General features: G+C 40.0%; 5 protein-coding genes across 14 annotated transcripts; 1 reads left to right on the forward strand and 4 right to left on the reverse strand.

The window, feature by feature from the left end:
* Window positions 1-35,631: 35,631 nt before the first annotated feature.
* LOC121433660 (zinc finger protein 420-like) lies at window positions 35,632-48,338 on the reverse strand. Its single transcript, XM_041632153.1, has 4 exons — window positions 48,263-48,338; window positions 43,509-43,635; window positions 40,565-40,660; window positions 35,632-38,253 (listed from the first exon to the last, which is right to left on the reverse strand). Exons 1-4 carry the CDS (start codon window positions 48,266-48,268, stop codon window positions 36,365-36,367), a joined length of 2,118 nt encoding a protein of 705 aa, XP_041488087.1. The 5' UTR covers window positions 48,269-48,338; the 3' UTR covers window positions 35,632-36,364.
* A 5,449-nt stretch (window positions 48,339-53,787) lies between these two features.
* Window positions 53,788-64,986, reverse strand: LOC121433594 (zinc finger protein 724-like). 2 transcript variants are annotated; one of them, XM_041632080.1, is made up of 5 exons: window positions 64,865-64,986; window positions 58,653-58,779; window positions 58,400-58,482; window positions 57,884-57,979; window positions 53,788-55,827 (listed from the first exon to the last, which is right to left on the reverse strand). In XM_041632080.1, exons 2-5 carry the CDS (start codon window positions 58,724-58,726, stop codon window positions 54,551-54,553), a joined length of 1,530 nt encoding a protein of 509 aa, XP_041488014.1. In that variant the 5' UTR covers window positions 58,727-58,779; window positions 64,865-64,986; the 3' UTR covers window positions 53,788-54,550. The 2 variants fall into 2 exon arrangements, with proteins under 2 accessions (XP_041488014.1, XP_041488015.1); XM_041632081.1 differs by lacking the exon at window positions 58,400-58,482 and having other exon boundaries at window positions 64,865-64,980.
* A 61-nt stretch (window positions 64,987-65,047) lies between these two features.
* Window positions 65,048-103,664, forward strand: LOC121433584 (zinc finger protein 728-like). 8 transcript variants are annotated; one of them, XM_041632064.1, is made up of 8 exons: window positions 65,048-65,121; window positions 70,543-70,610; window positions 76,787-76,910; window positions 79,110-79,277; window positions 84,362-84,599; window positions 98,185-98,311; window positions 99,695-99,790; window positions 100,615-103,664. In XM_041632064.1, the coding sequence occupies exons 6-8, from the start codon at window positions 98,188-98,190 to the stop codon at window positions 102,222-102,224; spliced, it is 1,830 nt and encodes a 609-aa protein (XP_041487998.1). In that variant the 5' UTR covers window positions 65,048-65,121; window positions 70,543-70,610; window positions 76,787-76,910; window positions 79,110-79,277; window positions 84,362-84,599; window positions 98,185-98,187; the 3' UTR covers window positions 102,225-103,664. The 8 variants fall into 8 exon arrangements, 7 of the variants coding, with proteins under 7 accessions (XP_041487998.1, XP_041487996.1, XP_041487999.1 ...); XM_041632062.1 differs by lacking the exon at window positions 76,787-76,910; XM_041632065.1 differs by lacking the exons at window positions 76,787-76,910; window positions 79,110-79,277.
* Window positions 103,665-111,749: 8,085 nt separating this feature from the next.
* Window positions 111,750-122,117, reverse strand: LOC121433587 (zinc finger protein 728-like). Of its 2 annotated transcripts, XR_005972336.1 has the most exons (5): window positions 122,063-122,117; window positions 117,186-117,312; window positions 116,153-116,248; window positions 113,870-115,379; window positions 111,750-111,786 (listed from the first exon to the last, which is right to left on the reverse strand). XR_005972336.1 is itself a non-coding variant. In XM_041632070.1 (4 exons), exons 2-4 carry the CDS (start codon window positions 117,307-117,309, stop codon window positions 113,938-113,940), a joined length of 1,662 nt encoding a protein of 553 aa, XP_041488004.1. In that variant the 5' UTR covers window positions 117,310-117,312; window positions 122,063-122,117; the 3' UTR covers window positions 111,844-113,937. The 2 variants fall into 2 exon arrangements, 1 of the variants encoding a protein (XP_041488004.1); XM_041632070.1 differs by lacking the exon at window positions 111,750-111,786 and having other exon boundaries at window positions 111,844-115,379.
* A 1,168-nt stretch (window positions 122,118-123,285) lies between these two features.
* LOC121433588 (zinc finger protein 728-like) lies at window positions 123,286-132,933 on the reverse strand. The gene is made up of 4 exons (XM_041632071.1): window positions 132,818-132,933; window positions 128,040-128,166; window positions 126,958-127,053; window positions 123,286-126,156 (listed from the first exon to the last, which is right to left on the reverse strand). The coding sequence occupies exons 2-4, from the start codon at window positions 128,161-128,163 to the stop codon at window positions 124,727-124,729; spliced, it is 1,650 nt and encodes a 549-aa protein (XP_041488005.1). The 5' UTR covers window positions 128,164-128,166; window positions 132,818-132,933; the 3' UTR covers window positions 123,286-124,726.
* Between the last annotated feature and the right edge of the window lie 2,641 nt (window positions 132,934-135,574).

A 135,574-nucleotide genomic window follows, 5' to 3' on the forward strand; every position in this document is an offset into this window, starting at 1 on the left:
TGGTACTGGGAGTAGGCCTTTGTTATGAAGAATCTGATCATATTTGTTTTTGTTGTTTGGTTTTAGTTTTTGGAGGAATTTGGAAGACATTGAAACTTTGAACCAGGAAAGCATTGAATGCTGTAAACAGAGCTTGACAGGACATCCTAGCAGAATCTGGAAGACAAAGGTGCAAAAAGCAATGTGGACCATGGAAGGAAAGAGAAATATAAATTGTACAATTTGGAGAGAGATAAAGAACACTGGCAAGCTTAATGTTTCAGCCAAGACTTTTGCTGAAAGATTGCCTGCAATACCTAAGGGTATTAATGCCATAAGGAGAGGTCACAGGCTTGGAAGAGGAATATACAAAAGGGTGCCCTCAGGTCAAGGTCCCACCAGCTGAGCTTCCAACTTGTAAAGAAGATTATGCAGTATTCTCTGTCCCTGGAAATCTGCAAGAAGTAGATGCTGCAAATGTGATTCAAGGGAGCAGTCTCCCCCAAGCTGGTTGCCAAACATGGCAGTATTGTCTACACAGTGCTTGCTCTTCAGTCTTGAAGGATACAAGTGTAAGTGGGTCATGGAATCTTCTTTCCCAGTTTCACAGAGTTACTGAGACAAGTCAGCCTGTGAGAGGAGAGCAAGAGAACCTGAAAGGCCATTGTGTAAAACTATGACGGTGAAGACTAGGGTTCTGGGGCGATCTCAAGATGTTGAAGATGCCAGAGTCGTGGGGTATCTGCCAAAAAGAATTGAATGCAGGGAGTGGAACCAGCTCAAAAAAGAGGAGTGTGTTGAAGTCAGCAAAGTTGAAAGAGCAGAGTCATTTAAGCCCTTTGACATCAGACACGGTGCTTGGGGTTTGCAGTTTTCCCTGCTAGGTTTTGGTCTTACTTCCTCACTATGCTCCCATTCTTCTCGTCTGGAATGATAATGTATTTTATATGCCATTGTGGAGCAATAGTTCTCAAATGTAGTCAGACTTTCCTTTGTGGGACCATCAGTTCCCCCAAAATGACAGAATGCTATTAATTATGAAGGTTTGGCCTTAGCTTAGGCTTGTATAACTTAAATTAACCTGTTTTTATTAATCTACAGCCTGCCACATGGCTTTTTACATTTCTTTCATTCCATATGTCTGACTTGGTGTCTCCCTTGTATGACTTGATTCATTCAGAGTTTGTCTCTTTTTCCTGGAATTTCCGTCTCTCTCTTGCCTAGCTATTGGCCATTTGGTTTATTATTAAACCAATCACAATTACACATTTTCACACAGTGTCAATAAATATTCTACAATGTCATTAAATGTTGGTAGTATGAAATTTGCTTTTTTTATTTTACAAGGGATTACAATGAAGAGGTTGAATCTCAGAAGACACTTTGAACTTTAAAACAAAGTCCAGATCATGAAAGACTTTGGGGGCTTTTGAACTAGACTAAATGCACTTTACATTATGATATGACCTAAAGCCTTTGATAGTCGGGAAGTGGAATCTGGATGTTGGAATGAGATATCCCCCATAGTATTGGGTATTTGAACTCTTCGTTTCAAGCTGGCACTACTCTTTGGTAGCTTTAGGGGCTATGGTCTTCAGGAGGAAATGTTTCACTGGGTCAGGTTTTGGGAGTTTAAAAACTCAAGCCACTCCTAGCTCATTCTCTCTGCTTTGTGGTTTTAGTCCAAGATGGGAGCTCTCAGTTTCCCATTCCTGCCACCATGCCAGCCGCCACAACAGCCACCATGCCTGCCACTTCCCTGTGGTGGTGATGAACTCTTATCTCTATAGAACTACAAGCCCAAATAAGCCCTCTCTTCTTTAAATTGTCTCCATCATGGTGTCTTATTTCAGCAATTTAAGAATAACTAATACACCATCTATCCTAAGAGTGACCACATCACACATTAATTTTACCAAAATATTCTACTCTGATTTGATCTAAAATCTCTCAGAAGGATGTCAGTGTTACTTTCAGTTTCTAAAATACACTCTTTAGCATATATGGCAATGACTGCTGAGACCCATGGGCAGCGGACAGATGTGCAACAACCCACACACAACAGAAGACCTTCAAACGACAAGCTTGACAGTGATGGCTGCCAATCAGAAGCCTGTCTGAGAATAAAGCAAAATAGCTAAAGCATGAAGTTACTTGTGCTCTTTTAACAGCTATTTTATAAGTGGTTTTGGTATTTAAAAAGGCAGCTACTTAGCCAAAACCGGGAAAGTTAATCAATATTTAAGTAAATGTCTTTTCTTCAGTCATTAGTAGAACCGAGACAAGATGTTCCAAACACACATTAAGTAAGATTGATATTTCTCATGCAGAGAGACATGGAGACTTGCAGCGTGCTAGATGCTGGCTATGTAATTAAGAACTGTGTACAATAAACAGTGATGCGAAGTGGTGGAAAATCAGAACACAGTAATAGTCTGTGCATTGAAAGTTCAGTTTTCTTTAATGAATCATAACTTTGTACAAACACAACAGCACCATGTAGCCAACTATGACAATTTCATTGTTTTTAAGAAACAACTAATTAAACTTGAGAACAGATGGAAATGTGAAAACAGTGGAAAGAAGGAGAAAACAAAAAAGTGAATCCACAAGCACTATACCCCAGTAAAATCAGAGTACCTAAGGTAGAAACATCTTAAATGTGTATGGAGAGAATCAGTGATAAACAAAGAAACTATGGCCGCACCGCTGTCAGCAGTGTCAACAGAATACAGAAACCCGTGAAATAAGATGGTCAAAGCACTGAAGTCATATGATCATAAACCTAAAAGTGGGTAACCTGAAATTGTTTCTTAAATCAAAAAGAAAAATTAACACGTTTTAAAATAATCATAGTTCCTTCAACAATAGACATAATAAAAGACGTCCCATAAAAAGAAAATGGTCCAAGATGGTCAGCCTCAGTCAGAAACATCGTGATTGGTAAATATATAATGTGTATATTTGCATAATACATACACATATGATATAATATGGAAAGAACTGGGGAGGTTAAAAATAACAACTAAAATACTAAACAACAATGGCATAAAAGTTACGAAGAGGAAATTGATTTAATATTACCTAAGACTCTTATATTGTGGAAATAAACTCCATATTGTGTTTATTATTTAATAAATTAATTCCTAGAAATAAATTGCAGGATTTCCCAACCAGTTGTATGGAAGAAAGATGTTACATGCAAAAACATAATTCTTTTAAATTATTGAATTTATAATTTAATTGCAACATTTTACCCTTCAGACTCTCCCCTATAACTCTCTTCACTCTTCTTCAAATTCATGGCCTCTTTTTTTCACTAATTGTTACTAAATACATAGATGTATATACATATATATTCTTAAATATAATCTAACAGCACAATTTTTAAAACATAACTCCTAAAAAGAGTAAAAAGGAAGAAGTATCATAAAAAGAAAAGAAAACATTTACAAAATACAATGTAGAATCATAGCAGCAAGCATCCGTTGTGAAATCTATAATTGGAATAGGTCACTTAGGGCTTCTGTATAAAGGTTTCACATTAGGTCAGAGCAGCAGTTATCAATATGCTAGCTCATTCCTTGAATTAGAAGGCAGCAGTTTTGCTAAAACTATCTTTGTAACAATTCCAAGGGATCATTTTCTTTTTTCCTCTTTCTCACAAATGTATAGCCGAGTTTTACAGACACTCAAACTTACGTGATACCACAAAAAATAAAATACAAGTCAGGATCTTCTATTAAGCCACTCTTTGAAATTTAGAAAAAAAAAGGATATGCAATTTCATAAGTTTTTCTTTGTTTTAGAAAAAGTTATTTTTAAAACGATATATTTATTTATAATAATTTATGAATATCAATTTTAGGAACTAAATAATTATATTACGATTTCCCTGTTTTAATTTGTAATATGCTAAATATTAGTAAACATAGTCTATGTTAACAAAATATTTGAATGGTCAAAATTTTTAGAGAATTAGTTTATTTTCAAAGAGAGGGGCAGCTACATTTCTCAGAAGAAAGATCTTATATACAAGACCATAGAAAGCGGTAAAAGTTAAAAAAAAAAGATAGTTAAATTGTTGCAAAGTTATTTCTTCAAGTTGAACCATTTTCTCCTATAAAAAAAAGGATAATTCATAAGATCAAAAAATAAATAAATTCATAAGTCTCAGGAAACTGAAAAGTTATAAAATTCACAAGTCCTCTCCCTTAAGTGTGAAAAGCTTAAACAACTTCAGGGAAGGGGAAGGGAGGTTCTCAGGTAGAAGCTACTAGCAAATCATACTGGGAGCCCAAGAAATGCAACTCTCCTGAATTATAGCCATGTTGGGGTGGTATGATTGTTTGAAAGAAAATGCTCCCTAAAGGAAATGGCACTATTGGAAGACGTGACCTGTTAGAGGAAGTGTGTCACTGTGGGGTGGGCTACAAAGTCTCTTGTGCTCAAGCTTCCCTCAGTGTGACAATTGGTTGACTTTCTGTTGCCTGCAAGATATAGCGCTCTCAGTTCCAGTACCATGTCTACCTGCGCACTGCCATGCGTCCTGTGATGATGATAACAGACTGAACCTCTGAAACTGGAAGCTGCCACCTCAATGAAATGCTTCCTTTATAAGAATCGCAATGAGCATGATGTCTCTTCACAGTAATAAAAACCTGACTAAGACAGGTGGACTTCACAGTAAAGCCGTTTCTTGTGAGTCATCCATACTCCTGTCACTGACCTCAACAAACCCTGGCTCACAAAGAGATGTATTTCTGTTCTTGGAGTGATAGCAATTATGTTATCATTTACAATTATTTTCCAAGAAACAACTGTTCTTATCTATGGACATTACTTCATTTTAAGCTTGTGAAGGTAAGAATGACATCTAGGAATGCTGTTACAGATAATCTCCAGATAAAGTGAGAAAATCCTTCGATAGCATTGTTGTGGATTTTAAGAAAATTGCCCCTTATATGCTGATAGAGATAATTATTTTAGAGAGTTTTATATTTCAGCATATATAAATATAAAATTATATTTTATATTTTCTGTTTGAAGTTGAAGTAGAATGTAGATGGAAAACTGACTGGGCTTCGTTTTTCCTTATGAAATAATCTGAGACATTCCTGTAGCACACCAAACCTCCTGTACATCATCTCTGCTTATTGATAGAGGGAATAAATACGTCATCTGTGCTGGGGAAGGAGTTCTTGGAAGTTCCTCCTGACTTCCCCTGAATTTTCCTTCATATCCCTTTTCCTTCTCCTGACTGTTGATGACAATAGACAGGAGCACAGCAATACTCTGGGCATCCTCCTAGCAATCCAACCGTTACCCTGGGAATTTCCAGCATGATAAGGATTTGCTGAACAAGTTCCTGATTAACCTCTGATTTCTCATTTCTTGACATAAATGTGTTTCATAGCATTGTGTAAACTGCCATTGAAAACTATTTTAAGTAATTATTTTATGCCAAATATATCAAATTTAAGATTAATTTTGGGACTTTTTCTTTTTTCTGATATCTATATCCTTAGATCTATTTCTTTGATCTTTAAAAGAATGTTCTTTTGGATGTAGTCTTCCTTTTTTTAACAATATCTTTGCTCCCTACTTCATTGCTATTTATTTTTGTCTTCAGTTTCTTCGATTTTTGTTCGGCTATACTACTTTTTAGCTTTAATGTTTTATTGCCTTCTTAGTACTTCTATTACTATCTTATACTAATTTTGATTTGTGATATTTTTGTTATGATTGAGTTTTTATTGTATGAAAGCTAGCATTGTTGTTTCTTCCTGAACTCATTAGGTATTTAGTAGTGAGTATGTATTGACTTTTCATCTGGATGGTTAAATTTCATTATTTACATATATGGAATTGCTAAAGAATTTCAAAAAGGCAAATAAAATGTTAAGCATACTTGCTATTGCTATTTAGTGCCATTGTCATCTAAAAAAGTACTGGATGATGTTGGATGATGAAAACCAAAAAATAAGGAACATGAAGAATGGAAACAAGAAATACAACTCAGATTTATTGACTTTTTCCTATAAAATATCAGAATTTATGAGCACATGCAGCAAGTTTACTATATACACAAGAGTAATACAGAGGAAAACAGTTAAGTTTATGAACACTAGTAATTATGATTTAGAACATCTATCTTCTTAAGAGACACAATTTAAAATCAATGGGAGATAGTTTATATCTAGGAATAAAATTAAGCAAAGATATATAAACCTACATTAAAATGTAAAAGTTTATTGAAAGACATTAAAAATCTATATAAGTGGAGAGTAATAAGTTACTCAAGGACAGAAAGTTGTGAAATGATCAGCATTTCAATTCTTTCAAAATTGATTTATTGATTCAATATAACAATCAAATTTCTAAAACTGTTCTCCATGAAATCTGAGCAGCTAAAGCTAAAGTCAAAACTAAAATGTATTTTGGAGAACAAAGAACCAAGAACAGCCAAGATATTTCTGAAACAAACAAACAAAATGTTTCTATCATAATACATAAAAAAAAAGATCTGTAACGGTATCCATGAGGAAGGAACATGCTAATTAAGTCTATTATGAGACATTTTAGCACCTAAGTTTAAAAACAGATCATCTGATACTGTCAAGACTTTTGTTAACTGGAGAAATTGATGGAGAATTGTATACAGAATTGACTGGACTCTAAGTCAAAAAGGTACTTTTACAAATACATAATGTTCTCTTATGAATGTAAACATTAGTGTTACTAATGACCCAGAAACTCAACTGTGAGGAACACACTATAGAATTGCACAGCTACAGACATACAAGAATTAATGCATATATATGTGTGTGTGTGTGTGTGTGTGTGTGTGTGTGGTGTGTGTATACATACATATTTACAAATACCTTAAGTATACATACATATTTATAAATACCTTAAGTGTACAAATGCACACATGATGTGAGAGAGTCTACAAGGGAGTCAGGAAACAACCCAAACATGCATATACAAAGAAATATAGTTAAATTTATGTATCCTTATATCTCTGAATGAATGCATCATTAACATGAATAAATGAATATTACACACAATAATCTAGAAGGTGCTTGAGTGCCGCATCGAATTCAAGATAGTCCACTGTGAATTAATTTATAAAGAACAGCCATGTCTTGTGTAGGATTAGGGTTAAGGACTATGTCCCTGAGAAGAAGCAGCAGCCTATCTTCTTGCCTCATACATGTAGGTGGAATGGAATAATGTCCATAAAGGAAAAGGAATAAATGTAGAGAGGAGTGTGATGAATTAATTCATGGGAGTATCCACTCAAAAGATCTCAAACATGTGTGCCAAAAGTCAGTGGGGATGTGGACATATGCCTGGCTTATCAAGTTAAAACCTGAGCTTCAAGAAAGAGGGAATTTCTATATTCTCAGATCTATCTACTGAGGTAACCTGGGAATGGTGAAACCCCAAACTATAAGTATATTTAGATCCCAGATTTGGTTTATAATATTCTCCAGCAAAAGCAGCTGGGGCTTATGTAGGTAGAGGCTGTCATTTGTAAAGCCAAGGCGCTTTCCTAGTGTCAGCAATGACTCTTAACTCTGTGCTGCAGAATGATTTGCCTCATGTTACTGTTGTCTCAGATACCATGTTGGATATTTGTATAAGTGTACTCATGTCCTGGAGGGCAGCACCAATGGTTTTATATAAACATCACACTGTTTTTTTTAAATATTTATTTATTTATTATGTATACAATATTCTGTCTGTGTGCATGTCTGCAGGCCAGAAGAGGGCACCAGACCTCTTTACAGATGGTTGTGAGCCACCATGTGGTTGCCGGGAACTGAACTCAGGACCTTTGGAAGAGCAGGCAATGCTCTTAACCACTGAGCCATCTCTCCAGCCCCACACTGTTTTTCTAACACAGAAGAGTCACTATTTACGCCAGGCTTCTTCTGTACACCAGGGGTATAGTTCCAATACAGTACATGCCATAGAGCTTATTACCCTTAGCTTCCTTCATCAGGAGCGCTGCTGTGAGAAGACAGTAAATTGCAAAGTAGTTTATGTATCTTACAGCATCTAAACTAGGTCCTTACCTCTCTGGCTAAGAGATTATGCACACAAACACTAAATAATATATGCCAAAATAAATGACCCAGACTCATACATATGATGGAGGTGGGTCTTGTATCTTATCTGTTGCTTTCATTGGTTAACTAATAAAGAAAACTGCTTGGCCTGATAGGACAGAAAATTAGGTAGGCGGAGTAAACAGAACAGAATGCTGGGAGAAAGAAGCCGAGTCAGGCAGTCGCCATGATTCTCCCACCCGACACAGCCTCAGGTTAAGATCTTCCCTGGTAAGCCACCTCGTGGGCTACACAGATTATTAGAAATGGGTTAGATCAATATGTAAGAGCTAGCCAATAAGAGGCTGGAACTAATGGGCCAGGCAGTGTTTAAAAGAATACAGTTTCCATATAATTTATTTCGGGTATAAAGCTAGCCGTGCGGGCGGCCGGGTACCAGGAACATAGCCCACCGCTCCTATTTCAACATACATATTTACATTCTCTTCCTTTGATAAAATAGTTTAATAATAAACTATTTTCTAATCTAAAGTATATTATAATATCTAGCCATGAAAATCTGAGGGCTATTAAAAATTCATACCTGCCAAGGTATGAGTGCCACTATTGCACACCTAGGGTTGTTTTTTCCTGTTGGTCATTGTTATGGTTCAGAGTTGTCATCATTTGTGGTTGATTCGGTTGGGAGTTTGCATGGAATCTTTTAAGTACCATGAGCACTGATGATGTTCATGTTTCCTTTCTTATCATTACTTTCAAGGGTCATTTCAAAAAACACAGTCTTGTACTTATTAGCTTTAAAGCTTCTGTTGCCATTGCCTGATTTTCCTCAATCTCTTTTTCTTACTACTTGTCTTGTGACTCTGACATAACACCTGGGGAAGCAGCCTGAGGAAGGGTGGATTGGTTTGTTTTATAGCTTCTGGAGGACACAGACCTCCAGAGGTGAAAAAGGTATGGAAAACCAAACAGAAAACAAACGGTCACAATCAATCCACAGTCAGGAAGTAGAAAACAATTATGTCTGTGCTCAGCATTTTTCTTTTTATTCAATCCAGAAACCCAACCCGTGGAACGATGCTGTCCATATTCACAGGCAATGGCCCTAATCTAGACAGCCTCTCACAGATGAACCTGGAGACTAGCACATTCCAGAGCCTGCCTCCCTCGTATGCATGCCCAAAGGTGTGTGTCTTAGGTGGTTCCAGAACCTGTCAGGTTGACAATATTAACCTCATACTATGTATTTCATTACCTAATTCTCTAAATGTATGTATATATGTCGTGTTAGCTGGCATTTGTTGGAGTGCCATTTATAGTGAATCATACCAAATCTTTAATTCCGCTATTCTAAATATCAAAATCCTTTTTCACTCACTATTTCCACAACTTCTCTGATTGCCTGGAAGAGCTCTACATGTTGTCAACTCCCTACGTCATACCCTCAATAACTGATCACAGTTGGTTAAAGTCATAATTCAAAGACTAACTCATTTCTTCATTCAACAATAAGCCACATTTCCAGATACTTCATCCACTATTTTATTCATATAGTAATAGTATTTTCTTATATATTTAAATTTCAGCATTATAAATGATACAAAGAACTCTGGTAATTGCTTTAAGTATTTAAATTATGAGTCATAGAGAAGCACAAGATTAAAGGTTCATTAAAAATTAAAGTTTACATATATATTACTTTTGCAAGCTTGATTAAACGTTAGATATGCTTTTCATTTGTCTGTCTATTAGAAAAAAATGAAACGTTATTTTATAGATCCTACACTTAGGTAACATAGGCTTCTAGCCAAGTTCTTCCCACGAAGCAAAGCAATCTGAGTCCACACTAGAGTTCCATCTGCTGTCATGGCTATATCTGAGCATCCAGAGAGGGGACGTGACTTTGCCAGCTCTACCTCCTTGCCTATAATATAAGTATGAAACATATCCACATGAAGTAGTGAGAAATCCATTTACTATCAAGCATGTGTATATATTTCACAGGCTATTTCACACTTGCCCATAAGTATATTTTAATAACTAGACACATCTCATCAATCAAAACTGTCCTGAGTAATACTATCAAATAAAAACTTAAAGCATCCATTTCTAGCTTCACGAAACATGAATTTCATAAACACCTCCTTAACAAAAGAAAATGACTTTGATGAGGACCAGTAGAGAGAGAGTTTTATTAATATGTAACTGAGTAGATACACTTTGTAACATCTAACAAAGCAATTAAAACTTCAGTGTATTATGAAGGGAATATCCCATGGGAATTCCAATTATTTTACATGGCTGAGACATTTTTTGGCAGCTTAAATTCCTTGGAGTTGAGTCCTCTTGTGCCACTCTTGGCATCTCTGCTCACTCACGGATGCCTTTGTAGAGCACGGGAGATGTGCATCCCCTGGGACTGAGTCAAGGGCTCTAGAAGTTTTTCACGACCTAAAAACCCCAGAAGACACTGATGTACTGAGGATGCCTCTCAGCTATGGGGCAATTCAGAGTGGGTCATGAACACAGAAAGAGAGGAACACATTTAATATTAACTAACATGGGTCAAAAAAGAGGATCTTTTTGTTTAGGATTTATGAACCTGCTCTGTATATACTCTATAGAGGGTGTGTGTGTGTGTGTGTGTGTGTGTGTGTGTACGCATGCATGTACCTCAGGAAAAAATGTGGTTTTGTAATGTTTAAAAAGTTTTAGAAGAGAAAGTGGGAAGTACCCTTGAATGCATTGGCACAGGAGACCACTTCCTAATATAACCCCAGCAGCACAGACACGGAGAGAAACAATTAATAAATGGAACCTCCTGAAACAAGCTTCTGTAAAGCAAAGGACACGATCAACAAGATGACAAAATGACAGCCTACAGAATGGGAAAAGATCTTCACTAACCCCACATCAGACAGAGGTCTGATCTCCAAAATATACAAAGAACTCAAGAAATTGGTCATCAAAAGAACACATAATCCAATAAAATAAAATGGAGTACAGAACTAAACAGAGAACTCTCAACAGAAGAATCTAAAATGGCAGAAAGACAAGTAAGTAAATGTTCAACATTCTTAGTCATCAGAGAAATACAAATCAAAACAACTCTGAGATTCCATCTTACACCTGTCAGAATGGCCAAGATCAAAAGCATTGATGACAACTTATGCTGGAGAGGTTGTGGAGGAAAGGGAACACTTCTGCATTGCTGGTGGGAGTGTAAGCTGGTACAACCCCTTTGGATGTCAGTGTGGCGACTTCTCAGAAAATTAGGAAACAACCTTCCTCAAGATCCAGTAATACCACTTTTGGGTATATATCCAAAGGATGCTCATTCGTGCCACAAGGACATGTGCTCAACTATGTTCATAGCAGCCTTGTTTGTCATAGCCAGAACCTGGAAACAACCTGAATGGCCCTCGACCAAAGAATGGATAAGGAAAATGTGGTACATTTATACAATGGAGTACTACACAGCAGAAAAAATAACGACATATTGAATTTTGCAGAAAAATGGATGGAGCTAGAAAATATCGTTTTGAGTGAGGTAACCCAGACCCAGAAAGACAATTATCACATGTACTCACTCATAGGTTGCTTTTAAACAGAAACCAAAGAAAGCCATTTCACAAATCACAATCCCAGAGAACTTAGACGACAATGAGGACCCTAAGAGAGACATACATAGATCTAATCTACAAGTAGAAAAAGACAAGATCTCCTGAGTAAATTGGGAGCATGGGGACCATGGGGTAGGTTTGAAGGAGAAGGGAGCAGAGAAAAATGTAGAGCTCAATAAAAATCAATAAAAAAAAATATTTCCCACCAATAAGAAACTGAAGAAGTCAGAATGAAAGAGCCATAAATAATACATGTAATGAATTTGAGAAATGAATATTATTTGACTTCTAGAGAAACACAAGTTTACAACTTAAAATGAAATTCTTCAGCTGCAGCGACACACACAGATTTGTGGTTTTAAGGACATATCTTCCTTGGATAAGGCATCTAACTAGATAATAATCTTACAATGATGAGCTGAATAAAGAAAGAACAATTATAAAATAAAGAAAGAACAGTTAGAACAAAAAAAGTTCTTTTGCATTTTACTTCTGGTAGTGTGACCAAATGTTCTGAAGGATCTGATTTTTTTTTCACATAAAATAGCTGGCATCTTCATTGCTTCCAGTTTTTGATCTTCAAATGTGACAATTATTTTCACACAGTGTCACACTGGGCCTCCATCAAGATTCCTTTGATTCCTTCCAATCTGCTTTTGGAAACCAGCTTCATAGCTAGTCTTTCTATCCACCCTCTCTACTTGCCCCAAGGTCTACAGCCATTAAGAACTCTCCATTGCTAGCCTGATTTGCCCCCTCCCCACTTAAGGAAACTTCTTACTGCCTGAAGGTGAAACCTGACCTTCAGCTCTAAAAACCCTCTCTTCCTGAGAGAGCAGCTCCTTTCCTTTCCCTCGTTCTGGCCCTCTTCCCTCAGTTCACACACAGACTTGCTCACCAAATACCAAACTTCCTTAAACTTTTCCACCCATTCATTCAGCTTGGAATTCTCTTTCAGGTTCAGCATTTCTCATGGCATTAGCTCTTGGCTTGAATACATCACTCGAAAACAACCTCCATCTCACATACACACACAAGAAACCAAAGGGAAATAGATTAGGATGAAGAATCCTGCCTGCAGACTACATTCAGACTTGGGAAGGCAACCTCAGTTCCTTTGTGTGCATTCATGATTTATCTTGAAGATTCATGCCTTTCATCTCCCCAATCTGATTGATGCAATTTGTGAAAATTAAATTGTATATGTATTTTTATGTATATATGATTATGTACACACATCCTATTGACCTGTGTCTCAGAAGAGGACCAGCTAATGCAAATCAATAATTACTTTAAAACATTAACACATTTCAAAATTAGAGTGTTTATTTTTAATTGTCAATTAGAATCATTATTGAATAACTATTTATAATTTAATTACAAGACTGTATTATTTATATTTAGAGTAGTGGTGACATGGATAATTGAATTTAAACTTGATCTCCATATTCATTTTACTAGCAATTTTTGAACTATTTACCAAGGAATATTATGGTATTTTTGAAAGGATAAATAAAAAAGAAAGATAAAATGGGTACCTTTGGGTGGGCCATGCCAGTACTAAGCAAACACAGCACCACAACAGAGTTAGTACAAGAGGGTTATTAGGAGAGGGAGGGAGCAAAGGCCATGTTGGAGCGGGCACATGAGAGAGGCAGGCAGAAAGAGAGACGGAAGAAGGGGGGCAAGAGAGGAGAGGCAGGAGAGGAAAGAAGAGGCCATAGGAAAAAAGAGGCAAGAGAAAAAACAGGAGGTAAAAAGAGGAGCAAGAGGCAAGGTTGGTGAGAGACAAGAGAGCGAGCTGTGCTCCGGCAGGCACTTTGAAGGGGGCACAGGTCACAGAGCTGCCGGTGAAAGGCACCTGGTGACAGGTAATGGCATAACTGCTTTGTCGGCAGAGGCGGACTGCTGCTGTGGCAGATGCCTCTAAACGGAGAGTCCGCGATGCAAAGCAATACTATGAAATACAAATTTCATATGGGATAGACATACCAGAAAAAAAGGTGGGTAGTGAGATTATTAGATCAAAAATGTAACTGTGCAGAGTCACAGTTTTTATGGTTAGGAAAATTTGTTGCTCTTACAAAGAAGTCAGCTCACAGCTGCCTGCAACTCCAGCTTCTTCTGGATTCCGTGAGTGAACAACTCCCACGCACAAATATATACTTAATTTTAAAAAGTCTGAAAATCCTTCTTAAAAATTTACACGGTATCTCCTAAACAAGGAGATGTCCCCAGTTAGTTCCTCGGGCAGCTGAGGATAGGGAACCTGAAATGACCCTATCCTTGAGCAATACTGACGAATATCTTGCATATCACCATAGAACCTTCATCTGGTGATGGATGGAGATAGAGACAGAGACCCACACTGGAGCACTGGACTGAGCTCCCAAGGTCCCAATGAGGAGCAGAAGGAGGGAGAACATGAGCAAGGAAGTCGGGACCACGAGGGGTGCACCCACCCACTGAGACAGTGGAGCTGATCTATTGGGAGCTCACCAAGGCCAGCTGGACTGTGACTGAAAAAGCATGGGATAAAACTGGACTCTCTGAACATGGCGAACAATGAGGGCTGATGAGAAGCCAAGGACAATGGCACGGGGTTTTGATCCTACTTAATGTGCTGGCTTTGTGGGAGCCTAGCCAGTTTGGATGTTCACCTTCCTAGATATGGACGGAGGGGGGAGAACCTAGGACTTACCACAGGGCAGGGAACCCTGACTGCTCTTTGGACTAGAGAGGAGGGGGAGAAGGATGGGAGGAGGGGGAGAAGGGTGGGAGGAGGGGAGAAGGGTGGGAGGAGGGGGAGAAGGGTGGGAGGAGGGGGAGAAGGGTGGGAGGAGGGGAGAAGGGTGGGAGGAGGGGGAGAAGGGTGGGAGGAGGGGGAGGGAAATGGGAAGCTGGGAGGAGGCGGAAACTTGGTTTTTTTTCCTTTTCTCAATAAAAAAAAAAATTCAAAAAAAAAATTTACACGGTAAAGCCCTAAACTGCAGTGCAGAACAGAATCCTATTGGAGGCTTCATATATATATTATATATTGAACATATATAAGAAAAAGAATATCAAAGATGAAGGCAAAGATAGATAGATGCCATTTTAAGCAAGTTGTGAAATACCGTGAATTCCAGCAAACCACCGAGAGCTAGAAAGAAGCTTGGACCATGTTGGCTGCACACTCCCTCCCCCGATGGATCCAACCCTGCAAACATCCTGACTTTGGATTCCTAGGATGCAGAATTTTGATGTAATTCATTTCTGTAGCTTGAACCTATAGTACTTTATTTGGGCAGTGCTAGCAAAGTACCCCAATAGCACTAATTAATTTTTCTTTAACAAAAATAATGAAGAAATATTATAGAACTCCTGTGCATTCACTAATCTTATAACCATTATTTAATAACTACTGTTTTCTGTTCATTGCTTTTTGAATTATTACTCAGTTATTGGAAATAATGATGATGATGGTACATAACTCTGGGAGAGCATTTGTAACTTTCCAGGCATTGCTTTAGGGGCTATCTCTACTAACTCAGATTAAAAAAAAAATCACCCAACACATAAACAAGTACTTTTATTCTGAAGCCAGCGGTTAAAATCACAGAGGAATTGAAACTAATGGTTATGTGTCTAATAAAGATTTTGACTTCCTATTGACAGGTTCTGAAGCCCTTAAGTAGGCACATCTGGGATGCAGTTGTCTACATAACATCTGGGTGTGAGCTGGGATACAGTTGTCTACATGGCACCTGGGTGACATCTGGGATACAGTTGTCTACATGACACCTGGGTGTGGGCTGGAGAGCTCAAACATAGTCATCAAATACTCGGGGCACAGAGTTCCGTCTATCCACTTTCTTTCCTGTTGTATACAGTATTGGGACTACTCACCTTATTTGAGATGAAGTTTAAGGGAGTAAAAATAGTAATCCATTGTCTTATCCTTTGCTTTTATTCTATTTAAATTGAGTGTTTATTAAAGAAGAAAACCTAAAATATATGCTTGAGTATTTATAAGTGATTACCATATATAACACACAAGTGCATTAAAAGGCATTGGTGGTGACAGTAAGCAATTTGACTACAAAAAGACACCAGCATGCACACGTGCATGGGTGTATGAAGAAACATACAGAGGTTCATAGACTATCTATGACCATAAGCAATTATTTTCATCAAAATCCAAGTACAAATTCTCCATTGTGTTACTGTCTAGGTGTTGAGAATCCTCAGCTAAGATACAGTTAGATCACATCCGCCCAAGTTCTGTAAATGGAATCCTCATTAATGGAATCAATGGCTTCTAAGAAAGGTGTCAAAGAGACTCTCCCCCTCTCCACCATGTGGAGAACAGAAGGAGCCTTTACTGGGCTCTGCCTCTACCGAGAACTCCTGGTTTTTACAACTGAAAAATAAACCCTTGTTGCCTTACAATATCTACTTTCTCATATTTTTACAGATGTCCAACCAGTCTCAGATACATAAATTTTCTATAAGGAAATAAAAAATGTCATCTCTCATCTGATTCCTCGATGGAATAATTTGGCTGTTCACTGGACAGACTATGTCAGTCACTGTAGGGCCCATTTAGAAGCTTATACCACAAGTTTGTTTTGAATAGTTGGCCTCCCTGCGCTATTTTTTTTTCTTTTCTTTATTGAGAAAAGGAGAAAAAAAAAACAAGTTTCCACCTCCTCCCAGCCTCCCATTTCTCTCCCCCTCCTCCCCCCCTACGCCCCCTCCTCCCACCCTTCTCCCCCTCCCCCCACTCCTTTCCCCCTCCCTCTCCAGTCCAAAGAGCAGTCAGGGTTTTCTGCCCTGTGGTAAGACCTAGGACCTCCCACCTCCGTCCATATCTAGGAAGGTGAACATCCAAACTGGCTGGGCTCCCACAAAGCCATCACATTACATAGGATCAAACCCCCGTGCCATTGTCCTTTGCGTCTCATCAGCCCTCATTGTTCGCCATGTTCAGAGAGTCCAGTTTTATCCCATGCTTTTTCAGTCACAGTCCAGCCGGTCTTGGTGAGTTCTCAATAGATCAGCTCCACTGTCTCAGTGGGTGGGTGCATCCCTCGTGGTCCCGACTTCTTTGCTCATGTTCTCCCTCCTTCTGCTCCTCATTGGGACTTTGGGAGCTCAGTCCAGTGCTCCAGTGTGGGTCTCTGTCTCTATCTCCATCCATCACCAGATGAAGGTTCTATGATGATATGCAAGATATTCGTCAGTATTGCTCAAGGATAGGGTCATTTCAGGTTCCCTATTCTCAACTGCCCAAGGAACTAACTGGGGACCTCTCTCTCTCCCTGTGCTATTTATGTGCTGGGCAAATGAGGCATTGAGTTGCCTGCCACTCCCACATTCTCCAAGGCATATGGTTTGTCTTCATTTACAGGGGGCCACTGTTCAAGAAGGATAAATACTTGCAAGACTCCGCAGGGGGATATCTTCATCAATGTTACTTGAAAACTGAAGAGACCCTATAGGCACTCTTCGCCTTCATTTCTGAGATGATAACGGACATCTGCATCACAACTCCACTTTGTGTCTCCTGCACCCATAATTTAAAACACACCGTTTTACCTCTCTATCATGGTCTATGATAGATTTCACCAAAAGGAGGAAAATGGAGCTTGGGAAACGTTCAGAGACTCCTGTGGCTCTTAGCCTTGTGCAGAAGATGAATGACTTGGGATTATTAGCCACCAAATACAAGAATATTATAAAATTTTCTTTATGTGTACATACATCTGACAAAGGATATAGTTCGTAGCAGTGGGAAACAGGGAAATATCTTCTTTGTTAAGCCACATGTGTTCAAGAATCAAGGAGCCAGAGCATTCCATCAAGGGATGAAAGCTCTTACTTGTAATCACATAATAAAAGGGGGTGGAATTCAGGGCTTGATGCACATAGTTTACCTATATAAACCCTGCTCTATTTGTAACTCATGTAAAACATGTGAGTTTGGACTTTTTATTTCAAATTAGAATAACTTCATGAGCACGTCTTTTACAACTGTCTCTTCCTTCAAAATAGCATCAGGAAGGCAAGGGGACACACTTAGGTACACTCAATTATACAGACAGCTGTGGCATTAAGCATGAAATTGACACAAATGAGGCATGCCACATTCTACAGGTTTTCAATGTATAATACAGAAATGTGTCATCATTGATGTATCAGCTCAAGGGAGTGATGAAATGCCAACTTCTGAAGATCAATTCTAAGAATACATCCTGATTTACACTTTTAATTCTCTTGGCACAGTTACAACATCCTGTCTCCCTTTCCCAAGTGCTCCAGATTGACTTTTAAGTCAAATTGTCAACCTATTTACAAAATGATTGAGTCTATGTTTCCAAAACTTGCTTCCAATTTCATCAGTATTTTTATTTCAGCAAATGTCATGCCGCAATCAATCATTTAACTCCCCACTTTAGGAAATTAACTCCAGGGGCTTTGTTCAAGCCCCAGTTCAGAGATACTTCTTTTCCCCTCAAAGATCTGGGACCAAAGTCCAAACACAGAACATGTGGTTCAGCTAAATGCTGAAGGGAGCATTTGATAAGTGATGTGGGAGTGATTTCTTTCTAATCTGTTGCTTTCATTGGTTAATTAATAAAGAAACTGCCTAGGCCCATTTGATAGGCCAACCCTTAGGTGGGTGGAGTAAACAGAACAGAATGCTGGGAGAAAGAAGCCGAGTCAGGCAGTCGCCATGATTCTCCCACCCAACACAGACACAGGTTAAGATCTTCCCTGGTAAGCCACCTTGTGGGCTATATAGAATATTAGAAATGGGTTAGATCAATATGTAAGAGCTAACCAATAAGAGGCTGGAACTAATGGGCCCACTCGTGACACCAGAGTGGTGCCCAGACGTGATGGGCTAAATCCACTTAAAAACCTGAGAGAGCTTAATTTTAAACAGAGAAAAAACAGAGTTTATTGCAGAGTTTTGCTCTTTGTTGGTGGCGTGCTATAGAGAGATTTCCTGATTCAGCAACAGCAGCAGAAAAAAAGCTGCATCATTTTAAAGCGCGGCTGCCAGGGGCTGTGCCGCCAGTGCAAACTCTGGCTTTATGTTTGTGTTCCCGCTTGGGATCAGGAGGAGAGTGCTCTGAGACCGTGCCAATGGCTCAGTGCTCCTGCCTGCACCTGGGCAGACAGCAGAATCAGGCTTAGGCAGGCGGAAGAGCATGGCGGATTCCTTCCGCCACACAGAGACGTGTTTTCAGACTGCACAGTGCTCTGCATGTCAGATTTGGCTGTAACTTGGATGAAAAGAGTTTCTGTGCTGCACGCTCAGTCTCAGAGTTAAAGTGCTGAGGGCGGCTCCTACCTGGCGGCCCCAGAGCTAGTAGAAAATGGTACGTCCTCCATTTTGAAATTGGAGAGAAGTGGAGCCAATATCCAGAGCAGCCCTTCGCCCTGCAGCTCAGAGGTGCAACTGATTCAGTCACAAGTGGCTCCGCCATGTTGGATGGGCAGAGCAAGCAGGCAGTACCTGTTTTTGACCTAGGAATGTCACAGCTTAGATTCTTAAGCGCTTAGTGATTTAAAGGTGCAAAACAAAGTGGATAGTAAAAAAATTGCAGATTCACAATAGAACAGATATCAGACATAAAAGACCTTTATGGATGGATGTACGTAGGCTTGGGAGAGAGAAGAAAAAAAATATAGAGAATAATGTTAATGGTTTAAAAAAAGGGTAAAGTCTTTAAAGAGACAGAGTAAATAAAGAAAAATAAGCCACATAACAATGGAAAATTCACAGAGAGTCTGGATTATGTACATTGTGTTTTCTTTGAATTTTTTGACTGTGAAGGAGCTAAGTACAGAGAGACATTTCATTACATGGGCTACCAAGCTAAACCAAAATGGATTTCATGAAGTCATAATAATGACTTCAGAATTTGGGTCTAAGGACATGATGCTTTGGGAAGGAGTTTCTTCTTTTGTTTTCACAGAGGACCAGACCCTGTGGATTGCATCTATCTCAATATGGTATGATAAACCACGCCCTCCTGAAAGGTTGCTGTGAACACCCTCAAAAAATTACTTCACTCAACTGTCAACTGAGATGACCCTGGCACACAGGTTATACCATGAAAGACCTAATTAACAACGCCCCCATTCAGCAGGAAGCAGTTTGGAGAGAAAAAACTGTGCCCATGTTCCTATATATTGTTTATAAATGTTCTTTTACATTTAAAGGGGGATATGATATAGATATGAATAATTTACATTGGTATGGATTTTAAGGTCAATTTTGTTATATGTATATGTATATGTATTTCTGATATTGATTAAGGTATTGTGATTGTGTAGTTCATTTAAAATATAATGTATAATTAGGAAATATAGGTTGTTAATGGATAATCATCAATAATAGTCAAGCTTGTAGTCATGTTAGTTAGATTTCCTAGATATATAGAGATACATTTCAGTTGGATAGGCATTCTTCATATCTTTCAAAGACTGCAGAATATGGCATTTTAAATGTTTTAATAATTTAGGGCTTTTCATGACAATGAGACACGTCTGCTCCTGGCAGCACCAGCTACTTCAAGAGGAGGATGGGCATCGAAGAGGCTCGTTATGGAGTTGGTTAGCCATTTGGGCAAGAAACTGCACTTTCCTGGACTGTTGCATAAACTGGACACAAAGAACCTGCAGAGAGAGGACTGCTGAACTTGCCTAAAGGTGAGATGGTCTTTCGGGGTTTCTGACCTATGAAAGAGTCTACGAAACATTCTGCAGGACACAGCAGAAAGTGACTGAACTGTCTTTGGAATTTCCTGCTTCATGGAAATGTCTGCTGGAAACTATGGGCCTGTAGGCTGAAAATGGATGCCCCAACGGTACAGAGGAACTTTGGGTGACTGTCCAGGCAGCAAGATGTCTCTGTCATTTCTAGAGTTTGGATTTCTTATTTCTTAGGTAATATTCCTTCTGGAGTCTTTGATGGAGTTGAAGAATGGATAGTTATAGTTTTCCTTAGTTATGATAAAAGATAAAATAGATATAAATATTGTAACTGTAATTCTTGCTTGATAACTGTTTTGCTATATGTAATTTTACTATGTTAAAATGAAAGCCTTCTTTTTTGCTTAAACAGAAAAAGGAGAAATGATGTGGGAGTGATTTCTTTCTAATCTGTTGCTTTCATTGGTTAATTAATAAAGAAACTGCCTAGGCCCATTTGATAGGCCAACCATTAGATGCGTGGAGTAAACAGAACAGAATGCTGGGAGAAAGAAGCTGAGTCAAGGAGTCGCCATGATTCTCCCACCCAACAGAGGCACAGCTTAAGATCTTCCCTGGTAAGGCACCTCGTGGGCTATACAGAATATTAGAAATGGGTTAGATCAATATGTAAGAGCTAACCAATAAGAGGATGGAACTATGGGCCACGCAGTGTTTAAAAGAATACAGTTTCCGTGTAATTATTTCTGGGCATAAGCTAGCCGTGTGGGCGGCCGGGTGCCGGGGACGCAGCGCCGCCGCTCCTATTACAACAGATAAGACACATGCAGCACACTGATGCATTCTTCCACTTAAACCTTGGCTTTCACACACTTTAGATCTTTAACTAAAATACAGTGTCCTTGGATTCTAGTTAATGTATTCAAAAGTTAAAAAATAAAAATAAAAGATGTGGTCTTTCTCTAGCAATCTTATTGCTTCCAAGTGCTGGGGAAAAATTAATCTTTCACTCAGCTGTTTTTTCTGTATTCATAAAAATTACTTATGGTGTTTCAGGTTAACTCAATAAACATTCATTTCTAATTCAAAAAGCAAAACGAGTAAACATAAGTCATATTAAGTAATTTCATAAAGCACTCTTAAGAGCACACTGTAAAAAAAAAAACCTACACCCACTACAGGCACCAAATTATACTAGTTTCCTCTATTCTTTTGATCTGCAACTTCTCAATGTCAAGTAGTCTATACATTTTAAATTATTTTTATGAATAATCAAAGAGATTTTATCTCATACCATTATTTTGAAAGCAATGCTCCAAAACAAAAGTATAATTTCTTTCTTATGTATTTTTTATCGGCAAATCTAATTCCAAATGTGTATGCAGGTACACACATGACATTATCATGCAGGCAGATGGCCTCACGGTTATTTTTAGCCTTTTTTAATCAGCACATCTTTTATCCCTCTCCAGCCTTAAGTATTTCATGCAAAGTCACCCACGTATCTCTCTTCCATCCACTTTTGTTAGGGATTCAAAGATAATGTCTGTTTTAGGATTTCCTTGTATCCGAAGTGGCACAAATCAGGTTCATGGCCAATTGCATTGCAGCAAAAAGCATACTTTAAATTTTTACTTTATATTTTTAAATGAAAGAGGGGATTATCATTTTCAGTCTCTTTCTCTTATGAGATGCAAGCTCCCACTTGCTGCGATATGCCTACACGGGTAGACTGAGGCTGCTCTTCAGGCTCAGGAGCCATTACAGGTGTAGCAAGTGTCTCTGTTTCTTGCTGTCCATCAAAAAGCACGGCAGTAATGTCCATAGTTTCCAGAGGCTTTGTCTTTGAAGGCATAGAGTTTCCTGATTCCACAATGGCCCAAAGTCACAGGCAGAATGTAGTGGCATTTCAATTGTATTTTAATAAATAAAGTTTGCCTGAATATCAGAGAGTAAAACAGCCCCACTGGTCAGCCTTAGCACCTGGTTACTGGTAAAACACACCTTTAATCCCAGCAGCCACACTAGTTGCCATAGAAACTGGATGGTGCATAACTTTAATAACAGTGGTGCACACCTTTAATCCCAGAACTAGAGAGGAAAAAAACAGCAGGATACAACTCTCAGTCACAGTCTCATTCTGAGATGCCTGGAGGCAGGATTGCCACTTTTGGACTGAGGTTGAGGTAAGAGCTACTGGCTGGCTGCTTTGCTTTTCAGGTCATCAGGCTGAAACCCAAATTCTCTCATGAGATTTTATTAATCGTGCTTAATTTTGGCACCCAACTTTTTGAGGCATGAATTTATGAAAAATCCATTTGCCTGAGGCTTTTTAGTCACCACCCAGGCCAGAGCTGGCATTGGAATGCCAGATCTAGGAACTGGAACACTAAGTTTGTCATCTGGGTTTGGGAGAAAAACTAGCCTTTCCAGCTCCCATCCACTCTGGCTTAGTTTCCATATAAAGATGGAAAATACACAGGGAATGTAGATACTGTATGTTATTGTGTTGTCTTTAAACTGTTTGACAGGGGAGGAAGGAGCAACAACTGCTAAAAATCCTACAGGTCGGGCAATTATAAAAAGATCAAATTGAATTATAAAGGATATGATAAACAAACAAAAAAAGAATGAAAAATACCCCCACAAATAGATTGCATAATGCTTTATTAACTTTGAATTTTCTAAATGCTAATGAGAAAGGAACAGCAGCTGTGGAGAGACGTGGAAAGTAGAAAAAAAACTACACAATTAAGTTAGCCACTATACTTTAAAGACGTACTGGCTTCAGAGTGAAAATCAGGATATGTGTTAAATTGGGGAAGGAGTTTTGCTTTTGTTTCCACAGGAAGTGAGGGGCTTTAGATTCATTATGAGTTAAAAAAAAATTAAGGTTTAATCAAGGAAGACCCCTGAGAAATTTCTGATAGAAGCAGATGGCCCAGATGATCCAACATTTTAGAGCACCTCTGTTGCAGCTTCCTGTGAGTTCTACATCCTGAACAATTTAAGACTGCTAACTGAGATGATCCAGCCTCACAGAATCCTCCAGTCAGGTCTTGACTATGACACTAAAGTTTCTTTGGGTTCCCATAAGATTACCAGTGCCCCCAGAGAGCAGGAAGTATCCTAGAAAACTATGCCCACATTCCCCAAACATAGATTATGGATGTTTGTCTTTGTTTAATACGTTGGTTACAAGTTGTTATGGATAATGGCCAGGAAAAAAGCTGAACAAAGAAAATTTGATTCAAGGTTCTTGTTTTGAAAAGAAAAAAAAGGGACTATAGATTGATAGGATCAAAGGGTAGATTATTGAATCTACTCTGAAAAGAAAAGAGAGAGGATATAGATAAGATAAAAAGGCAAATTTGATGTGGGATACATATCTGTATGCTGTGAATATGGTTGGATAATTAATAAAGAAAATTGGCTTGGCCTGATAGGGTAGAACAGAGCTAGGCAGGGAAACCTAAACTGAATGCTGGGAGGAAGAAGGCAGAGTCAGAGAGAAGCCATGTAGCCCTGCTGGAGCCAGAAGGAACTTTATCTTAATTCACAGCCATATGGCAATACACAGCTTACTAGAAATGGGTTAAATTAACATGTAAGAGCTAGCTAATAAGAAGTTAGAGCTAATAGGCCAAGCAGTGTTTTAAATAATATAATAATATTCTTATATTATAACATATATAATTATGTTATTATTAGTTATATTCACTGTAATGTTACGGAAGATGAGAACTTACTCATCTTACTTGATCACAGTTGACTCTTACTTGCCCTCCTAATCACTGTCCCCCCAGTTTCTGGCAATCACTATGTTTCTATGAATTTTATAAGATCCAGAGTTTCAATTCTCATCATGGGTGAGATCGTTCAATGTTTGTTCTTCTGACTTAATCTCACTTAACACAAAGCTCTCTGGGCCTATCCACATTGTCACAAGGGACAGAGTTTCATGTTTTTAGCCAAATAACATTCTATTCTGTGTCACACTTTTTAAAAACATCTCGTCAATGGCTCCTGGGCATTAGTTGATTTAATAATCTGTTCACTGTGACTAGTTCTGTAATTAGTGCAAGAGCACAGCTGTGCCTTCCTGTATTCGGGCTCTGTGGAGGACCAGAACTGATGCAGTGAAATGGGATATATGGGATTTACTGGCCTACAGACTGCGGCCGACTAATCCAACAATGGCTGTGAAGAAAGCCTCAGCAGGAGGGTAGATGAACTTTCCAGCAAGAGTGAGGGGAAGCAGGCAAAAAGCTAAGGCTTCCTTCCTCTGTGTCCTTTTATATGAGCTGCCACCAGAAGATGTGGCTATTAATACCCCAAATGATCCAAACAATGAAATCCCTTGAAAGTGTGTCTAGCTGCTTGGATTTTAGCTGATTTCAGGTGTTGACAATCAGGATTAGCCAGTACACTTTCATACACTGATTAATTTCCTCTGGGAGGTCAACAAGCAGTGAACTTGCTGGGCTGTAAAGTGGTAGTTTTGTTTTTAAAGTTAATGTTGTAGGCACTCATTGATCTCACTATGACATTTCATATACATGCTCTATTGCCTTTTGCTCACATCCTGTGCCTTTATGCCCTTGCCTCCCTTTCTATTTCTTCTTTGTTTTCCCAAATAGTCCTCTTTCTTTCATATTCTCCTACATAAGTCCATATATGCTGATAGCTAGAAATCTAATCTCTGTTCATGAGATAAAATATGTGATGCTTGTTTTTATAATTCTACATAGCATAATTTTACATAATATATTTTTCTCTAAAATCTAGATTCTGCCCAAGAGAAAATACACTTTCAGAGTCTGACTTGTTTAACCTAACAGTGGCTTTTTCATGCAAAAGGTCATGGTTTCATCTTTTTAACTGCTGAACAGAATTCCATTCTGTATATGTACCATATTTTTAATCTGTTCATCTGTAGATGGGCATCTAGGCTGACCCCACATCCATGGCCAACATGAGTTGTGTGTCATTATAAACTGTAGGTACAAGCATCCCTGTGATATGTTGACTTTATCTTTTTTTTTTTTTGAGTCAAGGATTCGCTGTAGTTTTGGAGCCTGTCCTGGAACTAGCTCTTGTAGACCAGCTTGACCTCGAACTCACAGAGATCCGCCTGCCTCTGCCTCCCGAGTGCTGGGATTAAAGGCATGTGCCACCACCACCTGGCAACTTTAATTTCTTCAAGTGTCTATCCAAGTGTATATCTGGACCATATAGTGACAGTCTTTTGATTATATTCAGAAACATCTACACAATTTTTCATGTTTATGATAATTTAATTTCCATACAAAGCTTCCCTGTCTCTATATTTGATTGTAAGTTATTTATTTTCTATTTTATAACTAGTTTCACTGAAGTAAGATAACATCTCATTGTGGCTTCCATTTGCATTTCCCTGATGATTGACTCTAAGCATTTTTCATATAGCTGTTGAGTAACTTTAAACTTTTTCTTGTGGAAAACATCTAATCTGCCCAATTATAGTAAAGTATTTGCTCCCATGCTGCTGAGTTAACAGTCTTTGCTCTGGAACTCAAAATCTTCTTAGATATATAGTTTGTACATACTTTCTCCCTTTCCTAGGTTGCCTCTTGGTTCTGCTGTTTCTTTCACCATAGCAGCTTTCTGGTGTAAAGGAGTTTCATTCCTAAATGTTATTTTCCATGTTGGTCTTACTTACCTCGCTCTGCAGTCTGAAAATGGGGTTTGGGGTTGTGGGAGTTAAACTCTCAGGTGTGTGAAAACTGATGTACGCTCACTGTCAGTGTTGGTATTGATCTAACACACGGCCTGGAAATGGTCTTGAGGCCCAATGAGAATGCTGTGTAAACCTCAGCTGTGTGGAGACTGGCAGCATTTGCCATTGTTGCCAAGGCTGGCTCTTGCTCTTGGCTCTATTCTTGAGCTTCAGAGACACAGGCAGCATTAACAAGGTCTTCAATTCACAGACATTCCTCTTGAGCTTCAGAGACAGGCAGCGTAAACAAGGTCCTGATTTCACAGACTGTTCCTCTTAAGTTTCATACATAGGCAGCATATACAAGGTCCTGATTTCACAGACGTTCCTCTTAAGTTTCAGACACAGGCAGCGTAAACAAAGTCTTGAGTTCACAGACGTTCCTCTTGAACTTCAGACATAGGCAGCGTATACAAGGTCTTGAGTTCACAGACGTTCCTCTTGAACTTCAGACATAGGCAGCGTATACAAGGTCTTGAGTTCACAGACGTTCCTCTTGAACTTCAGACATAGGCAGCGTATACAAGGTCTTGAGTTCACAGACGTTCCTCTTGTTTTCTGTTTACTTTCATTAATCACCTACTCTTCACCATTTCCTTACTCTTTTTGTAATATTTTTCTGTCATTTTCCTAATTGTCTTGAGAAAGAAATTAGAATTGAGATGCATTTTTTAAAAATTTAAGTGACAAATGCACATCCAAGTTTTAACTGTACCCTAAAAGTTCTTGTGTGCCAAATTCTCATTCATTCTGTCCAGTACAGCATACCTCCCACAGATTGATTAAATTATTTTAAAAGTCAGTATAAAATATTTCGAATATTTCCAACACAAGTATTGATAAATGTTTGAGGTGAAGGACAATCAACTAACCTCATTTAATCATTATAAAAGGTCCCCAAGTATTTAAATATCACCCTGGTATATAAATATTTATAAATATAGCATACTTAGAACTATGCATAAATTAAAATATAAACCATTTGACATGTAATAAATGTGAGAACGAAGAGAACACTTAAACAGTGTAGTGGGAACACAAATTAGAATGGCATTGTGGAAAACCATCGGGAGTGTCTCAAGATAATAAGAACAAAGGACTGCCATAGAATCCAACAAACCTAACCTGGCTTTACACCTTAAGAAATAAATAAAAACATAGTCTCAAAAGGCTGTAGAAGTTTCTGTTTTCACTAGAACCACAGACAGGAATAACCTGAGTGTTCATCAATAACTTAATTGATAAGGAAAATGTGTGTGTGTGTGTGTGTGTGTGTGTGTGTGTATGCATATGTACACACAATAGGATATTATTCTGTCTTTAAAAAAGGGATGTCAGGCAGTGGTGGTGCCTGCCTTTAATTCCAGCATTCAAGAAACAGAGGCAGGTAGATCTGTCTCTGAGCTTGAGGCCAGTCTAGTCTGCAAAGCCAAGTATAAGAACTGTTACACAGAGAAATCCTGCTACACTAAATAAACAAACAAACACTTAAATAAATAAAGAAGGGAACACAGTTGTTACATGGTCTGTGTCACCAGTTCATCTGAATTGACGTGAAACACTCCTGTGGCAATATGGGGAGGTCATGGACACATCCTTAAATCAGATAGGGGAACTCAACCCTCTTTCCTCGGTGACCATGAGATGAGTGGTTTCAATGACATCCATTCCCACCACAGCAGGGTACTGCCCCCACAGGCAATAAAGCAATGGGACTGGCTGAACATAAACTGGAAATTCTGAAACAGCCAACCACCTCCCCACTTTTTTCTTTATGAACTGATTGTCTCGGGAACTTCTTTTAGTAACATTTATTCTGTTGGAACGTCTTACATATAGTAACATTAGTTCTCTTTCTACCTGCCGAAGTTGAAAACTGAAGTCTACCATGAAAGCTGAAATTATTATGGTTGTTTTTATAAGCATTCTTCATGATCAACAGAATGACTCAATAAACTTAGTTCCCCACAAGAGCCAGGAAGTCTATAAAGTATGATCTCCTTTTCTGAGTACCTTGTAAAATGAGTGTCATGATGCATGGCGTATTTACATGTAGAAGATGACAATAACACCAAACACTATAATGAACTGTGGGTGCAGAGATGTGTCATGAGTTCTTGCAAAGGGCTTATTTACCTAAAATTGTCTACTTGGGCAGAATAGCTTTTCTGTTTACTGGATGCCCTACAAATAAGCTCTCTTCTGGGGAAGGCTTCTACTAACCTCCTCCAATGGGAGCCAACCATAAAAATTCACTAGTATACATCAGGAGGGAAATGACAAATTAAAAACTTTGGATAAGATAATGGAGATTAAAATATTGAATTAAAATGCATCACTATCTGGCTTCTCTGAAACATTCTTATTTTTCCAGTTATATAGTTATAAAAGTCATTATATGGAACCTGAAAGACAGATTGCTCAGTGGTTAGGGGCACTAGCTCCTCTTTCAGAGGTCTTGAGTTCAATTCTTGCACCCAAATGGCAGCTTCCAGCCACCTGCAAGGCAAAAAGCCCTCACAGTGTGAGCCCATAATCCACTGTGGCAGGGAAGGCATGGCAGCAAGAGCTTGAAACCATGGTCAATCTGTGTCCAGAATCAGAGAGCACAGACAGATGAATGCTTGTGGTCAGTTTTTTTCCTTTTCTGAAGTCTTTGTGGTGTGTATATGTGTGCACGCATTAGTGTATGCCAGTGCAGCATGTGTGTGCGCATGCATTAGTGTATGTCAGTGCAGCATGTGTGTGCGCATGCATTAGTGTATGTCAGTGCAGCATGTGTGCACATGCATTAGTGTATGTCAGTGCAGCATGTGTGTGCGCATGTGCATTAGTGTATGTCAGTGCAGCATGTGTGTGCACATGCATTAGTGTATGCCAGTGCAGCATGTGTGTGCGTATGCATTAGTGTATGTCAGTGCAGCATGTGTGTGCGCATGCATTAGTGTATGCCAGTGCAGCATGTGTCTGTGCATGTGCATTAGTGTATGTCAGTGCAGCATGTGTGTGCACATGCATTAGTGTATGCCAGTGCAGCATGTGTGTGCACGTGCATTAGTGTATGTCAGTGCAGCATGTGTGCACATGCATTAGTGTATGTCAGTGCAGCATGTGTGTGCACGTGCATTAGTGTATGTCAGTGCAGCATGTGTGCATGTGTGTGCGCATGTGCATTAGTGTATGTCAGTGCAGCATGTGTGTGCACGTGCATTAGTGTATGTCAGTGCAGCATGTGTGTGCGCATGTGCATTAGTGTATGCCAGTGCAGCATGTGTGTGCGCATGTGCATTAGTGTATGTCAGTGCAGCATGTGTGTGCGCATGCATTAGTGTATGCCAGTGCAGCATGTGTGCACATGCATTAGTGTATGTCAGTGCAGCATGTGTGCACATGCATTAGTGTATGTCAGTGCAGCATGTGTGCACATGCATTAGTGTATGTCAGTGCAGCATGTGTGTGCATGTGTGTGCACATGTGCATTAGTGTATGTCAGTGCAGCATGTGTGTGCGCATGCATTAGTGTATGTCAGTGCAGCATGTGTGCATGTGTGTGCGCATGTGCATTAGTGTATGTCAGTGCAGCATGTGTGTGTGCGTGCATTACTATGTCAGTGGAGCATGTGTGCATGCATGCATTTGTGTATATCAGTGCAGCATGTGTATGTATGCATGCATTAGTGTATGACAGTCAGCATTACATTCTATGGGGCACATGTGGAGGTCACGTGGGACTATAACAGGTCAAAGAAGGAAGATAATAACTAGAAACCAAAAAGCCACTCCACTTTACAGGTCAACTAGATGTAAGTACTAGACAGTAAATACATTCCATTTCTTGCTATATTATTTGTACTAGCAATAGTTTTGGTATATAAGTGTAAATATGTGATGTTTGGAATAGATTGCTTTAGGAAGAATGGTCTTTTGTTTGGTCACAAACCCCAGTCCAAAGCAAAAGGAACTGTAGAAAGGTGCTTTGTGACAAGAGCAGTATTTAAAATAAGGTTCTATTTTACTTTGATATGGTATTGTGTATGCTGAGTGTAGCAGATGAAAGCTCCTCAATTATATCATTCCACAGTGTGGCTCATAACACCCTATAGGGGAAGGCAGCTAAAGACATAATTTCCCTGAATTGCAGACAGATTGTATTTAATAAAGTAAAAAAACGGTCACAGTTATAAATGCCTCTAGATGAGATTTCATCAATTACCACAATATAAATATTCAATAAATATTTAACATAAAATTTTACTGTACTTGAGAACTCAGGCTTCCCCTAATATTAAAATTTTATATTGAATACCAGTAATTAGGCATTGTTGTGTTAATTAGCAATGGCACAGTGAGACTGCTGATCACAATATGAAGACCATAATTGTGGGGTGGTGGGGGTGGAGGGTGGGAGCATTGGGCGGGGGGGGAGGGGGGAGCATCCATTCCTGCTTAAGTAGAATGGATTTCTGAAACGCAGCAGGTACCTGTGCTCTAGAGGCAGCAAAGCTTTGGCATTTAGATGCTCTCAGTGTCTCCCCTTTCTCATAGCTTCACTCTCTTCTTTGAAACACCATGCCCCTATAATTTAAAATCCAACACAAGTTCTGAGATCCCAAAAAGGTAGAGAAAATAATCTAAGTGAGAAAATCCTGGAGAACACAAATCTGATTGCTTTGTAGTAATGAAATTAGATCTTTTTCTTTATGGTATGATTCCACTGTTGGCTTCTTGATTTTTTGAAAACAAATTTGGTTAAGTTGAAACATGCCAACCAAAGTTAACTATATTGACAAAACTATACGTGAAGAAGAGTTACCAAAAAGTAAGAAAAAAAAAAAACAATGAAAGCCAACTCCATAGAGCAAAGCCACAGAATTATCATAAGCATATTTTGCTAACAGCGATTGGTCTAGCCGAGAACACAAAGGGACAGAGTTTGGGAACTTTCCATGAGCTCATTTTCTAGTGCGGAGGGGAGGTATTTTTCTCTTCTGGAAAAAGCACAGGATATATCTGAAGGTCCCATCTGTTCTTGGGACGGTTAGAAGTTCCTGTTTCCCACTGGCCCTAAATTATTTTTTTCACTGGCTCTACCTCCCGTAGCAAATACTACTTGTCTGTGGGCTCAGGGTGTCTACTCTTCCACAGTTGCTTCTTGGGCTTCCCCTAGTACTGGCATCTAAAAATGTTTGAATCTGTACTGCAACTGGTTGAATCTTTACTAATAGCTTCTTTTGGCTCTCTTCAGGAAGCGAGACACTGCCAACTGGCGCCAAGCCTCCATTTTTATGACCCTGTGAATACTGGGGTTTCTAGCACAGCTTCACCAATGCCCTTTCCTGGCCTCTCACAGTACCAAGCCTCAGCTGCTCTCCGTGATCCCCTCGTGCCTTCAAAACTAGAATCACCTGTGAAACATGAACATTAGCAAGTTCAGTTGCTAGCATGAGCTGCAACTTTGGCTACCTCTGGTACAGTTTCTGTGTGCTGACTCTGAGGAAACATGAACCAGATTTTGCTTCAGGGATGGTGATGATCTCTGAATCACAGCTGATTGTTCAGGCCCAGCTTGCTAGTATTGATTGTCCTAGCAGAATACAGGCTTCACTTTGTTTGATCTTGTTACTCATTAATTACAAGAAATTATTCAAACCTCAACTAACGGCAACTATAGAATCTTTTTTTTAATTTTTTAATTTATTTATTTATTAAAGATTTCTGTCTCTTCCCTGCCACTGCCTCCCATTTCCCTCCCCCTTCCCCAATCAAGTCCCCCTCCCTCGTCAGCCCAAAGAGCAATCAGGGTTCCCTGCCCTGTGGGAAGTCCAAGGACCACCCACCTCCATCCAGGTCTAGTAAGGTGAGCATCCAAACTGCCTAGGCTCCCCCACAAAGCCAGTGCGTGCAGTAGGATCAAATACCCATTGCCATTGTTCTTGAGTTCTCAGTAGTCCTCATTGTCTGCTATGTTCAGTGAGTCCGGTTTTATCCCAGGTTTTTTCAGATCCAGGCCAGCTGGCCTTGGTGAGTTCCCGATACCCAAGAGAGGCCTTATCATACAATAAAAGTATATGCTCTACTATGCTCATAGCAGCATTGTTTGTAATAGCCAGAACCTGGAAACAACCTAGATGCCCTTCAATGGAAGAATGGATGAAGAAAGTATGGAATGTATACATATTAGAGTACTACTCAGCAGTAAAAAACAAGGACTTCTTGAATTTTGCATGCAAATGGATGGAAATAGAAAACACTATCCTGAGTGAGGTAAGCCAGACCTAAAAAGAGGAACATGGGATGTACTCACTCATATCTCGTTTCCAACTATAGAATCTTAATTCAAATTAGCAAATGGCCCCAGGAGAGTTTTTAAGAAATTCTCAAAACTTCCTTCTCAAATCTCACAAGCCAGACATCCATCATCTACACTGATGTCAACATTATTTTCTAAGTTCTAAAAATAGTTCATTAAGCCCTGAACAATGGATGATTATTCTGGTTCAAAGGGCTAAAGTCTTTCCACAATCTTCCCAAACACATGGTCAAGCTAATCACATAAATACCTGACTCCTGGTACCCATTTCTGTCTTAGTTGGGGTTTCTTTTGCTGTGATAAAACACCATGACCAAAACCAACTTGGGGAGGAAGGGTTTTATTTTGCTTACTCTTCCATAACACCATTCATCAAGGAAGGGACTTAAATACAGCGGGAACATGGAGCCAGGAACTTAGGCAGAAGCCATGCGGGAATGCTGCCTATTGGCCTGTTTCCAGGGTTTGCTCAGTGTGCCTTCTTATACACCCCAGGACCACCTTTCCATAGCTGGCACCAGCCCCAATGGGCTGAGTCCTCCCACATCAATCTTTAATCAAGAAAATGGCCCACAGAGCAGCCTCTAAGTCAGGCTTATTGAGGCATCCGTCTCAATTAAGATTCCCCTTCCCCCTTCCCAGCTATCTGGGAGTGTTATGTTGACAAAACCAAAACCAAAAGCCAGTACAGTCTTGCATCTGGCAGAGAGCCCAGTATGGAGGAAGGTGAGTGATAAGCATGAGAGGGAAACAAGGAAGAAAAAGGTAAAGAGTAACTCACATGTATGGAACTGTCTAAGAATTAAATGAAGTCTGTAAATACCTATTTAAAGCTACGGAGAAACCCTGTCTCGAAAAATAAAGAGTATTCTGTTCTGAGCAACCATGTGTTTGGATCTGGGTTTCCTACCCAGAAGTCAGGAGATCTCTCTGCATGGGGTCTCCCCTTCTGAGCACACCTCAGTCAAGTCAAGCTATGAGTCTGGATTTCACTCCCGATACCAGCATATGGCAGACAGCCTAAATAGACATTTTCAAGTCAAGCTAAGAGTCTAGATTTCACTCCCGATACCAGCATATGGTAGACAACCTGAATGGACATTTTCAAGTCAAGCTATGAGTCTGGATTTCACTCCCGATACCAGCATATGGCAGACACCCTGAACGACATTTTTTATGGAAATCACTGCATCTCTAGTAGGAACTGCAATGGATCCTACAGATCCCTCAGAAGTCAATCCTGGGCTGTATTCTAAAAAACTGGTACAAGTTCGGTACTCAGACTCTAAAGAAAAAGCCAGATCACCAATCCTATTTTCCTTTGTAACAAAACTTCACCTTTTGATCCCACTCTGAGGTCAAGAATACTGACTGGCTAGTGGTACATTAAAGTATAACTGTACCCTATACTTAGACATCACTTTTACATATCCCCAGAAAATAACTCAGAAATTCCTTTTGTCCTGGCTTTCATTTCTGTCTCGAGACCCTGAGCTGTGGGAGAGATGTCACATGGGTTCTCTTACAACAATTCTCTCCTAAGGTAAACGAGAGGAAACAAACGGTTGTCTTTTCCGCACACCTGTGGCTCCGTCACAGTAGCCTCAGCTATCTGCTGCTCCCACCTTCCCTGGCGTGATCTTTCCGCCCTTCCCACTGTGCCCAGGGCCTGTGGAGCTTCCTAACCCTGTGCACCTTCCTCTGTGTGCCTGTCCTGTGATTCTTCCACCTATGCACAAACCCCATGATACACGGAGCCTTCCTAGTTCTCACCAGAATGAACTGCTTCAGTAAACTTACTGAATATTAAGATTTACCTTATCAAACTGATGGGAACAAGTAAAAGAATGACTTAAATTGTGGTGTTAAAAATAAAATAATGATGAAAAGGCAATGTACCCACATGTGGAAACTCTGGAATTTTAAAGTAAATTCTGAAAGCCATTAAATAATATTAAAATATTCATAAAAGCACTTAGCTGGCCGAATCACACTTTGTGAATGTTGACAAAGTTATATATTAGGTGATGCATAATTCCTCATGTAAGATATGAGAATTAGCAATAAGAGAATTAAAGCCATTAACCGTGTCATTTTGGAGAATTTGTGGAGTGGTGTGTGTGTGTGTGTGTGTGTGTGTGTGTGGTATGTATCTTTCATTTTCAGAAAAAAAGTGGTTAATAGTTTCCTAAGCACTGCCAACTATTTAAAAATTAACTTTTATTTCAATAATTCCCCGTTCTTCTCGCAGCCTGTGTCACAACTACCCAGGTTCTGTCATCTGTCAACGATAAGTCAAGTAACACCCCAATAAATAGAAAAAAATGCCCACAATGATTTATTCAATGTAGACACACTGGACAAAGGGAAAAAGAGATCCATTAATTTGCTAGTCCATCTTCAGACTCCTAACACAAAGACAGGATTTAACTAGAAGGCAAAATGGACACATAACTATGCAGTCAGGCCAAGAAGTGGTCCTCTGACCAGCATGGTCACAACCCATCTCTCTGGCATTAGTCTTTTCAGCAAAGCTATCAGACAAACAAAGTCTTCCTCAAAAACATACGTGCATCCTGTGGATGCCCCAGGGCTTTTTCTTCTCCCAGCAGGATCTTAGCAAAATTCTAATTTTTTTGAGAACCATTGTTTCAGTATCTTGAAAGACAAAGAGAGGAGAACAGGTATTTCTTTTAGAATATATTAATTCTTGCTGGTCAGGCCAGCAACCGTTATATAAAAGCATGGAAATACACATGGGTTTCTAGTCTCTTAATTCCTAAAGTTTGATTTTAAGAATAAGATATTTCAGTGTAATAAATAACAAAATTTAAGTGGGTTTTGCAGGTAAAAAGAGTAGCACATATATATAAAATGAAATTTTATAAATACTAATACAATTCAAGATTCAGAAAACTAGAACATAATTATCCTCCTAAAACTCCTTAATTCCTATTTACCACAAGATGGGGGTGTTAACAAATATGTAACATATGGAATAATATCCTCTAAATCATTTGAAAGACACTGGCATCTGGGATACAGTGACCAGTTACTTAAATAATTCTCAGCAGTACACAACTGAATCCTGTCACCTACCTCCCTCAATAAGGTAGAATATTTTACTGTCTTTGATAGGATATGTTGGACAATAAAAAGAGACACTACTCTACAAGCTGTTCAAGTTTGTTTATTTAAAGAAGGAAGATTTACACAGAACCCCTATTTATACCCACTATATAGTCTCTGTGGGAAAAGTAGACTAAAATCAATCAGAAACTAGTCTTGTTCTTTTAACACAGTTTGAGAGTTGTGTTAAGTTTTGTTTTCAAACATGAGGCTACATAGTAAATATGGTCTCATTCACAAATTCATATCCTTACTGACATTAGTTATGTGCATGATTCTGTCTGTGATAATTTCTATCATAATGTCCCATAGATAATGTCCCATAACTTATAGGCAATATTTACTTTATTTTTACATTGTTCTATATATTCATAAAAATTAACCACCTATAGTAATTCTCATAGCCATTAAGATCTGAGTTCTGCTCTGCTCTGTTTACATAATTTCTTCCTGCATAACTACTTTGCTCACACCCTGGACAGAGTTCCTTCCAAAGTCAATAAATGCTACGATTTCTATGAAACACGAATTCCCTGATGAGGAGTGAGCCTTCATTAAGAGCCTTGACACATTATATTTTGGGGGCTCCCATACAAATCCTCTGCTAGCAATTAAGATATGAAGAAGAGATGGCAGATTTGCAACACTATTTGAACTTGTAGAGTTTCTTCCATGCATGAATTTTTACACTGTATATGTATAATATACATATTAATCACCTTTTTCCATTTTACTTTCTCACTACTAAGAGTCTTTCAAGCTAAGAGTTAAATTATTACTAAAGGCCTTGCCACATTCTTTGAACTTCTAGAGTTTCAATTCCAGAATGAACTCGTTGATGTCGAATAAGGCTTGAGCTATTATTAAAGGCTTTACTACAGTCTTTGCATGTGTAGGGTTTCTCTCCAGTATGAATTCTTTGATGTTTAATTAGGGCAGAATGATTATTAAATGCTTTCTCACATTCCTTGCATTTATAAGGTTTTTCTCCAGTATGAACTCTCTGGTGTTGAGTGAAGGTTGAGTAAATGCTAAAAGCTTTGCCACATTCTTCACAGGTATACGGTTTCTCGCCAGTATGAATTCTCTGGTGCTTCCTCAGGTATGAAGAACAGATAAAGGCCTGGCCACACTCTGCACATTTATATGGTTTTTCACCAGTATGAATTCTTTGGTGTAGAATGAGACATGAAGATTTAGCAAAGGCTTTTCCACATTCTTTGCATGTGTAGGGTTTCTCTCCAGTATGAAGTCTCTGATGATACTTAAAATAAGAAGAACACCGAAAGGCCTTGCCACATTCTTTGCATTTGTATGGTTTCTCTCCAGTGTGAATCCTTTGGTGGACTAGAAGGCTTGATGAATTAACAAAGGCTTTGTCACAGTCTTTGCATGTGTACGGTTTCTCTCCAGTATGAAATCTCTGATGATTCCTAAGGTATGAAGATGACCTAAAGGTTTTGTCACATTCTTTGCATGGGTACGATTTTCCCCCGGTATGGAATCTCTGATGATACTTAAGATATGAAGAGCAGCTAAAGGTTTTGCCACATTCTTTGCATTCGTAGAGTTTCTCGATAGCATGAATCTTCTGATGCTTATGTAGGTATGAAGAACAGATGAACGTCTGGCCACACTCTGCACATTTATAAGGTTTCTCTCCACTGTGAATTCTTCCATGTTGGTTAAGGTGTGAAGAACAGTTAAAGGCTTTGCCACATTCTTTGCATTTGTAGGGTTTCTCTCCAGTGTGAATTCTCTGGTGCTGAGAAAGGGATGAGCGAAAAATAAAAGCCTTGCCACAGTCAGCACACTTGTAGGGTTTTTCTCCAGTATGGATCTTTTGGTGTCGAGAAAGGGCTGAGCAATTATAAAAGGATTTGCCACATTCTTCACACTTGTAGGGTTTCTCTCCACTATGAATTCTTTGGTGTTGAGTAAGAGCTGAGCAATTGTTAAAGGCTTTGCCACATTCCTCACATATGTAGCGTTTCTCCCCAGTATGAATTCTCCGGTGTTGGTTAAGGCTGGACGAACAATTAAAGGCTTTGTCACATTCTTTACATTTGTACGGTTTCTTTCCAGTGTGAATAATTCGGTGTTGTTTAAGATGTGAAGAACAGTTAAAGGCTTTGCCACATTCTTCACATTTGTAGGGTTTCTCTCCAGTGTGAATTCTCTGGTGTTGAGACAGGGATGTGGGAAAATTGAAGGTCTTGCCACAAGCTGCACATTTGTAGGGTCTTTCTCCAGTGTGAATTCTTTGGTGTCGCGTACGGGCCGAGCAATTATTAAAGGCTTTTCCACATTCTTCACACTTGTATGGTCTTTCTCCAGTATGAATTCTTTGGTGCTGTGTGAGAGCTGAAGAATTATTAAAAGCTTTCCCACATTCACATTTGTAGGGCTTCTCCCCAGTATGAATTCTATGGTGTTGGTTAAGGCTGGAAGAACACGTAAAAGCTTTGCCGCATTCTTTACATTTGTAGGGTTTCTCTCCAGTATGAATTCTGTGGTGCTTATAAAGTGTTGAGCGAACATTAAAGGCCTTGCCACATTCACCACATTTGTAGAGCTTTTCTCCAGGGTGAGCTTTATGGTGTTGAATAAGAAGTGAATTCCAAGGAATGGTCTTGCCATATTCCTTAAATTTACAAGGTTTTATTCCTGTTGAGTGAAGGTGGAAGTATCAGTAAAAGATTAACCTCATAGCTATAATTATAAAGCTTATCTTTCATATGAATCCTTACATCCATAGATGCAGTTCCAAATGCAATGTATTCTTATTAATGGGAAAATAAACATGATCCCATAACCGTATTCACTGCAGCAGAAGTCAAAAAAATATAATAAGTGAAACAATGCCAACTTCCACTGAAAAGAAATGGAACATTATTCAAAATTTCAGTACTCTCAAGCCAGTGAACTGGCTCTGTGGATAAAGGCGTTCCCAGGGACCTACATGGTGGAAACAGTGAACAGAATCCTGCAAGTTGTTTTCTGCCCTTCATAGGAACCAGAAGCCTTCAGTACACATACACACACACACACACACACACACACACACACACACCACATTTAAGATAAACAATAATGGAATATTTATGATAAGGAAATAATGAAATATGCCCACTACATAAGACAGATATTAACTGATACATGAAAATTCTAAAATGGAGAACTTCATAGAACACTTACTGGAATGGTGACTAGAGAAAAAATACAAAATTATTTTCCTATGTTTATTGTTTGAAAATTAAACTATGCATAACAATTTGAGTATTTTGAACAATGCCCCAAAAATTTAAGACAGCAATTTCATGCTATATTATTTTTCAATCTCTGCTAAAATAAACAAAAACTATCAGATAATTTTAAAATGTTCAAGTTTGCTGGGTGATGGTAGCACAGGCATTTAATCTCAGCACTCAGAAGGCAGAGACAGACAGATCTCTGTGAGTTTGAGGCCAGCCTGGTCTACAGAGGAAGTTCCAGGACAGGCTCCAAAGCCACAGAGAAACCCAATCTTGAAAAAAAAAAAAAAGATGTTCAAGTTTACCTTTAAATACAGAAGTTTCAGTAAAGGCAACATTTATCAATTGTTTATGAAATTATAACTTCTAGAAATACTCATTTAGCAGGATAAAACAACTATTAAGTAACCAATGAAGGACAAAGACACAAAGCATGAAATACAGAACTAGTATTTAATATTTGAAAACAGAACATCAATTTCATTTAGAACTAGTCATGACTTACAATTTATTATCTTACATTGTCCTAAAAACCCACTACTAAAAGCTGTCATCCAATCATAATGTAAGTTATATTTAAGAACATTATCAACAAATATAAGGGAGCTGATACAAAAGTAAAACACAGAAAATGCAATTGCAAATTCAGGAAAATTCTGAAAGATTATTGGTAAGCTACTAAAATTACTCAACTAGCTGAAACTTTTATTTAACTATTCTTTAACAATAAAAACTTGGGAGTCAGATATCAGGGTAAGAACCTGAATGATCAGAGAGGCAGCAGAAAAGAGGCTAGTGACCACCCCCTTGTTCCTCAATCAAAAAAGGGCCAAGATGCTCTCTCAGCCCCTCCCTACTAATTCCCGTGTCTCTATTTGTCCTCAGTCCTCCAAAACCTCTTTGGCTAATTTTGGTCAGCCAGACTCTGACCTGATTCAAAGTCAACTTTATTGGCAGTCTTGGGCGCATCAGAATGTAACCAAAATGTCTCACCTTTTGTGTACTGAGTCTTTCTCTGTCCTGCCACCTCCCAAATAATGACACAGAGACTTTTTATCTATTATGAAAGTGCAGCCTGTAGCTTGGGCTTGTTTCTACCTAGTTCTTATAACTTAAATTAAATTCAGCTCTCTATTATAACAATCACAGCAATGCATCTTCATAGAGTGTACAAATATTCTCCAATATCTACCTATGTATAACTTTTTGCTATCGCATACCCACAAAAACAATGCATTGTAAATCATAAATCATTGACAATCAACATATGGCAGATAAATTCACAGAAATACACTATAACAATTTATAAACTATAATAATTTACAAAGAAATCTGATGGGACAACTTTAATTACTAAGCATATAAATGTAATTAGAGAAATTTATTTGTGGTGATACTTTTCTATAAAGGCTTGACACAGAAGTTGCTAGAACTGTGTATAAGCTGCTGAGGCATAGAAAGCAATGACAAGGCTGTGATGGCCCAGACCCTCGCCTACAACAGGACAGACTTTTTTTTTTTTTGTCACTGGAAATGCACGCAGACATCACTTGAATGGAAGGACAGATATGAGGAAATAAAAGCATAAAAAACATCTGTTGGAAAATGTCCTCCTCTGAGAGATGTAAGGCCTCTAATCCATCCATCCACCTCTCAGTTCCTGCCCCTCTGCAGCATCTCTGGGTCTCTCGCTTATGTGCTCTGACCCTCTCATTCCCACATACCTGGGAGCACAGCGATGGGTGCTGATCCCTTCGCATTCCAGGGCTCTTGTCTTTGCTCGAGAAATGTGACCAAGTACGGCTTAGAGAAAGCCAGACCTGTTAGAAGGAAAGGCAAATGTGATGGTTGTATGTTTTTCTCTAGGACTGACATTTATATTGTATTTATTAAAAGAGGAAAACAGAATAAAACATGGTAGAAAATAATTTCTTTAGATGTTTCCTGATGGACATATTCAATACTTGAAGCTTTACCTCAAGAAAAAACAATAAAGCTTCTGGGTAAAATGTTTTCTTTTAAGATACATGCTTCTCACTGCATGTGTCTCAATTTCTAAAATTCCAAGTAGAAGGAAGGAGTCACCCTACCAAAATAACAAGGTTGAAAACACAGAACAGTAATTAACTTCATCAACTACACCTATGTACACCTAAGTCTTCCTGAAGAGCAGCAATCTGACTTTGTGAAAGAAATTTGGAGGCTTTCTCTCTCTAGTTAATGCAATAATTTGAGAAACATTACTATTATTTCTTCTTGAAAACCTTGGTAGAAATCTGAAATAAATCCATTTGGACATAGGCTTTTTGAAGTTGGGAGGTTTTTTAATTACTATCAATTTCATCATCTGTTGTAGATATACTTAAATTATTTATCTTATATTGCATTAATTTTGTTAGTTTATATGATCTTGATATCAGAAGCAGACAAAGGCACAAGAAAGAGGGGGGAGAAAGAAGGAAGAAAGGAAGGAAGGGAGGGAGGGAGGGAAGAAGGAGGGAGGGAGGGAGGGAGGGAGGGAGGAAGGGAGGGAGGAAAATGATAGCCCACTGATGAACATAGATGCAAAATGTCTCAATACTTACAAAAAAGACATCACAATAATCAGGACTTCATCCCTCATATGCAGGGACAGTTTAACATACATAAATCAATAAATGTAATTTACCACATAAACAAACTCAAAGACAGAAATTATACAATTATCCCAATAAATACTTGTTTTCAGAAAATTTGACTTTTTTATATAAAAGACCCAAAGGACTTCACCAGAAAAAAAGAATACAAATATCAACAAAAATTAGTGTTTTCCTATACAGCAAAAACAAAGAAATTCTCATTCACTAAACCTATACTCCCACCCAAAGAAAAAGAAAAGAAGATATGTTGGAATAAACCTAACCCACGAAATAAAAATCTTCTACAATGAAAATTTAACGCATTAAAGAATAGACTCTGAAGAAAAAATAAATAAAAAGAAACTGAAGAAAATACTGGAAGATGGAAAAACTCCTCATGCTTATGGATCGAAGAGACATGATATTCTGAAAACAACGATCCTAGTAAGAGCAATCTACACATCCCATGCAATTCCAATAAAAAAAAAGTGATCCCATTCTTCACAGAAAAAAAATTAAAATTTAGCCAATGTAATACTGAGTAAAATAAATACTGAATGAAATGTAATCATACCTGTATTCAAGACCTAATATGGAACCACAGTAATAGCAAGAGTATGTATTGGTACAAAAACAGACATAGGGGACGAAATAGACTAGCATACCCAGATATAACTTCATCAGACTACAGCCCAATAGATACTAGAGAAGCTTGCCAAAAATTCTCACTGAAAAGAAGGCCCTCCACTATGGTACAGGAAATATTGGCTATCTATGTGTATAAGAACTAAACTAAATAAAATCAACTCCAAAATGAACTGAGGGTTTCAATGAGAGACCAGAAACTCTGAAAGTGCTTGAGGAAAAAATAGTGTAGTTCAACGCAGGAATAAATACGGTCTTTCTGAAGAGGAAAGGTCACTGAAGAAGTAAGGTCAACAATTGAAGAACTGGACCTCCATTGATGAAAAAACCTTCTGAAAGCAAAGGAAACTGTCCCTTGAGTGAAAAGGCAGCTTAAGGAATGGGAGCCCTGGAAGCTGTGATACTGCTGTGGAATCTTTACACTGTGAGAAGGTGTGTCCCTGTGACTGCTTTAATAAAGAACTAATGGTCATTAGTAGGTAGGAAGAGGGGACTTCTGGCGACAGAGAGAGTTCTGGGAAGAAGAAAGGTGGAGACACCAGGAGACACAGAGTAAGCAGGATGGGCAGTACAGATGAGGCAATAAAGCCACGAGGCAGAAAGTAAATGAATAGAAATGGGTTAATTAAGTTATAAGAGCTAGTTAGAAACAAGCATGAGTTATCGGTCAAGCTTTCATATTTAATAAGAAATCTCTATGTCCTTATTGAGGAGCTGACTGTCCCTACCAAAACATCTGCCTACATAGTATCCACCTCCTGAGCAAGATGTGTCCAGTGGCAGAAATGGGGCACGACAATTATGTGTAAGTAGTCACTTGTGCCTGGTACTGTAAAACTGTTTTACTATATGCACACAAAGTCCAACTGACTTCTAAATATTTGTGTTTATACGCATACATTAGTGCTGCCCTCGATGTTAATCAGAGCAGTTGTAGCCTGCAGTTGGTAGTAGCTGATGCAGAGACTCACAACTGGCCAAAGCACTGCTATGAACAGCTAACCGCTGGGTTTTCAACACTACGTGGGCATCTGCAGCAATCCTTCTAAGGCTCAGGAAATTTCATGGGAGGGACGCTGGAAAAATAAAGAGTTAAGGGAATTGGAAAGAGAACTATTGAGAACTGAATTCTAGACAATACATGGCTGTTGTACACATAAATTCAAAGCAGGGATAGTAACTTGCACAAGACCTTCATCAGACAGCATGCATCAACAGGGCTCAGAGGATAAGGGTGGGTATAGTCAATGTATACTACATGCATGCGTAAAATTGTGAAATAACTGTGATCATGCAAAATACGAAACTCATTGTTGGAAAGAAAAATTCCCATGAGCTATTCTACAAATGGAGGAAGTCACATGTCTACAGAGAATTAGGAATTCACTCTGGACGTGATCCTCACCCAGGAACACAAGGTTGCTGTAATTCTCCAGCATCACATCCCTGTAGAGAGTCCACTGAGCAGGGTCCAGACATTCACACTCCTCTGCAGAGAAATCAATGGCCACATCCTTGAAGGAGAGCAGTCCCTGAAATGAAAATAAATTAACAGTGTATGTTAATTTAGTTAAGTAGTATAATTGGGAGTTTAATATCAATACATAAATAAAAGGTGACTGGAAACGTATATTTTTTAATTAAAGAGTTAGAACTCCAAATGGGCTTCTTGTTTTATTGTTTTTTCCCAACCTCTTCACAGTGAGGTCACTGACTGAGAAACTAAATGGTCCAACATGCCTATGTGGAGAAAGGAGAGTCTGAAGACCTTATGGATCACAGATCTTTCCAATCACAAATCCAACCGAGAAGAGAGAATCCCAAACATTTCTCTATCAAAAACCCTGAGTAATTCAATAACTGCCCATCTGAGGTAACAAAGCAGCAATGGGTCAAAACATCCAGGATACCAGCTCCCTGGCCACAGCTGGGCCTTATGGGGGCATTTTCTCAATGGAGGTCCTTCGGTAACCCTTGAGTTCCCCCAAAATGAGCTTGAGAGCCCCCAAAATGCTGTGTAAGGCTATTGTAAAGATACTCCTTTGGGAAGTCCACCCCATGCTTATTCCTTCCCTGACAGCCGAACTCTGTTTTTAATAAATTCCCACTCCGCTTCCAGAAATTCTTTTCCACAGCAAAATCAAAGGATCAACTTTGAGTGGAGGTCCCCAACAGTTAATCAGGTGGCTGGCAGCAGTTTTTGGTTGTGCTACCCACCACTGCTTGGGTGAAACAAGTTCTATTTTTTATCACTAAGAAGAATTACCATAAATACTTCTGGACATCAGTGAATACTGTTAGCAGAAGACAATCAGCACTTACGCTTAACTACTAACACAGTCAAAATATAAGCAATATTTTCTTATTATATATTTCTGACCTTAACACTTCACTTCATGCTTTTATGCCTATTAGATAACTTTCTTCTCCATAATTAGTATTAGTCTCTGATTCCAAGGGAACTTTAGAAATACAACAGTAAAGACACCAACAAAACACACACACTATAAATCTAACTTGGCACCATAACTTGAACAATGATGTTGAGCGATGATGGAATATTTCGGATTTAATATCAACAACAAAAATGCTAAGCACCTCTCACTCACAATTACTTATACATTCGCTGGGCAGTGGTGGTGCACGCCTTTAATCCCAGCACTCGGGAGGCAGAGAGAGGCAGGTGGATCTCTGTGAGTTTGAGGCCAGCTGGGGCTACAAGAGCTAGTTCCAGAACAGGCTCCAAAGCTACAGAGAAATCTTGTCTCAAAAACCCAAAATAATAATAATAATAATAATAATAATAACTTATAAATTCACACACACAACCCTCCAAATTTCCTGCTTACATCCCAGGGGAATTTTGCCACTTCCTAAACTAATTAGAGAAGCAATTAGGTCCTGTCTTAACAATAAGTTATGTTTTAAGGATAAGTCACAAAGAAAGAACAAAATGACAGCTGACCATCTTTACAGGGCACAGAGGAGTAAAATACAGGACAGGAAAGTGAGCAAGGTGCCCCACACCTGTAATGCCAGCACACAGGAGTCAGGAGAAATAGAAGTTAAAGTCAATGTCAGTTACATAGCAAGTTTGAGGACAACCTGAACTACACAAGTATCTGTCTCAAAAACCCAAAACAAAACATAAAAAGATAAGTCAGTCAAAATTGTAAAAGGGGAAGGAGAGGGGCTCACAGGCCCCAGCCCTAGTTGAGGAGCTGCTGGAGTTGACGGCCACCATAAGAGAGATTCTCATTTTTTCCTTGGAGGTGTGGTCAGTGAGTGCCCATGATCTAGAGGATGTCCCCACACTCATGCACACTAGAGCAACACTAAGTGAACTCAGTGGGCTTAAAAAATAAGCAAAAACGGGGCTGGAGAGATGGCTCAGCGGTTAAGAGCATTGCATGCTCTTCCAAAGGACCTGAGTTCGATTCCCAGCAACCACATGGTGGCTCACAACCATCTGTAATGGGGTCTGGTGCCCTCTTCTAGCCTGTAGGTATATATGCAAACAGAATACTGTATCCATAATAAATAAATAAATATTTAAAAAAAAAATAAGCAAAAACCACCAGGACAAGAAACTGGGGCAGGAATATTTTGGTAGATGCCTTGAACTGTTGGAGCGGGGGTAGATTTAACCAAATGCATTGAATACATATATGAAATTCACAGATTAAATAAATATTATTTTTAAAAAGACTTGAACACAATAGATTACATAATATTGGATATAATGGATTTCCAACCAGTCAATAGGATTCAGGATTGTAGATCAACCTAATATCTCAACTGAATTGAAACAGTCTGGAAAGTAACAGAGCCTCATCAGTAACTGAAGTCATTGTGACCAGGACTGTGTGAAGGAAACCTAAGTGAAACAGGAAAACTGGGAGCAAGCAGAGAAGTGGAATGGGGGCTGGGAAGAGTGGATGCAGAAGCATATCCAAAGGGAAAAGGAAAGCCACCATCTGTGCTGGGACATCATCAGAAGCGTAAGTGGCTGGGATGCTGAGGGAACATAGAAAGTCCCAGCAATGTGGCAATGGGGTCAAAACGATAAAGTGAACAGCATGAAAGATCAGATGGGAAAAACCAGACCCAACTACAGACATTCTGCATGAAATCTCCTTTACTGCTTTCTTCTGTAGTTTGAGACAAGGCCTCTGAATGCTGCCTGGGCAGGCCTGGAACTCACTACATAGCGCTGGGTGATGTCAAATTCATGGGAACCCTCTGGCCTCACTTTCCCAGATGACTGGATTATAGGCATAACTCTGAGTAGACCTGGGCAAATCTGTGCCTGTGCCTAAGTTTTTAACAAAACATTTCAAAGTATGAAAAGTAGAAACAAAGATATAATGTAAGAATATGATATAGAAAATATTCTATAGCTATGCAAGGTTTGTACCTTAAGCTAATTCCACAAGAGCACAGAGCCATAAGGTTAAAATCCAGTCACAGTTTTATTTTTTTTTTCCAGTCACAGTTTTATAAAGTAAAAGGTCAATGCTGCCAAGTCAGTGGGCTCCAGCATGTCATAGTACGCCTGTGGCGGAGTTTCCAGATGGCACTAATCGAGGTGGAAGACCCAGTGGAAATGAAGAGAGCACCTTCCCTCGGGCTGGGGTCCCACGGGCTGGGGTCCCACAAGGTGGGGTCCCTTGGGCTGGGGTCCCACGGGCTGGGGTCCCTCGGGCTGGGGTCCCACGGGCTGGGGTCCCTCGGGCTGGGGTCCCACGGGCTTGGGGTCCCTAGGGCTGGGGTCCCACGGGCTGGGATCCCTCGGGCTGGGGTCCCATGGGCTGGGGTCCCAGGCTCAGCTGAGAAAGCAAGAGCAACAGCGTCCATCTCTCTTTGGTTCCTGACTGCAGATACAATGTGAGCGGCTGTCTCACTTCCGTACCACCATGACTTTCCTACCAGGATGGACTAGACCCCAAACTTTAAGGAAATATAAGCAAAAGTGATTCCTTTCTTACTGAAATTGCTTTTGTGAGGTAGTCTGTCACAGCCACCAGAAAAGTGATTCAAAGGGTAGTAGTTATTTATATAATTGCTAAAGCTAATATTTTTCAAATAAATTTTGAATGGCCATGATGTGCGTGTGTGTGTCTGTATGTGTATGTGTCTGTGTGTGTATGTATCTGTATGTGTGTTTAAAACAATAATTATGAAGACGTATAGATTTAAGAGAAAGTGGAGGAAACAGTAGAAATTGGAGGGGAGAAGAAGAAATAGAAATAATGTAAATACAGTAATCACGTATGGAATCCTAAAAGAATTTTTAATTAGAATAATAGATAGGAACTAATATCCTGTTTTAATTTCACTTCCAGTTGATGCGATAAAATACCCCCCCCCCCAAAAAATCGTACAGGTAAAAAGCTCAGAGTTTTGGCCTAGAATCCATCACTGCCAAGATGTCAAGGCACTAATAACTTGAAGCAGCTAGTCACATCAGTAGAAGAATAGAGACAGAAAAAACGTACACACGCTTCCTTCTTCAGTTATACAGTCCAGGACCCAAAGTCAGGGAATGGTGAGGTTCACCGTAGGGCGGCGTCACTCCACACCAATTAATTAATCAAGGCAATCCCCAAGGGTAACCTGATCTAGACAACTTATCATTGAGAATCTTTTCCCTGTGAAGCTAGATTGTGTCAGGTTCACAAAACGAACCAACTATCACACCATTCAATAGCCCCCAGGGAAAACTCTTAGCAGGCTATGAGCACAGGAGGGCCCAGAGATTCCACTCACTCCACATACGCCAAGAACTTCACAAGAAAAGCAGCCATCAAGACGGTGTTTGTTAGAAATGGCAAGCTCCTCAGGGCCAAACTGTCATCAGATGCACCCTGCCGGGGCGTCTGTCACTTTTCTCCACTCCTGGGCAACCGAGTCAGCTCCCTGTCCCAGAAGTGCAGGGCAGACTAAGGCAGCCGCATCCTAACTGACGCCCCCAGCACCATCCCTACGACACTTTATCCCCAGAGCTAACCTGCACCCTGGGGCAATGGCCCAGCCTAGGTGGGCACAGCACCTCCCACTCAGCTCTTCCCTCCTCCCACCAACGCCGGGAGTGCTCCCTCCGACCCGGACCCGCCCACCCTGCACCGTCCCTCCGGTTGCGCTACATCCTGGACCAACCTCCATTGTCAGAGATGCTACCAGAGCGGCAACAGGGCCCGTGACACTGGACCAACTTTGGAGAAGCCGGCCAAGAGCCGGGGACGCACAGGCGCAAAAGAAACGCGGAAGCGCCCTCTCCAGAGTCCCTGTTTGTGACGTCGCCGCGGGCGAGACTACATTTCCCACAATTGAGTGCGAGTGAGTTTCCGGAAGCACGGAAAGGTGATTTGTGAAGTTTCTGGCTTAGTGTGGTCTGTTTGACAAAGGGGTAGGTAGAAACAAGCATCGTCTGCACGTGGACAGCTACAGGGAGTCAGGCTGCCGCTTTTAAAATCTCGGGTTCTCAAAATGAGCTGTTTGAATGTGAGTCGAACCTTTGACGGCAGTGACTATTAGGGTTACTGCTTACTTTGGTCTGTATGTTGTGATTTAAAACTCGCCTGCTACAGAATGTTTTAAACGTTGACCATTCTTCCCAGGTTCTGTATACAGAAGCTCAGAGGCACATTTCGGGAGATCAAGTCTTTCAGTAATGATGGCCATTCGCAGTGGGGAAGCTGGAAAATGGAGGCCATCCAGCAAGAACAAAGGGAATTTCTTTTTGAGTAAAGTTCAGAGGAGAATCCCCTACAGTTTATCAGATTAATAGAAGCTCTAGACCTGATTTAAGCGTGTAATTTGGGAAGTCGGTTCTATCACACTGCCCTACCCAAGTGCTATTGCATAAGTGTTTAGCAATTGAAATGTAGTAGATAGATACAAGGCTGAGCCCCAGTTCAGGGCATCTGGCATCTGAATAGAAGTGTTGAGATCAGTCTGTGCCCTTCTCAACGTTATTCCATGTTGTTTAAAAGGTTTTTCAGGCTATGCCTTTCCCTGAGAGAATTCATCTTTAGGGCGGAGGATAATGCGCCGTGACATCTGTCTGGTAAGATTTCCTGCCACATTAGGCTTGATCTAGTTTGTTCAATTCCAGTATTTTTCCTGGCCCTGACACTGCTCTTCAGAGAGTGTTCTGAAAATCGAGGATCTGCTTTGAACTTCTCTCACTACCCCCAACTCAGAATGGAGAAGCAATTATACCCTGAATACAAAAGGCTTCAGAATTGTTCCTGGGAATACAAAATGAACTAGATGTTGATCTAGGCCACTCTCTTCCTAGGGCAGGATGATGATGAATAGGCAGGCTGCCATGGTCATATAGGAGGGACCATTCCATTTCTACCAGGGTTTGGGCCACAGATGTTGAATATCCTGCCCAGAATCCCCAGTGGAATAATAACCTCAAGACCCATCGGGAATATATGAGTGATGTGGGGATCTTCTTAGCAGAGGAATCAGGAATCAAACACCAGAATCCAAACTATGAATAAGGTCTTTAATATTCAACAGAGGAAGAAGGAAGAGCTGACCAAATTCTTGAAAAGGTTAAAAGATCAAATGACAAAATTGAACATGGAAAACTCCCTAAGTGAAGAACTGTAAAAATATTTCATGACTTGTAGCTCTTTCGACACCTCTGAAAAGCAGCAAAAATTGAAAACTAGATAGACAAAGCAATGGCGGAATTACTTGAGAAATTCAGAAAGTGGTTGTAAGAAGAGATGGAGAAACTCCAATGGCAGTGGTCACAGAAATAGAAAAGGCCACAACTTAGAAATTCACAAGGAAGCACAAAAGACTCTAAATAAATAAAGCAATATCTGCTATAAAAAGCATTGTTGGAAGTAACGCAGTGTCCAACCTCAATGTAGATTATACAGCCACAGTAAAAACTGAAAGCCATATCACTAAACAGACTGGAATAAAATATACCATCTAGGTCTGGACAGTGGAGGCGCACACCTTTAATCCCAGCACTCGGGAGGCAGAGGCAGGTGGATCTGTGTGTGAGGCCAGCCTGGTCTACAGAGGACAGCCAGAACTACATAAACCGTGGCTCATAAAAAACTAAACACACACACACACAGGGGGAGGGGGTATGTGTTGTGTGATCAAGAAACAAACCAAATGGTTACAGCCCCAGTTTTGACAAAAGTAGCAAAAATATATACTGAAGGAAATACTACTTTTAAAAATTTATTTATTCTTCCTGCATGTATGCCTGCACACTAGAAGAGGACATCAGATCTCACTACAGATGGTTGTGAGCCACCCTGTGGATTGTTGGAAGTTGAACTCAGGACCTCTGGAAGAGCTGCCAGTACTATTAATCACTGAGCCATCTTCCCAGGCCCCAAATACCTTTTTAAATAAATGATGTGGAAAACCTGGATTCCATATATAGGAGAATACAAGTAGATCCACATCTCTTACCCTGCTGCGAAAAATCAAAGGTCAAAGATTTTAAATTTCTAAGTTACCAGATAGGTAAGCAGATTCCAGCAACATAAGACATTATCACTGGAACCGACAAATGGGATCACATGAAACTAAGAAGCTTCTGCCAAGCAATGGAAACAACAGTAGAAACACCGGAGAGAGTAAGAGGTGAAAGAGTGGGAACAATTGTTGGCCCACTGTATCAGACAGAAGTTTAATATCGAGGGTGTTATGAAGTACTACAAAAGAATTCATAAGAAAAAGCAAATCACTAATCTTAAAAAGTGGGCAAACGTTCTGAAAAGACCATTCTTCAAATGTGCAATGCAAACAGATAATATGTGAAAAGGTGTTCATGGTCTGAGTATTTGGAAATTCGAACTGGGTGCTTGCATAAAAGCAAGTCTGGTTTTACACATTGGAAATCCCAGCATCTGGGTACTTGAAATAGGACCATCAGAGGTCTGAAGTCATCCTTAGGTACACGGCAAGTTTGAAACAAGTTTGGTATATGTGGTACTTCACTCAGAAAGAAAGCAATGGAAACTGAAAACACCGAAGTGTATGCTTTAAGCCAAACTCTGCAGTAAAGAATGCTACAAAGGCAGTGCTCCTTCACACAAAGAAAAACACCGTCAGTGGAGGCTTCTCAAAAAATGAGGACCAGGGAAGAGAGAAAAGAATATGTGATTTGGGGCTTCTAGAGAGGCTTCACTCATGAGTTTTTCCCTACTGATTACCTGATAGAAATAGCTGAAATCTATGCAGTGTGTAGTAGGAGTATGTGCATTCAAATTGTTCTAGAATTCGATGATGAATGTTTGTCCGAAATGAATCCCTCAATGGTTAATTCAGATGATAGTGTTGTCAAACGACATATCAAAACTACTCAAATAATTTGGTTCAAAATTGGACATATATAGGAATTATTTCTCCAAATGAGACATACTAATATATAATTTATATGGGAAGCACTCAATATCACTATGGGATACTGACAGCTCATAACTTGCGATCCATAACACGGTAGCCTGAAGGACCCCAGCTATTCTTACCATCAAAATCATAAATGATTGAGGCGCTAAATCTGCAAATTCCATTTATTACACAATTGACAAATATATCAAAACCATATTCTACAGCATACACAACTATGGCTACTTTGGGTCAATTAGGAACGAGCACTGAAAATGAAGGATGCCGTGAGTACCTGAAAAATACCCTTACAATAGAGAAAATGAGAGTACACATCAGAAATGGAAATCTCCGGTTAGATGAAGTTGAGTGGGGAGAAGAGAAAATAAGCAAGAGTCGTAGTGGTGGTGATAAAGGACAATGGCTGTGTTGAGCATGTAGCTGGGAGTTAAAGAAGGAGACACTGGGAAACGGGACGTGCTCTCCAGAAGCTCAGTGCGCGCTCCGAAGAGACAGCACAACTGCTTTCATACCATCAGTTTTCCTTTTCAAAAAACCAAGAATCCCATGCTGAGTTCTCTGCTTGCTAGGGAAGATTATTTTGTTTCTGTTGTTTCTAACAAAAGCATATATGAAGCTCTCCCAGTGTCCGCCTCAACATAGTATCTCAGTCAACACCAACCACTAAGCTGTATCTTACCAAAATGAAGAGGAATATGTTTAAAAAATAAGATGTAATAATAAATGAATGTGTATCTTAGTATATTCACTTAGTATCATAATTTAAAGGCAATTTCTGAAAATGATTAATAAAATCAGACATTACTAAAAGCACGTAATTGGTAAACTAAACCTTCCTTCTTTTATAAACAATATATTATGTGATGCAAGACTAACAATATTAGAATCAGCATAAAAAGACTGAAAAGCAGCCAGGAGGTGGTGGCGCATGACTTTAATCCAAGCACTTGGGAGGCAGAGGCAGGCGGATGTCTGTAAACAGCCTGGTCTACAAGAGATAGTTCCAGGACAGGCTCCAAAGCCACAGAGAAACCCTGTCTAAAAAAAAAAAAAAAAAAGCAAACAAACAAAAGACTAAAAAGCAAATTATTTAGAGAAATGAGCTCTCTGAAGATCAGGGGTGTGTGTGTGCCTCAGGATGTGTGGTTGACTGGTCGATTATGAGATGTCAACTATTTCAAATTAGCTTCTCTGGCGGTTTGAAAGAAAATGGCTCCCAAGGGGCATGGCACTTGTAGCCTTGTTGGAAGAAGGATGTCACTGTGGAGGTGTGCTTTCAATCACATATATGCTCAAGCCAAACCCAGTGAGACCATCCATTTCCGGTTACCTGCAAGATGTAGACATTTCAGCTACCTCTCCAGCACCATGTCTGCCTGAACACTGCCATGTCCTACCATGACAATGGACTGAGTCTCTGAACTGCAAGTGAGCCACCACAACTGAATGATGTTCTTTGTCACAGGTGCTGTGGTAATGGTGTCTCTTCATGACAACAGAAATCCGAAGACATCTTCTACTTGAGCAGTCCCCTCAAATTCTCTCAGTCCCAGCGTACATATTATAATTACATATTTCAGCTGATGTGAATGACTCCTAGCAGTGAGTATACCGTTATGCTGAAGAGGTTCTATAGTAAAACTCTTTGATAGAATTTGATATAAAATACAAGAGTCAAAAGGGCATAACTTTATTATAAAACGCATGATATAAAACTAATTGATAAGTGGATGAATAATGATATAACATAAATGATAATATGCTACAAATTAGATGAAGCACATTAACATTGGAACAGACTAACTATCCCACTAATCGCCAGTAGTTATAATTAAAATGTTACCTAGATTCCTTAGGCCCTAGTTTTTTTCTGCTACTTTGATAAACCCCATGACCAGAAAACAACTTGGAGAAGAAAGGGTTTATTTCATTTTACACATTACGGTCCGTCATTGAAGAAATGCGACGCAGGGACCTAAGCAAAGATCACAAAGGAATGCTACTTACTTGGCTTACTCGCAGCCTCATTTGGATACGGTTCGTACACAGCCCAGGCTCATAGCCGAGGGCTGCTATAGTCCTCGGTGGACTGGGACCTCCTATATCAGTGTGCTAAAGAAACGTAACAGTCATGGTCATAAGCTTATCTGATAGAGATGATTCTTAATTGACGTTCCCTCTTCCTGGATGTGTCAAGAGGACAACCAAGGTGAGCCATCACACCTCACTAAGGTAGATACTTTAATGTCTATAGCAGAATGTAATTCTATACACAACATTGACAATGCATTTAAGAACTGCTCAGTTTTATTTATAAAAGTCACTAAACTTCATATTCCAATAGTGTATTATATGATTTCTGAAAAAAAAAAAAGAAACAGACACTTAAGTATCAGGACTCAGTCATATTCTTCTGATAAAATTACCTAACAGTTGTGATCCTATAGTTTTCAAAATTGAGTTTATGTTATAACTTGTATTTATAACATATTGATATCCTCATAAACTTAAGTTATCTATATCCCAAAGTCTATAATGAGTTTTTCTATACCATCCACTATGAATTATAAGCAAGATTCCATGCTGTGTTAAATTCTATGCATACAATTCATGAAGTTTGTCTACGCTCATTTCCTTAAACCTCTTAAGGTCTACATGATGAGGAAAGTCCTGCAACACTGCTTACATAGTGCGTTTTACTCTTTGCTTCTCCCAGTGTTATAAAGCTGACTGTTCCTTCCCAAGTCACTACGTATATATGAAGTTTGATTAGAATTCACTTGTGGTTAAAGAGGACTTCCCACATTATTGGCATTTGTAGGGATTCTCTGAAATCTAAATTTTGATGTTGCATAAATATAGAATGCTCAAGAGAGTCATCTTCTTCACCATTATAAGGTCTCTCCAGTATGAAATGTTGGATGTTGAATAAGGGTTATTAAATGTCTTCCCTTATCCCTTTTATTTGTAGAGTTTCTCTCTCATATGAATTCTCTAGTGTTGAAGTATCACTAAACAACTATTGAAGGCTTTGAGACAGTGTTTACACTAATCTGGATTTTCTCTGATATGAGTTCTGTAGTGTCGAGTAAAGCCTGAACAATTTTTAAAGGCTTTGCCACACTGTTCACATTTGTAGGGCTTCTCTCCAGTGTGGAGTCTCCAGTGATGTTTAAGGTTTGAAGAAGAGTTAAAGGCCTTGCCACACTGTTCACATTTGTAGGGTTTCTCTCCAGTGTGAATTCTTTCATGCTGAGCAAGACTTGAAGTATAATTGAAGGCTTTGCCACAGTCTTTGCATTTGAAGGGCTTTTCTCCAGTATGGATTCTTTGGTGTTGAATTAGATTATAACAATTATTAAAGGCTTTGTCACATTCTTTGCACTTATAAGGTTTTTCTCCACTATGTATTCGCTGGTGTTTCATAAAAGTTGAACAAATGCTAAAGGCTTTTCCACACTCATCACATTTATATGGTTTCTCTCCAGTATGAATTCTTTGATGGTAAATAAGGTTGACAGAGCAGTAAAAGGCTTTGCCACATTCCTTGCATTTGTAGGGTTTCATACCACTGTGGATTCGCCGATGCTTGTACAGGTAAGAAGAACAGCTAAACGCCTGGTCACAATCATCACATTTGTAGAGTTTCTCTCCTCTATGTATCTGTTGGTGTTGGTGAAGGCTGGACGAACAGTTAAAAGCTTTGCCACATTCTTTACATTTGTAGGGTTTCTCTCCAGTATGGGTTCTCTGGTGTTTAGAGAGGATGCAGCGAACATTGAAAGCCATGCCACATTCTTCACACTTGTAAGGTTTCTCTCCGGTGTGAATTCTCTGGTGTTTAGAAAGTGTTGAATGAACATTAAAAGTCTTTCCACACTCTTCACATCTGTACGGCTTCTCTCCAGTGTGAATTATCTGATGTTTCGAAAGCGTTGTGCGAACGCTAAAGGCCTTGCCACACTCCTCACATTTGTAGGGTTTCTCTCCAGTGTGGACTCTTCGGTGAACAACAAGGCCTGAACAATTAGTGAAAGGCTTACCACATTCTTCACATCTGTAGCGCTTCTCTCCAGTGTGGATTCTCTGATGCTTACCCAGATATGACGAACAGCTAAAGGCTTTGCCACATACCTCACATTTGTACGGTTTCTCTCCAGTGTGAATTCTTTGGTGCTGTTTAAGGCTGGAAGAATAGTTGAAAGATTTCCCACATTCTTCACACGCATAGGGTCTCTCTCCAGTGTGAATTCTCTGGTGCTGAATGAGGACTGAGTTTCTATCAAAGGCCTTCCCACATTCTTTACATTTATGGGGCTTTGATCCTGTAGGGAAAGGGTTGAAGGGTCAGTACAAGCATAAGTATGCCATCATATTTTATAATTGTGCTGCTCAATTTTTAATATGAATACTTTAAAATTGTGACTATATTTTGACACATAGAGACATCATAATGGGAAAGTACAGACATTTGCACACCTATGTCCCTAGTAGCATCATTTAGAAAATACAGTTGTAACAACCTAATCTACCACTGAACTGAGAATGTGAAGACAATGTGGAACAAACGAATAATGGAGAACTACTTACCTTAACTAGCCAAACTTGACATAACACCTAAATAAAAAATTCTGAAAGAGCATTGTACTAAAGGAAATAAAGCCATTATATAAATACTCTATTTTTGGTCTTACATAAAAACTCACAGTTAAAACACATGTCAAACAGGAAGCCAATGGTGATTGTGATAGATTGGTTGGAGGAAGAAATACAAAAATTTTTTTGAGCATACAGTTTCATGTTTCAAAGCTATAAAATCTTGTAAAGATTTGCTACATAAAACTTTTAAACAGTATACAATATATATTTCAGAGAGTGTTATGTTTTACCAACAATAGTATAAATACTTTTAAAAAAATCAAATTACAAAAAACTTTCTCATTTACTTACAAGTGGCATAAGTCCAGCTAAGGGGAACATGTCTATCAATAAATACAAAAGTTGCACAATTTCTGGGAACACCCACTTAGAGGGCTACAACTATTGAGTATCCAACAAAGAGAGAAAATACACATGGCTTGAAATCAGAAATGATATTTTTATAGGCAATGATAACAGTTTCACTCTCAATAGACCTAAGCATAGATATCTTACTTTCTTACATTGTCCTAAAGAATACAGTAAGTAACAGGTAGTATCATCTAGAAAAACATCATGGGTACAGCTGAGCATATTATCATAAAATGTAAAGGAGCCAAGAGTAAAAAAAAAATCAAATACAGAAAATAAAGTTGCAGGATAAGAAAAAAAAGAAGATGAGGTTGGGACTCATAAAAATTGGAAAGAGTATCAAAGATCTACTAACGGAATTTATCTAGATATATAGTTTTCAGCTATGACTATATACTTGTAAAAGCATGGCATTTTAAATTTAAAACATTGAGTGTGTGGCAAAAAAAAGTATAAAAATACACCCAACCTTCATAGGAATACATTATCAGACCAGTAAGATGGCTCAGAAGTTAAAGAGCATTAACCCCAAATGTGTCTGAACACCTCTTCTCCATCCTCACAACCCACACGGCAGAAGGAGAAAATCAGCTCCAGTGTCCCTTGTCCTCAAAACTGGCAGTGTCATGTGTACGCACATGCACACACACGAGAGCTCTGATGAAACCAGTTCGGCTTATGATCATGTAAATGAAACCAGAGATGCTTATCTGTGTGTCACTGTCCTACTAAGGCTTGTAGAAGTGTGTAGATATTTTCTAGTTCATAGGAAGCAAAGAAAAGCCTGTAATAATCTAGACCTTCCAGGAAAAAAAATGAAAGGACTGGGACTGGGAAGATGGTTCAGCAGTTCACATGCCTGCCACCCAAGCATGAAGACTGGGGTTCGGATACCAGAATGTTTGTAAATGTGGGGTTGCCATGGTGTCTGGCTTGTGGTTCCAGGGCTGGACGATGAAGACAGGGAAATCCCTAGAGCAAACTGGCTGAGGGGACGAGCTCTGAGTTTGTCTAAGAAACCCTGACTTCATGAATAAGGTAGGAGAGCGATCAAGAAAGATTCTCAACATCAGCGTTGCTCCTCCAGAAGCATGTGTGCATGGGAATCTGTATGCACACAGGCACCCAGACACGTGCAGATGTGAATACAGATAGACACTACACAGAGATACAACAAAACGAGGAATGATGATAAAGGACTTTGGCAATCACTACTAAAACATCCAAAGCTTCCTGGAGAGGATTATCACAGTAAACATCATACAGGAAAAGCTTTTGACAGTAAGAGGTTTCCAGCAAAACCCAACTTCTCAATATACACTTTACACAGACTTGTCATTTGTTGGCTCTACTGTGCCCGTTCCTACACACCTGCATGGCTGGCAGCTGCTGATTGTCTCTTCACACTCCAAGGCTCTGTACCTTGCTCCAGAAATGTGACCAGATACGGCTTAGAGAAAGCAAGACCTGTTTGGAAAAGAGAACAAGATGCTTGGCTGTTTCTTCTAGAAATTATCACATGAACCCCAGTTCTGTGCTTATAAGGAAAGAGATGGTGCACAATTATGGAAAATCCTGTGTTTAAATATTCCATGAAATACAGGATGCTTAGGAGTACTTTACAACCTACAGATCCTGAACCTCATTACAGGAAAAGTATTAAAGTATTAAAGATGAAGGGTGGGACACTTTCTGTAACACATGGGCTCCATGTCTCATGCCACTGAGCTTCTAACATTGCTACCACAGGGTGCACACTAGGAAAACAAACCCGATAAAAGCACAAAAAGAGAATGTTTCTTAGCTATATTGATATTTCCCCTAATTTTTCCTTTAAAAATGGGCATATGAAACTAATCGACCAGCTGCAAGGGTGGCGGCACACACCTTTAATCCCAGCACTTGGGAGGCAGAGACCAGTCTGATTTACAAGGCAATCTCCAGGAGAGTCAGTGCTACATAGAGAAACCCTGTCTTAGAAAGAAAGAAAGAAAGAAAGAAAGAAAGAAAGAAAGAAAGGAAGGAAGGAAGGAAACAAAGCTAATCAATCAAAAGCACAAACTCCCATAAGATATTCTACAAATGGAAGAAGTCACATGTTGACAGTGAATAAATAATTCCCTGTTGACGTGATCCTCACCCAGGAACACCAGGTTGCTGTAATTCTCCAGCATCACATCCCTGTACAGATTCCACTGAGCAGAGTCCAGACATTCACACTCCTCTGCAGAGAAATTAATGGCCACATCTGTGAATGACAGAAGTTCCTGAAATAAAAATAATTATCACAAATTAATCAAATAGGACAATTTAACAGCATAGACAACATTTGAATATTCTAAATACACTAAATGTAATACTAATATTTTCTTTTGTTTCTCCCTCTCTGTCTGGTATTCGTATATCTGCGATGCTCCTAAAGCAGATTTTAAACTCATGACTCAATTGCATTGGTCTTCAAAGGTCTAGTGTTAGCAATATATGACACTACCTTTTTTACCTCTTACTTTTAAATTTTCTATATTTTAGCTCCCCTGTCATCTTAATGTATAATGTTCAAAATGATCCATGAGGGCAGTAATAGTCTTACTGCTTAGATTAACTTGTAAAAATGAGAGACGTACATATTAATGAAGGGTTATATAATGTTAGCTGTATACTTTGTTAGATAATACTAGCTAGATATATACCTTGGATGGTCCTTAAATAATTTTGAAGATTCTGTGCAATAATAGCCTAAGCATCCTGCTCCGACCTAACTGCATTGTGCACCCACTGATCAGTACTTCCCGTGCATCTCTTCCTCATATCACTGGACCATTGGAAACACCCATATCCCTCCAGTGTCAGTGTGATCAAGTTCTCTGGAGTCTGTCTATGGCTGAGATCCTGTGTTACTTTCCAGGTCCGAAATAATAAGCATATCTATATTGTCATAGACAAGATTCTGCTCTTTCAGACTGAGGGACCACTGATAGTGGCACTGGGATTTATCTCTACTACATGTACTGGCTTTTCGGGATCCTATTCTCTTTGGATATATACCTTGCTCAGCCTAAATGTAGTAGGGAGGGCCTGGGACCTTCCACAAAGCAAAGTGCCTTACCCTCTCTTAGGATTAGAGGGGGTGGGATGGGAGGGTGTGTGAAGGGAATGGGAGGAGAAGAGGGAGTAGGAATTTGGATTGGCAATAAATAAATTAAATAAATAAACAGATTTTGCTCTTTGTAGCACTGGACATATGTGTATGTACTTATGAACATATGTAGAGTCTCCACCTTCCCCTCTTTGCAGGATCCTCTGAACCTTGTCAAAAGACTTTCTGATGGAGACCATAAAGTGCAAAGTCACAAGGATTCCCTCAGCTATCTGCAGCCTAGTCTTAGAATTCACTCTCATGTGAATTGTACAAAGTTGTTAGAAAGGATCATGGATAACAACAGCATTGATACTCAGTTGGTACCCAAGTAAACTGGCACAGACAGTAGGAAAAGCACTGTGCATGTTCTTCAGAAACCTATAAATATAACTAGTGTGAGAGGTCCTTCTGTCTATGTGTTGCTTTTATTGGTTAATGAATAAAGAAATTGCTTTGGGCCTATAGAACTTAGCTAGATGGGGGAAACTAAACCTGAATGCTGGGAGAAAGAAGGCAGAGTCAGTGACAAGTCATGTAGCCCCACAGGAGATGGATGCCAGATCTTTACATGGAAAGCCACAGCCTTGTGACGATACACAGATTAATAGAAATTGGTTAAATTAAGATGTAAGAGTTAGCTAATAAGAACCTAGATCTAATGAACCAAGCAGTGATTTAATTAATACTGTTTCTGTGTGGTGTAGGAAGTTCTTCTGTTCACGTGTTGCTTTCATTGGTTAATGAATAAAGAAACTGCTTTGGGCCTGATAGGGCAGAACTTAGGTAGGCGGTGAAGACAGAACTGAATGCTGGGAAGAAGGGCAGAGTGAGAGACGCCATGGATCTTCTGCCTGAGATGGACGCCAGTTAGAATCTTGCCAGTAAGTCACAGTCACGCGGTGATACACAGATTAATGGAAATGGGTTAAATTAAGGTGTAAGAATCAGCCAATAAGAAACTAGAGCTAATGGGCCAAGCAATGTTTTACAGTGAATACAGTTTCTGTGTGATTATTTCGGGTGTAAGGGCCCGCTCCCTCTCTCTACAACATCTGTGTGGTACTTTTGCACCTGAGCAGCTGGGATCTAACTAGCAGCCTCCCTACTGCATATAACTATATGAATGAACCAGCTACTTCATTCCCAGTAGAGAGCTCCAAAGAAACTGATCCAAGCCTGTATCCCATGGTAAGTGAGATGATCACAGTGGACAGTCTTGGTCTTGATGTCTGAACGTACCTGGTTTTCATGACCCTGTCACCGATGTGGTCTCCACTACAAATGACAATGGCCTTTCTAGAACTTTCACAGTGCAATGTCCCACCTGCTCTCCATTGCTTCTTAATGCTTTCAAAATCAGTACCACGTGACAGACTCATACATACAAAGGGCAGCTGCCAGCTTGAAATTCAGTTTTGACCTGCTCCAGACTGTAGCTCACTGTGCTGAGGCCAGAAGCTAGTACCTCAGTGGCTATGGTCTATTTTTAATCACAGCTGATTTCTCAGTCCCTGGTATCAAACATCAGTTCTATAGTGCTAGGCTCTTGTTAATCACAGCTCATTTTTCAGCCCTAGATGGAGAGAAACCAGCACGAGGCAGAGGAAACAAACTGGGGATTATGGGAATCTTTTGAAACCTTAAGCTTGCCCCCAATGACACACCTCCAAGCCACACTTCTTAATCCTTCCCAAAGCGTTCACCAATAGAGACCAAGTATTAAAGTATATGACTCATGGGCTCATTTTCATCCAAACTACCTCAGAAGGTTTTTCTGGTTTGTGGACAGAGTTAAAACAGAGCTCAGAATACACTGTGGTATATTAATTATTCAGGTTTTAAACCTTTACAACAACCGTGAATAGTTAACAGAGAGACAGAGCTGAAAGTGTAAGAGGAAAGAAAACAGTCCCTGCACTAAGCTGAACATGGTCTCTCGGCATTGTATTCTCAGGATGTGCCAAAGCAAACCTGTGAGGGATTCACCCACGTGTACTGCCCACAGCACGGAAGGTGACAGACTGAGACTCATACACAAAACAGAAAAGGACAGGGCTGGGATATAGCTGCTCAGATGTAGAAAAGTCACGATGCTGTACTTGCTTACACCCTGCTTCCATGTAGACCACAAAGGCAGGAACTGGAGGACAGCCTCCAAATGTCTGCCTTCTTCCTGGGGATGTAAAGACTGGATCAGACATTCAATTTCGGTATTGTTTGAGACCTGACCAAAACAGTGAATTCTGACTTGCCTTTCTCAAAGAGCCACTGGGAGGAACATTAGAACTTGAATGTTAAGTTCAATGCCAATGAAAACACAGTCCAAAGGCCATTACACATGTTCCCAGGATAGCTTTGAGAAGTTCCAGATATTCTAGCCCAACAAGGGTCACTGTTATTAATAAAGTCCACATATCAAGGATAATTACAAGGCATGGACATAGTGGTGCGCCTTTAACCTCAGCACCCAGGAGGCAGAGGTAGGCAGATCTCTGGAAGCTCAAGGAGACCCTGATCTATATAGAGTTCAAGGCCAGCTATAGTTACATAGTAGGACTTTACCCATAAGATGTAAGGCATAACCCAAACAAGAAAAATGTATTAGAAAGGATCATCCCCCAAATTTAGCAAAGAATCTACCTCTGGTATCTGAAGAAGAATACAGATGGACACGTCAAGAAAACGGCTGCAAAATAGACGAGGAAATCAACAAACCAACAGTGGAATGCAGTAGGAAAAGAAAAGCAATGGTGCTTAGGACGGCACAGTGAACGGCAAACACATACAGGAGACCAAGCCCAGGCAAGCGCATGTGGAAGGGAGCCAGGTTTTTGCTGGGGACTGAAAGTATTTCCCCCGCCCCAGTAAAGGAACAATGGCTCCTATTAAAAAAAAAAGTTTTGTTTTCTTTTCTTTTGTTTTTTTAAGACTCATGTAACATATCTGGCCCTGAATTTGCTACTGAAGCAGAGAGTGACCCTGAACAAGTGATTTTTTTGCTCCCTCCTCCCAAATGCAAAGATAACAAGGTATGATACAGAATACACTTGCTTTTTCTTTTCAATCCCAGGTCTATTTAATATATGATAAATGCATGTGCGTGCATGGATAAATACTGTGGAATAATCCTCTTGTACACTGTGAATATTTGTCACTTATATTGATTTAATAAAAGGCTGATTGACCAATAGCCAGGCAGGAAGCATAGGTGGGGCAACCAGACTAAGGATGATGGGAAGGAGAAGGGCGGAGTCAGGAAGACACTGGCCAGACGCCAGGCACACACAGAGAGAGCGAGATGATCACACAGTACTGAGAAAAGCTACCAAAGTGGCAGAGCATAAGCAAGGAAGATGGGTTAACGTCAAATGTAAGAGCTAGTTAATAATAAGCCTTAGTTATTGTTCAAGCATTTATAAGTAATATTAAACCTGTGTGTGGCAATTTGGAAAGCAGCAGCCTGGCATCTGGGACTGAGTGGCTCCGAGAAAAGAAACATCTGCCTACATGTATATATTAAATATATATGTGTGTGAGCCATAATATAAATGAGCACATGGCTGTATCACCTCTGCATTGCAAGAAACAAGATCTGAGGTACAAGAACATGAACTTTTCACACCTTAAACAGTGTAAAAAGGCATATCATTAGCTTTCTGTAGATTCGTGATGTTAATTAGGAGTGTCTCTGTCAATTACAGCTAGATAATACATAGAAAATATTAGTGTTTATGATGTTGTTTAAAGCCTGTGCTTTCTAGGAATAGACTTTAATGTTGTAAGACAGTCTCCAATACAGGAATACTCAGTTTGACTGAAGTGTGGCAAAAGAGTTTTGCTTTTTGTTTGTTTTGTTTTGTTGAGACAGGGTTTCTCTGTGGAACCTTGGCTGTCCTGGGACTCAGAGATCCTCCTGCCTCTGCTTCCTGAGTGCTGGGGTTAAAGGTGGCAAAATATACCGCAGCACAATAGGGTGAAGCGGGTGTGGTGGCAAACACCGTTCAGCCCAGCAGTCTGGAGGCGAGGCAGGGAAATCTCAAGGCCACCCTGGCCTGTAGCTAGTTCCAGGACAGCCAGAGCTGTGACACAGAGAAGTCCTGCCTCGAAAAACAAACAAAAACCATTTTGAGCAGCCGACTGTATACAAATCACCACAGATCAACTTCATCGTTTAATCTTTCTGACACTGTATAAATACTTGGGCATCTCCCCGCCCCCTCAAGACAACTCAGACTCATTGGTTTCAGAGTTCCTAGACAGCGTAAGGATGGAAGAAAAGATTGCGATTAGAGCGCACTGTAGACAACCTGTAAGGTGTAGGAGACTATTTCTCCAGCCCAGAGACATTCAAGGCCACTCCATTAACAATCCATACACCAACTAACCTCTCCTCTCGGGAAAGGAGTCCGAATTGCTGACATCACTGTCTCTGGTGGGATTGGATGTGGTCTTGTTTTCTAGTATTTTTTACCCTGCAATGTAGGATCAGTTGGAACGTGCCACGCTTTGAGTGTGCCCTTTGTGGAATTTTTCCCGCCTCGCGTGAGCATGTGGGAGGATCCGGTCTAGGCGGGTATAGAGAACAGATTCCTATCCAAAGTGAGCCATCCTGAAAACTAACCATTTGTTCTAAAGAAAACGAGACAAACATCCCAAATACCAAACTCTCCCACAGAACTCTGTCCTGGAATCGAAGAGCTTTATGAACTTCTGTCAACTTAAACCAAGATTCCCAGGCCGGCTACAGAGTACAGGAGGAACCAGAAAACCCTACTTGCTGTAGATGTAGATGTCCTGAGAAATCTGACAGCAGCAATGTAAGAGGTAATAAGGACATGCTTCCCTAGCCAAGCTGGAATGTGAGCTCCCACCATGGCCTCGGGCACAAGCAGTCGGCCAAGCCACCCTGCTCTAGCAATCCTGGACATTCCTTCCACGTCCTCCCTTCTTGCACTAGCGGGCCAGCTCTCCGGTCCCTGAAGCACAGGGTCGCTGCAGCCGCCGGGTCCCCAGCAGAGCATTCCCTCCCGCACCATCAGCACGCCCACTCCCCAGCGCTCCCCAGCCATCGGCCAAACCCTGGGTCAGCACAGATCGCACCAGGCAGCTTCTCCCCGCCTCCCACCCACCCCTCCTCCGCTCCCACCAGGCCGGACCTGCCCACCCTGCACAGGCCTCCGGGCCCGCAAGGCTACGCTGCACCCTTGACCAACCTCCATGGCGAACGCGGAGCACAAGCCACACGCTCCCAACTTTGAGAAAGGCGCAGAGTTTGGAGAAACACAAAAATGTAGAATGAACCCGGAAGCACAGACAGCAGAGTCCAGTCCAGTTGACGTCGCGGTGAGAGACTACATTTCCCACAAGGCTATGCGAAGGACTGCCTCAAACCTCAGAGCACACTAAGCACAGTTTACTGCCAGCGGACCATCCCTGAAATGAAGCTGCTGTTGAAATCCCAGATTACCAAGTGAGTTCAGCTTTTAACGGCAATGTGTATTGCTTTTATTGCTTACTCTGATCAATATGTCGTGACTTAAAAAGCTCAGGTGTACTTAGGAAATTAGGGCAGGAGGAAAGTTCACACTGACACAATTTTACTTCAGGATAACGGAGCAGAAAGCTACGTTGGGACACACAAACTCTTTAGGAATGCTTTTTTTGAAACCACGTTTCCTGGAAATGTTCTGTAATCTCAGATACTCCGGGGCTTGAGACAGAAAGCTCACAACTCCATGTCCCAAATGGCAAAGGGGCCCACTTAGTGATAAAGCACTTGTATCACGTGGAAGAGGCCTTGATTTAATACCTATTTTATTTTTAGGGTATATTTTATTTTTTATACTTCTTTATTGATATTTATTGAGCTCTACATTTTTCTCTGCTCCCCTTCCTGCCTCTTCCCTCCCCCCTTCAGACCTCCCCCAAGGTCCCCATGCTCCCAATTTACTCAGGAGATCTTGTCTTTTTATACTTTCTACTTCCTATGTAGATTAGATCTATGTAAGTCTCTCTTAGTGTCCGTATTGTTGTCTAAGTTCTCTGGGATTGTGGTTTGTAGGCTGACTTTCTTTGCCTTATGTTAAAGAACCACCTAAGAGAGAGTACATGTGATAATTGTCTTTCCGGGTCTGGGTTACCCCACTGCAAATAATGTTTTCTAGCTCCATCCATTTTCCTGCAAAATTCAAGATGTCGTTATTTTTTTCTGCTGTGTAGTACTCCATTGTATAAATGTACCACATTTTCCTTATTCTTTGTTCGAGGGCCATTCAGGTTGTTTCCAGGTTCTGGCTATGACAAACAAAGCTGCTATGAACATAGTTGAGCACATATCCTTGTGATACAATTGAGCATGCTTTGGATATATATCCAAAAGTGGTATTACTGGGTCTTGAGGAAGGTTGTTTCCTAATTTTCTGAGAAATTGCCACATTGACATCCAAAAGGGTTATACCAGTTTGCATTCCCACCAGCAATGCAGAAGTGTTCTCTTTTCCCCACAACCTCTCCAGCATAAGTTGTCATTAGTGTTTTTGATTTTGGCCATTCTTACAGGTGTAAGATAGAATCTCAGAGTTGTTTTGATTTGCATTTCTCTGATGACTAAGAATGTTGAGCATTTCCTTAAGTGTCTTTCAGCCGTTTTAGATTCCTCTGTTGAGAGTTCTCTGTTTAGGTCTGTACACCATTTTTTTTTATTGGATTATGTGATCTTTTGGTGTCCAGTTTTTTGAGTTCTTTGTATATTTTGGAGATCAGACCTCTGTCTGATGTGGGGTTAGTGAAGATCTTTTCCCATTCTGTAGGCTATCGTTTTGTCTTGTTGACCATGTCCTTTGCTTTACAGAAGCTTTTCAGTTTCAGGAGGTCCCATTTATTAATTGTTTCAGTGTCTGTGCTGCTGGGGTTATATTTAGGAAGTGATTCCCTATGCCAATGCGTTTAAGTGTATTTCACACTTTCTCTTCTATAAAGTTCAATGTGGCTGGCTTTATATTGAGGTCTTTGATCCATTTGGACTTGAGTTTTGTGCGTGGTGATTGGTATGATCTATTTTCATTCTTCTACATGTTGATATCCAGTTATGCCAGCCCCACTTATTAAATGTGCTTTCTTTTTTCCATTTGATTTTTTGTTTGCTTCTTTATCAACGATCAGGTGTTCCAAGATGTGCGGATTGATGTCCGGGTCTTCTGTTTGGTTCCATTGGTCCTCCTATCTGTTCTTATGCCACTACCGGGCTGTTTTCAGTACTGTAGCTCTGTAGTAGAGTTTGAAGTCAGGGATTTGTGGGCCCTGACAGGGATTTTGATGCCTCCAGAAGTTCTTTTATTGTACAGAATTTTCTGGCTATCCTGGGTTTTTTGCTTTTCCATATAAAGTTGACTACCATTCTTTCGAGAATTTTGCTGGGATTTTGATGAGCATTGTGTTGAATCTGTAGATTGCTTTTGATAAGATTGCAATTTTTACTATATTAATTCTGCCTACCCAAGAGCATGGGATATCTTTCCACTCTCTGGTGTCTTCTTCAATTTCTTCAGAGATTTAACGTTCTTGTCATACAAGTCTTCCACTTGTTTGGTTAGAGTTACTCCAAGGTATTTTATGCTATTTGTGGCTATTGTGAAGGGTGTTGATTCTCTGATTTCTTCCCCAGCCCTTTTATCATCTGTGTACAGGAGGGCTAATGAGTTTTTTTAGTTAATCCTGTATCCTGCTACATTGCTGAAAGTGTTTATGAGTTGTAGAAGTTCCTTGGTAGAATTTTTGGGATGAATTATGTAAACTATCATATCATCAGCAAACAGTGAGAGTTTGACTTCTTTTCCAATTTCTATCCCCTTGATTTCCCTTTGGTGTCTTATTGCCCTAGCTAGGACCTCAAGAACTATATTGAATAGATATGGAGAGAGTGAACAACCTTGTCTTATTCCTGATTTCAGTGGAATCACTGGGAGTTTTTCTCCATTTAGTATGATGTTAGCTGTTGGCTTGCTGTATATTGTCTTAATTGTGTTTAGGTATGTTCCTTGTATGCCTGCTCGCTCCAAGACCTTTATCATGAAGGGATGTTGTATTTTGTCAAAAGGTTTTTCGGCATCTAATGAGATGATCGTGTGGTTTGTATTTTTCAGCTTGTTTATATGGTGGATTATGTTGACAGATTTTTGTATGTTGAACCATCCCTGCATCTGTAGGATGAAGCCGACTTGGTCATGGATGATGGTTCTGATGTGTTCTTGGATTTGATTTGCCAGTATTTTATTTAGTATTTTTACATCAATGTTCTTGAGTGTGTAAATCTCTTTCTTAGTAATGTCTTTCTTTGGTTTGGGTATCAGGGTAATTATAGCCTCATAAAAAGAGTTTGGCAATGTTCTTTCTGTTTCTATTGTGTGGAATAATTTGAGGAGTGTTGGCATTAGTTCTTCTTTGAAAGTCTTATAGAATTCTGAGCTGAAACCATCTGGTCCTGGGCTTTTTTTTTTTTTGGTTGGGAGACTTGATGACTGTTTCTATTTCTTCAGCAGTTATAGGTCTGTTTAATTTGCTTATCTCATCTTGATTTAATTTTGGTAAGTGATATTTATCCAGAAAGTTGTTCGGTTCCTTTAAGTTTTCCAATTTTGTGGAGTACAGGTCTTCAAAATATGACCTGACGATCCTCTGTATTTCCTCCATGTCTGTTGTTATGTCCCCCTTTTTATTTCTGATTTTGTTTATTTGGATATATTTTCTCTCTGCCTTTTGGTTAGTTTGGATAAAGATTCATCTATTTTGTTGATTTTCTCAAAGAACCAACTCTTTGTCTCATTGATTCTTTATAATGTTTTCTTTGTTTCTATTTTGTTGATTTCAGCTCTCAATTTGATTATTTCCTGCTATCTAGTTTTCTTAGGTGTGGTTGCTTCTTTTTGTTATAAAATTTTCAAATGTTCTGTTAATTGACTAGTGTGAAATTTTCCCAGCTTCTTTATGTAGGCATTTAGTGCTATGAACTTGCCTCTTAACACTGATTTCGTTGTGTCCCATAAGTTTGGATATGTTGTATGGTCATTTTCATTGAATTTTAGGAAGTCTTTAATTTTCCCTTTTATTTAATTTTTGACCCATTGATGATTCAGGTGAGCATTGTTTAATTTCCATGTGTTTGTGGGTTTTCTGGAATTAGTATTGCTGTTGACTTCTAGTTTTGAACGATGGTGATCTGATAAGGTACATTGGGTTATTCCAACTTTTTTGTATTTGTTGAGGTTTGTTTTGTTGCCGACTATGTGGTCAATTTTTGAGAAGGTTTCATGAGGTGCTGAGAAGAAGGTATATTCTTTTCTGTTTGGATGGAATATTCTATAGATGTCTGTTAAGTCCATTTTAGTCATACCATCTGTTAGTTCTCTTATATCTCTTTCAATTTTTGTCTGAATGACCTGTCCAGTGGTGAGAGGGGAGTGTTGAAGTCTCCCACTATTAGTGTGTGGAGTTTAATGTATGATTTAAACTTTAGAAGTGTTTCTTTGACATATGAGGGTGCCCTTGTATATGGGGCATAGATGTTCGGTATTGAAATTTCTTCTTGATGGATTTTTCCTGTGACTAATATTAAATGATCTTCTTTGTCTCTTTTGACTAATTGAAGTCTATTTTGTTAGATATTAGGATAGCTACACCCGCTTGTCCATTTGATTGGTGTATTTTTTCCCAACTCATTACTTTGAGACAATGTCTGTCTTTGAGGTTGAGATGTGTTTCTTGTATGCAGAAGAAGGATGGATTCTGTTTTTGTATCCAATCTGTTAGCCTGTGCCTTTTTATAGGTGAGTTGAGTCCATTTACATTAAGGGATAGTAATGACCAGTGATTGTTATCTCCTGTTAATTTAGTTTTCATTATTGGTGATGTTAATTTGTGCATTTTCCCTTCTTTGGTATTTGCCACCATGAGTCCATCAATTGTCTGTGTTTTTGTAGGTGTAGCTAACTTCCTTGGATTGGAGTTTTACTTCTTGTATTTTATGTAGGTCTGGGTTTGTGGCTAGGTATTGGTGAAATCTAGATTTTTCATGGAATTCTTGTTTTGTCCTTCTTGTGATTGAAAATTTTGCTGGGTATAATAGTCTGGGCTGGCATCCATGGTCTCTTAATAACTGCATAGTGAATTTTATCACAGATCTCTGCAAAACTGACCGCAGAGAAGGTTCCATACGTAGAGAGAAATAGTTTCCAGATCAAGCTGTCATCTCTTTATTACCAGTTGTGTACTAGAAGCTTGGAATAAAATAATGCCTTTATACTGTAGAAAATGATTCCTTTCTTATAGTGTAGGTGTTTGTTAGCCTTCTTTAATCTCCTCCCTTGCCAGTGTCTGATCACTTATAAGTCTTTAATATTTATGACAATTTTATTTGGAGCTCAGGAATTCCTTCATATTAGATAACAGGATATATAGAAGTTGTGAGAAAAATAGAAAATTCTGAAAGTTTTTCAAGTAAATATTAAAGTATATATGCAGCTGATACTGTAAATGATAAAAAAAAAATGTGAACACTCTCAATGCATAAGTGTTCCGTGGAGGAAAAACTAGCCGGCAGGCGTTCATTTTTACTGCATTCTGAAGATTGTCTGATGGAACAGATTCTCAGGCTATACCAAAAATAACTAGAGATGAAAATCTGAAGAAAATTTAACTTCTAAACTTGTAATTTCTATTCAACCTTTTTGGCCTTTAAGGAAATTTCAAGAACATGCCGTTATCTTTGCATTTCTTAAACATCATATTGCCCAGAGGAAATACTTTTAAAATTTTTATAAATTCCTTTTACACCTTATTAGTTTTTTCATTTCTATCTCAAATCTGATTACTTCGTTATTTTAAATTTTTGTGCCAGGAAAGAACATCAGTATTAGCAAGACTGTGGTGGTGCACACCTTTAATCATAGCACTTGAGAGGCAGAGGTAAGTAGATCTCTGAGTTCATGGCCAGTCTGGGCTACAAGAGCTAGTTCCAGGACATGCTCCAAAGCTACAGAGAAACCCTGTCTCAAAAATCCAAAATAAAGAGGCATGGTATTTATTCATTTATTTTGTTGTTGTTGCTGTTAAGTGGATAACTCTACAGTTTTCCTTCAACATCAGAGATCTGAGAAGGAAAAGTTAGAGCAGGAAGTATAATCCAGATGGCCTCTGTGTCAATTAATAAATATTTTAAATGTCATATTCAATGGATCTCTATGGATTTTGAGGACCATCTATTAAGTATGCCTGAATTTAAACAAACTTTCTTTGTATATACTTACTTCTCTATTTGAAAATATGAATGGAAGACTAAAACTTGTTCTCATAAATGAATTACATTTTTGCTACGTTTAACTACATAGTTTTGAGCACATGGAAGAATTGAATCATCTCTAAGGTGACTGACCATTAACGTGTATGTTTTAATTATCTTTCACAATTTATAATAAGTTAGTAGCTTCTATAAGGTGAGGATTTTACAGTTTTATCCCTGTTAAGCTTGAGCCTTAAAATTTTGAATTCAAGATCCCTTAGCATTGAAGTAAACTTTAAAATGCAGTTGTAGTTCATAAAGACAAAAATGCTAGTCATATTTCTTTACGTTGGTTTCTGCTAGCCTGAGTAGACATTAGGAATTTAGTTCTCACTTATAAAACATATCTTGTTTTTTATTTTAAAAATTTTAGAAGTCTAGTGTCAACAAAGAGATAAGTGGTTAAACTTACACTTAACAATGACCTAAACTATTGACATACATCTCTCAGTCAGCTTTTTGTCAACTTGAATAATCACCTTAGGAATTTAATGGTATATAAAATCCATTCTAATCTAAAATACATTAGAGACCTGCTGTTGACAGTTTGGTCTATAAAAAATTACAATAAAACATAAAGGGGACAGTTGTACTAGTCAGTTTTATAGGTGCTGCGTAGTTGGTTTTATACATCATGGTCATCTCAATCCAAATGATGGTGAAGTCATATGGCATGTGTTCTTCAATTTTTCTAAAGATGACTTCTGAACATATGGTTGCTTTCATCCTGATGAGGTCATCAGTCCAGATGGAAGCAAACCACGTCACTACTATTTAAAAATTTCTATTATTGCAGTGTTTTGTTATAGTCCTATATTCCTGAACAAGAGTTGAATCATATGTGTAGTATACTGTAGTAAATAAAAATTTCTTATTAATAGGTTTAACTATCAGCATATTTTTATAAGCATCAAGCTAAATTTTTGCTATGGTTTTTTCACCATACCAATGAATTTATTAATCCTTAGATTAAGAATTTATAGCGAAGAGATAGATATTTCTATGCTCCATGTGCCATTTATACATGAGTTTAGTCAAAATAGTCAGTGGTTGCAAAATACTTAAAGTTGATTGATTAATCTAAAAAAGAAGCCATATAAGTGTGAAGAATGTGCTAAGACTTTCCGTTCTCCATCAATACTTTGTATACACAGGACTATTCATACAGGAGAGAAACCCTCCAAATGTGAAGTATGTGGCAAAACCTTCAAAAGCCCATCAGCATTTTATACACACAAAAAAATTCATACATAAGAGAAACCCTTCTCGAGTCAAGTATGTGTCAAAGACTTCTGTGTTGCATCACAAGTTTCTGAACACTAGAACATTCATACAGGAGTGAATCCCTTCAAGTGTCAAGTATGTGACAAAGCTTTCTATATTCCGTCACAACTTTTTGTACACAAGCGGATTCATATAGAAGAGAAACCCTACAAATGTGAAGTATGTGGTCAGGCCTTTACTGATCTGTCATAACCTTCTAAATATATGAGCATTCATACAGGAGAGAGACGTTAAAATTGTAAAGTGTGGCAAGGATTTCGATTCTCCATCAGCACTCTCTAGACATAAGAGAAATCATACAGGATAGAACCCTGGAAGTGGGAAGTGTGTGTCATGGTTCCCTGCTGCATCATTGTTTGGTGCTGTGGACCGCCTTTCGCTCCTTCAGTCAATTGCCGCTGAAATACCAGCCCACTGGGGCGTGGTCTATTTCTCTCTGAAAAATAGTGGCGGCACTCTGCTAGCTCTCTTGCTTCCTGCTCTCGCTCCAGCGATTAGACTCCTTTTCTGGCTGTCAGTGTTCTGTATGTTTTCCCCCTAAAATAAATACTCCTTTGAATCCCACTCCTTTGTGTGGGATTGGTTCGCACATTAATTTAAAGTACTTGGAGAATTCATACAGGCAAAAATCATACAACTATGTGTAAAGGCTTCTGTTCCATCATGACTTTCTGTACAGAAGAGCTTTCATATAGGAGAGAAATCATACATGTGTTAAATGTGTGGCATGTCCTTCAATTACTCATCAGGACTACCTATATACATGAGCATTCATATAGGAAAGAACCCTAAAACTGAGAAGTACGTGGCAAAGTCTCCCGTTTTCCATCATTACTTTCAGAACACAAAAGCATTCATATAGGAGAGAAACCCTACAAATATGAAATATGTGGCAAGATCTTTAAAATGTCACAGATTCCTTCTGCTCATTTCATAATCCATTCTGGAAAGAAACCCTACAAGTTTGAAGAATGTGGAAAAGCCTTGTGTAAAATGTTATACCTAACTCAGCACAAATTCACTCATGTTGGAAGAAACCTTCCAAATATGAAGAAGGTGGAAAACTATTTAACTATACCAGAAAACTTAAGGAACATCAATCAGTTCATTCTGGAGAGAAACCCTACAAGTGTAAAGACTGTGACAAAGAATTTAGAGCTTTCGTAGCATGTTCTTAGCCCAGATTATTCATATTGGAGAGAGGCATTGTGAGTGTGGAGAATGACAAGGCCTTCTAGCCGTCTTTGGTCTTAAACAACATCAAAGAATACACTTGTGAGAGAAACCCTGTGAAGAGTGTGCCAAGTCTTTTGCACTTACTTAGAACTTTTGAAACACCTGATAATTCATGCTCAAGAAAAATGCCAATACTGCCAAAAATGTTCAAAATAAAAAACTCTTTAATAATCTTTCGAGTGTTTCTCAAGACAAGGTAGTTCAAATTGCAGTGAAATAATACAAGTGTCCAAATATTCATGAAATATTATGTTTTATACTTTTATATTACCTAAAATATATCAAAAATATTCTGTATAGAAACCCTTCAGATAGGGGTGACACTGTGGCATATCCTGCTGTGTATTTGTTGCTTTTATTGACTGATTACTAAAGCTGTTTGGGTCCATAATACAAATGTTAAAATGAAGAAATCTGCACTTGCTCAGAATCGAGTTTAATAAAGGGTTTTTTATTTAGGGGTAGACTCACAGATCACAGTCCTCTGCACAAACGGAACAGGAGCTGAATACAGTAGCTGGAAGAGAGAGAAAATGCATGCTTTACATCAGCATTTATAGTATAAGAGGTCATGCCCAGGTGTGGGGGTAACTTAAAGGCTACTGGCTGTAGGATTTCCAAAAGCACCTCTCCATTTTGTTTAAATAAGAGAGTTCTAAGCTTGATACAAAATTATATACAATAAAAACAAATAAAGGGTATAAAAATTAGAATAAGAACCAGCATAAACAATGTCAAAGAAGAAACGTGATAAATGTTTCAATAATTATCCTATCCTAGGGAGTTTAAGTCTTATAAATAACTTGGCAAAGTCATAAGAGGAAAGTAATTACAACTATATAATCTTTTTGGTTGTTGTTTTGTTTTTTTCAAGAAAGGGTTTCTCTGTAGCTTTGGAGTCTGTCCTGGAATTAGCTCTTGTAGACCAGTCTAGCTTTGAACTCACAGAGATCCACCTGACTTTGCCTCCTGAGTGCTATGGTTAAAGGCATGCACCACCACAGTCTGCCTTAACTATCTAGTCTTCAATCCCATCAAAGACCTGAGAAGGGAAATAATATTACTTGAGTATGCAGGAGGTGCAATCAAGCAACTTCCAAAATGTGCAACAAAAGCAGAGAAAACTGGCTACCTGGGCAACCACCCAACGTCTCATCTGCAGTGTTGCAGCAGCGAAGTTTGGATAAGGCATAGAGTGACTGACAGTCCATTATCAAAGGCAAGAAATTTTTCAAAACTGTGTCACCCTGTCTTGGCAAGATTTGACAGTCTTTTTTCTTGTATCCTTCTTGTCCTGTCTGGACATCGTGCATTTGGTCAGTAGTTGATGCATGGGCATTTCCTTGCCCAAAAGCCAGTTTTGCCAAGAAGAAAACAAGCTCCAATTGTAGTGTCTTCAGTGCTCAACATTCTCTAGGAAAAGGATTGGTGCTGCCCAGAACAATCGTGTCTCATGACAATAGAGCCCTAAGTTATTTAAATGCCCTATTCTACAACTCTTAGAAGTGGTTGAAGATTAACTATCTATGTGGAATACAATCTATATGTATCCAAAAAGTATGACAAACATGGATGACTATTGACCTATAATTCTTAATATCTATATAAATTAAAGACTAAGGCTTCATATTGGAATATTAAACAATCTTTAAATAACTGTGTAACAAATTAGGACAATGACCTCAAAATGTAAACAATGTATAAGTATCTTGATCAGAGGTACAAATGTATATTGTAATATGATAAATATATACTAAAATTGTATCAATATACAAAATGTCTTAAGCAGAGATATAGAAGCATGCATGCATACAATATGACAAAATAACTTTGCCTAAGTCAACAAACAGTAGATGAAAATAGGAACTTATTTAATATAATTTAAGTTTGTATCAATATACAAGAATCTATATCAATGTAAATTGCCTATAACTGATAGCTCACATGTATTCACTCTATTTCTCAGTGTACTATTAATGTAAGTAAGCTCACACGAATCTATTATCCCATCCAATTTACCTTTTTCTTTTTCAAAGAGATCCCTGAGCCTACATAATTTCCACCCCAACCCTATACCAATTATAAACAACCCCTAAATGATGTCTCTCACCCTGAGGACAAACTTTGTTGGGTTGGAGAACGATGTCTTCTAGAATTACTTCCAGCTATCATAGGGGTGTTATTTCTATGGGATCCTGCGAAAGTAAAATGATGGTTAAGTTTCAAGATTACTGTGAGGTATAATTGTAAATAACCCCTGAGTATTCGGTAGGGTTTTTCTGAAGTTCCTATTTTGAGTTCTGACCAGAACATTGTAAAAAAAAAAAAAAAAAAAGTGCACCATTTCAGGTAACCAAGTTGGAACCATGTTGAGAACCTGGTACCCAAAATAGGTCTTATAGTAGTGCTATCAGCATCATGATATCACATCAACCAGGTTGGCTTGTTGTTGTGGGATCCCGTCTTCTTCCTAGAATCTTCAAAGATTGCTGCGGGAAAATTCATTATTCCTTGTGCAAAACTTAAACACTTTATACAGACATATATTCAATGAAAGGTACAATAGAGACAAAAATAGGTGTGGATAAAGTAAAAAATTTTCTAAATCCTTTCTTCATTCTGCCCTAAATGTGACAGCTTGTGGTATGAGACAGAAATTCTGAATTTTTCTGTTAAAAACATGCTTGGATTTAAAGAAGGACAGAACCCTTGTTAAGCAGAGATATAGAAGCATGCATGCATACAATATGACAAAATAACTTTGCCTAAGTCAACAAACAGTAGATGAAAATAGGAACTTATTTAATATAATTTAAGTTTGTATCAATATACAAGAATCTATATCAATGTAAATTGCCTATAACTGATAGCTCACATGTATTCACTCTATTTCTCAGTGTACTATTAATGTAAGTAAGCTCACACGAATCTATTATCCCATCCAATTTACCTTTTTCTTTTTCAAAGAGATCCCTGAGCCTACATAATTTCCACCCCAACCCTATACCAATTATAAACAACCCCTAAATGATGTCTCCAAAGCCAGCTTGATTATTAAGTGAGTCATGACTATTATTCCATTTAATATTCAGTGATTATTATCCTCAGATGACCTTTCCTCCTAAGTGATAATTCTCTTTGCTTGGTGATCAAATCTGATCAACCAAGGGATTCCCTGAGGTCCCAATACATGGAAAAGGCCCTGGCCTCCTCAAAACCAGGTACATGCTTGGCAGAGTCAGTATTGGCTCAGAGCCAGACCATGGGGAGCTTTTCCCTGCAGACTTGCTGTATAAAGAAGAAACACAGTTCCTTCTCCAAGACCAGAAATACGCGTGGAAGAGCTTGGGGCCATGACCTTGGGGGACTTGTGTCTTCAGATCCTGAGACCCCAACACTTCCCACAGGTATGTGGTTGCCAGTCCTAAGACTCTTGTGTGCTCTGTCTGTAAAATTCCTGAGATACTGTGTGCTCCCTTTGTTCAACATTGTTTAGATTCCTGCTGACTTTTTCCCACTGTACAATAGTTTCTGCTGACTTTGTCCATTTATCCCTCTGCTAAGAGTATATAAAATGTCATATTTCTTAATAAGTTTGCTTGGAATAAGATGTAGCTTATGCAAGACCATCTGACCCCAAACTTTCTTATCTTTGTTATGGAGTTTGTGACCCATGGGAAAAGACCATGATCTGAACTACATAATTTAGGTAAATTTGTTAAAGCTGCTAGCAGAGCAACACTCTCTGACAGACATGAGATTGTCATCTGAAGGGGAGTGAAGGAAGGATATTTAAAGGCAAAACCACAAGAAGACCTTGAGCATCTACACAAGCGGCCATAGAGCTGCTCTGCTCTGCCAAGGTTAGGTAGTCAAAGTGACCTCAGATCTGTCTTCAGATTTCGGCACAAGCAGTTACAGAAGCCAAAAAGCAGTCAGTCATGTCCCAACACTCAGATAGTCATGGCTGTACATTTGTTGTGTGTAGGGTTCCTGGAAACTTATCTTCCAGAGACGAATGTCTAGTGGGCACCTGCCTAGCAGAAAATGGAGTTTCTTTAGCCAACCCAGTCTTCTCTACATTCCTCTTTATCTTCTGATCTCCTGGTCCATGAAGAATGATCTGTTGGACCAGGTCATCAAACCATAAAGCAAATAAAGCTACAAAATCCTGAATGAGTAATCCTAACGGATGAGGAGACTACAGACAGAAAACTAATCAGAAGAGATGAAGAAAGCCACTACATGTACATAAAAATGGACACAACTAACACAAATGTTTCTACAAAAACCATCAGATGTCACTACAGACATGGAAGACCAAACAGTTCAGGGAAGATGAAAACAGGACATTTCAAGATTGCATTCTCACATCTAGACAGGTCCTCAAAACAATGTGCAAAGGACCCTCCAAGGTATGGACTGGGTTTACAAGATAACTGCAGAACATTCCACACAATAGATAAGGATACACATTCTGCTCACTGGCATAGATATCTTCTCTATGGACCACATTTCATGCCACAAACCAAGCCAACATAAACAGAAGAAAAGAAATAGTCTTGTGCACCCTAGCAGAACACATTGTACTGAAACTGGAAAGGAATAAAAAGAATAGCCAAGGAAAATGCACATGTAACCGGTGATTAAATGATGCACCTTTGAATGAACAGTGGCACTGAAGGATTGCACAGTCAGCTCGAAGTGGACTAGTTATACTGAAAAGTTCTTCACTGAAACAGCAACGAGATCTGAATGAAGAAAACATCTATGCTGCAATTCCAAGATGAAAAAGAAGCCAAACAGAAATACAGATGATAATAAGAAATGAGCAATAAAAATGATAAAATTCAGAGCATAATTCCAGAGACTTAAGGACATAGAGAATTAACCAGCGTGGTCCTTTATGAAAGCTCACATGACTGTATCCATCCACTGGCCAACCAATCAGAACAAAGAGATGATCACAGGATACACTAAAATCTGTGCACCTAAAACTTCAGAAATGCTTAGAAGAAATAGATCCTTTTATAGACACTCATGGCCAGTGAAACTAAAACCAGAAAATATAAGCAGCCTAAACAGACCAGTAACACTGAGGAGACTGACGCAGTAATTAAAACTTCCAAGGAATATCTAGTATCAACACTTTCCACCCCTTCCACAAATAGGAAAAGACACACACTACCGAAGTCATTCTAAGGAGCCACTGTAACCCAAAATTCAAAAGTACACACACAGAGAGAGAAACACACACACACCATACACGCAGACATAATTAATATAGAGTTTTTAAGAAAATTAACTATAGTAAAACTTTGACCTTATATCTGACTTCATTCTACCAATGGAAAATTGGCTCAATATATGCAAATCAATATATAATACACAATAAAATAGACAAGCAAATCACAAATCTCATGTAAAAACCCTGAACACCAGGCATGAGTCACTCAACAAGAGCGGTCATGCCTGGTATAGGAAACCTAGTCAACTACCCAGGGTAAGAAAATCATGGATCTTGGAGAATAACCTACAGCCACCACTCTTCTAAACTAGCATCATCTCTAAGGCTACATTCTAAACGTCTGTCCTTATGCCCACAGGGAGTGCAGTCCTCACCCCTCATCGAGGACACTGCTCTTCGCAACAAACAAGAGACCGCTATGGAAAACCTCAAATGATCAAAATGTAGGGTTGTGGAGCCTAGTCCCAGGGACTGCATCTCCACAACAACTCCTGCACCTCAGACTCAGGGGCCTGCAGAGGAGAGGGTGAGAAAAATTTTAAGAGCCCGGGGATTAGGGAGTTTACTGCGGGATAGTGTCTCCTAGTAATGGGTGAAGTCACACTCAAAGTCTCACCAACTTGACAGTTGGAACAAGAGCTAAACAAGGACAACAAATAGACATGTAACAGTGGACGGGGAGGCCCGCAAGGCCTCAACCCTGCACAGAGACGTACCAAGAAACCAAGATGAACCAAGAAACGTGGATAGGAGAAAGAGTCTTCCTCGGGGAAGAGCATACTATCTGGTTATCCAATACCAAGTGTTCAGTCCTGAAATCATACTTACAAGTAGCATTATACAGACTGAGCAGCTTACTTAGGAATGTAACCATATATACATGTATGCATCTAACAAAAATTAATTTTAAAAAGGCCATGAATTTGAAAGAGAGCAAGGAGTATATGGGAGGGTTTAGAAGGAAGAAAGTAAAGGGAGGAAATGATATAATCTCAAAAAATTAAACTTTTAACGTACGTGTTACTGAATACAAAGGCTTTACATGTCTATCTTCAGCAATGTGTGCAAATTTTCAGAGGTGTAGGAAATAGTGCAAATACTATTGCAATGTAGACTCTTACCAAAATGAAGTGCTTTGGCAATCACTCAAAATTTAAGCAGAACTCAACGCTTAGAGATTTAAAGCATCATAAGCAATTGCAAGATGTCCTTCCTTGACAGCGAAAGTCATAGAGTGAGACAGCTACAAAATGACTTCCACAGGAAGACGACATCTCAATGTACACGGTAAAGCCTGGCTTTCTGTTGGATAAGACCTCTCTGCCCTCTGACCCCTCTGTTGGATCTGACCTCCCTCCCTGCCCTCTGACCCCTCTGTTCGATTTAACCTCCCACCCTGTCCTCTGACCCCTCTGTTGAATCTGACCTCCCTCCCTGCCCTCTGACCCCTCTGTTGGATCTGACCTCCCTCCCTGCCCTCTGACCCCTCTGTTGGATCTGACCTCCCACCCTGCCCTCTGACCCTTCTGTTGGATCTGACCTCCCACTCTGCCCTCTGACCCCTTATTCCTACACACCTCGGGGCGCAGCTGCTGTTTGTCTCTTCACATGCCAAAGCTCTTGCTTTTTCTCCAGAAATCTGACCAGTAATGGCTTGGAGAAAGAAAGTCCTGTGGACGAAAAAGAGAATTAACACTTTTATCCTGCTATTGTACTTATAAGGGGAGAAAAGGACACAATAAATGACTGCAGAGACAGCTGGAAAGATGTTTAGTGCTTAAGGGGGCCGGTAGCTCTTCCAGAGGCCCTGAGTTCAATTTTCAGCAACCACATTGGTGGCTCATGACCACCCATATGAGATCTGGTGCCCTCTTCTGGCCGGCTGGCATACATGCAGGCAGAACACTGTATACATAAATAAATAAATCTTAAAAAAAATAAAGTGCAAGCTCCCATGAGAGGGTCTAGAGAAGGAGGTTACAGACAGACAGTGACTTAGGAATTCACTCTGGACACGATCCTCACCCAGGAACACCAGGATGCTGTAATTCTCCATCATCACATCCCTGTACAGACTCCACTGAGTAGAGTCCAGACATTTGCCCTCCTCTGCAGAGAAATCAATAGCCACATCCCTGAATGACAACATGCTCTGAAATAAAGATCAATGAATAAAAACCACACAATAAACTAAACCATTAATATAACTAATTAAAACTATTAATAGTAATAGTAATACCAACAGGTGTTATGTTCTGGTGCTTTTACCTGAGGTAAACTGTGAGAGGGTAGAACATGTGCAGGAAGAAGTCAGAAGGTGCCTCGACTATCCTTGCTTGTGAAGTCACAACGGGTGAGTGACTATATACAGAGATTCCAGGAGTCGGAGAAGGCCTGTTACCATGAGAAAGAAATGAAACTTGCAGTCTCTGCCGCTAGAGGGAGATACGCTGGGTGTCAGGCTGCTCTTAAGGTGTTTGGATGTGAGTGGAGAACTTACAGTAATGTCTATTACATTTATTAGTTATTTTTGGTCACTTTACCTGTGATTTCACACACAGGTCTGCTTGATATAGAAAATTACTCCTGAGTAAAACATTCATTTTGATTCTTTTTATTTTGAGATAATTAGAAGAAATTCACATGGAAAGTCACTGCTAAGCCTTTAAAATGAAATATTAGCAGAGGCATGTTGGCCACCTGGTGTCTGCCTCTTACGAGCAGAGGCCCAAGGATCACAGCTCCAGGGATGCCTTATCTCCAGGGTGAGTTCAAGGCTGATCTGGACAGTTTAAGAAAGCCTTGGACATGCTGGGAAATGGTGGGACAAACAGGTGGCTCTTTGTGAGTTCAAGACCAGCCTGGTCTACAATGTGAGTTCCAGGACCACCTGGGAGGGCTACACAGAGAAACCCTGTCTCAGAAAAGGAAGGAAGAGAAGGAGGGAGGGAGGGAGGGAGGGAAAGAGGAAGAAAGAAAGAAAGAAAGAAAAGAAAAGAAACAAAGGAAGAAAGCAAACAAGCCTTGTATTGAAATGAAAAGAACAAAAAGGAATGGGAGGTAGCTGGGTAATGGGGCGCATTCCTTGAAGTCGGGGAGCCCTGGGTTTTAGCACACAACACTAAAAACAGCAACACAACAGAAGAAAACGAAGTCTTGTGGGGCTGGAGTGTGGAGCGCACCTTCTGCTGTTGTGGTGTCACAGCCTAAGGGAGTCTTGATCACTTTTGGTTTGTTATTGTTTTTCTGCCAGATGAAGAATTAAAGGGGAAAAAAATCTCAACTGCAACATGTAGCATCAGGGGAAAACACCAAACCACAGGGGAGAATCCACCGTAATAGAAGGGTTTTTATTAGGGCCGAGGAAACCAAACACAGCAGGGCACACAGAGGGACCCTCTGCTGAATTGTGACAACTTAGGAGCTTGAATCTTGTTTCCCCAGGGAGGGCTTTGGAGGGTTTTCAGGAATCTCTCCCCCTCCCAGGCTGAGTTGGTAAGCAGGGCGAGGGTGATGAGACACAACTTGAAGTAACTTGTTATGCCTGAGTTGGGAGATCCCCAACGAGACCATGCCTTACAATAAATAATAATAAATAATAAAGCCCAAGCAGGGGCTTCATCCTACACACCAACGCAGAGGATGAGGGAGGAGGGACCCTAGCTCACAGTGCAAGGGGTTTTTAAAGGGAAAAACCGCAAGCAGGGAGCTATATCTGCATGCCTTGGTGTTACGGGATTGGGTGGGAGATATACTTCTGTTGCAGTTGGCTCTAATCCAAGAGAGAACTTTTGTAACTTTCCACAAAAACACCTGGTAACTGTAGAAACTTGTTTTTCTAGCTTCTGATTGGCTGTCCTTGGGTCTTACTGCAGCCAGGCAGTTTGGGGGCCATTTGTGGCTTTTCTGGGAAGTTCCAGATACACGGGGTGGGAAGCCTGGCATGGGGTGCCTGCTAGGTTAGATTCTCACAAAATAGGGCCTGGGTTTAAAATTACTTCAGTCTTGTCTCTCCAATGTCATTTTCCTTGAATTTGTAGACCTGATCCATCAACAGGAGGGACCAGCTGGCAGAGGAAAAGTCAGCCAGTCAGCCCAGCCAGCCTGCTGTTTGAAGACACCAGGCTTCTGTCTCTTTTCTTTCTCTAACGTATTTATTTGCTTCTTCTTTAAGGACCTTATCATGTGCATAAAGGTTATTTTAAGGTCTTTTATTTGTGCCTCAACTCTCTTCAGGGCCTGTTGTGGTGGATTTGCTGCTATAGTGGAGACATATTGTCCTGGCTGTTTTTCATTGTGTTTTTGAGCTGACATCTGGGCATCTGGTATTGGGAAGATTATTATTCTAGGTGCTGATATCTGGTCTTGTCCTAATTTAGTACGTGTTTTGTTCCTTGGTTTCCTTCTCCTCTTCGGATCTTAAGGGAGTGAGGTGGCCGTGTATTGCCATTAGGAAGATCAACTTGGGTCCTGATAGGTATGGGCATGGGAGCATCAAGGTAAAATGTGTTTCTGGGTATTGGGACCTGAGACCTAGGCACAGGGAGGGGTTGGGAGTAGAGGAGAATCTTCAGAAGAGGGAGGAAAGCAGGGTGTTCCACAGGATCTGTGTAGGTAGGGCCCTGCCTGGTGCGGACCTTAAAATAACCTTTATGCACATGATAAGAAAATATAAAGAATTAATCAGGCCTGGAGAGATGGCTCGGAGGTTAAGAGCACTGGCTGCCCTTCCAGAAGTTCTGATTTCAATTCCCAGCTACCACATGATGGCTCACAGTCACCTATAAGGAGATCTAGTGCCCTCTTCTGGCATGCAGGCTAAATAATTCTTTATATTGAGATCTGCATGTGTCTGCCTCCCAAGTGCTGGGACTAATGGCACATGCCACTGCTGCCCTGCCCCCATGTTTTCCCCATATTCGAATTGCATGATTAGATTGCTTACTAGAGAACTCTAATATTTAAATTAAGAAGTTTTCAGTATAACAATTCCACCTGGGACTGACTTCTCTGAATTATTCAATGAACCATTAGTCATTCGAAAATATAGTCACCAATTTCTGCATTTTCCAAGGTTTCTCTCTTTTCATTTCTATTTTAAACCAGGGTCCTCTGATAGGATGTACTAGATTACCTCGGTTTTTTTCTATGTATAAAAAACTTGGGTTTTGGCCTGTACTGAAGTCCATTTTAAAGAAGGTTCCTGTGCCTCTGAGAAGAATGGGTATTGTTCTGCAGTTATGGTTTGAGTCTATATAATATTTGAAGGATTAACTCTGGGGATTTCTTGCATATTTTTTTAATTTAGGGAAGCTATCTAGAAATGACAATGCAGTATTGAAGTGTCCCATTTTTATTGTGCTTGAACAACGTGAACTTCCATGCTTTCCAAAGTTATCTATATAAAATCAGAGACCTCGTGATTTGATGTGAAAATACTTGTGATAGTTATGTCATGTTTGTCAGTATGTAGAGATCTTCATTTATTCTGACTAGTGGCTTTAACTGGTAATAAGTGTCAATCTAGTCATATTTACGATGTATGCAGAAGGAAAGAAAAGGATGTTAGAAAAGCCAGCTGTTCATAATTCCTCTCTTGTACTCTTGTAGACACAGCAAATCCAGGAAGAAGATGCAGGGTGAGGCCGGCCCCATCTTATCTCACCTCCAGTGAGACATCTACTTTTTCTTCCCTGAGCTGACACTGAAGCGGAGATCCTAAACCATCAGCCCCTGAGATGCTGAGGGATCCTGCTCCTTTGCCTGCTCATCATTCCTTCATAGTAGGATGTTATCCCTCTGTGAGCTTGCAACACCCAAAGTCATGGACTGAAATCACATTGGCCAGGTCAGGTTTGAATATTCTCAAAAGTCGTATTATACTTAGTTTATGTATTTTTTATTTTTCAAAATTTCATATAGATATAAAAATTGTTTTGGTCAAATCTCCTCCCCATTCCTTCCTTATAAATTACTCTCTATTCCTACCTTCGTTTTCTTTACAAACGTTTTCTTAAAAATGCAGCATCTTTTTACTGCTAAGGTTTTGAGCCAAGATTTGGACAACTGACTGAAGGACAGGAAGCCCCTCAGACTGCTCCACTAGCTCCCCTACCATTTATTACCAATACCTCATCAGGTGGGTGAGGCACTTAAAAGCACTGCACTATCGAATACCGGTGTTTTGTTGACTCTTCCACAGATCTTGTGATTGTGGTCAAACCACTTGAAGTTTACACTTGTGACAACCTAGACATTCCCTGCACGTCCTGCAGAGCTGCCGCACACGCCTACTGTTTCTGGCTCTTACACTATTTCCAGCTTATCCACCTTGAGGATTGCTAAGCCTTGAGTGTCAGATATGACATAGGTATCTCAATTAGAGCTAAGCACACAGCAATCTGCTATCCATGCATTTTGACCAGCTATAAGTCTCTGTGTTTATACCAACTACTGCAGAATTAATTTTTTCTGATGTGGAATAACTGTTGGGAGGCCCTGCTAGTCAGAAGTTGCAGTCTACTGGCAGCTTGCTTCAAGCTCAACAACATGGCGGACTCACTCTCCAGCGCGGCCTTCTGCTCTCTACCTGCTCCTATTTAGAGGATGTCTCTAGGTCTGGATGCCTGACTTATCTCAAGGATGACCTTTGACATAGTTCCCTGCAAATGCTCCCCTCCCTGCCCCTGTGGAACACATGGTAATTGAGTAGCATGCTCTAGCTAATTCATAGAACAATGCTGCCACTAACCCAGCTTTATGATAGGAGTATGCCACGTGATGCAAACTAGGGTTGTCTCTGGGCTTCCCAATCCTGTGTGTTTCCTATACACTGAAATAAAGTTGCCTTGTCTCATTGAAGTCAACTCCTGGAGGGTTCTCTCCATCACATCCACAGCCGACCCTGTTTCCCGCCTCTACTTCCTCCCTCCTTGCTGGTGGTGGCTGGTGAACCCGAGGAAGAAGGGGAACCACAGCCTACTATGTAGGTATGACCTTGGGACAGTTCATCACTTTGTCCATTACCACAGTGATAGGAGTAGGCTCTGCCCTAGCCCAGCACAGGCTTATGAGCCAACTCACACTACCAAATATAAGCATCTACCGCAGTACTTTCAATCCAGTCCAAACATGGGTAGGAAGTCTCATGAATTGTGCCATGATTTCACTATTGGAACATGTTGCTCAGACATGTTTTTATTCTGTGTTCACAACGGGGTAAAACTGTTTATTACACTTCTCTGATTAGATAGTGAGGGTACTTCAACCCCAAATTCTTCAAGTCCATATACAGAATATGTATTATAATCCATTTGTGTCTTGTTTGGTTTTTTCATCAATATTTTATAATTTCCATCTTGCCAGTTTTTCACTTTCTTGGTTTTAATTTATTTGAATGTATTATTTTTGGTGCTCCCATGTATGGAATTATCTCCTTGATTTTATTGTGAGACATATTGCTATTCTGGAAGCAATTAAAATTATTTCATATTTTTATTTGTAGATTTTTATATCCTGAAACTTCTGAATTATTATTCATAAATGTTAGTGTTTACTGCATATAGAAAAATGTCATGTGTAAAAGTGAATAATCTTACTTTCCTACTCTTGATTTGGGCACATTTGATTTCTATTTATTTCATGGAAATTCTAGATTATCCTTGGTGCTCTGTAGAAAAGCATAGATTAGACTGGATGTCTTCATGTTGGATCCCTGAGGAGAGTACAGCATTTTCTGCTCATGGTCATATAAGCTAAAATTATTTGATTTGCTTTGTTTTGTGTTTAAAAAGTGAAGATCAGTCCTCTGTCTGATGTGGGGTTAGTGAAGATCTTTTCCCATTCTGTAGGCTGTTGTTTTGTCTTGTTGACTGTGTCCTTTGCTTTACATAAGCTTTTCAGTTTCAGGAGGTCCCATTTATTAATTGTTTCTCTCATTGTCTGTGCTGCTGGGGTTATATTTACAAAGTGGTGTCCTGTGCCAATGTGTTCAAGTGTACTTCCCACTTTCTCTTCTATCAGGTTCAGTGTGGCTGGCTTTATGTTGAGGTCTTTGATCCATTTGGACTTGAGTTTTGTGCATGGTGATAGATACGGGTCTATTTTCATTCTTCTATGTGTTGATATCCAGTTATGCCAGCACCACTTGTTAAATATGCTTTCTTTTTTTCCACTGTATATTTTTTGCTTTGTCAAAAATCATGTGCTCGAAGGTGTGTGGATTAATATCTGGGTCTTTGACTCAGTCCCATTGGTCCTCCTGTCTGTTTTTATGCCTATACCAGACTGAAGAGGTGTCAATGAATGCTCAGTACGTCTCATGTGACACAGCACCTTCCCAGTCATGTTTCCATGTAACAGACATGTGCACACGCTCAAACACACACATGCACACAGTCACACACCCATATTGGAAACCAAGCTGTGCTGAGAAATGGTAAGTCTTAAGGTTGCTGACAATGCCTTCACTTCAACACTAAGACAGAGCAGACATGACCTCATTCTAGACAGACTTGTCAATCAAATATCCAGGTGGAGGCACTGATTGTTAACTAGTTTCTCTAAGGCGGGGAAGCTGTTCTGCATCACTGGACTGAACATTATACTTGGAATTAAGAAATAATATGAAACTTCTCACAGTATCTGTTCAGAAACAGCTTCACTGTGAATCAGTATCCATCATGGGAACATGAAATCTTTCTTGTGATGGGGTTTGTGTCTTTGTCTCAAGCATGAAATGCATCAAAATCTTCCAAAGAAGAGATGGATATTCTCAGTACTCCATGATTCCATGTAGCTTCTTCACGACAGTGAGTGCAATCCATGGTCCTAAGAATGTATTTCTAACACCTTTGTATTCGAGGAGGAATCATCCCAGTGTTCTGCTTAGCCCAAATGAGGGAGGGTCAAGACAGATACCATTGGTGTTCAAGATAGTGTCAAAGATGAACCATGTCAGGATCAGAGGAGAGAGAGAAAATTCAATGAGGAACATCAGTTGAAGGCAGAGAGAAATCCCACAGCACACGATGGACCAGTAGATGGTGCACACTTCAGTGTGATCCCAGGAGCTGTGCCCCTTGCGGGAGGTGCAGAGGAGGAAATCAAGTGCTCAGGGCACAGATGGTGGAGGCTATATGCCGGAGTTTGTGAAAAGTCAGGGAGAAGTGGGTGAGGTGGTTGTGGGCAGAATCATATTTATTACACAGGGTAATGGGTTTAAGTGCGGGCAAAGAATTTACAGACAGATGGAAAGATCGTTAGATGGATTCTGGAAATTCCCTGCTAGTAAACATCAGAGTTCTGTACGTTTCATTTTGTTCATTGACTTTAACCATCTCCGTGGCCCTGACCCATGCTCTTCACTGCGTGGATTCCAGCCTTCATATGAACCCTATGCTGGCCCTGGAGTCTGATCCACGTCTGACTCACACTGTGTCTAAGCACAGGAGGACAGGATTATTTTTGTTACTGGGTATTAAACCAAAGCCACCTTCATTATAGTCAAGTGGCATAGCCCTTACCCCTAAGCTAGCCCTGATCATTCTCTACCGTGTGTTTAGATAAAACGCATCTATAAATTGTCCTTGTTAGCCTTATTTTCTGAGTCTTCTGTCTTAAACACCCGAGACGCTGTATGAGCGACAGGATTACCAAGGATGGTTTCAAAAAGCATCTTGAAGAGATGATGCTTAGTCCTACATTAGCTTCCTGCTTCCTTATTTTTAGTAAAACAGACCAATGTTAGTTTTCATGCTGCAGTTAGTTGATCCCACACTAAGTAGACCTGAGCTTTAAACTCACAAGTATTAGCGGAAATAACTAGGAAATACTAGTGGTAAACATCACTGTGAAAGGCTGGGCTCACAGGCTAACAGCGGGTGCTGAGATAGCAGGACTGAAACAGCCCGATCCCCTATGGGGGTTCCTATTTTCCTTTCTAACTTCGCCCCGGTGCAGTGAATCAACTTCTGTGGGTTCCCGGAAATCCTTCGCGCTGAGTTATGGGAAATGTAGTCTCGACCACCATGACATCACAAGAAGGGGCTGTGGATAACGAACTTCCGCTTTCAGTCTTCTAACTTAACCGTCTCCCCTAACTTATACGAGTGTTCTTCTCAGCGCTGGGCTTGGATCTCTGACATGGAGGTTGGTGCAGGGTGCAGCGCCGTCCTGCAGATCTGAGGGACTGTGCAAGGTGGCGGGTCCGGCGTGGAGGTTGCTGACTTGGGCTGCTTAACAGGGAGGCGGGAGATGCTGACCTTTAGATGCTGTGCTGAGCTAGGCTGGGCCACTGCACACGGGTGCCGGTTTGACAGGGGAGAGGGCGCCACGCCAAAGCCATGTGCTGTGAGTGCCCAGTCTCCTAGGACGCCCCTGCTGCCAGAGCCCATCCCTGCTTCTGGTGGTTGAGGAGCTGAAGGAGGCTCTCTTTCCTGCTTGGCTGGAGAAGCATGCTCCCCCTTAGCTGCCTCTGGGTCACATGGCAATAGTCAGATTTCTCAGGACTTCCAGAAAGGGCGGACACCTAGACTCACCTATAATATTTTTTTCTTCTTTTTCTCTTTCTCCCTCTTGTTTTTTTTTTGTTGTTTGTTTGTTTGTTTTTGTTTTGTTTTTTGTCTTTTCTTTTTTCCAAGATAGGCGCTTTTTTTGTGTAACACCTCTGGTTATTCTGGAACTCACTCTGTAGATCAGGACAGCTTTGAACTCACAGAGATCCCCTTGCCTCTGCCTCGCAGAGTACTGGGATTAAAGGCGTGTCCCACCACCGCCTGGCTCTACCTATATGCTATAGAACACCTATATCCTGCCATACTTTAGGAAGCTCACCTCTCTGTTCCTAAAGTTCCTAGTTTCCAGGGACAGATTGCTGTATGGGATTTCCTTTTCCCTTGGAATGAATTGGGAGATTTATGGAAGCCTCTGGTGGAATAAAAACGAGTTATATACGCTCTTGAGATCAGAATCGTCACATTCCACTCCCATATACCCACAGGATAATCTTGTAGTCAGTATGAACCTACCTTTGCTGAATCCAGATAATTACGAACTTCACATTGCAGAGTGAAACATACTGAGAGTAATACTGCATCCAATTCCTTTTGAGACTGTGATGTCGGAAATTTTGACTCCTTTTCAGATGTAAGAGAGGACTTGGTGTGATGAGATAAATGGATCTCATGATTGACAAGAGGAGGCTTGGATATCTCTGAAAGGGAGAGGTGTAGGCGGATGTGTCTCTCCCCCAGGCAGTTCCCAAATAATAAATCACCGTGAATATGATTTAATATTCTCTACCAATAGCTCAGGCTTATTTATTAACTCTTACATTTTAAATTAACCCCTTATTTGCCCCCTGCCACATGGCAGTATCTTTATTAATATGGAACATTAATCTCCTGCTCCTTCTGAGTCTACTGGCAGACTCCACAGGCCCCGCCCTTCACCTTCAGTTGGTTGCCCATTCCATACCTCCTGCCTGGCTGCTGCCCAATCAGCATTTTAGACCAGTTCTAGTGACAAATCTTTACAGTGTACAAGAAGATTATTCCACAGCAGAGGGGAGAAATGGCCCATTTTTTCACGAACATCCTTTTGTTACTTCATCATGTGTTGATGACTAGATGCTTCTATCGCGAAGGAACATCTCCTTTGCCTGTTTGACTGTTTCTCTGGATTTTCAGGGAATGTTTGTTATCTTTGCATATTCATCATTATTTTCTATCATAACATCATGGTTCTTTCTTCTAACATTACCTGAATTTTCCAGATGAGAATTCCAGCTCAGCAAATGGTAATACAACTACACTTACCACTGTCCTTCACGTGTGGTATTGCCACCATCCAGGCAGTAAACTGTGAACATGGGATTCCTTCCTCTCCCCTGGGAAGGCATCCAGTCTCCCTCGGTGTGCAGTCCTGCCCTTTCCTCCCAGGCTCTTATCCTGATTACTGTCAGTGTGAGTGATGATGTGGATGGAGTTGGAGTTACTGGTCTTTACAAACTCAGGTGGTAACCTGTCATGTTCAACAAATCTGGGTAAACTCTTGAAGGGACCTCGGGTTTGGGTATTGAGATGTGTTTCCTGGCGAAGACTGTGTATCTGTCAGAGGCCATGTAGAGAAGACGCACGAGTCTTTTGGACCGGTTTTGCTGAGAGAAACAAAGGAATACACCTGAGAAGCAGTTTGTTGTCATTTTCTGCTTTTGCGGTAAAACATTTTGGTCAGTTTTCTCCAAGGACAGTGTCCAACTGAAGTGACATATTTTGAGTGTAAGTGTATGTGTCAGTTTGTCTACTTGACTATCAAAGACTGTATTCAATTGTTCTCTTTTTTTGTGGTAACTATTTAAATACATGCCAGATGGAAGAGAAGTCAACGCAGTGTTTCCAGGTTCAAGTCCATGTACTATTCGTTAGGTACAATCGGTAACTGTATACTGAGCATTTAAACTTTACATTCATGGTCTCTTTCATTAACTGTTGTTATATATGCATATGATATATATATGTACTTACATATGCATATATGAATACACACATAGGTATATATTTGCTTGGCGTGTACAATCTTACTTGTGTATGTAACTGTTCGGCATTGAAATAACCAATTATTGTGTTCTTCCCTTGGGAAGATGACCTCTGGTTCCCCTAGCATCACTTCATTGGCTCTAGTTCTTTGTGTAATGTTGAGGTCTCTCTCGCATCCCTCCCATTCTGCATTGCCGTGTTTGCTGGTGTCATCTTTTTCAGATCATCTTTGAAGTCATTTGGTGAGACTCTGGGTGTAACTTCTTTCATCCTCAGGAGGCAGTCTCTCAACAAAAATCCCAACTCCTCTGGCTCTCAGAGCTTCCTACCCGCTCCTTTGAAATGATAGCGGAGCCTTAGGTGTAGGAGCTGTGCTGTCCACATCCCACAGTTCCTCATATGGGTCTCTACCTGCTGTAAAGAAAAGGGGTGGCTACTATATTTACCTGTGAGTAGAACGACAAACCCTTAGAATAGAATTGGGGATTATGCTGAATTAATTAACTGGTAGTTGCAGATTCTCCTCCAAGTTCCTTGACTTCACTAGCTCTACGTTGTTGTCTAGGTTTCCTGAACCGGGAATGATCCTCCTCTTGTTGAGCGGATCTTTTTTTTTTTTTTTTCCCCCTCTGGCCTCATGCTTTATTTTTTTTTATTGCGAAAAGAAGAAAAAAAAAACATAAACAAAAAACAAGTTTCCACCTCCTCCCAGCCTCCCATTTCCCTTCCCCTCCTCCCACCCTTCTCCCCCTCCTCCCACCCTTCTCCCCCTCCTCCCACCCTTCTCCCCCTCCTCCCACCCTTCTCCCCCTCCCCCCACTCCTCTCCCCCCCCCCTCTCCAGTCCACAGAGCAGTCCGGGTTCCCTGCCCTGTGGTAAGTCCTAGGTCCTCCCCCCTCCATCCATATCTAGGAAGGTGAACATCCAAACTGGCTAGGCTCCCACAAAGCCAGCACATTAAGTAGGATCAAAACCCCCTGCCATTGTCCTTGGTGTCTCATCAGCCCTCATTGTTCGCCATGTTCAGAGAGTCCGGTTTTATCCCATGCTTTTTCGGTCACAGTCCAGCTGGCCTTGGTGAGCTCCCCGTAGATCAGCTCCACTGTCTCAGTGGGTGGATGCATGCCTCGTGGTCCCGAATTCTTTGCTCATGTTCTCCCTCCTTCTGCTCCTCCTTGGGACCTTGGGAGCTCAGTCCAGTGCTCCTGTGTGGGTTGTTGAGCGGATCTTAATCCAGTTAAAAAGATGTTCATTGCCACCATGGCATGGATGCCACTACTGCACCTATAGGGTTATCTTTCTATGAAGGTCATTGCTGCGATTTATAAGCATCATAGTTGGGCATGGCTTTGTGTTAACAAAGAAATAAGTGGCTACACACAAGTTAACAAAGACATAAATTGTTGGACATACATCTGTCAGTCGGTTTTTTGTTAGCTTGAATATATCATTATAACCTGAGGAATTTAGTGTTATATAAAAATCTATTCTAATCTAAAATACCTTGGAGACACGCGGTTGTCTGCTTAGTCTACAAAGAAAATACAATAATACATAAAGGGCACGGATGGACTAAGAAGTTTTATAGGTGCTGCCTTAAATGGTTATATCCCGTGGTCATTTTGATCCAAATCACAGTGTAATCACATGACAAGTGTTCTTTAATCATTCTAAAGAAGGCTGCTAGCCACATGGTTGTTTTTAATCCTGATGAGGTCATCAGCCAAGTGGAGTCAAGTCACTTGACTATTATTTAAAAACATCTGTTTTTTATAATGTTATCTAGTGGACCCATTTTCCTAAACAAGAGTTGAATCACATGTGTCGTATACTGCAGTAAATTAAAATGACCTATTTATAGATTTAACTATCAGCCTATTGTTACAAGTTTAAGCTGAATTTTTGGTTTTTCTTTACCATTTTGAATGAATTTATTTATTTATTTTCAACTTAAATGAGTTTTATTTACTTCCCACTAACGAATCTTTATTTCCATTCATGAGAGCAGTAAGTTGACCATATTCAGCTTTCTTGCCCAGTAACTCAAAGGAAAAACCCAAAGAGATTAGTAAAGAAAAATGGAGGAATTAATACCCCCTAAATTTTTAAAATATGTTTAAGGGTGAAAAGTGTTTATAATCCCTAGTAGGAAAACATTATCTGAATGAAGACACTAATGGAAAACCACTGTAAAATGCTTCAGCCACATTTGATGCAGAAAGGTAGGGATAGTCTTCGAAGCACCCCAGCTCTCCTGATGAGGTCAGAGGTACACTGATTTGTATTATCGCAACATCCAGTAAGTGAGCTAAGCTGCTCTTCGTTCAGCAAGGGCTCTGTTTGACATTACACTTGACCTCCAAACTTGCCTGACAATTTACTGATGAGATTCATAACCTTTTGGTTGCTCTGATATTTTGACATATTTGCTGGGTTTTGGGCCACATCCTGGAAAGCCACCATGACTTCTGGATCCTGCTTTGCTGCAAGAACCTCAGCGTCACTGAGGATTTCTTTGAGTCCAGGCATTCCTGCCATTCCAGGCATGCCCCTCCCATTCCAGGCATGCACCCTCCCATTCCAGGCATTCCTCCAGGAAAACCACCTGGAAAAGAGCTATCCTGAGCCCCAGACTGTCTTCTGGCTTCTTCTTCCCTTTAGGTTCTTTCATCCTCTTCTTGAGCTTTCTTCACCCTTTCTATTCTTTCTTTTATCTCGCTCTTCGTGTTTTCGCATATTTTCTCCAATGTTCAGCAATTTTTTGAGCCCGAGGTTGAACCTCTTTCAGCATTGCGCTGGCATCCTCGTCACAATCCAGTTTACAGGCCAGGGCTAGGTCATGAGCTGCTTCTTCCCAGTGACCCAGGAGTCTGTGTGCTTTCCCCCACCAGGTGTATGGCTGAGCTGAATCAGAGTTTATCTCAATGGCTCTGTCACAGTCTCAGATAGCAGCGTTTGGCTTCTGTAATTTAACGAAGACACTGGCTCTCTTGGCATACAGAATAGCCAAGCGAGGATTTAGCTTGACGGCATCAGTGAACAAGTCAATAGCTTTCTGCAGCTCACCATCATTTAGGGCCTCTGTGGCAGCCCCCTTCTTTTCATTTGCTTGATCCATCATCTCCTCAGTTATGTCTGCATTTTCATCTCCCATCTCTTGAGAGACATCAGGGTCTGGCTCAAGTACACCTTCATTGTCAATTTCTAGATCACTCTCCTCACTTGATGGTTTGTCTGTCTTTATGCTTTCCTCTGTCTTATTATCTCTTTTTTCTTCCTTGACATTTTCTTCTGATTTAGCCTTATGCTTGCTGGTGGAAACAGGTGGATCTCTGGGAATTTGAGGCCAGTCTGGTTTATACAAGTTCTCAGTATGCAGAGCTACATGGTGAGAGCCTATCTCAAACCAATAATAAATAAATTCTGTCCACCCACTCCCTCAGGAAACGCATTTCCTCAGTGTGCAGGATGCTCGGATCCTCTTACACTCGAATGAATTTATTAATCCTAATTTAAGAATTTATAGAGAACAGAGAGATATTTCAATGCATCATGTGCTAGTTTATACATGAGGTTAGTCAAAATACTCAGTGGTTGGAAAATACTTAATAAAGATGACTGATAATAGCACCTTTAGACTGCTGAGCTATATAACCCAGGAATGGGTAAAATATTTTCTGTGGAGTATTCAGAATTTGGATATAAAGAGTAGACTCCTTGTCCTTTTGAAAAGCCATTTATTAAAACATTGAAAATAATCTCTATAAGATTTTTAGATGTAATTTTAGGCAACACCCATGGGCTATTGAAAATGATTTTTGAATGGTATCCTTTGGATGATGATTGTCTTAGTTATGGTTTCTGTGCTGTGAATAGACTCCATGATCATGGCAATTCTTACAAAGGAAAACATATTTGGCGTGAGCTTATGGTTCCAAAGCTTTAGCCCATTATTATTATTGTGGGTGGCAGGCAAGCATGGTGCTGGAGAAGGAGGTGAGAGTTCTACATTTTGATCCTCAGGCAGAAAGAATTGGGTTTGGCTTGAGCATATATGAGATATCAAAGCCTGACTCCATAGTGACACACTATCAAGGCCACACCTCCTAACAGTGCTACTCCCTATGGGCCAAGTGTTCAAACACAAGAATCCATGGGGGCCATACCTATTCAACTACCACAGTGATTATAGATCCTGAGTCAGATGACATTGCAACCTGCCAATTATTAGTACAGAACAGATAACCATACTGAATTGTATTTAGTGGTATAATAATCACTGAAGTTCTTTACCAATAAGGGATTAAATCTATGAGCTATCTAACGTTACTTAACAAGCTAATAACCTGCTGTGTTTCAGGTGTTACATTTCTTAGAAGGAAAGCTTTCAGAAAGCATCTTAAAGCACAGAGCCAAATCATTAGTAGTGATTGGCAGGTTAGTGTTTACCCAGTTGAAATAGCACAAAATTATACATTTTGTTATTTTAGTTTCTTTACCATGAAAATTAAGCACTCATTTAAGTATGGATTTGACAGATGAGCCGAAGAGAATATTGTCCATATATTGCAGGACTAATAACTCTGGGAACTTATACAGTGTTGGTTTAAGGTTTTATTCCTAATTGTAATTGTTCTGGTACTAGAAACTGTGCCCATTTTAATTTTCCCCATGAAGGGACCATTAAGCAATCTATGTTGAGTTATTACCACTCTGTGGGATAAACAAAATAAACTAACAAGAATAAGCAAATAACAACATCAAAATCTAAGCTCTGCGGTAGCCGAGTTGGCTCAAGCTGTAGAGCAGAGCCCGCCCACCATTTCTTAGACCTTGGGTGTTATAGAGGCCACACTTTGCATCCCATTGGGAGAAAAGGCCCACATGGCCAAAGGGCTTTGAGTTCCAATCAAAATTGTTCAGGAAGACTAAACCTGGAAACCAAGCAGCTCCTTAGTACATGGAGCCTTGCTGTGACCTGCCAAGATGTGTCCAGCAAGGGAAAAATGTTATTTATTTTTTGTTAGTTCATTTTGTGTGTGTTTCTGTTTGTTTCTATTTCTTGTGGTTTGCAAAAAATAATTGACAAGGATTCTTCTCTCCTCTTTTGTAGCCTCTTGTTACCTTAGTTCCTATGAGTATAAAGTGGAAGAGGTATTGCTCTGAGTATTTTGTTCCTTGGGATCTTAACAAATATTTCAATAAGTGTAAAACGCTGTCACTGGGTCCTGAGAAGAACCTATATTTATCCCACTCTCTCATTTAAGATCATGAATTCTTTTAAGTGAGTTCTTTGTCGGTTTGTCCCTAATTTCTAATGAAAGAAAACCTTCCTTAACTTTGGACCCAGCCCCACATTGTCATTGTTCCTCCAGGCTTTATTGCTGTCACAGAAAATATCCACATGAAGTTAAGAATGAAACCAGGGTCAGCACCACATTAGCTGGCACTGGGTCAAAAATTTCTTGAGTTTGACCAAGCAGTTTATTTTTTTTTCCACCTTTAAACACAGTTAAACATTGGGAAAAGGTTTCCATTTAAAATTATGGCAACAAAGCTTTGGGCATGGCTACGTTGAAACTCCATTGAAATGTACATTTCCCTGGCGAGGCACCTGTGACCTTTACCCTAAAATGGGTTCTCTTCACAGAGGAACAGAGTTTAGGGTAAGGGCCTGAGGAGGACAGGTTTGTAATAAGCATAAGCTTGGTTTCTGTTGACTGAGAATGCAGATTCCATGGGACCACTTTCATAAGGAGGGCTTTATTCCCTGAGAGACAAAGCTCGGAATGGGAGCCTGAACAACGCCGAGGATTTGGGGTGGAGGTGAGATTCAGGTGACGCTGCAGCCGTACACTAGCAGAAAATCACCACCGTGGTAGACAGCATCCATTCCAGGTTTCCTAGTGAACAGACATCAGTCATTTTCTTCGACTGAAGAAATATATCCTTCATGTCTAACAATTCTAGTTCCTCTAATGCTTTCTGTAAGCTGTGCCTTCTACATCATTCCCTTGGTCCTTTCATCAGGGCTTCTGAGAAACTTGAGTCAGCGTAAGTCCCCGCAGTGAGTGAACTTACTGCTAAATTGCCTCATTAGAAATTTGTTAAAATACATGTGATTCCATTTTGTCTACAAATTGCTCATTTATTGATCTTCCCCTTGATGGCTGAAACTCATGTCCCTTGATACACAGTCATTTGCATCACTCTGTACATCCTCGGGAAGCCAAACCTCAGCCCAGAGTTGCTTCATCAGATCTGCATCTTCATTGTGTTTATCATTTTTGATTGTTCATAAAGGGGTTGAGCAGTACCCTTTCCATCACCATGGTTATCTACTGTGAGAAATATACATTATGTATGGAGTATTATAAGAATGGGACAAAAATGCCTATTTTATTTCAAAATTTTATTATGTATATATGGATGGATTTATGTTGTGTGCATGGTGGGAATGCTAGTGTCCTTGTGTAAGAGATTGAGCCTCTGGAACTGGAGTTACAGACAGTTCTGAGCAGCCATGGCTGCTGGGAATCAATTCCAGGTGCTTTGGAAGAGCAGTCAGTGCTTTTTACTACCGAGCCATCTCTCCAGCCTCAACAATACTCTTTTGTAGATACTCGCTCTCCATTGTATGGTTCTTAAAGGTAGGATATCCATGGGAGTTTCTAGGATCTTCTGTCATTCACTTTCCTTAATGATGAGTCCTGTGTATCATCACAGTACTGCATCAGACTTATGTTAGGGACGTTGCTTACCTATGTCAGAAGGGCTTCTAGCTCTCTTCTCACTCTGGGTGACCTTTAGATTAATATCTAGAAGTACATATGCCTCTTGTTATTTGTGTTTTCCCTGGCAGTTTTAATTAGCATTCATTTTTCTTATTTGTTTCAGGAAATGCTGTCTTTCAGGGATGTGGCCATTGTTTTCTCTGCAGAGGAGGGTGACTACCTGGAGCCTGCTCAGTGGAGTCTGTACAGGGATGTGATACTCGAGAATTACAGCAACCTCGTGTTCCTGGGTATGTCGTCCTTTCAATTGATGCTGCCTTTTAATCAATGGCTGTTCTAATTAGGAAGTGCAATTCTGCCACTGCCAACAGTGGTTAAGTCACCAGAGCTGCAGCCTGAGAGAGAGTTCCCTCAGGCAGTCTCTCAAAGCTGTGAGGGAACTTCTCGAAATCCCTGGCCTTCTAAAGAACTCAAGATTCAAAGGTTCAGGTGGAACTCTGCTCCTCAGAGAGTCTGAATAGCAGCTAACTCCTCTCCTTGCTTGTGTCTAATAAAAAGCCCTCATTCTTCTCCTCACCCCTGTTTAAAAACCCTTCTCCACCTGGCTTCTCCCTCCCACTTCCTGTCAGCTAGTTGCTGACTCAGCATCCTGACTGCAAGGGAAGTTCATTTACTCAAACAAATGTAACATATCTTTGCATCGTTAAACAAATGTTCCAGAGCATGAAGAAAAGAAACACAGCTTAAGGTAAAATTCTACAGTGTGCGTGAGGGAATCTTCCATGGTGTGCTCTTAATTAACTGTCAGCATAAACTTGATTTCTTTCTACAGTATCTCAAGGGTGCTTGTGCTTCCAACAATGAAATTTATGGGGCAAATTTTAAGAAAAACTGAAGAGAATATTCCTATACCTTAGAATAATTTTATTTCTTCTCGTGTTCATAGCAGCTTCCCATCCTTTTTATAGAGGTATTCTTTATATTGGTGGTAATGTTAGAAAGTAAATGGCATGAGTGGGAAGCTTATATGATAAAAAGAATATTGCACTCTTCAGTTTTAATATTTCTTCTTGTAACTGAGGGACATGAAGCTAACTAAAGACCTGCAAATCCTAAATTCTTCCTAAGCATTCTGATGTGCCCGTCAGGAAACTCATGAACATCTAATCCTCTACAGCCCTCATTGTATCTTCTCATTCCTTATACATACAGTCCTAGAGAGGACATGCTATCTGATGGAGGAGGGTCTTCTGTCTATGTGTTACTTTCATTGGTTAATAAAGAAACTGCCTTGGCCCTTTGATAGGACAGAAAATTAGGTAGGCAGAGTAAACAGAACAGAATGGTGGGAGAAAGAAAGCATAGTTGGTCAGACGCCATGGAGCCAGCTGCCAGGTCAGACGTGCCGAATCTTTCCCAGTAAGCCACCACCTCGTGATGCTACATAGATTATTAGAAATGGGTTATCAAGATGTGAGAATTAGCCAATAAGAGGCTAGAACTAATGGGCCAGGTAATGTTTAAAAGAATACAATTTATGTGTAATTATTTTGGGTAAAGCTAGCCCAGGGCCAGGAGCCGGGCAGCGGCCCTCAAAAAGCAGGCCTGCTCACCTCATTACTACAGCTATCCTCGGAGAAAAAACTAATGATGTTCTCTTTTCCCATAAATAGGTCTTGCTTCCTCTAAGCCTTCCCTGATCACATTTCTGGAGCAAACACAAGACCCTTCAGACATGAAGAGACTCACAGCAGCTGCCATGGAAACAGGTGTGTAGGAATGAGGGAGACAGAGGTAACAAGGAGGGGAAGGCCAGAGACCCAACAGAAAGCCAGGTTTTATCACGAACACTGACTCACAATGTTCTCATGGACATAATGTTTTAAGGATCTCCTTTTGTATCTTTTGCTGTGAAAAGTGGATATTTATGGTACTTTGATTTTCTTATGCTCTGTCCTTCTCCCATCAGGTCAGCTTATGTTTACAGTAAGTGACTAAGCTCTCTCATTTGAGGGTGAACATGATCTATTTTTCCTAAGTTGGTCAGTGGATATTTATTCATAAACTATGCAGAGATCCTCCTGTCTTCAATTCTTGAACAGTGTTATCGAATATTGTTATCGACAGGTTTCTAGTTATGCAGTCTAACTTTCAGACCTTCCAAAACTAGAGGTCTGAATTTAGCAAATATATGTACTATAAAAACATATGTTTCCAACTTTGACTAATGTTATACTTTGTGTTTATCTAGTTATAAAGTTTCTCTATTTCTATAAATGGCTCATTTACAATAGTGTAATAGTCTTGTTTTCTTCTTGATGTTATGCCTTCTTTACATGTTTGACATTCATTAATATTGATTTGTTTCTATGTTCTATGTCGTCATGGTCTTCATCCTTCACTACAAGTTACATAATTTCAATTTATGGTTTTTTTAAATTAGGCTACACTGAACACAGCTTTAGAAATTTGAATGTAGCATTATTTATATTATAAATTACAGGTATGAATCAATATTTCTGGTTTTAAAAATAAGCATAAATATAGAGAATTTTGCTCAGTTTTCATTCATTTCTTAACTTTTACTCATCAGGAAACAAATACTATACAGGCAAAGAATGTGACAAAACCCTTCCTTGGAACTCACAACCTATTAGTCATCAGAAAATTAACTTAAGAATGAAGCCAGATAAGTGTGAAGAATGTGGGAAAGCCTTCCATTTTCTATCGTCACTTTGTGTGCACAAGAGAATTCATACAGGAGAGAAACCCTACAATTGTGATATATATGCTGAGGACTTCTGTTTTCCATCACGACTTACTGAACACAAGAGAATTCATAGAGGAATAAAACCCTACAAGTGTGAAGTATGTGGCAAAACCTTCAAACATCCATCAATACTTCTTATACACAAGAAAATCCATACAGGAGAGAGACCCTACAAGTGTGAAGTATGTGGCAAGGCCTTCCATGTTCAATCACAACTTTCTGTACACAAAAGTGTTCATACTGGAGAGAAACCCTACAAGTGTGAAGTGTGTGGAAAGGCCTTCTGCATTCCATCAAGACTTTCTCTACACAAAATGATTCATTCAGGGGAGAAAACCTACAAGTGTGAAGTATGTGGCAAGGCCTTCTGTGCTCCATCTCGGCTTTCTGATCATAAGAGAATTCATACAGGAATTAGACCCTACAAGTGTGAAGCATGTGACAAGGCCTTCTGTTTTCCATCACAACTTACTGTACACAAACGAATTCATACAGAAGAGAAACCCTACAGGTGTGAAGTATGTGGGAAGTCCTTCAAATGTTTATCAGTGCTATCTGAACACAAGAGCAGTCATACAGGAGACAAGCCCTACAAGTGTGATGTATGTGGTAGAGCCTTCAGTTTTCCGTCACGAGTTTCTGAACACATGAGAATTCATACAGGAGAGAAACCTTATAAGTGTGAATTATGTGGAAAGGGCTTCTATATTCCATCACATCTTTTTGTACACAAAAGGATTCATACAGGAGAGAAACCCTATGAGTGTGAAGTATGTGGCAAAGCCTTCAATACTACATCAGGACTTTCTGTCCACAAGAAAATCCATACAGAAGAGAAACCCTACAAGTGTGAAGTATGTGGCAAAGCCTTTAAACGTCCAACAGGACTTTCTGTCCACAAGAAAATTCACACCGGAGAGAAACCCTACAAATGTGAAGTGTGTGGCAGGGCCTTCAGTAATCCATCAGGACTTTCTATACATAAGATGATTCATACAGGAGAAAAGCCCTACAAGTGTGAAGTATGTGGCAAAGCCTTCAGAGGTCCATCAGGACTTTGTGTACACAAGAAAATTCATAAAGGAGAGACGCCCTACAAGTGTGATGTATGTGGTAGGGCCTTCTATATTCCTTCACAACTTTCTGTACACAAAAGGATTCATATAGGAGACAAACCCTACAAGTGTGAAGTGTGCGAAAAGGCCTTCAATTGTCCATCTGGACTTTCTGTACACAAGAGGATTCATACAGGAGAGAAACCCCACAAATGTGACGTATGTGGCAAGGCTTTTACTCGTCCTTCTGGACTTTCTAAACACAAGAGTACCCATATAGGAAAGAAAAAATACAAATGTAAAGTATGTGACCAGGCCTTTACTGGTCCATCAGGACTATCTAAGCACATGAATATTCATACAGGAGAGACCCTGTAAGTGAAGAGTGTGTCATTCATCCATCAGGACTTTCTGAACACAAGAGAATTCATACAGAAGAGAAGCCCTAGCATTTTGACGTATGTGGCAAGGTCATCCATGCTGTATCATTACTTAAAGTACACAAGAGACTTCCTATAGGGGAGAAACCCTACAGCTGAGAAGTATGTGGGAAAGCTTTGTTTTCCATTACTACTTTCAGAAGCAAGAGCATTCATATAGGAAAGAAAGTATGCAATCTAAAATATGTGGTGAGTTCTTTAGAACTTTCTGGATTATTTATTCTCACTTGATAATCCACAATAGAAAGAAACCCTGTAATTATAAGGATTGTGGAAAAGCCTTCTATAAAAAGCCATACCTTACTCAGCACAAATGAACTCACACTGGATAGAAACCTTACAAATGTGAAGAGTGGCAGACTGCTCAGTTGTACCAGAAACCTTAAGGGACCTCAAAGAATTCATTCTGGAGTGAAACCCTACAAGTGTGAAGAATGTGGCAAAGAATTTATAAATTACATAGCACATTCTCAACACCAGTCTATTATGAGTGTGGAGAATGGCAAGGCTTTTCCCCTGACTTCTGGTCTTAAACAACTTCTAAGAACTTATGTGTGAGAGAAAGCCTGTGAAGAATATGCCAAGGTCTTGTGCACTTAATAAAAACTTTTGAAACACCTGATAATTCATACTGGAGAAAAATGCCATTAGTGCCAAACATGTTTTAAAAAAAAAAAAACCTTTAATAAACTTTCTAGTGTTTCTCAAGACAAAGTAGTTCAAACTTCAGAGAAATGATACCAACATTACAATATTCATAAAATGTTTTATACTTTCTCAGTTCCTAAAAGATATAAAGACTCTTCTGTCTGGAAACCATACAAATGGGATGATATGGGATGTCTTTTCGTATATATGTTGCCCTTACTGGTTGATGAATAAAGCTGTTTTGGTCAATGGCCTGGCAGAGTAAATCAAGAGTGCGAGTGAGTAGGTGGAGTTGAGGAGGTGCCTGGTAGCCACTGAAAAAGAAAGATGCCAGAACATTACCAGTAAGCTACAGCCTCATGGCAATACATAGGTTATTAGAAATGGGTGGATTTAAGATGTAAGAGTTAGTTATGGGCATCACAATCACTGACTTCAAACTCTACTACAGAGCTACAGTACTGAAAACAGCCTGGTATTGGCATAAGAACAGACAGGAGGACCAATGGAACCAAATAGAAGACACGGGTATCAATCCACACATATTTGAACATTTGATACTTGACAAAGCAAAAAATATCAAACGGAAAAAAGAAAGCATATTTAACGAGTGGTGCTGGCGTAACTGAATCTCAACATGTAGAAGAATGAAAATAGACCCATATCTATCACCATGCACAAAATCAAGTCCAAATGGATCAAAGACCTCAACATAAAGCCAGCCACACTGAACCTTATAGAAGAGAAAGTGGGAAGTACACTTAAATGCACTGGCACAGGGAACCACTTCCTAAATATAACCCCAGCAGCACAGATACTGAGAGAAATAATTAATAAATGGGACCTCCTGAAACTGAAAAGCTTCTGTAAAGCAAAGGACATGGTCAACAAGACAAAATGACAGCCTACAGAATGGGAAAAGATCTTCACTAACTCCATATCTGACAGAGGTATGATCTCCGAAATATACAAAGAACTCAAGAAATTTGACACCAAATGAATACATAATCCAATGAAAAAATGGAGTAAAGACCTAAACAGAGAACTCTCAACAGAGGTATCTAAAATGGCTGAAAGACACTTATGGAAATGCTCAACATTCTTAGTCATCAGAGAAATGCAAATCAAAACAACTCTGAGATTCTATCTTACACCTGTAAGAATGGCCAAGATCAAAACACTGATGACAACTTATGCTGGAGAGGTTGTGGGGAAAAGGGAACACTTCTGCATTGCTGGTGGGAATGCAAGCTGATACAACCCTTTTGGATATCAGTGTGGCGATTTCTCAGAAAATTAGGAAACAACCTTCCCCAAGACCCAGTAATACCACTTTTGGGTATATATCCAAAGCATGCTCAATTGTGCCACAAGCACATGTGCTCAACTGTGTTCATAGCAGCCTTGTTTGTCATAGCCAGAACCTGGAAACAACCTGAATGGCCCTCGAACAAAGAATGGATAAGGAAAATGTGGTACATTTATACAGTGGAGTACTACACAGCAGAAAAAAATAATGACATCTTGAATTTTGCAGGAAAATTGATAGAGCTAGAAAGCATTTTGAGTGTGGTAACCCAGACACAGAAAGACAATTATCACATGTACTCACTTATAGGTGGTTTTTAAACATAAAGCAAAGAAAGCCAGCCTACAAACCACAATTCCAGATGACTTAGACAACAATATGGACACTAAGAGAGACTTACATAGATTTAATCTACACAGGAAGTAGAAAGTATAAAAAGACAAGATCTCCTGAGTAAATTGGGAGCATGGGGACCTTGGGGGAGGATTGAAGGGAAAGGGGAGAGGTAAGGAGGGGAGCAGAGAAAAATGCAGAGCTCAATAAATATCAATTTAAAAAAAAGAATCAAATAAAAATACTTTCAAAACACAGACACACACAAAAGTGTTAGTTTTAAATAAGCCTGAGCCATTGGTCAGTGTTGTAATTTACGTAGTTTCTGTGTGATTATTTGAGTCTGGGCCACTGGGAAATAAAAGTGCAATTTCTGTTTACTTAATGGCACCCACTGTTTGTCAAAGTTCTTCCACAGAAACCTGAGGGAGCTTTAATAAATGCTTCTAGACCCACAAAACACAAGTCAATTGCAGCTTCTTGGTAGCTGCATTTTTCTTCAGATAGACACTGTTTGCTGGCTTTGAGCAGAAGTGTGACTTCATTAAGAGATAACTTCCTGGTTGATGCTCATGGCCCAAATGGCTCTGGATATTTCAGAGGTCCTGCTACAGAGCACTTAAATGGGATTTGTGAAAAACATGCTACTATTTACTTAATGGGGACAAAGACCCACTGCATCCCTGGAGTTGAGGCAGTGAGCATGGCTCCCAGAGACAGTGAACACACCTCTGCCATGTTTAGTGGGAAAGAGCCAACAGACAAAGCCGCAGCACTGGTCCTAGTCATCCCAGTTTAACACTTTTAAAAAAATGCTCCTGATCATAAACAGATTACAGCTACACAGTAAAGACATTCAGACCAAAAAAAAAAAAAAGGCCTCTAAACAGGCCAAAGTATGTTTGTTAAATGTGCCTGGACTTACGACAGAGAAGATAAAAGGTAGAGTCATAGATAAAAAAAATTTAAGGATATTAAGCTGAGGTTTTTAAAGGAATAATAGAATAAAAATGGGCCATGAAAAGATGGAAAATAGTCAGGATTATGTATATTTTTGTTATTTCTTTGATTCTTTGACTGCAGAGAGACATTTGATTTGAGAACTGCAAAGCTAAAGCAACATATATTTTAAAATATGTTGACTTCAAAATTTGAGTCTAAGAATATGTTACTTTGGAAAAGAGGTTCTACTTTTGTTTCCACAGAGGATTGGAACCTGTGGGTTCCTTCTAGGCTAATGTGGTTTAATGGAACAAGACTCCCTTCAAAAAAGGTCTCTGTGAACTCTAAAAATACTTTACCCAACCACCAGCAGGAAATAGTTTGGAGAAAACTATGCCCAAATTTCTTAATGATCATAAATGTTTGATTTTATTTAAAGGGGGTTGATTATAAATGGTTAATGGTCACATTCAATATCTTTCTACAGAAGAAGGGGATATGATACAGAAATGAATACATTACAATGGTGTGGACTTTGGTTTATTGATACAAATTTAATGTCAATTTTGTTTTATATATATATTTCTACTCTCATTTAAGGTATTATGTTCATACGGCTCATTTAAAATTATAGATTAATAGTCATTTATAATAGTCGAAGTTGTAGTCAAATTAGATTTTCTAGATATACAGAGATATATTTCAGATGGATAGGTAACCTTCAAAGACCAACAGAATATGGCTTTTAAATGTTTTTAAGAACTTAGACTTTCCTCAGCAGTGAGACATGTCTGCTGTAAGTAATGAAACATGTAGGAATTTCTCGAAGATAGGATGACAGCATGCCCATGCTTAATGACAAATAGATCTCTGAGTGGGTGAGTCCAGGGTTCCAGATGTTTAGTAATTTTTTTCTAATGGTTTGAAATATCAGGTTTTCTGGCTTGGATGCTGGCCCTTTCTGGGTAGTGTCTCCTTTTCCTGGAGTGCTGCTTGATCAGGTTCTACCTCCCCTTATGTGATTTTGAAATGCATGTTAATATCATTGTTTTTGCCTATGGGATTTTTAAACCATGTATAGAAAACTAAAAATCTGGTGGAGATCATTTTTCTCTCTGGTTCTTCACCCACAGAATAAAGAATATGCAGAAGTAACATGCTTGAGTTAATTGATTTTATTTACACTTGGACCTTAGGAATCTTAAGATTTAATAGACTTAACACCAAAATAAACCTTAATGGGCTGATTTTTGAAAGAGTCTGCCAGTCATTCTACAGGACACAGAAGAAAACAACTGATGAACTTTGCCAATCTAGACAAGACAGATCATCAAATATTGTGCTTCACAGAAAAGTCTTTCAGATATGCTAAGCCTATAGACCCAAGACTGATGTTCCAATGTTATAGAAGAACTTTGGGGGACTCTCCAGGCAGTGAGATATCTCTGCCAATTCTAGAGTTTTGGAGATTGCTTACAAAGTGCACTTCCTGTTTACTTAGGTAATATATCCTTCTGGGGTCTTTGGAGTTGAAGACAGTTTGTCTTAAATTTAATGAAAGATAAATTAGATATAAAACTTTAAACTCACAAAGGTAAGATAGAATATTTTCTTTAATTTTGTCTAATACAAAGAGACTAAATGTGACTAATTCTTGCTTGATAACTGTTGTGTTATATGTAATTTTACTATATGAAAGTTAAAACCTTCCTTTATAAAAAACAAATGGAGAAATGATGTGGGATGTCCTTATTATATGTGTTTCTATTATAGGTACCTAAAACCTTAGGGACATCAAAGAATTCATTTTGGAGAGAAACCCTACAGGTGTAAAGAATATGGCAGCCGCCTTTAGAACTTACACCGCAGTTCTAAACTACAGACTATATTGGAGACAAACATGAATATGGAGAAGGGCAAAGCATGAATAGAAACACTACAAATAGGGCGTGTGTGATAAGGCCTTTGTAATCATTCAAACCTTACCCAAGACAAAAGAATCCATGTACAAGAAATCCATGTGAAGAATACAGTGATGTACCTTGCCATTCAGCCAGCATTTTCTGATTTTAGAAATTTATCCCAGAGGAAACAGCAAGGACTGTATGGTGTGACAATGCTTTTCAGGATTCCTCATTTGGTGATGACTCCAACCATAAAATATTTTCTTTGCTACTTCATAACCTAATAATTTGCTACTGTTGTGAATCATGATGTAAATATCTTTGTATCTGATAGACTTAGGTGACTCGTGGCAAAAGATCTTTGACCCCTAAAGGGGTTTTGACCCACAGGTTAATAATTGCTTCCATAAATGAAGAAAAATATTCATACTAAACAACATCCCTAGAAATGTGAGGAATGTTGGGAATTTTCTTTTATCATTCACCCGCTGTTGAGCATGGAGGACGTCACACATGCAAATGTAGAATATGACCAGGTGTTTAGGTTTTCTTCATGTCTGTACGTGCATTGTAGGGCTCATACTGCTAAGGGGCACTACAAATGATAAGATTATGGCAAGGTTTTATCTGACTTTCATATTGGAAATATCCTCTGAGACCTCACACTTGTAAGAGAAGCTGTATACCCAAATAATTCTGAAAAGCCTTCAATATTACTATTTTTCACCAACCTATAATTCCACACTTCCAAATAATGGGAAAACTTCAATAATATTCTAATCTTCACCAACACTAAATATTTATTGAATTAGGAATAATGCAAATGCTGATGTCTTTATTTGCTTCTGCTCTCAACAGCCTAGCCATATGTGTAAATCACAATTGTGTAGATTCCTTGATCTGATTGTCCCAAGGAAATCTCTGTGGGTCGTTTTATTGATGCTAATTGCTGTAGGAGAATCTAGACTATTAGATGTTGGCACTGCACCTTGTTGTATGTGCTGCTCTTGACCAGAATGTCCCAGGTTTATGAAAATGCTGGCTGATCCCAAGCCAGAGTGAAGAAGACAGAATACAGCATTCCTCCATGGTTTTTAGTTCACGCCATGCCTTTAGATTTCTGCTGTGTTCTCCTGGCCTGCCTTCCGTGGATGAAGATGTTCTGCCAGTGTACTGAAATGACCCACCTTCCTCCCCTAATTAGTTTTTGGTCACGCCATTTATCACCACTATAGAAATCAAACTGGGTAAAGAATGTTACAAGGTTTTGCATCCTCTTAGTACAACAGTTAACACTGAAGCCTCCCTACTAGTGATAGTATCACAAGGCTTTAGAGTTTCTTCAAACTTACCTCACCCTCAACAATTACACTAAAAAAAAAAACCACTGTTCCAAAGAATATTATAAAGACTTTATTGCTTTTTATCAATTTAACACCAAAAAGATCATACTGAAGAGGAATCCTGTAAAACAAAAGGAAATCAAATCTGATTACATGGAACATGAGAAAATCCTATTTAAGAGAAACTATTACAAACACCAATGATAGGTTATATGACACACCTTCATATCAGGAAGTTTTCTTTGTTGAGAAAACTTACAGATATAAATTTTGTAATGCCTTTTATTGAAATTCCATTCTGATTTACCCCTAGTGAATTTATATTATATAGAAACCTACTTATGGCTCTAGCAGTAATCTTGTCCAACATATACACCTTATAACCTATTTCTTATAGCATAAATATTTAGTGAAGGTAAAGAGTGTTGTAGGATATTTGGTCACATTGTTTACCCTAAGATTGCCTTATTCACTGGAAAACCTGCTTGTAGTTATATTGTGGCTCAACCCTACACACACACACACACACACACACACACACTTAAGAGCATTCTCCTTGAATATTGTAAACAGGGTTAAATAAAATCAACCATAAGTCAAAATGCAGAGCAAGAAAACAGGTGAGAGGAAGTGAACATGGGACAAAACTAAAGAGGGCCTGTTAAGATCTTGTTTTTTGGCAAATGATTGCCAATTAGTTTGATATTGTATCCAAAATGATAGTGTCTGATAAATCATTAGTTCAGGGACATCCAGGAGATTAGTCCGTCCTGTCTAGTTAATCCCTAAAAGGGGTTTCCTCAGGAAGAAGATAGACAATGCTCCAACTAAAGTCATGTCACCAATCAAGGGCTCCAGAATCAGCCACATTGTCCCATGAATCTGAATACTTCTCACTCCGGCTCTTAAAAAGTACCTTTTGATCTCTAACTCAATCTCACAATTTCCTGCAAGATTAATCTGAAGGTTCAGAATAATTCGCCTTTTGTTTACAATTCTGTATAAACCTTTAACACCATTGACTCTAAGGGGCTGCTGATCCACAGTTACTTTAGTGAAACTGAAGGAGCTGAGATGGGCATTTGCTCCCCACACAGCTGGTGCTATGGTTTCTTGAAAGAGCTTCTCTATAAATCGCAAATAAAGGGCCACGTGTGCTTTACCACCTTATTTAGCCATTCTGTGATGTAGGTGGGGCTCCTGTCTATGTGTTACTTTCATTGGTCAAATAAAGAGACTGCCTTGGCCTTTGATAGGACAGCATCTTAGATAGGTGGAGTAGACAGAACAGAAGAGTCATGCTGGGAGAAAGAAGCAAAGTCAGGCAGATACCATGATTCCCCTTCCCAAGACAGACGCTGGCGTGAGTCTATCATGCCGGTAAGCCACAACGACCTCGTGGTGACATACAGATGATTAGAAATGGGTTAGTCAAAATGTGAGAGTTAGCCAATAAGAGGCTACAGATAATGGGCCAGGCAGTGTTAAATGAATAGTTTCTGTGTTATTATTTCTGGGGCTAAGAAGCTGTGCGGGAGCCAGGCGGGATGAAAAGCAGGCCCGCTCGCCTCATCACTACAATTCTACTCTTTCAGCGTCTGGACAATGGACCCAGGTGGGCAGACTGCAGACGTGCATGCCCAGGTGCACAGTTGGCTCCTTGCCCTCCAACAGCACCAGTACACGACATAGGCAGCTGGCCTCAAGGCCGTGACTCCAGCAGCACCAGCAGCCAAGAAGCCCAAGAGCCAGCGGCACCCAACTAAAGTTCAGCCCCAGGTAGGAGGGGCACACACAGACAGCAGCAGCATGAAGCTGTGGCCACAGCTGCATTTACCTACCAGCTGTCGAGAGTCAAAGGTCCCAGGAGCTGTGGGGCCACATAGCAGCAGCCAGCTTCAGCTTCTCTCTTTGGAACATGCCCAAGCTCCCATAGCCCAGACGACCCACTGAAGTTCCTTCAGGCACCTCAGAAGCAGCAGGCTCCTGAAAGTCTCTAGTGGGCTTGGACAACTAGGGAAAACCAGGCCATTGGACTTGGGACCCCAGCTTTACCAGTGACACGCTGCGGTTACTGGACAGGCTGCAGAAGCCCAACGTGGGCCCCAGGCTGCAGAAGCCCAACGGGGCCGGGCCACCCTCCATGCACTACTGTGAGGTCAGCGTTGTCAGCTGCACAGGAAGACCTATCGGGGCCGTCTAGAAGGACAGAATCACCTGATGAAGTAGGAGTTTTAGAAGATGGGTACACAGTCCAGCGGAGGTCAAAGAGGGGCCCAGAGCCTTCACTGTGGCCTCGTTGCACACCAGGCTAGGGAAGACTATTATCTCTGAGCCCACACTTCAGACTGTCACCTACACCCGAGGCTCAGCCAGCACCCTGAGACCTCAGTCAAGCAGGAAGCTCACACCGGTCACAGCTCACACACCTCAGGGCTGCCCAGCACAGGCCTCCAGGCCCTCATCTCGTGAACCTTCAGCAGCTCACGTCTCCCTGCTGGAGCTAATGTGGCACTCTCACAGATGACAGGTCACTCCACCCTGCCTGTCAGCACCCCTCTGAGAGGAGAGAGGACAATCCATAGTAAACAGGGGTGGGAAATTGCATCAGACTCTTATGCCTAGTGATTGGTGAGGAATTTCTATGGTTCTTGAGGCCACAGCCATATGCACACACGATATCTCTGGATGAGCCAAAAATTGGTTCTGACTCCTGGGGGGGTCAGCCCTTACGGTGAACCGAAAAAGGAAAGAAAAAAATGCCTTCCTAACTAGATGGGGAGATAAAGAGAAAGGAAGGAATATGGGTCCCAATGCTTACTTGTCAAAGGGATTGATGGGCCTTTCAAAGGAAGGAAAGGACACTCACCCGCGGATGGGACTGAGGGGGCCCTTCCAAAGTTGGAAAGGATGGGGGTCCCTATGCTTACCCGCCGAAGGAACCGAGGGGTCTTTCACCAAAAGTACACCTTTGGGTGCGCTGTGCAGAACTGCCAGTGAGGAGAGGAAGATGACAAGACCCTGTGCCGGGCAAATACAAAAATTACAGCAACCATGAAAAAAGGACTCTGAGCAGGTGAGCTCAAAACCTGTTAGAAGTCCCTGTTCCGGGGGCCAAATATTGCTGGGCCCTAAGGTTTTTCTTAGGGGAGGGGGTGAAAAGGTGTGACATCAATAATCACAGACGCCGGGAGTCAGGTAGGTTTACAGCAGACTCGTTTGTTTAATAACAAGAAAAACTTATATGCCCTCCCAGCAATCAGGCCTTCTGATTTATTGACACTTGACATTTCATGCTCATCTCTCATTGGCTAGGCACAATCAGGACCTCTGACAGCACCTGTTGCTAGGTCCTCAGGAAATACTGCTTGGTTGCTCCTTATCGACAGACCTCTAACAACACCAGGCAGACTCCAGCTTGGCTCCTTTTGGCTTGGTTGGCCGTAACTTTCAAGATATGATTTTTTTGGGGGGTGTTAAATTACAGATAAAAAGCAATAGTCTTTGTAATATTCTTTGCAACAGTTTCGTTTTCAGTGAAGTCTGAGTGTGACTTATGGTTGAAGAAACTTCAAAACCTTGTGACATTATTTGCAGCACGGAGCCTTCTATGTTAACTAAGGTAATAAGAAATGGTAAAGTCTTGCAATATTCTTTTGCTTGTTTGTCTTTTGTTTTTCAAGACAGGGTTTCTCCGCAGCTTTGGGGCCTGTCCAGGAACTAGCTCTTGTAGACCAGGCTGACCTCGATCTCACAGAGATCCGCCTGCCTCTGCCTCCCAAGGGTGGTGTGCAACCACCACCAAGCGTAAGTCTTGCAATATTCTTTACCCTGTTTGATTTCTATTGTAGTGATAAATGCCATGGCCAACCAATAATTAGGGGAGAAAGAGGGCCATTTCAGTTGCCAGAAGACTGGTGAATGACCTTGCCATTATCCACAGTCATACTCTTCCTCTCCAATATGAATAGTCTGCTGTTGAGAATGTTATATGTAAGCGTTAAAATCTTTTGCTACATTCTTTAGACTTGTAGGGTTTCTCTCCAGAATGAATTCTTTGATGTTCCTTAAGGTTTCAGGTACAGTTGAGAGGTTTGCCATTCTAGATTTTTGAAAGGCTTTTCTCCAGTGTGAGTTATTTCATCCTGAGTTAGGTATGTAAACAGAGACTGTTCTTTCACTTCCCGGAAACACAGACAGGAAAAATCAAAAATAAACTATACTAATTACAACATGTTTAGCCAATGGCTCATATTCCTAGCTAGCTCTTACATCTTAAATTAGCTCATTTCTATTAATCTATGTATCACAACGAGGCTGTGGCTTAATGGCAATATTCTGGCATCTTTCTCTTTTGGAACTTACATGGTTTCTCCTTGACTCTACCTACTCCTTCTTTCTATCTCTGTTTCCCGGATTTCCCACTTAGCATTAGGATATTCCACCTAATTGAAGGATTTTTATCTAGAATATATTTTGATATCTTTTAGAGTTTTAAGACGTTGAAAACATATTATGAACATTTTGGCATTTGTATTATTTCACTGAACTTTGAACTACCTTGAGAAGTACTAGAAAGCTCATAAAAGTGTTTTCAAAATTTATGACACTAATGACATTTCTCTCCAGTATGAGTGATCAGGTGATTCAAGACTTCTTGTAAGTACAAAAAATCTTGGCATATTCTTCAGAGTTTCTCTCACAAATCAATTCTTTGATGTTGTTTAAGGCCATAAGGCTTATAAAACACCTTGCCATTCTCCACACTTTTAATGTTTCCCTCCAGTATGAAAAGCCTGGTGTTGAGAACGTGTGTTTAAGTTCTAAAGTCTTTGCCACATTCCCTGCACTTGTGGTTTTCTCCCAAGTGTGAGATAATTTGTGCTGAGTTAAGTATGACTTTTTACATAGGGCTTTTTCATATTCTTCATAGTAGGGTTTCTTTCCAGAATGGATTATTAAATGAGAAAGAATCCATGAAGTTTTAAAGACATTGCCATATATTTAACACTTGTAGGGTTTCTCTCCTGTATGAGTGCTCTTGTGTACAGAAAGTCATGATGGAACATAGAAGTCCTTGTCACATACCTGTAAGGGTTCTCACCTGTATAAATTCTCTCATGTACTTTAAGGAATGATCCAGCATGAGACCTTGACACAGACGTCCCACTTCTACGGTTTCTCTCCTGTATGAATCTTCTTGTGTGAATAAAGTCCTGAGGGACTACTGTAGGATTTGCCACATACTTTACACTTGAAGGGTTTCTCTCCTGAATGAATCTTCTTGTGTAGAGAAAGTCGTGATGGGCGATTAAAGGCCTTTCCACACACTTCACACTTGTAGGGATTCTCACCAGTATGAATTCTCCTGTGTTCAGAAAGTTGTGATGGAACATAGAAGGCCTTGGCACACACTTCACACTTGCAGGGTTTCTGTCCAGTGTGAATCTTCCTGTGTACAGAAAGTCCTGATGGGCTATTGTAGCCTTTGCCACATGTTTCGCATTTATAGGGCTTCTCTCCTGTATGGCTCCTCTTGTGGATATAAAGTCCTGATGGACTATTGTAGGATTTGCCACACACTTCACACTTGTAGTGTTTCTCCCCTGAATGAATCCTTTTGTGTACAGAAACTTGTGACGGAACATGGAAGGCCTTGCCACATACTTCACACAGGTAGAGTTTCTGTCCAGTGTGAACCCTCTTGTGTACAGAAAGTGTTGAAGGTCTATTGTAGGCTTTGCCACATACTTCACACTTGTAGGGTTTCTCTTCTGTATGACAGCTCTTGTGTAGAGATAGTAATGATGGATATGTGAAGGCTTTGCCACATACTTCACACTGGCAGGGCTTCTCTCCTGTATGAATCAATCGGTGTTTGGAAAGTAATGATGAAGCATGGAAAGCCTTGCCACACACTTCACACTTGTATAGCTTTTCTCCTGTATGAACCCTCTTATGTACAGACAGTACTGATGAACAAATGAAGGCCTTGCCACACACTTCACACGCATAGGGTTTCTCTCCTGTATGGATCCTTTTGTGTTTAGAAAGTCGGGATGGAACATAGAAGGCCTTGCCACATATATCACACTGGTAGGGTTTCTCTCCTGTATGAATCTTCATGTGTAAAGAAAGTCGTGATGGACGATTAAAGACCTTTCCACACACTTCACAATTGTAGAATTTCACTCCTGTATGAATTTTCTTGTGTTCAGAAAATTGTGATGGATTGTAGAAGGCCTTGCCACAGACTTCACACTGGTAGGGATCCTCTCCTGTATGAACTCTCTTGTTTACAGAAAGCAGTGATGGAACATAGAAGGCCTTGGCACATACTTCATACTTGTTTTGTTTCTCTCCTATATGAATTTTCTTGTGTCCAGAAAATACTGATGGACTTCTGAATGATTTGCCACATACACCATATTTGAAGGGTTTCTCTCCTGTATGAATTCTTTTGTGTAAACAAAGTAATGATGGACTATGGAAGGCCTTACCACATTCTTCACACTTATAATATGGCTTCATTCTTAAATTAATTTTCTGGTGGCTAATAGGTGAGTTCCAAGGAAAGGTTTTACCACATTCTTTGCCTGCATTGTGTTTTTTTCCTGGTGAGTTAAGGTTAAGAAATGAATGAAAAATGAGCAAAATTGTGTAAATTTATGTTTAGTTTTAAAAACAGAAATGTTGACTCAAAACTATATTTTCAATTTGTTACATACAAATTTCTAAAGCTGTATTCAGTGGAGCCTAATTAAAAGTATCATGATAGGTAGAAATTATATAACATGAAGTAAAGATGAAACCCATAGAAACAAATGAATATTAATCAATGTCAAACATGTAAGGAAGGCATAATATCAACAATTAAGAAAACAAAATGATTATGGTATTATAAATGAGCCACTTACAGAAATATGGAAATGTTGTAACAAAATGAACACAAAGTATAAAGTAGTCCGAGTCGGAAGACACATATTATTACAGTTCATATATATGCTAAATGCAGACTTTAAACTTTGGAAGGTATAAAGATAGGCTGCATAACTAGAAACCTGTCCATAACAATTTTATATATTTCAAGAACTGAAGACAGGACTATTTATGCACATTTTATGAATAAAGATCTATTGACCAACTTAATTGACTTAATGGGAAAGGATAAAGCATAATAGAATCAACGCATCATAAACATCCTTTTTTCACAATAAAAATAGAAAAGATCCTTACAACATGACTTCCATCAGACATTGTGAGTGAATGCTCATAACGAAGCCTGGTTTTCTGGGGATCTCTGCCTATCCATTCTGGCCTCTGTCCCCTGGTTTTCTGGGGATCGCTGCCTCGCCATTCTGGCCTCTGTCCCCTCATTCCTACACACCTGTTTGCATGGCAGCTGCTGCTTGTCTCTTCATGTTTGAAGGGTCTTGTCTTTGCTCCAGAAATGTGACCAGGGAAGGCTTAGATGAAGCAAGTCCTGTTTATGGGAAAAGAGAACATTATTATTAGTGTGTTCTCATGGGGATCACATGTCTAGGACTGTATATAGAATAAGGGATATAATCAAGGACTGGACAGGATGAGTTCCTCATGAGCTTCCTGATAGACACATCAGAATGCTTAAGAAAAATTTAAGATTTGCAGGTCCTGAGCTTCATGTCCCTCAGTTACAAAGAAAAATAATAAAATTACAAAGTGTGATATTCTTTTTCCCATGTGTGCTTCCCACTCTTGACACTTTATGACGTTATCACCTCTACAAAAGATGGGAAGGTTTCACATACACAATAAAAACGTAAATCATTCTAAGGTATAGGAATACGCTTCTAAATTTTCCCTAAAATTTGCACCATAAATTTCATTTTGGAAGCACAAGCTTCCTTGAGATACTGCAGAAAGTAAGCAAGTTTTATGATGACAATTAAGAGTTCACCGTGGAAGCTTTCCCCACGCATGTGGTAAAATATTACTTTCAGGTGTGTTCCTGTTGTTCATGCGCTGGAATATTTGTTTAATGATGCAAAGATGTGTTACATTTGTTTGATTAAATAAAATTCACCTGCAGCCAGGAGGATGAGTCACCAACTCACTGACTGGATGTGGTATGAAAGAGTCAGGTGGAGAAGGGTTTTTGGTGGGGTTAAGAGAAGAAAGGGCATTTTAGTAAAAATGAGCGAGGAGAGGAGGTGAGCTACTGGTTATCCAGCCTCCCTGAGGAGAACAATTCCACCTCAACCTTTGAGTCTTGAATTCTTTAGAAGGACAGAGATTTATATGAGGGGCATGAGGGAACACAATTCCCTCAGGCTGCGGCTCCTGCGGCACAAGCACTGCTGGTAGCGCTGGAGCTGCAGTTCCTGATTAGAGTCAGGGCTTAAAATGCAGCAACAATTTTTAAAAAAAGCACAACCCACCCAGGAACACAAGGTTGCTGAAATTCTCCAACATCACATCCTTGTACAAAGTCCACTGATCAGGGTCCAGCCATTCACACTCTTCTGCAGAGAAATCAATGGCCACATCACTGAAAGACAGCATTTCCTGATACAAAGAAAAAGAATGAATACTAAATATTTTACAAATAAAAACAGCAGTAAAAACACAAATAACATACATACTTCTGGATATAAATCTGAAAGTCAGAGTGAAAAGAGAACTAGAAGAACTTCTGGTAAAGGTGAGCTATATCCCTAGCGTAAGTCTGGTGCAGTTCTGTGATGTTGCACAAAGCTCAGCACTAAGGAAAATGAATGGCAGAAGATCTTAGGAACTCCCATGGATATTTTACTTTTAAAAATGATACAATGGAGCCGGGCGGTGGTGGCGCACACCTTTAATCCCAGCACTCGGGAGGCAGAGGCAGGCGGATCTCTGTGAGTTCGAGACCAGCCTGGTCTACAAGAGCTAGTTCCAGAACAGGCTCCAAAGCTACAGAGAAACTCTGTCTCAAAAAAAAAAAAAAAAAAAAGATACAATGGAGAGTGAGGGTATCTACAAAAGAGCATTATTGAGGCTGGAGAATTGGCTTCGTAGTAAAAAGCACTGACTGCTCTTCCAAAGGACCTGGGGTGGATTCTCAGGAGCCAGGATTCTCATGGCTGCTCACATCTTGGTAGGTCACAGCAAAGTTTGATGTACTAAGCAGCTGCTTGGGCCGTGCCACATTTGTTTAGTCTTCCCGAACAATTTGGCTGGAATTCAAAGCCCTCTGGCCACGTGGGCCTGTTCTACCCCTGGGATGCAGAGGTGGTCTCCATAACACCCCAGTTCTAAGGAAGGTGGGCGGGGCCTGCTGCCACAACAAGAGCCAACTTGGCTACCCCCGCGCTTAGACTGTGTTGTTGTTATCTGCTGATTCTTGCTATTTTGTTTTTCCTGCATAGTGGTAATAAGTAAGTAAGTATACATTGATTAATAGTCTGTTCATGTGGAAAATTTGAAATGGGCAAAAATTAAAAAGTTCTAGTACCAAAACATTACAATTAGGGCATTAAACACTTAAGCTGGCACTGTTAAAATTCCTGGAGTTATATAGACAATATTCTCTTCTCCTGCTTGTCTGTCAAATGTATATTTAAATAAATGCTTAACTTTCATAGTAAATGCAAATAGCAAAATTTATAATTTTGGGCTACTTCAACTGGGTAAACACTAATGTGCCAATCACTACTAATGATTTGGCTCTGCGCTTCAAGATGCTTTCTGAAAATTCTACGGCTAAGAAATGTAACACCTGAACCAGAGCAGGTTATTAGCTGGTTAAGTAATGTTGTTGGCTAGCTCATAGATTTAATCCCTTATTGGTAAAGAGCCTCAGTGATTATAACACCACTAAATAAAATGCAGGATGGATATCTCTTCTGTACTAATAATTGGCAGGTTGCAGTATAATCTTACTCAGAATCTATAATCACTGTGTGGTTTGAGCAGGCATGGCCCCCATGGATTCTTGTGTTTGAATGCTTGACCCATGGGAAGTAGCATTATTAAGAGGTGTGGCATTGTTAGTGTGTCACTGTGGAGTCAGGCTTTCAGGTCTCATACATGTTCAAGCCAAACAAAATACTTGGCTGCCTAAGGATCAAGATGTAGACCTCTCAGGTCCTTCTCCAGCACCATGTCTGTCTGCATGCCATCCACCATGATGATAAGACTAAAACCTCTGAACCATAAGCTCACCCCAATTAAATGTTTCCTTTGAAAGAAATGCCATGGTCATAGTGTCTATTCACAGCACAGAAACCCTATGTAAGACAATCACTATCCAAAGGATACCTTTCTAAGATCTTTAAAACATCCTCCGTAGGTTTTGCCTAAAATTACATCTAAAACTCTTATAGAGAATACTTTTTAATGCTTTTAAAATTGGCTTTTCGGGGCTGGAGAGATGGCTCAGCGGTTAAGAGCATTGCCTGCTCTTCCAAAGGTCCTGAGTTCAATTCCTAGCAACCACATGGTGGCTGACAACCATCTGTAATGAGGTCTGGACAGAATATTGTATGCATAATAAATAAATAAATATTTAAAAAAAATAAAATTGGCTTTTCAAAGACAAGAGGTCCTATATTTTATATAAAAATTCCGCATACTCCACAGAAAATATTTTACCTCTAAAGTTGCTACTATTAATCAACTTTTATGAAGTATTTTCCAAGCACTGAATACTTTGAGTAGCCTCACGTATAAATTATCACGTGAAGCATAGAAATATCTCTGTTCTCTATAAACTCTTAGTCTCAGGATTAATAAATTTATCAGGTATGTTGAAAAAAAAGTAACAAAAATTTAGCTTAAAGCTTATAAAAATAGGCGGATAGTTAAATCTACAAACAGGAAATTTTAATTTACTGCAGTATATAACACATATGATTCAACTCTTGTTTAGGAAATAAGTTTATTATATAACACTGCAAAAAAACAGAAGGTTTTAAAAAGTAGCCATGTGATTTTTCCTCCATCTTGACGAATGACCTCATCAGGATAAAAACCACCATGTAGTTAGCAGCCATCTTTAGAAAGACTGAAGAACACCTGCCATGTGACCTCACCACCGCTTAGATTAAGAGGACTATGATGGATAAAACCAACCAAGGCCGCACCTGTGCACTTTAGTACACCCGTCCTCTTTAGGAATTACTAAGCTTTGTAGTAAAAAGCAGGTACCGATGGTATTTTAGATTGGGATGGATTTTTTTATACCATTAAATTCAGAAGCATATAATGATATATTCGAACTAAGAAAAACCTGACTGAAAGATGTATGTCTAACAATTCATGTCTTTGTTAAGTGTACATTTAACCATTTATTTTTGTTAACACTAGACTTCTAAAACTTTTAAAATAAAAAACAACATATATATTCCTTATGTCTATTCAAGCTAGCAGAAACCAACTTAAAGACATATGAGCAGCATCTTTGTCTTTACAAATTATATTTATAGTTTAAAGTTTTACTTTAATGCTAAGAGAGCTTCAATTCAAAATTTAAGGCTCAAGTTTAACAGGGATAATACTGTGAAATGTTCATCTTATAGAAGCTACTAATTTATTGTAAATTGTGAAAGATAATTAAAACATTCAAGTACATTGTCAGTCGCCTTATAAAAAAGTCAAGTCTTCCATGTGCTTAAAACAATCTTTGTAGTCAAGCTCAGCACAAATGTAATTCGTTTATGAGAATAACATGTAGTCTTCTATACATGTTTTCATATAGACAAGTAAGTAACTACAAAGAAAGTTTGTTTAAAATTAGGCATACTTAATAGATGGTCCTCAAAATCAATAGAGATATACTGAATATGACATCGAAAATATGTAATAATTAACACAGAAGTAATCTGAATTATACTGACTGTTCTAATTTATCCTACTCTGATCTCTGATTTTGACAGAAAACTGTAGAATTATCAGTTTAACAGCAGCATTAACAAAATAAATACATAACATGCCTCTAATAGCTAAAATATAATATTAATACTCATATGTCACAAAAATTTAAAATAACAATGTAATCAGACTTAAGATGGAATTTTAAAAACTAATAAGAAGTAAAAGGAATTTATAAAAGATTTAAAAGTATTTCCTCTGGGCAATGTGATGCTTAAGAAATGCAAAGTTAATGGAATGTTTTATATATTTTCTTAGAGGTCAAAAAGGCTGAAGAGAAATTACAAGTATTCGAAGTTATAATATCTTCAAATTTTCACCTATAAAAATTTTGGAACAGCCTGAGAAACTGTTCTATCTGACTACCTTTAGATTGTAGTGAAAACAAATGCTTTCCAGCTAATTTTTCCTCCAAAGAATAGTTATGCATTGGGATTGTTCATTTTTTATAGTTTACAATATCAGCTGCATATATACTTGAATGTTTACTTGAAAAAAATTATTTTCTGCTTCAGAATTGTCTGTTTCTTTTTCACAACTTCTATGTATCCTGTTACCTAATACGAGAGAATGCCTGAGCTCCAAATTGAAATTGTACAAAATATTAAAGACTTATAAGTGATCAAACTATGGCAAGAGAGGTGATTTTTAAAAAGGCTCACAGACACGTACCTTCTAAGAAAGGAATCATTTTCTATAGTATAAAGGCATTATTCTATTCCAAGCTTCTAGTGCACAACTAGTAATAAAGAGACGTCAGCTTGATGTCTGAAACTACGTCTGTCTATGTACGGACCTATCTCTGCGGTCAGTTTTGCAGAGATCTGTGATAAAATTCACTAGGGGCATGGATAGCGCCTCTCACCGACTAGTCAGCTACAGGGCGCAGTACAAAGGTTTGAGAGCTCCAGTAAAATAACCGTCGTGTCGTATCTGGAAATTCACTTTGTCAAATAACACTACCCACGTCCTTCCTAGGTCTCTCATTATAACCAAATACTAATACAGTGCAATAGGGACCAGAAACTGCACTCCCTTCTGTAGACCAATGAGAATCCTGACTACAGCCATTCAGAGTGAGTCCGCTGGTAGCAGCAGGCTTCCCCGGAGGAGCTGGACAGTGAGCTCCCTGCAAAGCCTCGGGGGCGCAGCCGACCCGCCCTGTCCGGGAGCGAGATCCCGGGAGGACTGGAGCACCAGAGGACCCAGCACCGACCCCATCGCCCTCTCCCTAGCGCGGACCTAAATCCTGACTCAGTGGAGCAGCCTAGGTTGGAACAGCACCTCCAAAGTGAGCTTCTTCCTGCTTCTCATGGCCCCGTGCCCACTCCTTCCACGATGGACCTACCGGCTGCCCCTGCACGATCCCTCAGACCTGCTGGGCTGCCCTGCACCCCGAACCAACCTGCGCTCAGAGATCCAACCGCAGCCTTGTAGTAAGAAACTTCACTCAGAATTGGAGGTAAGCGAATGAGGTTGGAACATGCGTAGAAGCAACTCAGAAGGCGACTGGGCGATCCTTGCTTGTGACGTCACAATGAATTGGACTACACTTCCCATAAGTCTATGTAACTGAGTTTCCTGTAGTCGCTGGATTGAAATGTGAAACTTCTGCCGCTAGAGGGACACATGCCGCGAGTCAGGCTGCATTAAAATCCTCAGCTTGCAAACTGAGATGGTTAGGTGTGAGTGGAGACCTTACAGTAATGTTTATTACTTTTATTAGTTATTTTTAGTCACGTTACTGTGATTTCACACAACGATATGCTTATTATAAACACTTACTACAGAGTAAAATATTAATTTCGACTCTTTTTTTCTTTGAGATAATTACAAGTATCTCACATGGGAAAGTCACTGCTAAGATTTTGAAATGAATTCTGAGCAGAGGCGTGGTGGCAGCCACTTGGTGTCTGCCTCTTAAGAGCAGAGGACCATGAATCACAGTTCCAGGGCTGCCTGATCTAACAGAGTGAGTTCAAAGCTGTTCTGGGCAATTTAAGAAAGGCTTGTATATTCTGTGAGATGGTGGTGTATGCACTGTTCATTTATGCAGAAAGGTGGATCTTTTGAGTTCAAGGGCAGCGTGGTCTACAGCACGAGTTCTAGGACCACCAGGGCAACCCAGAAAACCCTGTGTTAAAAAAAAATAGAAAAAAGAAATAAAGGAAAACAGAAAAACCACCTGGTAGATGCCTCTTATGAGAAGAGGGCTAGGTCAAAAAAGGAGGAAAAAAGAAAGAAACAAGGAAGGAAGGAAGGAAGGAAGGAAGGAAGGAAGGAAGGAAGGCAGGCAAAGAGAAAAACAAGCCTTTTATTAAAATGGAAAGAACAAAAAAGAATAGGAGGTAGCTGGGTGATGTGTCAGATTCTATGAAGTCAGCAGGACCTTGGTTTTAGAGCACAACACTAAATTCAGCAACACAAGAGAACTAAACAACATCTTGTGGGGCTGGAATATGGAGAACACATTCTGCTGTTGCAGGGTTACCATCGGGGAGTTTTGATCACTTCTGGTTTGTTGTTGTTTCTCTGCCAGATGAAGAATTCAAAGGTAAATATTTCAACTGCAACATGTAGCATCAGGGGAAAACACCAAACAACAGGGGAGAATTCACAGGAAAAGAAGGGTTTTTATTAGGGCTGAGAAAACACAAACACAGCAGGGCAGAAGGAGGGAACCTCTGCGGAGCTGAGGCACCTTAGGGGCCCGAGTCCTGTCTCTGCAGGCAGGGCTTTGGAGGGTTTTTGAGGAATCTTCCTCTCCGTGGTTGAGTTGTTGAGTATGGTGAAGGTGATGGTAGACTTGGGGTGAAACAGTCTTTATCCTTGAACTTTTGTGTTCTCATTTCTCTTTAGTACCCTACAGATTACCCTCCTCCACCAAAGAGACTAGAACAGAGAGGTAAAGGCTCAGTGTACGAAGGTGCTCAATTTTCCATGTCCGATTAAACGAGTAGATGACCTCAGTGATGGAACTCCACTATCAGTTTATAGAGAGAAATCTTTTGTCGTAGCATCAGCCTAGGATGTTTTGGGAATTTCCATGGGATCCATTTAGGAAAAAAGTTAATTGACTGTTACCCAGTCCCTTCAATTTAATCATTTCATTGTGCAACGGATGGTCAATTGAGATCTCATATGGCTCATGATTAGGAATCCTGAATAGGATTTCTTCACAGTTTTCGGAAGTTCTGACTGTAATAGGTTTCCACAACCTAAAACAAAATGCTCCTCAATTCCAGCTCTCTCTCTACCCCTCACACCTGACCCCTCTTGTTTTGGTCCCCACCAGTCTTGAGTCCATCTGGAAAATCTATTTTATTTCCCCTTCCCAAGGAGTTTAGTACATCCCCACAGACGACTCCTCTCTACATCTATAGGTTGAAGCTTTATTATCATTTATTTAATGGATAACATGCACTTATAAGTGAATACATACCATATTTGTCTTCTATAGGTTTTTCTCTCAGGATGTTGTGGGAGCTGCGGGCCTGCTTTTGATCCCACCCGGCTCCCGCACAGCTAGCTTTACACCAGAAATAACAACACACAAATTGTATTCTTTTAAACACTGCTTGGCCCATTATATCTAGCCTCTTCTCGGCTAACTCTCGCACCGGGACTAGCCCATTTCTAATGTGTGTAGCACACCAAGGTGCGCTTACCGGGAAGATTCTAGCCTACGTCCATAGCACCAAACAATGATGCAGCAGGGAACCATGACACACACTTCCCACTTCCAGGGTTCTTCTGTCTAGAGAGTACTGATGGAGAATTGATATCCTTGCCACACTTTACAATTTTAATGTCTTTCTCCTGTATGAATACTTATATATTTAGAACATTATGACAGATCAGTAAAGGCCTGACCACATACTTCACATTTGTAGGGTTTCTCTTCTATATGAATCCGCTTGTGTACAAAAAGTTGTGACGGAATATAGAAAGCTTTGTCACATACTTGACACTTGAAGGGATTCATTCCTGTATGAATGTTCTAGTGTTCAGAAACTTGTGATGCAACACAGAAGTCTTTGACACATACTTGACTCGTGAAGGGTTTCTCTTATGTATGAATTTTTTTGTGTGTATAAAATGCTGATGGGCTTTTGAAGGTTTTGCCACATACTTCACATTTGGAGGGTTTCTCTCCTGTATGGAAACTCCTGTGTGCAGAAAGTCCCGATCGACTCTTGTAGGCTTTGTCACATAATTCACACTTGAAGGGTTTCTCTCCTGTATGAACCCTCTTGTGTACAGAAAGTCCTGATCGACTGTTGTAGGCTTTGTCACATACTTGACACTCGTAGGGTTTCTCTCCTGTATGAACCCGCTTGTGCACAGAAAGTCCTGCTCGACTATTGTAGGCTTTGTCACATAACTCACACTTGTAGGGTTTCTCTCCTATATGAATCCATATGTGAACAGAAAGTCCTGATCGACGACTGTAGGCATTGCCACATACACTACATTTGTAGGGTTTCTCTCCTGTATGAATCCTCTTGTGTACAGACAGGACTGGTTTACTTTTGAAGGCCTTGCCACATACTTCACACTTGAAGGATCTCTCTGATGTATGAATTCTCTTGTGTTCAGAAAGTCGTGATGGTAAATGGAAGGCTTTCCCACATACTTCACACTGGTAGGGTTTGACTCCTGTATGAATTCTCTGGTGTTCAGAAAATTGTGATGGAACACAGAAGGCCTTCCCACAAACTTCACACTTGTAGGGTTTCTCGCCCGTATGATTCCTCTTGTGTAAAGAAAGTTGTGATGAAACAAAGAAAGCCTTGCCACATAAACCACACTGGTAGGGTTTCTCTCCTGTATGAATCCTCTTGTGTGCAGTAAGTTGTGATGGAAAATAGAAGGCTTTGGCACATACCTCACACTGGTAGGGTTTCACTCCTGTATGGATTTTATTGTGTAGAGAGAGTTTTGATGGAAAACAGAAGGCCTTGCCACATACCTCACACTGGTAGGGTTTCTCTCCTGTATGAATCTTACTGTGCAGAGAAAGTTGTGATGGATAATTGAAGGCCTTGCCACATGCGTCACACTTGTAGGGTTTTTCTGCTTTATGAATTCTCATGTGTTCAGAAAGTAGTGATGGAAAACAGAAGGCTTTGCCACATATTTCACACTTGTAGGGTTTCAATTGTATATGAATTCTTTTGTGTAGAGAAAGTCGTGATGGAAAATAGAAGGCCTTCCCGCATACTTCACACTTGTAGGATTTCTGTCCTGTATGAACAATTTTGTGTTTTGAAAGTAAAGATGGAGCACGGAAGGCCTTGCCACACACTTCACAATAGTAGGGCTTCTCTCCTGTATGAATTCTCCTGTGTACACAAAGTAATGATGGAGAACGGAAAGTCTTAGCACATTCTTCACACTTATATGGCTTCTTTTTTAGATTAATTTTCTGGTGGCTAATAGGTTGTGAGTTCCAAGGAAGGGCTTTGTCACATTCTTTGCCAGTAGATTGTTTGTTTCCTGGTGAGTAAAAGTTGAGAAATGAAACCTGAGCAAAATTCTCTATATTTATGTTTATTTTTAAAAACAGAAACATTGGCTCAGACCTGTATTTTTCAATATTAATACCGTTACATTCAATATTCTAAAGATGTATTCAGTGCATCCTAATTAAAACCACCATGATAGGTTGAAATTACATAACTAGAAGTGAAAGACAAAGACAGGACAACATAGAACACAGAAACAAATGAGTATAAACAATGTCAAACATGCAGAGAAGGCATAGCATCCACCATTAAGAAAACCAACTATGATGCTAATTTAAATGAGACACTTAAACACATAGAAATTTTATGTCCAGATGAACACAAAGTATAAATGTAGTCCAAGTTGGAAGACATATAATTTAATAGTTCATAGACATCCTAAATGCTTAGTTTTCCAATGTATGAAAATTTGGCTGAATAAGTAGAAAATTGTGCATTTCAATGTTAAATAATATATTTAAAGGATTGACGACAGGAGGATTTCTGCACATCTCATGTATGAGGACCTACTGATAAAATTATAAAAAAGACATAGTGTTTATGTAGAAATTACAGAGCTTAGTCAGTTACTGTAGACAGAGGCTGATCTAATGGGAGAAGGACAAAGCATAACAGAATCAAAGCTCCAGGAACATCCTCTTCTCACAGGAAACTACAAAAGGAGATCCTTTAAACTGTATGTCCATCAGAACATTGTGAGTTAATGTTGCTGATAAAGTCTCCTTTTCTGCAAATCTCTCACCCTGGCCTCTGTCCCCTCATTCCTACATACCTGTTTCCATGGCAGCTGCTCCTAGTCTCTTCATATCTGAAAGTTCTTGTCTTTGCTCCAGAAATGTGACCAGGTATGGCTTAGAGGAGGTAAAACCTGTTTATGGGAAAAGAGAACATTATTATTAGTGTATTCTCCTGAGGATCACGAGTCCTCTCTAGGACTGTATATATAAGGTAGGAGAGGATAAAATCAATGATTAAAGAGGATTAGTTCTTCATGAATTTCTAGATGGGGCCATGTTTAAAAGGATTTGTAGGTCCTGAGCTCATGTCCCTCAGTTACAAAGAAAGGTATTAAAATCAAAGTGTGTGGTATTCTTTTTAACCTGGATGCTTCCCACTCATGCCCCTTACTTTATAACATTACCCCCAATATAAAGGGTACGTCTAAAAACAAAGGGAAGGTTTTATAAACACGAGAAGAAATAAAATCATTCTAAGGTTTAGGAATACTCTCCTTGATTTCCTTAAAATTTACCCCATAAATTTCATTGTTTGAAGCACAAGCACCCTTGAGATACTGTAGAAAGAAATCCAGTTTGATGCTGACAGTTAATTAAGAGTTCACTATGGAAGAGTCCCTCCCTCATGTGGTAGAATATTACTTCATTGTGTGTTGACTTTGTTCAACCCCTGGAACATTTGACTAACGATGGAAAGATATGTTACATTTGTTTGACTAAATAAAATTCACCTGTGCTCAGGATGTTGCATCAGCAACGAGCTAACTGGAAGAGGTTGGAAGGAGCAAGGTGGAGAAAAGCTTTTAAGTCCGGGTGTGGAAAAAAAAGAGAGCTTTTTCATAGACACGAGTAAGGAGAGGAGGTTAGGTATTTGCTATTCTTCCCCTCAGCGAAGAGGAAGTGCACCTCAGCCTCCAAATCTTGAGTTCTTCAGGAGGACAGTGATTTATACAAGTTCCCTTCATAGCTTTCAAAGAGGCGGGGCATGAGGGAACAGAATTCCCTCAGGCTGCAACTCCTGTGGCACAACCACTGCTGGTATATGCTGGGAATTGTAGTTCCTGATTATGAGTCAGGGCCTAAAAGGCAGCAATGATTTAAAAATAGGACAACCCACCCAGGAACACAAGGTTGCTGAAATTCTCCAACATCACATCCCTGTACAAATTCCACTGATCAGGGTCCAGCAATTCACACTCCTCTGCAGAGAAATCAATGGCCACATCCCTGAAAGACAGCATTTCCTGAAATAAAGAAAATGAATAAATACTATGTATTATACTAATTAAAACAACAACAAAAGCACAAATAACAGGAGGCATATGTATTCTGGATATAAATCTAAAGGTCACCAATAGTGAGAAGAGAGTTGGAAGCCCTTCTGACATAGGGAAAAAATATCCGTAAACAAGTCTGATGTAGTGTTGTGATGTTGACCGAATTCATCATTAAGGACACTGAATGACAGGAGATCCTAGAAACTCCAAGGGATATTTTAGTCATGAGAACCATAAAATCAAGAGTGAGTGTATCATGAAAAGAGGACTGTTCAGGCTGGAGAGATGGTTTAGTAGTAAAAAGCACTAACTGCTCTTCCAAAGACCTGGGATGGATTCTCAGCAGGCAGGATTCTCATGGCTGCTCACAACTGTCTGTAACTCTAGTTCCATAGGATCAGACAACGCCTTAAACAAGGACACTAGCATTACAACCATGCACAACATCAATAAATAAATAATAAAATCTTGAGATAAAATAAGCATCGTGTCCCATGCTACTATCATAATACAGCAAACATAACATATATTTCTAACATTACAGAGCTATGGAGATGGAGAGGGTACTGCTCAGCCCATATGAACAACCACAAACGGTATATACAATGAGGGTGCAGATCTGATCCAGCAAGTCTGGGCTGAGGTTTGGCTTCCTGAGCATGCACTGAGTGATGCAAATGACTGTACGAAGGGACTTGAATGTCTGCCACCAAGAGGCAGAAAACTAAATGAACAATTTGTAGACAAAATGGAATTATGAATATTTTTAACAAATTTCTAATTAGGCAATTTAGCAATAAGTTCAGTGGATTTGGGACTTTTTCAGATGCCCTGATGAAAGGACAAAGGGAATGATGAAGAAGGCACAGCTTGAAAGAAATGACTGATGTTTATTCACTAGGAAGCCTGGAGTGAATGTTGCCTTACACAGTGGAGATCTTCTCCTAGTCTTTGGATCCATCACCTGAATCTTGACAACACCCCAAACCCAAGGGGTTGTCCAGACCTTAATTCTGAGCTTTGTCTCTCAATGAATAAAGCCAACCCTTATGAAAGTGGTCCCATGTAATTTGCATCCTCAGAGAATAAAACCTAAGCTTATGTTTACTACAAATCACTCCTCCTAATACCTTTACTCTGATCTCTGTTCCTCTGTGAATAAGAGCCCACTCTTAGAGTAAAGGTCACAGGTGTCTCACCAAAGTGATGTCCCTTGCAAAGGAGTTCCAGTGGAGATGTGGTTAAAGCTTTGCTGTCACAATGTTGAGATGGAGTCCATTTCCCAAAGTTTAATTGTGTTTTAATTTGTAAGGAAAATAAACTGCTCGGTCAAACTCGAGAAATTTTGAACGAGTGCTAGCTAAAGTGGTATTGGCCCGAGTCTCATTCTTAACTTCATGTGGATACTTTCCGTACCAGCAATAAAGTTTGGAGGAACAAACACAGTGTGGGACTTGGTCCTAGGAGAAGTTAAGGAAGTTTTTCTTTAAGTAGAAATTCGGGCAAACTGACAAAACTCACTTAAATGGTCCATGATCTTTAATGAGAGATTAGAAGAAATACAGGTTCTTCTCAGGACCTTGTGACGGTGTTTATACACTTAGTGAGGGGTGAAATATTCAGAGCAATACCTCTTCTATGTTATTCCCATGAGAACTAATATAACGAGACCCCATGAAGGAGGGTAGAAAAACACTTGTCAATCATTTTTGTAAACAACGAGAAGGAGAGTCAAAGAAAACGTGCAAAGACACACATGTATACAAAATAAACAAGCAAACAAAGAATAACACTTTTCCCTTGCTGGACACATCTTGGGAGGTCACAGCAAGGCTCAATATATCAACTAGTTGCTTAGCTAACAGGCCAGCCATGTTTGTTTAGTCTTCCTAAGCAATTTGATTGAAAGTCAAAGTCCCCTGGCCACATGGCCCTTTTCTCCTACTGGGATAGAGAGAGTGGCCTTTGTAACACCCCAGTTCCTAGAAAGGTTTCGCAGCGCATTGCAAGTACACCATAGGCCAACGTGGCTGCCCCATTGTTTCAATTTTATGGTTGCTGTTATCTTCTGATTTTATTTTATTATTCCTGAATAGCGGCAATAATTCAGTATAGATTAATATTCCATTCATGGGGTTAAATTGAAATGAGGAAAAATTAAAAGTTCTAGTAGCAATACATTAAATTAGGACATAAAACACTGAAGCGGACACTGTTTAAATTCCCTGAGCTACTTGTCCTGCAATATATGGATGACATTCTCTTCTCATGCTCATCTGGAAGATCTATATTTAAATGAGTGCTTAATTTCACAGCAAATCCACTAAAATGGCAAAATTTGTAATTTTCTGAGATTTCAAACAGGTAAATGCTAATCTATCACTACCAATGACTTTGGCTCTGCTCTTTAAGTAGCTTTCTGAAAACTTGGCTACTAAAAACCATAACACCTGAAAGAAAGCAGGTTATTACCTTCTGAAGTCATGTTGTTGGATAGTTTATAGATTCAGTCCCTTATTGGTAAAAACACCACAAAGAAAATGCAGGATGGATATTTGTTCTGTACTAATAATTGGCAGGTTGCAGTATCATCTGACTCAGGATCTATAGTCACAGTGGTGGTTTGAATAGGTATGGCTGCATGAATTCTTGTGTTTGAATGCTTGGCCCATGGGAAGTAGCATTATTAAGAGGTGTGGCATTGTTAGTGTGTCACTGGGGAGTCAGGCTTTCAGGTCTCATACATGCTCAAGCATACATGGCTGCCTAAGGGTCAAGATGTAGACCTCTCAGGTACCTTAGAGATGATTCAATTCTTCCATGTGCTCAGAACTATGTAGTTAAGCTTAGCAAAAATGTAATTCATTTATGAGAACAAGTTTTAGTCTTCCACACATGTTTTCAAATAGAGAAGTAAATACAAAGAAAGTTTGTTTAAATTCAGGCATACTTAATAGATGGTCCTCAAAATCCATAGAGATCCATTGAATATGACATTTAAAATATTTATTAATTGACACAGAGGCCATCTGGATTATACTTCCTGCTCTAACTTTTCCTTCTCAGATCTCTGATGTTGAAGGAAAACTGTAGAGTTATCCACTTAACAGCAACAACAACAAAATAAATGAATAAATACCATGCCTCTTTATTTTGGATTTTTGAGACAGGATTTCTCCATAGCTTTGGAGCATGTCCTGGAACTAGCTCTTGTGGACCAGACTAGCCATGAAGTCAGAGATCTACTCACCTCTGCCTCTCAAGTGCTATGATTAAAGGTGTGCACCACCACAGTCTTGCTAATACTGATGTTCTTTCCTGGCACAAAAATTTAAAATAACAAAGTAATCAGATTTGAGATAGAAATGAAAAAACTAATAAGGTATAAAAGGAATTTATAAAAAAAATTAAAAGTATTTCCTCTGGGCAATATGATGCTTAAGAAATGCAAAGATAATGGCATGCTCTTGAAACTTCCTTAGAGGCCAAAAGGGTTGAACAGAAATTACTAGTTTGGAAGTTAAAATTTCTTCAGATTTTCAACTCTAGTTATTTTTGGTACAGCCTGAGAATCTGTTCCATCAGACAATCTTCAGAATGCAGTAAAAATGAACGCCTGCTGGCTAGTTTTTCCTCCACGGAACACTTATGTATTGAGAGTGTTCACATGTTTTATCATTTACAATAGCAGCTGGACATATATACTTTAATGTTCACTTTAAAAAATATTTTCTGCTTCAAAATTTTCTATTTTTCTCACAATTTCTATGTATCCTGTTTATCTAATAGGAGAGAATGCCTGAGCTTCAAATTTAAATTGTCCTAAATATTAAAGACTTATAAGTGATTAGACTCTGGCAAGGGAGGAGATTAAAGGGGGCGCACAAACACCAACCCTCTAAGAAAGGAATCATTTTCTACAGTATAAAGGCATTTTATTCCAAGCTTCTAGTGCACAACTAGTAATAAAGGGACGTTAGCTTGATGTCTGAAACTATGTCTGTCTATGTACTGAACCTTCTCTGTGGTGAGTTTTGCAGGGATCTGTGATAAAATTCACTATGGTCATGTATAGCATCTATCCCTGACTTCAGCTATGGAACACAGTACAAAGGTTTGGGAGCTCCAGTAAAATAATCGTCAAGTCCTATCTGGAACTTGACTATGTCAAATAACACTAAGCACGCCCTTCCTAGGTCTCTCATTACAACCAAATACTAACACCGCGCAGTAGGGACCAGAAACTCCCCTTTCTTCTCTAGACCAATGAGAATCCTGACTACAGCCATTCAGAGTCAGCTGGTAGCAGCAGGCTTCCCAGGGCGAGCTGGAAAGTGAGCTCCTCGTACAGCCTCGGGGGCCGGCAGCCGACCCGCCCGGTCCGGGAGCGAGATCCCGGGCGGACTGGAGCATCAGGAGACCCAGCACCGACCCCATCGCCCTCTCCCTGGAGCGGACCTAAATCCTGACTGGATGGCGCAGCCTAGGTAGGAACAGCAAATCCAAAGCTTCTTCCTGCTTCCCATGGGCCCCGTGTCCACTCCTTCCACCATGGACCTACCGGCTCCCCCTGCACGATCCCTCAGACCTGCTGGGCTGCCCTGCACCCCGAACCAACCTGAGCTCAGAGATGAAACCCAAGCAGGGTAGTAAAACACTTGAGTCCAAATTGGAGAGGGAAGCGCGGAGGGTGGAAGGAAATGAGAAGGCGACAGTGCGAGCCTTGCTCGTGACGTCATAATGACTGAAACTACATTTCCCATAAGTCCGCGGAATAGAGCTGGCCGGTAGCAAGTGGCCTTGGGAAAGAATCGCCAAAAGCAAGGGTGCTAAAGGGTGACTCCCTGGTAGTCAGGCTGCTTTAAAAATCCTCAGTAAATGGAGGCCTCGCAGCAATATTTATTACATTTACTAGTCATTTTTTTGTTACTTTACTGTGATTTAACACACAGGTCTGATTGTTTTAGAAATTTACTCCAGAGAAAAACATTCATTTTGAGATAATTATAAGAAATTCACACGGAAAAGTCACTGCTAAGCCTTTGAAATGAAATATGAGTAGAGGCCTGGTGGCCATGGTGTCTGCCTCTTATGAGAAGAGGCCCAGGGATCAGGGCTCCAAGGCCACCTCAACTCCAGGGTGAGTTCAAAGCAAGCCTGGGCAACTTAAGAAATGCATGTGTATTCCAGGAGGTGGTGGTGTTTACACTGTTCAAGGCCTTCCTGGTCTACAGCGCGAGTTCTTAAAACACAAGGAATACACAGAGAAACCCGGTGTGTGCGTGCGTGCATGCGTGCGTGTGCGCGTGTGCGAGCGTGTGGGGGGGGGGAGAAGGCAGAAAGGAAGAAGATCAGAGATGGGGGGAAGAAGGCAGAAAGGAAGATCAGACAAAGAAAGAAAGAATTAAAAAAGAAAGAAGCAAAAGAGAAAAGAAGAAAGAAACAAAGAAAGAAACAGAAAGGAAGGAAGAAAGAAAGAAAGAAAGCCTTGCAATGAAATAAAAACAAAAATGAATGGGAGGTAGCTGGTGATGGTGCAGGTTCCTTGAAGCCAGGAGGTCCTGGGTTTAGCACACAGCACTAAAAAGAGCAACACAACAAAATGAAAGAAAGGCTTGTGGAGGCTGGTGAGTGGATGCTGGTGAGTGGAAAGAGCATTCTTCTGCTGCAGTGTTACAGTCTGGGGGAGGGGGGTTCTTGATCTGGCTTGGTTCCTTGTTTTTCTGGCAGATGAAGAGTTAAAAGGGAAAACATCCCAACTGCAACATGTAACTAATGGGAAAATATCAACCAGGGCAGGGAGCATCCACAGGAAAAGAAGGGTTTTCTTAGGGCCGAGGAAACACAAACACAGCAGGGCACACAGGAATCCTCTGCTGAGCTGAGGCACCGTAAGAGCCTGACTTCCGTCTCCCCAGGCAGGGCTTTGGAATGCTTTTGAGGAAACTTCCTCCCTGAGGCCAAGTTGATGAGCATGGTGAAGGTGGTAGTAGGTCCACAACTTTGGGGTAAACATGTCTTCATCCTTTTACGTGTGGGGCTAGACCATCAGCAGGAGGGTACTGCTGGCAGAGGAATAGCCAGCCAGTCTGCTGTTTGAAGCCACCAGGCTTTTGTCTCTTTTCTTTCTCTATGGTATTTACTTGCTTCTTCTTTAAGGGCCTTATCATGTGCATAAAGTTTATTTTAAGGTCTTTTATTTGTGCTTCAACTCTATTCAGGGCCTGTTGTGGTAGGGTTGCTGCTATAGTGGAGACATATTGTCCTGGCTTTTGTTCATTGTGTTTTTGAATTCGCATCTGGGCATCTGGCATTGAGAAGATTGTAATTCTTGGTTCTGACATTGTCTTGTTTTAATTGAGAACATGCTTTGTTTCTTGCTTTCTGTTTTCTCTCTGGCTCTAAGGGATTGGCCAGTAGAAAGAGTGCCTTTGGTCCTGATAGTTGTGGGAACTGGGGGTTCAAAGTAAAATGTGGTTTTGTGCATTGGAACCTGAGACTTAGACACCAGGAAGGGTTGGTAGTGGAGGAGAACCATCTGAAGAGGGAGAAATGCAGGGTGTTTCCCAGGATCTTCATAGTCAGGTTCCAGAGTGGGGACGAGGCTGGGAGATTCCTCTTGGAGGGATGGAGGGAGAAGGAGCAACTGCAGTTGGCCTGTCTCCCAAATCAGAGTGAACTGGTTCCCAGGGAGTGCCTGCTGGAGTTGTGGAGGAATGAGAAAGGAAGTCTGAAGGGAGAGAGCTTAGGAGGGGAAGAACTGGGCACTCCTCTAGAACTGAGGTGGGGGATGGGCTGCAGCAAGTGTTCTGATGCAGAGCTGGGGATGATAATGGAGGAAAGGGCTTGAAGCAGTGAAGGGAGACGTGAATATGTGCAGTTAGTCTGCCTGCTTCGCTGGCTGTAGTGCCATGTGGGTCCCTTAAAGTGCCTGCTGGAGTTGGGGAGTGGGGCAAGGCAGTGAGTACGGTGAGACATGGGTCAGGAGGTCATATCTGTGTAATCCACTGGAGATGGGGGCAGCGAAGAATGGAGCACCTCAGCAGATGGTCTTCTGCAGAGCTAGAGAAGAAACTGGGCTATTGGGTGTGAGGAGCTAAAATAGAGGGGGAATCCGTGAGTATATTTTGTTTATAAATAAAGCCTGCCTATAGATCAGAGGGCAGACCTAGGCACTAGGTAACCATAGAAAACTGGAAGTGATATGGCAGAGAGAGAAATATAAGGCAGGAGGAGACAGGAAGTCATCCCTGTTGAGCTGAGGAGTTTGCAAAGTGAGAGTTAGCTGTAGTTTGCACTTCCACACTCTGATCTCTCAGCATTTGCCCTGATACCTTGCTCCAGGTTTTTATTATTAATACCAATTAGAAAGTGT

This window comes from Microtus oregoni, unplaced genomic scaffold (genome assembly GCF_018167655.1).
Source record: "Microtus oregoni isolate MIOR12 unplaced genomic scaffold, Mior012 000040F_ref0000088, whole genome shotgun sequence".
Classification (NCBI taxonomy): domain Eukaryota; kingdom Metazoa; phylum Chordata; class Mammalia; order Rodentia; family Cricetidae; genus Microtus; species Microtus oregoni.

Excerpts from the sequence above, each read along its gene's own strand:
- LOC121433660 (XM_041632153.1), bottom strand. Across the intron at positions 40,661-43,508 it reads CAGCAACCTTGTGTTCCTGG|GTCTGGCTTTCTCTAAGCCG; the intron begins GTGAGGATCACG and ends TCCTTCTAACAG. Across the intron at positions 38,254-40,564 it reads ACCCATCGCTGTGCTCCCAG|GAATAAAACCTTGTAAATTT; the intron begins GTATGTGGGAAT and ends TTCACTCAACAG.
- LOC121433594 (XM_041632080.1), bottom strand. The coding sequence starts at position 58,726 with ATGTCTGGACTCTGCTCAGTGGAATCTGTACAGGGATGTGATGCTGGA. Across the intron at positions 58,483-58,652 it reads CAGCAACCTGGTGTTCCTGG|GGTTTCTCTATGTAGCACTG; the intron begins GTGAGGATCACG and ends TTTCTAAGACAG. Across the intron at positions 55,828-57,883 it reads AGCAGCTGCCAGCCATGCAG|GATCAAAGCCCCATAAATGT; the intron begins GTGTGTAGGAAC and ends CTTTCCCTACAG.
- LOC121433584 (XM_041632061.1), top strand. Across the intron at positions 98,312-99,694 it reads CAGCAACCTCGTGTTCCTGG|GTCTTGCTTCCTCTAAGCCT; the intron begins GTATGTCGTCCT and ends TCCCATAAATAG. Across the intron at positions 99,791-100,614 it reads AGCAGCTGCCATGGAAACAG|GAAACAAATACTATACAGGC; the intron begins GTGTGTAGGAAT and ends TTTACTCATCAG.
- LOC121433587 (XM_041632070.1), bottom strand. The coding sequence starts at position 117,309 with ATGCTGTCTTTCAGTGATGTGGCCATTGATTTCTCTGCAGAAGAGTGT. Across the intron at positions 116,249-117,185 it reads CAGCAACCTTGTGTTCCTGG|GACTTGCTTCATCTAAGCCT; the intron begins GTGGGTTGTGCT and ends TCCCATAAACAG. Across the intron at positions 115,380-116,152 it reads AGCAGCTGCCATGCAAACAG|GAAAAAAACACAATGCAGGC; the intron begins GTGTGTAGGAAT and ends TTAACTCACCAG.
- LOC121433588 (XM_041632071.1), bottom strand. The coding sequence starts at position 128,163 with ATGCTGTCTTTCAGGGATGTGGCCATTGATTTCTCTGCAGAGGAGTGT. Across the intron at positions 127,054-128,039 it reads CAGCAACCTTGTGTTCCTGG|GTTTTACCTCCTCTAAGCCA; the intron begins GTGGGTTGTCCT and ends TCCCATAAACAG. Across the intron at positions 126,157-126,957 it reads AGCAGCTGCCATGGAAACAG|GAAACAAACAATCTACTGGC; the intron begins GTATGTAGGAAT and ends TTTACTCACCAG.